Here is a 144,179-nt window from a genome sequence, read left to right as displayed (position 1 = left end):
TAGAGATGCGGAGATGTGATAAAGAGATGCAGAGCTGTGATAAAGAGATGCAGGGCTGTGATAAAGAAAGAGATGCATAGCTGTGATAAAAAGAGATGCAGAGCTGTGAAATAGATTTGCAGAATTCTGATAAATAAAGAGATACAGAGCTGTGATAAAGATATGTAGGGCAGTGATAGAGATGCAGAACTGTGATAAAGTGATGCAGAACTGTAATAAATAAAGAGATGCATAGCTCTGATAAAAAGAGATGCAGAGCTGTGATAAAGAGATGTAGGGCAGTGATAGATTTGTGGAGCTGTGATAAAGAGATGCAGAATTGTGATAAATAGATGCAGATTAGTGATAAAGATATGCAGGGCAGTGATAGAGATGCAGAGCTGTGATTAAGAGATGCAGAGCTGTGATACATAAAGCGATGCATAGCTGTGATAATGAGATGCAGAGCTGAGATAAAGAGATGCAGGCAGTGATAAATAAAGATGCAGAGCTGTGATAAAGATGTGGAGCTGTGACAAAGAGATAGAGAGCTGTGATAAATAGATACAGAGCTGTAATAAACAAACAGATGCATAGCTGTGATAAAGAGATGCAGAGCTGTGATAAAGAGATGCAGAGCTCTGAAATAGATTTGCAGAATTCTGATAAATAAAGAGATACAGAGCTGTGATAAAGATATGTAGGCAGTGATAGAGATGCAGAGCTGTGATAAAGTGATGCAGAACTGTAGTAAATAAAGAGATGCATTGCTGTGATAAAGAGATACAGAACTGTGATAAAGAGATGCAGAGCAGTGATAAAGATATGTAGGGCAGTGATAGAGATGCACAGCTGTGATAATGAGATGCAGAGCTGTGATAAAGAGATGCAGAGCTGTGAAATAGATATGTAGAATTCTGATAAATAAAGATGCAGAGTTATGCTATAGAGATGCAGAGCACTGATAAAGATATGTAGGGCAGTGACAAAGATGCGGAGCTGTTATAAAGAGATGCAGAGCTATTATAAATAAAGAGATACAGAGCTGTGATGAAGAGATGCAGAGCAATGATATAGATGTGTAGGGCAGTGATAGAGATGCAGAGCTGTGATAAAGAGATGCAGAGTTGTGATAAAGATATACAGAGCTGTAATAAATAAAGAGATGCATAGCTGTGATAAAGATATACAGAGCTAGGATAAAGATATGTAGGGCAGTGATAGAGATGCAGAGCTGTAATAAAGATATACAGAGCTGTAATAAATAAAGAGATGCATAGCTGTAATAATATGCAGAGCTGTGATAAAGAGATGCAGAGCAGTGAAAAATAAAGATGCAGAACTGTGATAAAGAGATGCAGAGCAGTGATAAAGATATGCAGGGCAGTGATAGAGATGCAGAGCTGTGATAATGAGATGCAGAGCAGTGATAAAGAGATGCAGAACTGTGATAAAGAGATATAGGGCAGTGATAGAGATGCAGAGCTGTGATAAAGAGATGCAGAGCTGTGATAAAGAGATGCAGGGCTGTGATAAAGAAAGAGATGCATAGCTGTGATAAAAAGAGATGCAGAGCTGTGATAATGAGATGCAAAGCTGTGAAATAGCTTTGCAGAATTCTGAAAATAAAAAGATAAAGAGCTGTGAAATAGATATGTAGGGCAGTGATAGATGTGAAGAGCTGTGATAAAGTGATGCAGAACTGTAATAAATAAAGAGATGCATTGCTGTGATAAAGAGATGCAGAACTTTGATAAAGAGATGCAGAGTAGTGATAAAGATATGTAGGGCAGTGATAGAGATGCAGAGCTGTGATAATGAGATGCAGAGCTGTGATAAAGAGATGCAGAGCTGTGAAACAGATATGTAGAATTCTGATAAATAAAGATGCAGAGTTATGCTATAAAGATGCAGAGCACTGATAAAGAAATGTAGGGCAGTGACAAAGATGCGGAGCTGTTATAAAGAGATGCAGAGCTGTTATAAATAAAGAGATGCAGAGCTGTGATGAAGAGATGCAGAGCAATGATATAGATGTGTAGGGCAGTGATAGAGATGCGGAGCTGTGATAAAGAAATGCAGAGTTGTGATAAAGATATACAGAGCTGTAATAAATAAAGAGATGCATAGCTGTGATAATAAGATGCATAGCTGTGATAAATATATACAGAGCTAGGATAAAGATATGTAGGGCAGTGATAGAGATGCAGAGCTGTAATAAAGATATACAGAGCTGTAATAAATAAAGAGATGTATAGCTGTGATAAATAAATAGATACAAAGCTGTAATAAATAAAGAGATACAGAGCTGTGATAAAGATATGTAGGGCAGTGATAGAGATGCGGAGCTGTGATAAAGATATACAGAGCTGTAATAAATAAAGAGATGCATAGCTGTAATAATATGCAGAGCTGTGATAAAGAGATGCAGAGCAGTGAAAAATAAAGATGCAGAACTGTGATAAAGAGATGCAGAGCAGTGATAAAGATATGCAGGGCAGTGATAGAGATGCAGAGCTGTGATAATGAGATGCAGAGCAGTGATAAAGAGATGTAGGGCAGTGATAGAGATTCAGAGCTGTGATAAAGAAAGAGATGCGTAGCTGTGAAATAGATTTGCAGAATTCTGATAAATAAAGAGATACAGAGCTGAGATAAAGATATGTAGGGCAGTGATAGAGATGCAGAACTGTGATAAAGTGATGCAGAACTGTAATAAATAAAGAGATGCATAGCTCTGATAAAAAGAGATGCAGAGCTGTGATAATGAGATGTAGGGCAGTGATAGATTTGTGGAGCTGTGATAAATAGATGCAGAGTAGTGATAAAGATATGCAGAGCAGTGATAGAGATGCGGAGCTGTGATTAAGAGATGCAGAGCTGAGATAAAGAGATGCAGGCAGTGATAAATAAAGATGCAGAGCTGTGATAAAGATGTGGAGCTGTGACAAAGAGATAGAGAGCTGTGATAAATAGATACAGAGCTGTAATAAACAAAGAGATGCATAGCTGTGATAAAGAGATGCAGAGCTGTGATAAAGAGATGCAGAGCTCTGAAATAGATTTGCAGAATTCTGATAAATAAAGAGATACAGAGCTGTGATAAAGATATGTAGGGCAGTGATAGAGATGCAGAGCTGTGATAAAGTGATGCAGAACTGTAATAAATAAAGAGATGCATTGCTGTGATAAAGTGATGCAGAACTGTGATAAAGAGATGCAGAGCAGTGATAAAGATATGTAGGGCAGTGATAGAGATGCAGAGCTGTGATAATGAGATGCAGAGCTGTGAAATAGATATGTAGAATTCTGATAAATAAACATGCAGAGTTATGCTATAGAGATTGAGAGCACTGATAAAGATATGTAGGGCAGTGACAAAGATGCGGAGCTGTTATAAAGAGATGCAGAGCTGTTATAAATAAAGAGATGCAGAGCTGTGATGAAGAGATGCAGAGCAATGATAAAGATGTGTAGGGCAGTGATAGAGATGCGGAGATGTGATAAAGAGATGCAGAGCTGTGATAAAGATATACAGAGCTGTAATAAATAAAGAGATGTATAGCTGTGATAAATAAATAGATACAAAGCTGTAATAAATAAAGAGATACAGAGCTGTGATAAAGATATGTAGGGCAGTGATAGAGATGCGGAGCTGTGATAAAGATATACAGAGATGTAATAAATAAAGAGATGCATAGCTGTAATAATATGCAGAGCTGTGATAAAGAGATGCAGAGCAGTGAAAAATAAAGATGCAGAACTGTGATAAAGAGATGCAGAGCAGTGATAAAGATATGCAGGGCAGTGATAGAGATGCAGAGCTGTGATAATGAGATGCAGAGCAGAGATAAAGAGATGTAGGGCAGTGATAGAGATTCAGAGCTGTGATAAAGAAAGAGATGCATAGCTGTGAAATAGATTTGCAGAATTCTGATAAATAAAGAGATACAGAGCTGAGATAAAGATATGTAGGGCAGTGATAGAGATGCAGAACTGTGATAAAGTGATGCAGAACTGTAATAAATAAAGAGATGCATAGCTCTGATAAAAAGAGATGCAGAGCTGTGATAATGAGATGTAGGGCAGTGATAGATTTGTGGAGCTGTGATAAATAGATGCAGAGTAGTGATAAAGATATGCAGAGCAGTGATAGAGATGCGGAGCTGTGATTAAGAGATGCAGAGCTGTGATACATAAAGCGATGCATAGCTGTGATTATGAGATGCAGAGCTGAGATAAAGAGATGCAGGCAGTGATAAATAAAGATGCAGAGCTGTGATAAAGATGTGGAGCTGTGACAAAGAGATAGAGAGCTGTGATAAATAGATACAGAGCTGTAATAAACAAAGAGATGCATAGCTGTGATAAAGAGATGCAGAGCTGTGATAAAGAGATGCAGAGCTCTGAAATAGATTTGCAGAATTCTGATAAATAAAGAGATACAGAGCTGTGATAAAGATATGTAGGGCAGTGATAGAGATGCAGAGCTGTGATAAAGTGATGCAGAACTGTAATAAATAAAGAGATGCATTGCTGTGATAAAGAGATGCAGAACTGTGATAAAGAGATGCAGAGCAGTGATAAAGATATGTAGGGCAGTGATAGAGATGCAGAGCTGTGATAATGAGATGCAGAGCTATAATAAAGAGATGCAGAGCTGTGAAATAGATATGTAGAATTCTGATAAATAAAGATGCAGAGTTATGCTATATAGATTGAGAGCACTGATAAAGATATGTAGGGCAGTGACAAAGATGCGGAGCTGTTATAAAGAGATGCAGAGCTGTTATAAATAAAGAGATGCAGAGCTGTGATGAAGAGATGCAGAGCAATGATAAAGATGTGTAGGGCAGTGATAGAGATGCGGAGATGTGATAAAGAGATGCAGAGCTGTGATAAAGAGATGCAGGGCTGTGATAAAGAAAGAGATGCATAGCTGTGATAAAAAGAGATGCAGAGCTGTGAAATAGATTTGCAGAATTCTGATAAATAAAGAGATACAGAGCTGTGATAAAGATATGTAGGGCAGTGATAGAGATGCAGAACTGTGATAAAGTGATGCAGAACTGTAATAAATAAAGAGATGCATTGCTCTGATAAAAAGAGATGCAGAGCTGTGATAAAGAGATGTAGGGCAGTGATAGATTTGTGGAGCTGTGATAAAGAGATGCAGAATTGTGATAAATAGATGCAGATTAGTGATAAAGATATGCAGGGCAGTGATAGAGATGCAGAGCTGTGATTAAGAGATGCAGAGCTGTGATACATAAAGCGATGCATAGCTGTGATAATGAGATGCAGAGCTGAGATAAAGAGATGCAGGCAGTGATAAATAAAGATGCAGAGCTGTGATAAAGATGTGGAGCTGTGACAAAGAGATAGAGAGCTGTGATAAATAGATACAGAGCTGTAATAAACAAACAGATGCATAGCTGTGATAAAGAGATGCAGAGCTGTGATAAAGAGATGCAGAGCTCTGAAATAGATTTGCAGAATTCTGATAAATAAAGAGATAAAGAGCTGTGATAAAGATATGTAGGCAGTGAAAGAGATGCAGAGCTGTGATAAAGTGATGCAGAACTGTAGTAAATAAAGAGATGCATTGCTGTGATAAAGAGATACAGAACTGTGATAAAGAGATGCAGAGCAGTGATAAAGATATGTAGGGCAGTGATAGAGATGCAAAGCTGTGATAATGAGATGCAAGGCTGTGATAAAGAGATGCAGAGCTGTGAAATAGATATGTAGAATTCTAATAAATAAAGATACAGAGTTATGCTATAGAGATGCAGAGCACTGATAAAGATATGTAGGGCAGTGACAAAGATGATGAGCTGTTATAAAGAGATGCAGAGCTGTTATAAATAAAGAGATGCAGAGCAGTGATGAAGAGATGCAGAGCAATGATAAAGATATGTAAGGCAGTGATAGAGATGCAGAGCTGTGATAAAGTGATGCAGAACTGTAATAAATAAAGAGATGCATAGCTGTGATAAAGAGATGCAGAACTGTGATAAAGAGATGCAGAGCAGTGATAAAGATATTTAGGGCAGTGATAGAGATGCAGAGCTGTGATAATGAGATGCAGAGCAGTGATAAAGAGATGCAGAACTGTGATAAAGAGATATAGGGCAGTGATAGAGATGCAGAGCTGTGATAAAGAGATGCAGAGCTGTGATAAAGAGATGCAGAGCTGTAATAAATAAAGAGATGCATAGCTATGATAATAAGATGCATAGCTGTGATAAAGATATACAGAGCTAGGATAAAGATATGTAGGGCAGTGATAGAGATGCAGAGCTGTAATAAAGATATACAGAGATGTAATAAATAAAGAGATGTATAACTGTGATAAATAAATAGATACAAAGCTGTAATAAATAAAGAGATACAGAGCTGTGATAAAGATATACAGAGATGTAATAAATAAAGAGATGTATAACTGTGATAAATAAATAGATACAAAGCTGTAATAAATAAAGAGATACAGAGCTGTGATAAAGATATGTAGGGCAGTAATAGAGATGCGGAGCTGTGATAAAGATATACAGAGCTGTAATAAATAAAGAGATGCATAGCTGTAATAACATGCAGAGCTGTGATAAAGAGATGCAGAGCAGTGAAAAATAAAGATGCAGAACTGTGATAAAAAGATGCAGAGCAGTGATAAAGATATGCAGGGCAGTGATAGAGATGCAGAGCTGTGATAATGAGATGCAGAGCAGTGATAAAGAGATGCAGAACTGTGATAAAGAGATATAGGGCAGTGATAGAGATGCAGAGCTGTGATAAAGAGATGCAGAGCTGTGATAAAGTAATGCAGGGCTGTGATAAAGAAAGAGATGCATAGCTGTGATAAAAAGAGATGCAGATCTGTGATAATGAGATGCAAAGCTGTGAAATAGCTTTGCAGAATTCTGATAAATAAAAAGATACAGAGCTGTGATAAAGATATGTAGGGCAGTGATAGAGATGCAGAGCTGTGATCAATAAAGATGCAGAGCTGTGATAAAGATATGTAGGGCAGTGATAGAGATGTGGAGCTGTGTTAAAGAGATGCAGAGCTGTGACACTTAAAACGATGCACAGCTGTGAAAATGAGATGCAGAGCTGAGATAAAGAGATGCAGAGCTGTGATAAATAAAGATGCAGAGCTGTGATAAAGATATGTAGGGCAGTGATAAAGATGTGGAGCTGTGACAAAGAGATAGAGAGCTGTGATAAAGAGATACAGAGCTGTAATAAACAAAGAGATGCAGAGCAGTAATAAATAAAGATGCAGAGCTCTGAAAGAAGATTTGCAGAATTCTGATAAATAAAGAGATACAGAGCTGTGATAAAGATATGTAAGGCAGTGATAGAGATGCAGAGCTGTGATAAAGTGATGCAGAACTGTAATAAATAAAGAGATGCATAGCTGTGATAAAGAGATGCAGAACTGTGATAAAGAGATGCAGAGCAGTGATAAAGATATTTAGGACAGTGATAGAGATGCAGAGCTGTGATAATGAGATGCAGAACTGTGATAAAGAGATGCAGAACTGTGATAAAGAGATATAGGGCAGTGATAGAGATGCAGAGCTGTGATAAAGAGATGCAGAGTTGTGATAAAGAGATGCAGGGCTGTGATAAAGAAAGAGATGCAGAGCTGTGATTAAGAGATGCAGAGCTGTGAAATAGATATGCAGAATTCTGATAAATAAAGATGCAGAGTTATGCTATGGAGATGCAGAGCACTGATAAAGATATGTAGGGCAGTGACAAAGATGTGGAGCTGTTATAAAGAGATGCAGAGCTGTAATAAATAAAGAGATGCATAGCTGTGATGAAGAGATGAAGAGCAGTGATAAAGATATGTAGGGCATTGATAGAGTTGCGTAGCTGTGATAAAGAGATGCAGAGTTGTGATGAAGAGATGCAGAACTGTGATAAAGCTATTCAGATTAGTGATAAATAAAGATGCAGAGCAGTGATAAAGATATGTAGGGCAGTGATAGAGATGCGGAGCTGTGATAAAGAGATGCAAGGCTGTGATAAAGAGAAGCAGAGCTGTGATAAAGATATATAGGGCAGTGATAGCGATGTGGAGCTGTGACAAAGAGATACAGAGCTGTAATAAATAAAGAGATGCGGAGCAGTGACAAAGAGATACAGAGCTGTAATAAATAAAGAGATGCAGAGCTGTGACAAAGAGATACAGAGCTGTAATAAATAAAGAGATGCAGAGCAGTGATAAAGAGATGCAGGGCTGTGATAAAGAGAAAAAGACCTCTGATAAGTTATGCAGGGCAGTGATAGCGATGCTGAGCTGTGATAAAGAGATATAGAGAGCTGCAATAAATAAAGAGAAGCATAGTTGTGATAATGAGATGCAGAGCTGAGATAAAAAGATGCAGAGCTGTGATAAAGAGATGCAGAGCAGTGATAAAGATATGTAGGGCAATGATAAAGATGTAGAGCTGTGATAATGACATACAGATCTGTGATAAAGAGATGCAGAGCTGTGATAAAGATATGTAGGGAGTGATAGAGATGTGGAGCTGTGATAAAGAGATGCAGAGCTGTAATAAATAAAGAGATGCATAGCTGTGATAATGAGATGCAGAGCTGAGTTAAAGAGATACAGACTTGTGATAAAGAGATGCAGAGCAGTGATAAATAAAGATGCAGAGCAGTGATAAAGATATGCATGGGGATGGAGTCAGGAACCAACGGTCTAAATACCAACAGTCATCTTCCCAACTGTCAAATTCCGGCAAGGTACTAATGACAGGCATTGAAATCCTGACGCCTGTCATTAGACCTATGCCTGGCACGGGCAGCTGTGAGTGGGGAGGCTTAGGTTTTAGGGCTCCTAGTATGATTTAGGAGTAGGCACACCCCCCCGGGACGGTTACGTTAAGGCTAGGCAAAGGGAGGGTTAGGCACCCCCGGGGGGAGGGTTAGGGTTAGGCTGTGGAAAAGGGGGGGTTAGGTTTAGGCACTTAGAGGGGGTTTACTGTTAGACACTTCGGGGGAGGTTAGGGTTAGGCAACCCTAAGGGTCGGTTAGGGTTAGGGGGGAAAATAGGGTTAGTTATACTTACCTAATTAGTGATTGGGATCTTCACCACTGCCAGGCTTCCTCTGTTGGGATTTGAACCGACAGCCAAGCACCTGGCGGTAATACTTACTACACCCATGCAGGGCAGTGATAGAGATGCAGAGCTGTGATAATGAGACGCAGAGCTGTAATAAAGAGAAGCAGAACTGTGATAAACAGATGCAGAGCAGTGGTACATAAGATGGAGAGCTGTGATAAAGAGATGCAGAGCTGTGATAAAGATATGTAGGGCAGTAATAGAGATGCGGAGCTGTGATAAACAGATACAGAGCTGTAATAAACAAAGAAACGCAGAATTGTGATAAAGAGGTGCAGAGCTGTGATAAAGAGATACAGAGCTGTAATAATTAAAGAGATGCAGAGCTGTGATAAAGATATGTAATGCAGTGATAGAGACGTGGAGCTAAGATGCAGAGCAGTAAAAAATAAAGAGATGCATACCTGTGATAATGAGATGCAGAGCTGAGATAAAGAGACACAGAACTGTGATAAAGAGATGTAGGGCAGTGATAGAGATGCGTAGCTGTGATAAAGAGATGCAGAGCTGTACTAAATAAAGAGATGCAGAGCTGTGATGAGATGCAGAGATGTACTAAATAAAGAGATGCAGAGCTGTGATGAGATGCAGAGATGTTATAAAGAGATGCAGAGAGAGCTGTGAAATAGAGATGCAGAACAGTGATAGAGATGCAGAGATACAGAGCTGTAATAAATAGATACATAATTGTGATAAAGAGATGCAGAGCTGTGATAAAGAGATACAGAGCTGTAATAAATAAAGAGATGCATAGCTGTGATAATGAGATGCAGAGCTGATAAAGAGATACAGAGCTGTGATAAAGACATGCAGAGCTGTCATAAAGAGATGCAGAGCAGTGATAAAGATATGTAGGGCAGTGATAGAGATGCGGAGCTGTGATTACGAGATGCAGAACGGTGATAAAGAGATGCAGAGCAGTGATAAATAAAGATTCAGAGCTGTGATAGACTTGTAGGGAAATGATAGAGATGTGGAGCTGTGATAAAGAGATACCTAGCTGTAATAAATAAAGAGATGCAGAGCTGTGATAAAGATATGCAGGGCAGTGACAGAGATGCGGAGCTGTGACGAAGAAATACAGAGCAGTAATAAATAAAGAGATGCATAGCTGTGATAAGGAGATGCAGAGCTGAGATAAAAGGAGACAGAGCTGTGATAAAGAGATGGAGAGCAGTGATAAATAAAAATGCAGAGCTGTGATAACGAGATGCAGAGCAGTGATAAAGATATGTAGGGCAGTGATAGAGATGCAGAGCAGTGATAAAGAGATGCAGAGCTTTAATAAATAAAGAGATACATAGCTGTGATAAAGAGTTGCAGAGCTGTGATAAGATATGTAAGGCAGTGATAGGGTTGCAGAACTGTGATTTTAGTTTTGGATCTGGATCCCCTCTGGTTTTGGATCTGGATTGGTTTTACCAAAACCTCACCTCCGTGTTTTGTTTTTCGGTTTTGGATCTGAATTTTTTCTTCAAATATCATAAAAACATCTAAAATCACATAAAATGGGCCTGTTTTTGTTCCTACAGTATTATTAACCTCAATAACATTTATTTCCAGTCATTTCCAATCAATTTTGACCACCTTACCATAATATTTTTTTATCTAGTTAAAGCCAAAAGGTTGCATACAGCTAGCTGGCTGACTAAGCTAAGCAACACAGTGGGCGGCACTAACATGTGGCAGTTCAGCTTCCAAGTTCCAACATGGATAAAGTGTGCTATACAGTGTGGGTTGGATACACCAATAGTGCACTTACTGTGACAGCAGTGTCCGCAGTGTGGGGAGCTTGCGGTGTCCTCAATGCGAGAGTGCCATTGGTGTCCTCAATGCAGAAGTGCCGTCAGTGTTGGCAGAGTGGGGGCCCTGGCAGTGTCCTGAGTGCATAGTACCGGCAGTGTCGGCAGAGCGGGGGTGCCAGCTGTATCCTCAGTGCAGGATGCTGACAGTGTCGGCTGTGCAGGGTTGCCCTCTGTGTGGGAGTAGCGACAGTGCGGGGTGGCTGAAGGAATCCTCAATACGTGGGGCAGTAGTGCAGGGGTGCATGTATAAAGGCTAGTATAAAGCCTGTATACACATATCAATCAATTTAGGGAGGCTAAAGCTGTATTTACCCCTCCGTGGTTACTGGGAAGCAGGGACGGAGACTGTTCCCGAGAGCATGACTGAGCATGCGCAGGGAACAAACAGAAGGGATTGTTTTCAGAATCCCAAAAACAATCCCTTCTGTAGCATCGCAGGGACAGCGTGTTACCACAACCGCTGTCCCTGCTAAAAATAATGCTGAATAGCTTACATATTTTATCATAATTTATAAAATATTGTGACGATGTTGCCCGATAATATTCTGGGCAACATCGTCACTGTTGCTGAATAGACCTCAAACAGATGCTGAGCAGTGATAAATTAAGATACAGAGCTGTGATGAGATGCAGAGCAGTGATAAAGATGTGGAGCTGTGATAATGAGATGCAGAGCTGTGATAAAGAGATGCAGAACTGATAAAGATATGTAGGGCAGTGATAAAGATATGTAGGGCAGTGATAAAGATGTGGAGCTGTGATAAAGACATGCAGAGCTGTGATAAAGATACGTAGGGCAGTGATAGAGATGCGGAGCTGTGATAAAGAGATACAGAGCTGTAATAAATAAAGAGATGCATAGCTATGATAATGAATGCAGAGCTGAGATAAGGAGATGCAGAGCTGTGATAATGAGATGCAGAGCAGAGATAAAGAGATGCAGAGCTGTGATAAAGAGATGCAGAGCAGTGATAAATAAAGATGCAGAGCTGTGATAAAGATATGTAGGGCAGTGATAAAGATGTGGAGCTGTGATAAAGAGATACAGAGCTGTGATAAAGAGATGCAGAGCTGTGATAAAGAGATGCAGAGCTGTGATAAAGATATGTAGGGCAGTGATAGAGATGCAGAGCTGTGATAATGAGATGCAGTGCAGAGATAAAAAGATGCAGAGCTGTGATAAAGAGATGCAGAGCAGTGATAAAGATATGTAGGGCGCTGATAAGAGTTGTGGAGCTGTGATAAAGAGATGCAGAGTAGTGATAAATAGATGCAGAGCAGTTATAAAGATATGAAGGACAGTGATAAAGATTAGGAGTTGTGATAAAGAGATGCAGAGCTGTAATAAATAAAGAGATGCATAGCTGTGATAATGAAAAGAATTTGTGGGGACCTTTTTCTTGCAGCGCAACAAATGGAGAGCTGCTCTTTCTAAGATTTTTGTCTACCTGGGACTTTGAAACAATGAGATAAAGAAAAATAAATCTAACAAGAGCGCTACCTTTAAGGAAAAAAGAGTGTCCAACTTATAGATTGTTATACAATGAATGAAAGTAGAAGTGTGATATGGTCTATGTTATTGTGTCTGGTATTGAGCATAACTCTATATAGTTTAGGTAAACATTATTTAATTGACACATAACATATAGACAAGAATTCATAAGACATATATACTACACATAACACATAAGAAACTTCATAAAAATCCAGCTCGGTGACTAAAATGTCAGGTGGCTGTTTTACCAGAGGGCTGAAAATATGGGCAAAGATGTCAAAACTGCAGAGAGGTATTCCGGATTCCTCAAATCTGTGAGTCCATTCCTATCAGCAAACTGGTTCCACAGCTGTATTCACTCTCCTATCAACGCGTTTCGGAACCCTGTGTTCCTTTATCAAGGCATGGAGATGTGTGTGATTCAGGCTTCCTTAAATACCCTTATAGATGGTCACTTCAATAAACTTTTCCTAAATGATCTGAATAAGGAACAGATGGAACGTAACCTGATGAATGGCAGAAGTTCCTTGGCTTGGTAGGCGCAATACACAGGAGCTCACAGGAACACAAGTCCCTAAACATAGCAGATACAGAGGTGTGATAAAGACATGCAGAGCTGTGATATAGCAAAGAGAAGCAGAGCTGTCATAAATGAGTGAGACTTATAAAAAAAACCCTATGAGGAGAGTCAGAGGGCCTGATTCAGAAGTGGATGCAAATACAGATGCGCTTTACATAACGTGGGAACCCTTTGTGACTCGGTAGCACCGAGTATCTTTTCGTGCAACTTTTTACCTTCAAATGCGTCTTATTCGCACAACAATGTTAATATTTAGCACAAGCAGCTTCTGCTGATTATAATGATATACAGCATGCCTATGTTCTGTGTGTGACTGCGGGAGTATCCGCATATGAAACGCTACGTTCCAGTGTTACAGCCGCTGATACTGTAACGTAGCGTTTTGCATGCAGATACACTCGCAGTCGCTCACAGAATATAAGTTTGCTGCATATCATTTTATTTATTCGCATCGCTGTGCGAATATGATGCATTTGAAAGTAAAAAGTCCTCTAGCTTTGTACTGAGACACTCACTGACTACTTCTCAAGTCTGTCGACTGTTTATGGGGATGTACCTGTGGATGCACAACGTTGGATAATTGATGATCTGAGCAACCCTATGGTCGCGCAGAATGCCATGGGAGCTGAGATGTCCGAAGCTGTTTTTACTGCATACAGAATCGCAGTGGCAAGCTTAGAAACTCCCCTGGAATGGTTGCAACATGCCTGCGTTTGGGCTGCCACTCCTCCATTACCTCCCACAAACACTCAGGGGTATATTTACTAAAGTGCAGGTTTTGAAAGTGGAGATTTTGCCCATAGCAACCAATCTGATTCTAATTAACATTTAACTAGCACCTTCTAGAAAATAATAGCTACAATCTGATTGGTTGCTATGGGCAATATCTGCACTTTAGTAAATTTACCCCTCAGTGTCAATTACACTGCATCCAAATTCAAAGTTTATGCATGCACAGTGCGACTCATATGCAAGCGCAGATCAATGATAATCTTTAAACTGCTAAAACATCAACATTGCACCTACCTCTGAATCAGGCCCGGAGTGAGAAACAGCTCCAAATTACACTTGTGGAGTGTAGTAACTGTATATGAGCTGAGTGTATTACTAGTGACATTGGGGGAGATGTATTAAGCCTTGGGGACATATTTATCATAATTCGGGAAATCAAAGAGATTTCCATGGGATAAATTTGCTATAGATCGCATTACTATTTACTTACTTATTGATGTATTGTGTCAGTCAAGAGGTGCCGACACAGTTCTTGTGAAAAAAAAGCTGTCCTGCTGAATAAATACCTGTGCGGAACAGATCCCCATTTTCGTCCACAGTAGGAGGCCAACTAGGGCCGTTTTTTTAAACCCAGGATTCGGAATTGAAAAAAACAAAATCCTGTGATTCCCGCGATTGACCTCATTCTAAAAAAATTGCCCCCGCCCAGCCTCCACAGTTACTTAAAGGGCGGCAGAGATTTTGTGTGGCGTGCAGGGCTCCCGGCTTTCAAAAATACCATCCAAAACGGGGGTAGTGGGTGGGACCCTCCAACCGAAGCTGCTCAGCGTGACCTCTGCCCTCACATCACGCTGCGCAGTGCAACCTGGGGGAAGGGGGATCCAGCAGCGTCTGAGCACTCTGCTGGAGGTGCTCAGCGCTGTCCAGCATGTAAAAATATACCTTTATGGCCATTTTTAGGCCAAAATCCCAGGATCTCGCCGATCCCATTCCCGGGATTGGCCACCCTATTCCACATATGTCTTCAGACCCTTGCACTGTAACTGTACATGTGCCAAAAGATGAACATTGGGCATTCACAGTAGTAGGATCATATAGATGCAGGAGGGAGCTGAGCTGACCATCAGTAATGATCGTTCCTGTGCAGTACAACCCCCGAATGTCAGCTGTGTGGGGCTGTGCAAGGATCCGTCTCATCAGTCTCCTTTCCCAGCACAGCAGGAGAAGGGGGGTGGGAGGTGCAAGGATCCCTCTCCTCTGTCTCCCTGCCGGGCACAGTAGGAGAGGGATCTGCAAAGATCTTTCTCCACAGCCACCCTTTTGGGCGGTATGCGTTCGGCATCCTGGATGCCGACACTCCTATTACCAGCACCAAAATCCTGACGCTGATCAGAAGCCCGACACCATCATCCCGACCGCCAGGAGGTTAGGTTTAGGGTGCTGGGTTAGGGTTATACACCAGGGGGAGGGTTAGGATTAGGCACCGGGGAGGGGGAAGTTAGGTTCAGGCACTAGGGAGAAAGGTTAAGGTTAGGCATCAAAGAGGGAGGTTTAGGGTAGGGAGAGGAGAAAGGTTAGCATACCGACCAACAAGTGTCGGAAAGGGATTCAAATCCCGACAGTGAATGCCCGATGGATGAAGATCCCGACTGGGGCAGGTAAGTACCCTAACCCTCCCCTGTCCCCCCCTAACCCTTCCTTAGTGGTGCCTAACCATAACCTCCCCTCTAGTACCTAACCTTAACCTTCCCTCCTAGGGGTGCCTAGGCCTAATCTCCCCCCCGCAAACCTAACCCTAACCCCTTTAGACTTCCTAATCCTAACCCTCCCCCTACCATGACTAACGCTAAGGGTGCCCAGGACTTACCTTCGTTCAGCCTGGCGTCCTCTGCGTTGCGGCGTCGGGATTAACATAGGTTAGGGATGTGCGCCGGACCACTTTGCCATATTTGGATTTGGTTCTAATTCGTCGTCCGGCTTTGGATTTGCCAAACTGCGGTGACTGGCTTTGGATTTGAATTGGGATTTTTTTACAAAAATTGACAAAAAAAGCTAAAATCACATAAATTGGTCTTTTTTTTCCTAGAGTATTATTAACCTCAATAACATTAATTTCCAGTCAATTTAGAACACCTCACAGCTTATAATATTGTTTTCAACATTATTGGCCAAAGGTTGCAGTGAGCTGACGGGTTACTAAGCGACAAAGCAACGTCACAGACACCACAGTATAAAGCACATCTATGACACATTGCCACACAGCAGTGGCAGAAATGAAAAGTAGTGCAATCTTATTCACATTACACCGTACATAGGGCCTGATTCAGAGCCGCTCGTAAGCGGACGCTCATTCGCTCCGAGCGATGTTCGCACATCTGCGCATGCGTATGGGTTTTAGTACGCATGCGCGAACCAGTCAGTGCGGCCAAAAATCGTGTGCTCGCAAAATAGCGAATGCCTGCTAATTTGAGTGACAGGATGAGGCGTTTGTGGGTGGTAACAGGGGAAGGTGCTTGAAAACGGCGAATGGAGATCCGAACGCAGGCGTGCCAAAATGGGCGATTTAAGGGTGTGCATAATTAACAAAGCAGCGTCATCGACCACGTCACTTGGTTGTTTCTTAGCCTGAACTGTTCGCATGATTGCGGTAGGAAAATCCAACCACAAGCACTGCGAGCAGTTCAGACGCCTTTTGATGTACTCGATTAATCAAATAAATAGCGGAGATGACGTAGGATGCGAGCGGCCAGGGGGCGGTTTTTACAAAAAAAGTCTGCATGTTTTGTTCGCTCGTTCACACATAGAGGCGTCAACAGACCGCAAAGAGCGAACGGTCAATTTAAATAGTCAGCCCCTTTTTCTGGACGAGCGAGCGCAAATAGCGTCCGGCTCTGAATCAGGCCCATAGTTCCCCTAATTCACATTACACCATAAAGTAGTGTCTCTTATTTATGTTACGACACACAGTATTGCCCCTTTTACGAAATGCCCACAGTAGTGACCCTTATACACAAAGCCCACAGTAGTAATGCCCCTTATACAATGCCCACAGTAGTGCCACTTAAACAATACCCACAGCAATAGTGTCCCTTACACAATGCCCCCAGCAGTGGTGTCCCTTACAGAATGCCCCCAGTAGTGGTGCCCCCTATGCAGTCACTTTAGTAGTAGTATGCCCCCCAGTAGTATGCCCCCCCCAGTAGTATGCCCAACATTAGCAGGCCCCCCCTGTAGTATGCCCCCATTAGCAGGCCCCCAGTAGTATGCCCCCCCCAGTAGTATGACCCCCATTAGCAGACCCCAGTAGTATGACCCCCAGTAATATGCCCCCATAAGCAGGCCCCCAGTAGTATGCCCCCCCAGTAGTATGCCCCCCATTAGCAGGCTCCCCCAGTAGTATGCCCCCCATAAGCAGGCCCCCAGTAGTATGTCCCCCCAGTAGTATGCCCCCCATAAGCAGGCCCCCAGTAGTATTCCCCCATTAGCAGGCCCCCAGTAGTATGCCCCATTAGCAGGCCCCCAACAGTAGGCCCCCCCAGTAGTAGGCCCCCCCATTAGCAGGCCCCCATACACACATAAAAAACAAAAATTACCTGTATCCCCGCTCCAGCCGCCGTCCGCTCTGCTGCCACGCGACGAGGAGGGAGCAGGAAGACGGAGCACCTGAGTGACTCTCATTGGCTGCTGTAACAAACACACAGCTTCAGCTGGTGGCTGTGTGTTTGTTCTGTGTAGGGCAGACCGCTATCACAGCAGTCTGCCCTACACTCGAGGAGCCCTGAGAATCCGACATCAGACGGCCACCTTTCGGCCCCGAATGGGGATCCGAGTCAGGCGGGGAACACCCGAACAGGGATCGGGTGGACTCGGATCCCCTATGTTCGGAGCGGTTCGGATTCCACAGAATCCGAACCGCTCATCTCTAACATAGGTGTCGGTATTTCGATGCCTATGTTAAATCCCTTGCCGGAATTTCGCCACGACACAGACACCACAGTATAAAGCACATCTATGACACATTGCCACACAGCAGTGGCAGAAATGAAAAGTAGTGCACCCACCCAGTGGGGTACGGCCAGAAGAATCACAGTACTTGTTTACAAAGTGGGCTACGGCCCAAGGATTCACAGTGTACAATCTTATTCACATTACACTGTACATAGTGCCCCTAATTCACATTACACCATAAAGTAGTGTCTCTTATTTATGTTACGACATACAGTAGTGCCCCTTTTACACAATGCCCACAGTAGTGACCCTTTTACACAATGCCCACAGTAGTGATCCTTATACACAAAGCCCACAGTAGTAATGCCCCTTATACAATGCCCACAGTAGTGCCACTTATACAATACCCACAGCAATAGTGTCCCTTACACAATGCCCCCAGCAGTAGTGTCCCTTACACAATGCCCCCAGTAGTGGTGCCCCCTATGCAGTCCCCTTAGTAGTAGGGCCCCCTATGCAGTGCCCCCAGTAGTAGTATGCCCCCCAGTAGTATGCCCCCCATTAGCAGGCCCCCCCAGTAGTATGCCCCCCAGTAGTATGCCCCCCCAGTAGTATGACCCCCATTAGCAGACCCCAGTAGTATGCCCTCCCAGTAGTATGCCCCCATAAGCAGGCCCCCAGTAGTATGCCCCCCATTAGCAGGCTCCCCCAGTAGTATGCCCCCCATAAGCAGGCCCCCAGTAGTATGCCCCCCCAGTAGTATGCCCCCCATAAGCAGGCCCCCAGTAGTATGCCCCCCCAGTAGTATGCCCCCATTAGCAGGCCCCCTAGTAGTATGCGCCCCCAGTAGTATGCCCCAGTAGTATGCCCCCATTAGCAGGCCCCCAACAGTAGGCCCCCCCAGTAGCAGGCCCCCATACACACATAAAAAAAATTACCTGTATCCCCGCTCCAGCTGCCGTCCGCTCTGCTGCCACGCGACCAGGAGGGAGCAGGAAGACGGAGCTCCTGAGTGAGCTCCAGCCGGCTTCCTCCGTGCAGCAGCCAATGAGAGTCTATGTGACTCTCATTGGCTGCTGTAACAAACACACAGCTGCCGCTGGTGGCTGTGTGTTTGTTCTGTGTAGGGCAGACCGCTATCACAGCGGTCTGCCCTACACTCGAGGAGCCCTGAGAATCCGACATCAGGCGCCCACAGTAGTAATGCCCCTTATACAATGCCCACAGTAGTGTCACTTATACAATACCCACAGCAATAGTGTCCCTTACACAATGCCCCCAGCAGTAGTGTCCCTTACACAATGTCCCCAGTAGTGGTGCCCCCTATGCAGTCCTCTTAGTAGTAGGGCCCCCTATGCAGTGCCCCCCAGTAGTATGCCCCCCAGTAGTATGCCCCCCATTAGCAGGCCCCCCCAGTAGTATGCCCCCAAATTAGCAGGCCCCCAGTTGTCTCCCCCCCCCAGTAGTATGACCCCCATTAGTAGACCCCAGTAGTATGCCCCCATAAGCAGGCCCCCAGTAGTATGCCCCCCCAGTAGTATGCCCCCCATTAGCAGGCTCCCCCAGTAGTATGCCCCCCATAAGCAGGCCCCCAGTAGTATGCCCCCCCAGTAGTATACCCCCCATAAGCAGGCCCCCAGTAGTATGCCCCCCCAGTAGTATGCCCCCATTAGCAGGCCCCCAGTAGTATGCCCCCCCAGTAGTATGCCCCCCATTAGCAGGCCCCCAGTAGTATGCCCCATTAGCAGGCCCCCAACAGTAGGCCCCCCCAGTAGTAGGCCCCCCATTAGCAGGCCCCTCCATTAGCAGGCCCCCATACACACATAAAAAAAAAATTACCTGTATCCCCGCTCCAGCCGCCGTCCGCTCTGCTGCCACGCGACGAGGAGGGAGCAGGAAGACGGAGCTCCTGAGTGAGCTCCAGCCGGCTTCCTCCGTGCAGCAGCCAATGAGAGTCTATGTGACTCTCATTGGCTGCTGTAACAAACACACAGCTGCCGCTGGTGGCTGTGTGTTTGTTCTGTGTAGGGCAGACCGCTATCACAGCGGTCAGCCCTACACTCGAGGAACCCTGAAAATCCGACATCAGGCGGCCGCCGTTCAGCCCCGAACGGGGATCCGAGTCAGGCGGTGAACACCCGAACAGGGTTCGGGTGGACTCGGATCCCCTATGTTCGGAGCGGTTCGGATTACACAGAATCCGAACCGCTCATCTCTAACATAGGTGTCGGTATTTTGATGCCTATGTTAAATCCCTTGCCGGAATTTCGCTGTCGGGATTGAGACCAGTGGCCAGGCGGCCGCTTGTCTCATAACTACATTCCCAAGTGTTGGTATGTTAACCCTTTTGAGATGCCAGCGTTGGGATTCTAACAGCCGGCATCTCATACTGATTCCCTTTTGGGCATAACACAGTAGAAAAACAGGGGAGGGATCTGCAAAGATTCCTATTCTCAGCCTCCCTGCCTGGCACAACCGAATAACGGTGGTTGGATCCCTCTTTTCAGTCTCCCTGCCAATCACAAATCAGGAATGGTAAAGAAGCTGTCATTTAAAAGGAAAAATCAACCTGGTTTTGCATTTTATGATTATTACTACTTTAAAACATTGGGCAGTCTCGCAGAAGACTCACCGATGCCTGGAGTCCCCAGGCTTTTACATTTACCCCTGTCTTTATTGTTTTGCAACCAAGTAATGAGCTGGAGGAGTCCAGTAATAAAGAGAACATAATGTGCAATAGTGATGATCTGAGTGTGACACCCTGCTTATTGTACAGTAACTATTATATAATGTACTGTAAGTATGCGAGCAGAGCCCCCTTACTAGTATATAATGTACTGTAAGTATGCGAGCAGGGCCCTTACTATTATATAATGTACTGTAAGTATGCGAGCAGGGCTCCCTTACTATTATATAATGTACTGTAAGTATGCGAGCAGAACCCCCTTACTATTATATAATGTACTGTAAGTATGCGAGCAGAGCCCCCTTACTATTATATAATGTACTGTAAGTATGCGAGCAGGGCCCCCTTACTAATATATAATGTACTGTAAGTATGCGAGCAGGGCCCTTACTATTATATAATGTACTGTAAGTATGCGAGCAGGGCTCCCTTACTATTATATAATGTACTGTAAGTATGCGAGCAGAACCCCCTTACTATTATATAATGTACTGTAAGTATGCGAGCAGAGCCCCCTTACTATTATATAATGTACTGTAAGTATGCGAGCAGGGCCCCCTTACTAATATATAATGTACTGTAAGTATGCGAGCAGGGCCCCCTTACTATTATATAATGTACTGTAAGTATGCGAGCAGGGCCCCCTTACTATTATATAATGTACTGTAAGTATGCGAGCAGGGCCCCCTTACTATTATATAATGTACTGTAAGTATGCGAGCAGGGCCCCCTTACTATTATATAATGTACTGCAAGTATGCGAGCAGGGCCCCCTTACTATTATATAATGTACTGTAAGTATGCGAGCAGGGACCCTTACTATTATATAATGTACTGTAAGTATGCGAGCAGGGCCCCCTTACTATTATATAATGTACTGTAAGTATGCGAGCAGGACCCCCTTACAATTATATAATGTACTGTAAGTATGCGAGCAGGGCCCCCTTACTATTATATAATGTACTGTAAGTATGCGAGCAGGACCCCCTTACTAATATATAATGTACTGTAAGTATGCGAGCAGGACCCCCTTACTAATATATAATGTACTGTAAGTATGCGAGCAGGGCCCCCTTACAATTATATAATGTACTGTAAGTATGCGAGCAGGGCCCCCTTACTATTATATAATGTACTGTAAGTATGCGAGCAGGGCCCCCTTACTATTATATAATGTACTGTAAGTATGCGAGCAGGGCTCCCTTACTATTATATAATGTACTGTAAGTATGCGAGCAGGGCCCCCTTACTATTATATAATGTACTGTAAGTATGCGAGCAGAACCCCCTTACTATTATATAATGTACTGTAAGTATGCGAGCAGGGCCCCCTTACTATTATATAATGTACTGTAAGTATGCGAGCAGAGCCCCCTTACTATTATATAATGTACTGTAAGTATGCGAGCAGGGCCCCCTTACTATTATATAATGTACTGTAAGTATGCGAGCAGAGCCCCCTTACTATTATATAATGTACTGTAAGTATGCAAGCAGGGCCCCCTTACTATTATATAATGTACTGTAAGTATGCGAGCAGAGCCCCCTTACAATTATATAATGTACTGTAAGTATGCGAGCAGGACCCCCTTACTATTTTATAATGTACTGTAAGTATGCGAGCAGGGCCCCCTTACTATTATATAATGTACTGTAAGTATGCGAGCAGGGCCCCCTTACTATTATATAATGTACTGTAAGTATGCGAGCAGGGCCCCCTTACTCCTCTGTCTGCTATTACCCAGTCTTGTCTGTCTTGTTCCCCTTTCTAAAGGCCAATGGAATATGCTGAGACTATTGGGGAGATGTATCGAACCTTCCAGAGAGAGAAAGTGAAGTTGCCCATAGCATCCAATCAACTTCTGTCATTTTGTAGACTGTGCTAGATAATCAGTAGCTAGAAAATGATTGGTTGCTATGGGTAACGTCTCTACTTTATTTCTCTATACATACATCTCCCTTTATACTGTATGAGTAATAATAACTAAATAAAAGATACTATTGTGCGAAGGTGACACTATTTAGAAATCGACCAAGAAGACAGAAATCACTTATCTACCGGTCATTCATACCGATCCCATCTATACTTCTGCAGCTAGATTAGCGTTTTTAAAGCATGTTTCTAAAACAATCATATCACTGTATATGCATGACCCGTATTATACTATTATTATTATCCCTTGTAAATGTCCAGGTACAGATACTTATATCCTAGCACTGCAGGACTCGGCATACTAGGTTTCCCCTGTATGTATCCTATGACACTGAGCAGCAGAGATCCGTCTGAGCTTCTGTTGGTCACACACGTCCGTCCTGCCAGGACACAGCTACTGCAATGAATGAAATCAGCGTGTACTCTACAAGCTGTAGTTATTAGACAATTCCCCGCCCTACGGGGGTGTCTGGGCAATGTAACCCCGCCTGGGTATCACCACCCGGACCTTCCCCTTTCTCCTCCTACCATCTCTCCTTGTTGCTCCATCCCGGGATTCCTCCAGCTGAGCTGACATTCAGCGTCTGACCCAGGCAGGAGGCGCACTCACCGGGCACTGCCAGGACTGGCACTGTTGTGACTCCGGCTGCTGCCACCAACTAGAGGTCACTGTGTTGCCACCTGCAGGATCGGGCACAGAGGGGTTCTCACCTCCCCTGCAGGTCCAGAGCTGACAGAGGGGGCGACCATCATACCCAGCTGTCTGGCAGCTTCATCCCTCTGGACATTAGGCTGGAGACAGAGTTACCACCAAGTACCTCTCCCCCAGCCCCTATCTGCTCCTTACTCTCTTCTCTCTGGATACATACAGCAAGCAGCAGGAGGAGAGCAGGGGCCATACTGGACAGATCAGTGCCACTGCTGACACAATGTTCCCGGGACACACTCTGCTCTAGCGCAGGACAATCAGGCAGAAGAGTGAGGACCTACAGCAACCTGTTACTCTATATTTGTCATTTCTTCCCAGTATTTGGGGGATCCCGCAGCTCACCAGGATGACCCCTGAGTACTTTTTGAGGTCCCTATTGATGATGATTTTAGCTGTGTTTTCTGCAAATGCTAGCAACTGGCTGTAAGTTTTATTTTCATTCTTTTATCTATTCATTTATCTGAGCTTTAAACCATTGTTATGGTTTATCCTTTTGTTGTCCCAGGAAATATTATGGTCGCTGAAAAAAAAAAAGACCATGATTTTAATTGCAGAAACACTCGAGTTAAATGAAGTAAATTAATTAAGTGAACATAATAATAATAATAATAATAATAATAATAATAATAATAATAATAATAATAATGTGACCGTAACAGGTCAGGGCAACTTTTTTAATTAGCAGGTGTCATGTCCCCAATTCGTGTCTTCCAAAACAAAAAAAACTTCCGCGGACTTGGTAGACAGCTAAGCTAGCAATCCAATTACTCCTGATCAGTTCATGGAATTGCAATTGACAGAGATGTGCAGGAGTTGAAGTGTAGTAGGTCTTTTAGTTCCATAGATGTCAGCAGGTCCCTTGCGAGAATTGCAGATCAGGGACAACCTGCTCCTACTGTACAACTAGCTGCCTCTCTGCAATGCCAGGCATGAGCTCTCCGGAGCACTTAGGAAGCTGGAAGCGTGCTAAGATTATTTTTGTTGCAGTGTGGTAAACTGAATCCGGCAGCCCTGAAAGTGATCCACTGAGGACAGCGTGCGGCTCTGTTTACCATTAATCCCAATATCCTATACATATAATGCTGAAGTTACATTTGCTGCCTCACATGCAGGTTTTACACCAGCAACGTAACAGGTGTTTTATTACAAATCAGTCCTGATATTATTTCTATTTACATATCTCACTTCTATCTGTTCCCCAAATGTAAATCCATGGCAGGAAAGAGGATGCCTGAGAAAATACTGTGCATGGAACATTTTATTATAAGTGAATTATTCTGCTGCAGAATTTTAGTCGTGCACTTTAAAGAATAGATCGTTGGCTTTATTATAACTCATTGATTCCTGTGGAACAGATCTGCTGCACCAGTGATTGATTGTTTTTTTGTGCAATGGTCTTCAATCTCCCAATGCTACAATTTAATGAACTCTCATGAATTTCAAGCAGTTCATCTCCTAAATTCATTTTAATAAGATGAGTTATTGATCTATCAAGATTTTAAGCAACTCAACTGAAATACAGAAAACAGGATGTTCACTGGATTATTTCCATTAAATATGGGTAAAGTAGTATTGTATTGATAAATGATTTATTCCATGATATATATTGGCACAGACTTAAAATCACCCTCTTTTAGGAGAAGTCTATTATACTTGTATAAGATATAGGTAGTTAATCAGATTAGCAATGTACTTACAATGCTATGTTATAATAAAGTTAGTGGTAGAGTTGGGAAGAAAGGATGAAGGTGAAGGGAAAATGAAAAGGGTTAAACTAATATTGCAACTGTTAAGGAGACTACAACGCTTATATACAGTATATACACAGTAGATTTCCCTTAGTGATTGTATAAATTGTATAAATATTAGTCTTTTACATTACTAATTGCAGCATAGAAAAATGTATTTACATTTTTGTTCCTTGTTTTGTGACCGTTAGGCACAGTACAGTTGTATGTCTCTCCTGGATACAGTTGCACACTGTAATATCATTCATAACAGGTCTGCTTGCAAAGTAAATTACTAGTAATGACTGAGAGACACATTATCAGGTTAATCCAGATGGGAAAATAGTTAAATCTTTGGTTATTAAGTTGAATACGAGGAGTGACATGTAGCGACCTGCTGTCATCGTTGGTGGGGAAACAGTGTGGGATCATTGTATGGATAACTTCAACTAAAAGTTTTTGTTAGTTCAAGAAATGTAATTCAAGGTAGGGCTTTCAAATATTCTACCAAAAAGGTATAGTAACTGACCCCTAGTGGTGACAAAGAAATAACTTTTATTTAATAATTTTTTTCTACTAACAAAATATTATTTTATTTCTATTAAGAAGCTTCATACACAAAACTTTAAAGAATGGCAGAACTTAGAATAGATTTACCATTATTTCCTAGTAAAATTAGTAATTTTTCCTTTAAAACCAGGCTTAGGCAATGTGCGGCTCTCCAGCTGTTGTGAAACTACAAAACCCAGCATGCCCTGCCAGCCAGGGGCAGGCAGGGAATATTGGGATTGAAAGTTCCACAACAGCTGAAAGCATAAGTTTCCTTTTTGTGACAGACTATTAAAACTAGTATATATTTAAGTTAAAAATACAATTGAAGAAACGTGCAAAAATGTGCATAAAATTTGCAGATCTGCTGTATAAAATCTGCTGCATAAAATGTAATATAAAACAACTGATATCAGAGATATTCTTAACTTTGCTTTTGTACTGTAGGTCACTCGTCTATCCTCAGGGAGATTTGCTTAACTGCAAGTGAAGCCTGTCAGTTATGTATTGCTGATAGAGTAATCTGATCTGTAATATACATTTCATGGAGCTAAAATTGAGATTCACCCATAGTACTGGGTCACTGAAAATATTACTGGTAGAGTCTACATTTAGAATTGTTTACAAATTCATTATGACCCAAGAGGTTAGCAATAGCCACCAATGCAATATTTCAGCTCTTGTCCCAAAGCAGAACATCAAATATGTTGCACTATATGGTTCTAAATTGCCTTTGTTTAAAGTACAGTTTAAATTATAAATTGTCCAATTTAGTATAATATATTATCAAATTATTAGGATATATGACTAGTTTGCAAATCCTTATTTCTCAAATGTTTGTAGAATTATATATTTGATTTTGTTGAGATATAAATTAAATGGCAATATTTCCTCATTTTCAATGACATTTTGCTAAATTACATTTCAACTTAGCATTATCATTATATTAATACAATGCTGGATGTGTGTGCTTTTGTATTAGTTATTATGTTTTAAATTTGCCTTTTACAGACTAAGAAGGCATCTTTTTAAACTTTTTAGCATTAAAAAGTATATATTTTTTTAAAGGAAAATCTGAGCAGCATTGAATATGATTAACTAATTGCAACCAGTTATTCTTGAAGTTTGGCCTCATTAGTGATCCAGTGGTGGTCCTGTAAATATAAACGTCCCTTGCAATCATGTTTAATTAGTGTTTTTTGGATGAAAGTTTAGACTATTTTGTTCAGTTTAGCAAGATCTTATTTTTTTGATGTAAGTACAAAGAATCTGGACTACAAATTGTAGTGTCAGCTAAACAGATGCTTATTAAATCACAGTAAAAACATTTAAAATCTCTATTATTATAAACAGTGTGATTGCTGCAATATCAATGAAGCAAATCGCTTTGGATTAACGCAGTCAAAACTGGCAAGGATTTTTATGTTACACAGCAAAGGTCAATGCTCAGCTGTACATTTTCGTTTTTGTATAATATCTATATATACAACAAAGAGACACATGATAAGATAATTGGGGCCCATTATTGTACAAAGCCATAATCCCCTGGGTGAAAATAGTTGACAAAACACAGCACATAAAAAGATAAAGTATTGTTGACATTTATTATGTATATCTTTCAATACTAATAGAATTTTCCCCATATGATTTTAATGGAGAGTGCATAATAGACTATTAGCAAGGATACAGCACTCTATCTGTCTTGTTATAGCTCATTTTACATATTACTAATACCCTCTTAGTTTACTATTTCTTTCCATTCATCGGCCCTCCCCCTCTTCTCTTCTGGTTCCCTTTTGTTAAAATGTAACTAAGTATTTTTGAAAAAGAAAATCATACTTTCTGTATAGGACTGCATTGTGCAGTTGGATTAGTACATTTTGCAATAGTCTTTTATTTAATAACAGTGCCTGAAACATAAATGCTGTGCTGTTTATAGCGTTATTATGTCTGTTGGTTACATTGCATTGCATAAAAACATTATTGGCCTGTGAGTAGCATTCACTGTTGTATATTGGCCTTATGTTATTTCGTATAGTTGTAGAAACTCATTGTACAGATTACTGATTTATTAAATAAAATAATTACTCTGTTTTTTTTGCACATTTGCCAAAAAGTTTAATTGAAATATGTGCTAGTTTATACTTTTCCTATATAAAATGCCAAATATAAGAATATGATGACATGTGAAGCTATTTATTGATAAAGGGCAACCAATCACACATTAGCTTTTATAAATGGTCTTGTAGTATATTGTTCAAATCTAATTTCTGATTGGTCTCTACACTTTATTGCATATCTGTACTTTGCACAGGGAAATCCTGTCTTTGATATGTTGATATAAGATAGCCTTTGTTTATGAATTTCTTAGGATAGGAGAAAAGTTTTAGTGTTATATTTAGATAAGCAGAGTATAGTAATAATTGCAGTTTCTGTGGAGTAATGGTTACTGCGTCCCAGTCACTCTACCTGGCATTGGACTGTAGCTTAGATGTCTGTAAGACTGATGGGAAGTGGAACATAGAGTATGACAGCCGGCTGCTTCATCATATATGTCTTGAAAGATGCTGTCGTCACAATCCCAACAGGACAGAGGTGGTTACCATTAGTTGAGCCCTTTGTAATCTCTGCAGTATAGCTCTCACCGATCTCTCTCATTTACTATATAATGTGCCCAGCTTTTTCATATATATATATATATGTGTATATATATATATATATATATATCTTCTTATAAGTATGGTCTAGTTTACTTTATTATTCTAGCAATGCAGAGTAAAACATAAAACCACTAATTATTTTGCATAGAGAACTACTTTATACCCGTATATTGGTGACTGTGTTGTTTGCTTGGGCAAGCACATACTCCATGTAAACAATAGAACAGTGCCACTCAGTGGCTGTTATGAGACATTATCGCTTACTTGCTTTGTTATTAAAGGGATTTTTTCATTTCAGATTATTTAATTTATTGGTTTGTTCATTCACTCCTGCAACTTTGACTAAATCCATTGTGTTATTTGTTTTCCAGTTTGTCTTAGGCTTAGTGATCTATTTATTATAACTGCGTGGTAGATTACATTCTGTATCACTGCTTACCAAAACTACTGTATATGGAATGCTCTAACCATACTTGCCAAACCCCTGCCTGATTGTCAAGGAGCCTCTCTAACATAGCAGCAATCCTCCTGACTCCCTGAAGAGTCTAACAATCTCCCTGATTGCACCATATCCCCATTATGAAGCTGTTATATAAAAATAACATATATGTATACATTCCAATGGGATCAATAGTATAATTTCCTTCCATTGGTTATGACACAATGGGGGCGATGCAATTGTTAGCCCCTGCGGCTGCATGTGCCGGGCGCCCGACGGAGCAATTCAGTTGATACTCTGTACGGGAGCGTACAGCTGCGGGAGCATACATTTCAGCTGCGAGCTGAAATGTGCGATAAGTCGGCATAAACGGGGTTTGGGCGCCCAAAGAAGGACTTTAGAGGGGTTTAGCCGCTTTACACGGCTAAACCCTGTCTGTTTGGGCACGACATGCGCGATATGCATGGCCGCCCAAACACAATTGAATATCGCACCCTGATCTCCCGTCACTTTAAACGGGAGATAGGGGTAGCGATAAAACAATTGAATTGCCCCCAATGATCCCTATGGCTACATGCATATTCGGAAATGTATCAGTGTATTTTCATCAACGAGTAGATCTTACTAACTGCTTTTGGGTTCGTTTATATTTGGATGTAAGTCAGTTATATGACACGCCTCTCAGATGTAGCAGTACACGCCCACTTTACCGCCGCACTCATAGGTGCTACTTTCACAATCTCCCTGAAATGCCTTTTCAAAAGTAGGCAAGTATGGCTCTTACACTGATATTTATCATGCAGGGGCTGCTCTGGGAGCCCTGGTGAAAACTTCCCCGCATTTTGGTGAGATTTTCCTATTCCCCAGTAGCCTAACGTTGCAGGCAAGTTGTTACCAGTGAAATGTGCAGAAGTCAGTTATTCAGGGCTCTATTTATTAACATTATTTTTACTAAAATAAAGTGAAAAAGGGTGTTTTCACACCCTTTTCACATTATTTTAGTTTCACCTACAGTTATTACAGGGCAATTGGAGTAGAATTCGTAAAATTCTACTCCACCCCCTAAGTATCACTTAGTTTTAGTAAGCAGATCGCATTTCCCATAATTGTAATGGGAAATGTGATCCGACCAAAGTTACTAAAAATAAATTGTAAAAAAATATCGGGGAAAGCCCTGTGATAATAATGCCACCTGGAGGTGGTGTTATCCAGGGTCTCCCCTGGTTACCGGGCTCCTACTCTGCTCTAAAAGGCAGAGCAGAGCCGGGAGCCGGCCCCAGTGATCAGCTGTGTGGTCTAAACAGCTGATACACTGCAAAAAAAAAAAATAGTAAAAAAAAGAAATTCACTTACCTGACTCCATGGACCGGTGGTCGGGGCTCCGGTGATGACTCCCTTACGGTCAGCTGGTCTCCCATGCTGCACTGTGGCCTGGTCATCAACTGACCAGGTCATGGTGCAGGATGGGAGTTCAGCTGACCGGAGGACATGGAAGACATCACCGAAGCCCGGATCATGCTGGTAAGTGTAATTAAGGGAGAGGAGGGTCACGGAGGAGGAGGGGGAGGGCGCAGGGGGTCCGCGATCGTGGGAGGCGGGGCTTAACGATGGGGGCGGAGCTTAGCGCTGAGGGGTTAGCAGCAGTGGTCGGTCGACGCATGCGTGGGGCACTTAATATCGTGACTAGTGTGCGGAGGGGATTCGCAGGGACAGAGCTTTCTCACAAGCTCTGTCCCTGCAAGGTATTTGTAGCAAATCCCTGTGATATTGCCTGAATTCGCATTGGTAATATCACACTACAATCTGCATTACTAATGCGGATTGCAGTAAATAGAGCCCTTAATCCTGTGGGGATCCAGTGAAGCCTTTCTGCTTCACTCTGCCATGTTGATGGGAATATCTAATGCCTTCCTGAGATTTTTTTGTAGCCATGGGATTTATTCAAAAGGTGTTTGGTGTTATTTGGATACAATTATATCTGGTGAAGGCAAGACAGATGACCAGTGTTGTATCTCAGGTTAAAGGCAATTAGCTCTACCTGATGGTATAAATACATGGAAATGAAGCATAAGCAGTAGGTAGAAGAAGAAACCACTGCATTTAGTAAAAGCAGCAGGAGGGTAGGCATGGGCCAATCATTTAACATCATCTAAATGTGTAAATCTAACAAAGAAAACTTTGAGTTCAATGACTTTAAATGTTGCCTGAGATTAAAGCTGGGTACACACTGACAGATATATTGGTCGATCAATTGATTGGCTAATATATCTGGTGCCCATCGACCAGTGTCTACCAGCGATATGTCTATGAATGACGTCATTCACAGACAATACACGTAGGCTGGGCTGCACAGCCTATGGCAGATATATCTGTCCATCGGGCAGTGTGTACGGATGGTCTGCTGACCGCCCGTACACATGCAGCAGAGGCCGCAGGGAGGAGGGCGGGACATGCCCCCCAGCCAGCGGGACCCGCGGCCAGATCATTCAGTGTGTATGAACGACCGTCATCTGCAGATATATCTGTGCAGTGTGTACCCACCTTAACTCACTGGTGAATGGTGCATATCTGCACTAAAACCATAGCAAACAATCATCACATAACCCTGATGTGCAAATTATACACAACTATGAACAAGAAAAGTACAGACCAGGGACAACTAAGCACATCATCCAATGTGCTCCCATGCATCTATACACACATATGTCAGTATGGGACTCATTTGTCAAAATCGCATTTGCAATGAGATGTGGACGTGTTACTATCGCCCATGATCACATTGCAGAATGCAATCTTGGCGCCAGCATATAGCCCCCGCAGGGCCAGGGGCTCCGAAAGCAGCCTGTCCCTGTGAAGTGCTCAGAGTGAAGAGACCATCTCTTCACTTCTGTGCTGGGCTCCTGTGCATGCGTGATCTACCGACCATGTGCACAGCCATTGCCATGGTGGGTTCCTCCGGGACCCTCTTACGGTTACTTTTGTGATGTGTGGCCCGTAGGCTACAGCAGCACAACGCCATCTTTAGATGAGGTTACCTGCGGGGGCTAAGCCCCGGAATGCTTGGCAAATTTGACAGCAGTGTATCCCACATGGTTCATTTTAATTTCCCTCTGCAGCCGCCGGGTGGGGGTTACTTCCGGGCTGCCCGATCACCAGTGTTCGGCACCATGGCAGACACTGCAGGAGAGCACAGGGATGCAGAGGGGCCAGGAGACGGCTGCTGGAAGATTATTTTCTGACAACTGCTGAGTGGGCATTTTTGACTGGTCACATTGTTTGCAACCATATCCGGTAACACACAGTCTGGCGTGGTCACAAGCGATGCCACCACGCCAGGCAAGTAGTTCATGAATGACTGATGAGGACTAATAAAATATGTGGCTTGAGTTCTGACTCATGGGGAGATCAAGAGGAGGAGAGAGGTACATGGTCTGAAGGCATGCAAAGGGAGAATTCTGCTACCCGTAGTTGGTGGAGACACAGAGTGAGGAGTAACAGAAGGAGGTGATTACAGCCAAGTTTGATTTAGCCTGATTCTTAAAAACTTCAATTTTGAATCACAAGGTTGCGCTGTGAAAACAAAACGGCTGCCTACCAATAGCCAAAGGAATTTTACCACTTCCTTAGAAGATACAGTACGTAACAAAAAAAGTCTGGCTAGGATATGGCGCTATTCGTATTTTACAATTTATCACACAATAGAAGAGAAAAATTCTAGAGTCTTATTCTATATTCAAAGTCACACATAATCATTTTGCAAATCCTTCCAGGAGCACAAAGACATTTTTCCCCTTTTCTTTATTTCTGATATCAAATCCACATAAGGAATATACGATGCGGTGTATTCATTCACTCCATAGGTTCCTTGTTAACTTGATCTCAAAGAAAAAAGGAGGATCATAATGTAACACCGTTTGATAAACGTATAACAAATGTATTCACACATTGCACTCACATTTCATAAAATGTAAATCAGCTTATAAAACCACATGTGGTGATGTCCCCGTGTCATACAGCCTGCCCAGACAGTTCACCACTCCTACCCATCCAGACGGCAAATGGCTCAGGATTCTCACAGTTCCCGTGAAAATACACAAATCCTAGGGCGCAGGTGGTAACATATGTCCGACAGCAAGTCCAGATGAATGTCAGGGGTCTCTCATCACCAGTTTGACATTTTTTGGACTCACGGGTCCTTCATCAGAAGCTTAGCCTGATACTTACTGTATTAGGGTCCAAAAAGTTACATTGCTGATCCTTGGAGCAGGTGAAGATCTACAATAGACTAAAGGGATTAAATAAGCATCTGAGATAGCACATAAGAGATCACTTCAAGCAAGTACAGTAGTTTGGGACTGTGAGTGAAGGTTTGCTGTTGTCAGTGAAACCCCATTGACCTTGACCACATTGGTTTAACCAATATTCCCCCTATGTATATGGACAACATGAGATAAGTTACTTAAATAACTATTTCTAAAAAGGAGATTATCTCCCTACTGCTTTTAGAGTTTTGTGCCAACAGCATCTAAAAAAGGGGTATATTTACCATTTCCCTATGAGGGCTGCTTTTGCAATTGAAAATGTAGGAACTGCAGCATATATATTAAATACTGAGTATATTTAGATTTTTCCCACAAAATCCCCTTGGTAAATATTCCCCATAGCAATATAACTGGCAGCTACTGGCCGCAAGTTTAAAGACAGTTACTTACTACTGTATGCCACACTTATTTCACCTATGTATATTACAATCAGCAGAGAGTGAAGGCACCATCCAACTATGAATTATAAAATAGTTTCCTTTTCTCCCATCATAAATCTTTACAAAATATTAATTGACTTGTTCATTAAAGGCTTGCAAGTTGAAATGAGTTTCACAACACTATCTATAATGTATGTAGACTTGTGAACATCAGGAAAACAATAGATCAACAGAGCAGCAACCATACCCCACATACCTTACATCAAGTAGTTAATTTATTGCTAGGTAATCACCAATGTATAGGATAACCAAGCTTCACTAATTTGTGTGCCAATGTTATTGCCAGCTGAACTTAAACTATATAATAAAATCGACTGCTGATAAAAAATATCATCATGTCGGAATGTAATGACAGTTGGTATGAACTCTGACCCCTCCCACCAGTTTCAGAGATGTAGATGTGAAAGTAAGGGGGCGGCCATTTTCAGTAGACACGGGGGGAGAGAAAATGGAGAGGTGAGGGGGAATGTATTGGGTTGGCAGCATAGAATTTGAGAGAGAGATTGGGAGAAAGTGTCAGGAGAGCAATGGAGGGATGAGGAAGAATGAGATAAAGAGATGGAGAGAAAGAGTGGGGTCAGGAGGAGTGGAGACAGACAGGAAAAAATAAAACTCAGGATTAATAGATATGTAAGAGTAACAAAAGTATTCTGTTATATCAGGCTGATTAGCTATAACTTTTGCATTAATCAGAGAAAACATTTACAATTATAGAATACACTGGAGAGGAAAAGTGAAAGTTTATTTTGATGATATTGTTGTTACAGAAGCCAAATTAGAATGTATTATAAATATTAAAGTGGAGTGTGACCCTTAATGTCAAGTTTGAATATTCATTACCTTTTACAATTAAATAATAAATTGTAAATTTATATAAGAAAGTTTGTGTTTTCATGTTATAAAAAGTACATATTTTTAAATCACTTGGCTTTAGGTAATTCTTTAGAAATTGTTCTCTTGGTCATTTTCAAATTATATTCAACCAAGAAAATTCAGGTAGCAGATGGAGGCACTTTTTACAGAAAGAATTTTGACCACATCAGAACTTATTAGTAAACCGGAGGTGGTCAGAAAGGGTTATATATATGAGAGAGAGGGACAGAAAGCGCATAGTATGGAGGGTGGGCAACTCATTTTTATTGAAGGGAGCAACTAAGGTGTCTTGTATTGTGCAATCCAATAGAAGAAATAGATTTTCAAGCTGTTGGTTAACAGCAGGCAGACCGGGGTAGAGCAGGGCCCTGAGTAGCAGGGGTGTAAATACATAAGACAATGGAAGGTAGTCACCTCTGGGTGCCAGCCCTGAAGGGGGCACACTGACCTCCTCCATTATTCCATGTTCTGCTTTCTGCACCCTAGAGCAGGAATAAGCAGGGAGCACAGGGGGCATGCACGGTCCTCTCCCACGGCCCCCACCCTGAAGTCGTGTCTCTAGGGATGGATGTCCAGCAAGGAAATTGCACCTGTACCAGTGACGTCCCTCCCCACTGTGACATCCAGTGCTGGGAGGGATGCCATGCGCGCGGCGCAGCCGTGCACCGCCGAAAAGGGTGTGTGGCCTCATGGGGGGGTGTGACTTTGCTAACAGGGGGTGTGGCCCCGCTGCCCAAACCCCGGCCCATGCCGTGATTATCATCACTGGGGTGGTGGGGGGTGCCGGAGGTGTGGAGTGCCGGCTCCCTCACTGTAACAGGAGCCGAGTGCTGCACTTAATGCTACAATGCAGCACCCAGCTCCTGTCACTGAGGGGGAGCCTGCACCTTGGTGTCACCCCACGGCGGGTGACACCTGGGTGCGGCCCGCACCCCCCCTGGTTACGCCACTGACCTGTACATAAAAGAATCAGGGCAGTGGCTGGAGTGCATGACATGGACCTCCCTCCTTTGTTGCTTTTCCCTCTTGCACATGTTGGACCTGCTTCCTCTGCTGTTACTGTGGGAGCAGCAAATATTAAGAATGGAAGTTACTGATCAGCAACAGGTAGTATTTTTGTGCTGGGGTGTTGGTAGTTAATTGAGGGGGGAGTGTAAGGGTGCTGCTGGGGTGTTGTCAGTGAATGCAGGCAGGGAGAGTGTGTGTCTGGGTGCTGCTGGGTTTTCGGCAGTGAAAAGGTCGGGATAGTGTATTGCACTTATGCTGCTGGGGTTTTGGCAATGAATACAGGGAGGGAGAGTAGGTGGCAGTGTGTGCTGCTAGGGTATTAATAGTGAATGTAGGGAATGGTGTGTGTCTGGATGCTGCTGGGGTGTTGGCAGTGAATGCAGGGGGAGGAGAATGTGTCTGGGTGCTGCTGGGTTGTTTGAAGTGAATGTGGAAGGGATGAGAGTGTGTGTCTAGGTGCTGCTAGGGTGTTGTTAGTGAAAGCAGGAGAGAGTATGTGTCTGGGTGCTGCTGAGGTGTTGGCAGTGAAAGCAGGGGATAGTGTGTGTGTCTTGTGCTGCTGGGGGTTGGAAGTGAATGCAAGGGGGAAGGTGTGTTTCTAGGTGCTGCTGGGGTGTTGGCAGTGAATGCATGGGAGAGTGTGTGACTGGGTGCTGCTGGGGTGTTGGAACTGAATGCAGTGGGAAGAGAGTGTGTTAATGGGTATTAGTGAATGTGGTTTACATCAACAACTCTCTCCTGGTATGAACTATGAACTTATGCCCCTGCAAAGTAGCACAGGTTACAGTTACACAGGCATCTTATGGGCCCCACAGGGCCCCCTCAGTACCTCAGTAATCAAGACCAGTGATGGCTCCTACTTTTTTATGTGAGGGGGGCTGCCCATGTGCTGCAGTCCAAGCAGCAGTCCGGCCCCTGTAATCTTCAACACCTGCCTGGTGTATTGCGCATGCGCAGTGCATCTGGTGGGGTCCATGACCGATGCATTAGCACAAATGTGGGCTTCTAGGGACTGCTTTGGCTGCAGCCCCTGGAAGCTGGATAGGACTCACAGAAAGGCAGAGGAGTGGCTTCACTTTGAAAGCGCTCTCTCTGCAAATCGTGGTCTGGACTGGCAGTCCCAGGGGAAGAGAGCACCTCCCCCTGAGACTGCCTGTCTGGCTGAGATTAGCAGATAGTGCTTCTAATAGGAAGCATCTGCCAGAGGACTCTCTTTCTCACTGGGAGTGGCGGATTTTGCTGGGGGGAATCCTGCCCCTAGGTAAATCCACCACTGGTCAATACCCGTAGCAGTCTGCTATCCTTGTTACGCAACTGTGTAATCTGTTATAGGATGTATTGCTACAAACAGTACAGTCTATTTACATGCTAAATATTGGTATAGTCGTTTTGCACATTCAGTATGTACACTTCAATTTATATACTGTATTTGGAAACAGTCATTCATAATATTATGTGTGTGTGGGGATGAGGGATTAGCACATAATCCTCTTCACCACTACCGTAAGTGACATGGTAAGGGATCTCCAATGCCTACATTAATCAACCCTTGACTAAGTTTAAACCTATTGTAATTCCCACATCACCTCTTCTTACAGAAGATTGCTTATTTTACTGAAATACTATTACAACATGGAATAGGATCTTTAAATTACAGTGTGCCGTTTTCCTCTTCTTTTATGGCCTTTTTGACTATAATAATCACTTAACCTTTGCTCTTGTGGTTTATACGTCCATAAAGCCACTCAGCTACAGAATGAGTGCATATTTGGGGACGCTGTATCATTTATATGTAAACCATTGTGGTTTACAAGGCCGTTATATGACGTTAGTATACATGTTGGAGTTACAATTGCTTAAATAAACATTAAGTGCAGATGTCAGATTTATGGACAACCGAGCTTAATTTACTCCATGTACTGAAAAGACTATACATATCTACTAACCGTGTTTGGTTATAATATGTAAACAGCCATAATATCAGATAATGGTCCGGATTCAATTAGCAGCTAAAAGCCGTGGTTTGGGGGAAAGTTTTTGCACGTGACAACTTTTCGCACAAAAATGCATATTGTGCAATCCTATTGTCGAAGTTTTCGCACAAGTGAATTTTCCATAGACAAGAACCGGCAAACTGTTTTCACCATCTTAGAGCTGGTGATAAGTTGTGCAAAATCCCTATTTTTGGCTAAAAATGTGGGAACTTGGTTCAGAACCCTTTGGACACCCCCCTAATGACAAATTAGGCAAAAAAAAGTAGCTTCCTTGCTGAGGTTCTTTAGTTTCCACTGCCGTTGTCAGCAATATATGAAGATATTCCAGCTTTCACCACTATGACAATACAGATGATGTACCATTGCACAATGTGCTATAAGTAGCTAGTGTCTGTCACCTGTATATTAGCACTCACTTGTTTAAATACTATGGATGTTATGACATTGGTGTACTAGTCTTCCTTTATTTGTACAAAGATTATACTGTACCGTCCAGCATATGGTAAAACATCACAGAGGGACCACAACAGATATCTCTGATAACTGCATCTTACATTTTACAGAAACCCAGGATATTCACTTTACTAATTTACTAGCCATTTAACATGGTCCTTTTCCAGTGTGAAATGTGCCGTTCCTGTTAGAAGTGATACATATACCATTAACAGCACTGTTTTATAGTATACTGTACTTGTACTGTTTTATACTGATGTATGATGGTTCAGCTGCTGTGTTTTATTAGCTGAAGGTGGCACTGCCTTGCATTTACTGTATTTTATATTATTTACCTCTCCTGGAATTCCCTAATTGGTTGATAGAGATACTTGGCTTGTATTCAGCACATAAGTGGAATTTCCTCTTTAATACATTTTTGCTTTATTAATATAGATAAATGTTGATTGAAATATATGATCATCAGAGATTTTCATAGCCTGACTTTGTTAGTTGTAACAAGTGGTCATTTCATTGCTTATTTAAAAAGCAGTAATCCTCTTTTTAAATGTTATCCTTGGTAAATAGAGCATGACATGGAACTCACCCTGTCCTGCAGATGGAATGTAAAGTTACATTAGGAAGAAATATGTTTGCTTTATTGCATCAACTGTTAACACACATGTCACTTATGTTAATGTGATGATTGTAAGAATATTACGAAAACCCAGTTGTTATCTACAACTAATGAAAGACAGCAGTGTGGAGACGTTGCTATAGGATTTTTATAATTTTAGTGAGAATAAAATTTATACTGTTAGAATAAAGAATCTACAGGTTGAGTCTCGCATATCCAAAATGCTTGGGACCAGAGATATCTTGGACATCAGAATATTTCGTATTTACCATAATTAAATATCTTGGGAATGGGACCCAAATCTAAACACAGAATGCATTTATGTTTTCTATACACCTTATACACTTCGGGGCCTATTCATCATCACTTAATTTCTACAAAAACAGGTGAAAATTAAAATTTTCACCTGCAATTGTAGAAATTAAGGCCCTCATTCAGAGCCGTACGCTCTGAGCAGAGCGCACGCTCTGAATGAGGGCCGCCCTCCATAATTCTGGAGCGTCCTCCTGGACGCTCGTATAGCTGTGGGTCACCACCCACAGCCTATACGAGCATGCAGTTTGATGGCCGCGATGGTCGTGACCATCGCGACCATCGAAACTGCGAGCCAGAGCCTGCGGTTGAGGTTTCCAACCGCAAGGCCCGGAGTGATTTTGGCTCTATCAGAGCCAAAATCACTCCCACTGACATCACTAGTGATGTCAGTGGGCCGGCTTCTGACGGTAGGCGTTCCCTTGGGAACGCCCCCGTCAGGGAGGCACGCCCCCGGCACGCCCACCAAAGGGGGCGTGCTGTCAATCAACATCGACAGCACGCCCCCTTTGATCAGACACAACGAGCGAAGGACTTTCCTTCGCTCGTCGCGTCTGGCGCATGCGCACGACGGAGCTCCCGCCTTCGTGCGCATGCGCAGTGCACAACATCGACCCACTTGCGAGCGGACAGCCGCTTGCGAGTGGCTCTGAATTCTGCCCTAAGTTATTGGGCAAATCATCAATAAGATAAAACAGGAGATGTCACAGATATTTCCTACTTACCTTCCACTTGCGGAATGACCCGCTGTCCCCATACACTAGTATGGGGACAGAATTTATGAAGCTATGGGAAGGAGGTCCGGGTTTGCGAAGAAGGATCCTTTCGGATCCCTCCGCCCCTGTCCGGCTCCTTCTGCCGGACGTCGGGGCTCTTGTGCGCATGCGTGACTTGTAGCACTTGTTTCACTACTCTGAAAGGTAGCAACTGATTTTCGGATCAGCTGCCTCCATACTGGAGCAATGATGAGATGAACAGGACCCAGGTCACCTCAATCCCGGTTACCTTTTCACACTGCACAGCAACCCGGGTTGCTATGTGTTCATGTGCAATAACCCGGGTTACTTGATGGCAGTGCATTCCATATATAACTGTAACTGTTTCATTCTTTTCCTTTAATTTGTAAATGTGGTTGTGTCAATGATGCTGGACTGACATAGTTTCCATATATAGGTATCGAAATATTTTACAGTAACGACGAAAAAGAATTATAGACATGTCTGGCAGTGAACAAATCATTTCACTTGATGAGTGTAGTGATGGATTAATAAGTTATGTTTGCATGCTATATTGTGCTCCAATACTTTAGGTGCCTTATTGTACTTTTCAGAAAATAGGCTCTGATGTGAGACTGCTGATTGTGTACGAAGATAGTGCTTAGACATACCTTAGAAAAGTCCAGATTTAGGTGGGGGAATCCCAATTTGAGGGCACTATCTGGCGTAAATGAACCTTGTCCTGATTTGGGCACAAATGGGAGATATCTCACACTAAGTTGTTCCCCTTCAATGCCATGCAGTTGCTCACTTCATTGAAGGGTTGTTTTTAGGGGAGGGTAATGGGGCTGAAAGTGGGCCAGCACTACTGAAACTAAGAGATATGCTATGACTTTACTTCTTACTGATCTTCAGGATGGGCTCTTATTGGAGCCCGTGTCCCCGTGATTTAACGATGGTAAATGCGCACAAAAAATATATATGGCAATAAGAGATGTAATTATTTTTTTAATAAATAGGCCCCTAAACCCCTTTACTGTGGAGGGCCAGCTCCACTCATCTCTGCAGTGAGGGGCAATAAAAAATAAAACTAACTTACTCACCTGTTCCCCACCAGTACTAATGACAGCTAGGGACTTCCTGCAGCTGCCAGGCTTGATGGGGAAGTGACATTGGCGCATGCTGACGTCACTTTTGAAAACAAAAATTATGAAACAGGTGGGGGAGGGACTTTACGTCCCTCTAAATCCCCAACCCCACCACCTAGAAAGATAAGCATAGCCTTGTGAAAGAGGGGTGTCCCCTCTCTCAAATACTGTGCACACATAAATGCTAATGGGTGAGATGTAGCAATGTGAGAAATGCAGTCAAACATCCGAAAATGCGGTTTGCAATGCATTCCGGGGCTTGCATGCAGTGGGTAACGCTATCTTCAGCTGGCGTTACCCTATGGAAGTCTATGAGCTTTTATTCGGAGAGTGATGTGAGAGGGATCCCTCCCATCACCCCCGTGGCCAGCGCGTGCAATGTGTCATGCATCCCACCCAATGTCTGTTGATCAGACTGGTCACCAGACATTAACCCCCTGCACTACAGACATTAACCCCCTTCACTACAGAAAAACAAAAATGTAGTCCAGGTATGGCGGTAGATCTCCTCCAACCTGGCTACAAATAAATAATGGTCACTCATTTCAGAAAGAGGGGGTTCCCTCTTTCAAATGTTGGGGCCCCTTAGTACTTATTGCCTGGCTATGTTTACCCAACGCTATGGAAAACATACGTTTACCATATATGCCCTATCACTACACATATTGACGATGTACCAGGTGAAATGCAGACTTGATGTAATCAAACCATATAACCTGGGTAATTAATGGGTTGGGTACAGGATGCCAGCACTCGAGATCCTGGTGGTCAGAATCCTGACGCCGGCATCCCAACAGGGTGAGGATATCGACAGAGGTCGGACAGTATCCTAACCCTCCCTAAGCGCCGGCATCCTGGCGGTCGGTATTTTGACCGGATCACTACCTGATATGTGCCCCTGATTAAAGGCATATTACAGCAATCCTAATCACCAGGCCCCTAACCAAGTAATCAGGGACTGCCCCTTTAAATTAACTTTCCTTTCCATTCTCTTAAAAGATCACTAATTGTTGCAGTTTTTTAATTGGTCCTTATTAATTCATTGTTTCATAAGGACATTAGCACAAATGTTTAACTGCTTCTTTTTCCCTCTGAGAAAGTAACGTTTTATTTATGTATTATTTGTACAACTCCATCCTTTACTTGTAATACTTTCCAGGGCACCAGGTGTAACAGGTGTGTGAGCTTAAATGCAAAATTTCTTGAAAGTATCAATTTAAAGACCAGTAAACAATCCCTTAAGCTGCATACACGCACAACGATTTTGTTACCAACAATTTAATGAACGATTTTATGAACGATTTTCTGTCAGATTATCTGTTAGATTTTTTAAAGTGTAATGAACGATTTTTTTGAACTACAAACGATTTTTGCATATTCCCTTAATGAAAATCGTTCAGTTGACAAGTCTGACTGAACTACAAACTACAAATGTGAACGCGCATAAACGATTATCGTTCATCGATTGACTCAGAAAGTGAACGATTATTCCAAACGATTATCGTTCAAAAAATCGTTGTGTGTGTATGCAGCTTTACTCATTCTTTTCCCACTCAACCTGTTAATCTATGCACCAAACCCAGGGGGGTAACTATAATGGGTGGAGGGAGTGCGGTGCACACGGGCCCCTAAGCCCAGGGGGGAGTCCACACCGCACACCCTGCACCCATTTATTCAATACTTACCTCTCAGCAGTCCCGCGCCTGCTGTAGCTGTAAAGGCGCAGTAAGGTCATCGCCGGGGAATATGGCTTCCGCGCCATTTCTCCGGTGACCTGCACATGCGCAGTAGACTCTGGCACAGACTAATGCCCAGAGTCTACTGCTGCGCTCGGTGCGCTGCCGTCTGCCGGGTAGAGAGGAGGGGGCCCCGGACAGAGACTGCACACGGGCCCCCTCCTCTCTTAATATGCCCCTGCACCCACCCCTTCGCCATGTTAGGGTAACACCACTACCCCATAGCAACATAGGGACAAATTATCACCATTGATGGAACTTCCATCCTATACATCAAGGGGTCATAGCTGGCGATAGAGGTTTCATTGTGTTTCGACAGTGATTACAATGCTTAGTAAAGCATATTTAACACTTTCACATACTATTAGCATGTTAATGGCATTGAAGCATAAAAAAATAAGCTCAGAATAAACCAGCACTCATAATAAAAAATTGCTCTCTTATCGAGTTCTTCTGATTCTTTTTACCTTATTCAAATTTGTGAAATTAATAATATTTGAGCGTTACAGTGCTGCAATGTGGCGTCCTTGGATTTGTGCTGAATTTAGTAACTGGTAACTTTATCAATAATCTTGTTTTAGCTGGCACAGAATCTCCTGAGCCAGGGCTGCGTTTTCAGAGGTCGTAACATGATCAATAATATAAAGTGGTTGGAGCATCCATATCTGGGTGTCTCCAGCAGATGGTAAACCCATCATCTGGTGTCAGTGGCAGAAAACAGGTTGAGCCGAAGTGTTAGAGCAGGGGAATCTCAAGGATATACAGAAGATAAATATGATTTCTGGATAGCTGTGGAAAGGAAGTTTAAAATATTTGAGGCCTTTAAATCTTTCCTGGGCATGACTGAAATGTAGACGCTATCCATGACTCTGACATGAGGAAAGTCTAATATGCATGGTGTTGTAAACTGTAGTCTGTGAGTTCTGAAATTTGCTGGAGGTTTGTCTATAAGTCAAGAAAAGGAATTTCAGCAGCTTAGCACATAATTTATAGCTCAGCCTCCACAGCACAAAAATGAATTATGGAACTGTATAGTACCTCACATTCACACTGCAGGCCGAGGAGCTGTAGGCACTGCTTGTATTTCAATCTTGAGGCTGTCAAACATCGAGATATTGCAGGTTGCTTTGTACATCTTACTTGCTTATTAAACTGACATTGTATTTCAGAACATGCTGTCATATTGAAACAAATGGGAGTCATGCTGAGTTGGATGCATTTTACATAAAAAAATGATGGTATAAAATACATCTGAAAAAATTAAGCAATTATGTGTGTAGCTAAGATGCAAGTGTGCTGAAAAACTGTATGTTCATCTAAGCGTAATGTGACGTTCTGGGGTATTTTGTTCAGTAGAGTAGTCAGTGGTGCAGTATTTGGGTGCATAAATAAGGGTCACCATATAGTGGTCCGGATTAAAACAAACAAAATGATGTTTTAATATCATCAGCATACAGCAACCGATAATAACTAACAATCTAAGCCCCATTCAGGGCACAACCTCACTTCTTCAGACCTAACTATCAAGGACAGCTAGCCTGCGTACAACTTCACACCAACATACAGAGTCCTGCCTGCTTCTTGCAGGTTTAGCCACAGGTCTGGCTTGGCTGCTTCAGCCTCACCTGGGATATATCGTCTAAGCAGCAGATATGTGTGGTCATATCATACTTGCTTACTCCCCCGGAAGTTGCGGGAGGCTCCCGATTGTTCGGGTAGGCCCCCTCACCCCCGGAAGAGTAGGTAGATCTCCCGCATCCTGCTCACTTTTCAGTGACGTGGGCAGGATGGGGAGATTTACGGGGAATTTGCAAGTCTAAAGGGAGGGGGCGGGGCTAAAATGCCACAAATCGTGTCATTTAGCCCCACCCCCTCATTGCGGACCCACGAACCGCAGGCTTTTTCCATGAAGGGGCGGGGTCAAAATACATCTACAGTCTGCCGCCGACGCTTCAACAGCATCTCCTCTCCGAGCTGCTCCCAGAGCGGAGATTGGTAATGTCAGTAAGTATGGGTCACACCCCTTTTTAAACTTGTGATGGAGGATCCCACCATCACAGTACAGATTTAGTGGCTCGCAATCGCCACCTAGCTTCATTCTACTACAAAAATAATAATAGTAATGTTATATAAAATAGTGATGGACATTAGAGGCCTATCATCGAAACTTTCACTGGGGGAGGGATCAGGGGCAGAAACGGCTGGCCGGGGATGGCACTGGGGGGCAAGGCCTGGAGAGGTTCCTGTGTACCTGCAGCTCCAGATTTCCAGTTCTGCCTCACAATCAGTTCCAGGGTGTCTCCATTCAGGCATGGCTGCCACCCACATGTTGTACTCAGACTCCTGCAGCAAGGTAATTCCTGGCACTGCCCCCTAAGAAAAAGCTCCTATTGGGAAACATCATCAAATCTTTACCTTTACCATTCGATGGCAGCAAGTATCGAAAGGTTACCATCATCTAGAAAACATTGATGGTTTGAAACCATCGCAATTTGATGTCCATCCCTAATTTAAATAGCACTTTTCTTGAAATGGACTCAAGACATTTTTTCATGAACTTAATATAGAGGATTAGAGTTACAGGAAATACAGACAACAATAAACATAAAACAGGGTTGAAGCAGCCATTTTGGGTCATAAATCTCAAAGGCTATTCGTCCCACCCACAAAATTACCAGACGAGGCAGCCATTTTGGGTGCACTGCATAGGTCACACTGGATGTAATAGGCAAAGCCTGGATGAATGACACAGAATACTAAAGTGAGATACACGGTCATTACAAAAACATCAGATCCATGCATTGCTCACCCTACTCATGAGAGTACAAGGTGAGACAGCCATATTGGATGCACTATATAGGCAACAACGTGCGAGATAAGCAATACATGGAAATAAGACATATAGGCCGGGAGGTACTAAAGGAAAAATACCCTGCCCTATTATCGGTGCAGAGGGTAATGCCAGAAAAATCTGGCGTTACCCTATAGAAGCTTATGGACTTCTTACCGCATCCCGCACCTGACGCTCCGCCACTGGCCCGCAGTCGCCCAGCACTGGTCCCCAATCACCTTAGTCTTCTGGTCGCCGGCCCTTGCTCCTCTTGTGTCCTCCGCCTCCTTCTCCTCCTAATCTTCTTCTGGGTGCAGAAGGAGGAGCCCAGGACTTCTTGCACAGGTCACCAGCAGGAAGTTCCCAAGGCTCGGTGGGGGCGGAGTACCACGTAGACCCCCTTACCCGGCGTCGGCTGCTTCGCAAAGGGCAGCTCTTAACGCAAGAGCTGTCCTTTGCGATACTAATCGCATATGTTAGTACATATGTGATTAGTAAGGTTGCGGTGACTGGCGGGATGTACATGGCAAGGTTAGTACATCCCGACCATAAGGGCAAAATTAAAAATTACTAACAAGATACCCACTAAATAAATTGTTCCATGTGTTGTTCACTGGCCGAAAGTACAACGCGAGGCATACTATGTTCAATATATTTTCTGCATGAAGATACGTTTAAAGTGTATCATGATGCGGTAGATCATCCCTCCACTTCATGTCCCCGGGCCCAGGCTTGCTGCCCCTACCTCTTACCTCACAGCAGCCCAGCACACGCTGCTGTGTGCTGGGCTGCAGTGGGATACTGCTCGCGGCTACTGAGCAGTAAACGCAGCAGTCTCTTATGCCTGTGGGGGGGAGCGATCACACTGATTGCACCCCCTCTCCCTTTGTGTCTGGCTGAGGGGCTTACGACGCCCCCCATCCCAGCAAAAAAATATGATTTATATTATTTTTAACCCAAAGAGGGCATGGCCACACCTCCCGCGATTAGGCCACTCCCCTGGGCCTGTTACGGCTCTCAGTGCCCCTGTAAATGCCCATATAGTGCACATAATAAGGGGTATATTTGCTAAAGTGCTGGTTTAAAGAAGTGGAGGTGTTGCCCATAGCAACCTATCAGATTCTATCTATTATCTTCTAGAAGGTGCTGGATAAATGATAAGTAGAATCTTACTGGTTGGTATGGCAACACCTTCACTTCTATAAACCCATACTTTAGTAAATATACTCCTAAGTACCCAAGCCATTGTACTAGGGGGAGGGTTAGGGTTAGGCACTAAGGGCTCTATTTGCCAAACAGTGAAAATTGTGGAGAGAAGTTGCCCATAGCAACCAATCAGCTTTCAAGTAGCATTTATCAAGTACATTCTATAAAATAATAGGTAGGAGCTGATTGGTTGCTATGGGTAACTTCTCCACTGGTTCACTTATCCACACTTTTCACTGCTTGATAAATAGACCCCTAAGGGGGGGAGTGTTAGATTTAGTGTGCGGGGAGGGGGAGATTAGGTTTGGGCACTAGGGGGGGAGGTTAGGTTTAGGTACCGGGGAGGGAGGGTTAGGGGTAAGGGTTAGCGTTAGGGTACTCTAAGTGAACAAGACGAAAATATATATATTTTTTTGTAAATGCCAATATTTTGCATTGGAGCTATTATCAGCAGTCTGTGCATGCTGCTGCATATGGGATACAGCTGCGATGGCAATTACAAATCTGAATTAGGCCAAAAGAAACATTGTATTTGTGTAAAACTAGTGTTCAATGCAGTGTAATATGACTTTTAAAATACACTGTATTTGCATAAATGAGTATGTTTTAGTAGCTTTCGTCTAATCAGATGCAGCCCTGTATCCATCATCATCATCATCAATTTACAACTTGCACTAGGTTTTCAGTACCCACAAGTCAGTCGAACCAAGCAGACACGATCACGTCTTTTCAGTGCCCTCACTATGCCCACATTAGACAGTGGGACCCAATCTGTGGGCTTCCTTTTACAGTGTAACCAGCCAAGTCTGTCATAGACTGGTGCTGGTTGCATCTTTTGCTGGGTAATACCACATTGTTTATCTCCCGCAATTGCTATGCTTGGATCTCTGTAGGGTATCATATCGGCTTTAAATGTTATTGTGGTTTTTACATTTACTTATTTATTTATTTATTTTTACACACTGCAAAATGTTAGCGGTCTGTCCATTATCTACTAGAGAGCCTATCTCCAGTGAAAATGGCAGTTAACTTTTATTGATGAATTGAATTGAAAAATATTTGTATTTTCAGGCAACATTGGCTAACAGGCCCCTTAGACCAGGGACGTGCAGTCAGGGTAGGCAGAGCCTCCCCTATCATACTCCCTCCCCTATCATACTCCCTGTCATGTTCCAGAGTTTTGATATAAAAACTGTGTTTTTATACATGTGTGCCTCCCCAGCCATTCACCTCACCGCATGTCACTGCCTTAGACTGATGATCATTACCATGGGTTTTGTGCCAAGCAAGGATAATTATCCAGGAATAGACTTGTCTGGGGGCCTGAGCCATCAAATGAGGTGGGAAAATGCTCCTCCTTCCTTAGCACGCATAGCCTATCTTCTCAGGGAATGATTTTCTGAGTAGGCTCAGCTATGCCACCTCTCAAGATGTCTCATCGACCCTGGAACCAAGATTCAAGTATCAAGTAGATCTCCGGACATGCATATCTTCCCCTGCATTCCCCTCTGAATCTGTTGCAGTTAAGTGACCACTACCAACTGTACTTGCCCCACAGTTGCCTATGTTGCTTCTATGAGTATGTAGAGTTGTAAGTCTAAGAACCAGTCAAGACTGCATATGGACCCCAGCATTTTTTGTGCTTATACATTATTAGGAACTATTGGCCTATACATTTCACAGCATAAGACTTAAATAATGTTTCTGTCATGAAGCTAGCTAGCCAAAAACTTCTTCTTCATTCTAGGCAATCAACTGAAATTTAACTGCTTGTGACATCTTGTATGTTTAATGTGTGTGATTTATGTCTGCTTAGTGTTTTATGTGTGTCTCGGGTGCTTTTGGGGCCTAGTACATCTAGATACATATAACGTTTCTATCTAGTTTTGTTCCACTCTCTAACCCAGTCCTGTAGCTCATTATGTTCATGCATATACTCAAATCTGGGCCCAAAGCCGTATTTGCCTATTCTCACAGAATATCCAAGAGACTCCTGCATCTTGAGAAGTCCTCTTATAAGAAAGATTTCTGGACTGCACACCCTGAATATATATATAATGGGAGGTGCTACCTAATGAGACTAATTGCAGGCACAAAAACAGACAAATCTCAGGTGCACAACTCCAAATTATTAATAATATATAAATGCAATAAAATTTTGCAATCAATAGAGGTTTTTAGCATAATCTTGGCCAAGGTTATGGGCCTACCCACCATATCCAGGTAACCTCTGTAGGGTAGGTCCCTAACATACTACGATTCAAATCCAGAACGCAGGACATCCCCAAACTAGCCCAGCTAAGCTGCCCCAGGGCACCGCCATAGTAAGAAAAGTGCAGTGTGAAAGAAATAGGAGCAGCTACTGCTCATTATAAAGAATGAAAATAAAAAGTGAGGTACATATATAATAAACAAACAGTGAAGGGTTAAAATGTGTTATTAAAGAAAAATGTGTTATATTGCGGTGCCCTGAAACAGATCAACAAAGGCAATCCAGGGGGACCCACGCCCCCAAAATGAACCAAAGTTGCACTACAGTATATAAAACTTGTAGGACTTACCTAGAATTGTGCCTAATACAGTGTGCATATACATTACCATACTCCATGCTTTTAAACCAATAAGGTAGGGGTGCTAATCCAGACTGAGGGCGTCTCCTTTCCCTCAGGTGTGCAATAAAGCACATTAAATGGAGTATATAGGAAAGATTTCTGGACTGCACACCCTGAATATATATATAATGGGAGGTGCTACCTGATGAGACTAATTGCAGGCACAAAAACAGACAAATCTCATGTGCACAACTCCAAATTATTAATAATATATAAATGCAATAAAATTTTGCAATCAATAGAGGTTTTTAGCATAATCTTGGCCAAGGTTATGGGCCTACCCACCATATCCAGGTAACCTCTGTAGGGTAGGTCCCTAACATACTACGATTCAAATCCAGAACGCAGGACATCCCCAAACTAGCCCAGCTAAGCTGCCCCAGGGCACCGCCATAGTAAGAAAAGTGCAGTGTGAAAGAAATAGTTAGGAGCAGCTACTGCTGCATATAAAGAATGAAAATAAAAAGTGAGGTACATATATAATAAACAAACAGTGAAGGGTTAAAATGTGTTATAAAAGAAAAATGTGCTATATTGCGGTGCCCTGAAACAGATCAACAAAGGCAATCCAGGGGGACCCACGCCCCAAAAATGAACCAAAGTAGTATGTTAGGGACCTACCCTACAGAGGTTACCTGGATATGGTGGGTAGGCCCATAACCTTGGCCAAGATTATGCTAAAAACCTCTATTGATTGCAAAATTTTATTGCATTTATATATTATTAATAATTTGGAGTTGTGCACCTGAGATTTGTCTGTTTAAGTCCTCTTATAACCCAAGACACTGTTCCATCCTCCCCAATACCATTTTTCTTTCTCGTTAAATGGGTGAGGCCGTGATTCACGTCCTCGGGCTAACTCGACAATCCACCCTGCCCCACAAGCTCGCTGCCTAGGTGTCATCCTTTACTCTGAACTGTCCTTTGTTCCCCACATTCAATCTGTCTCAAAATTATGTTACATACATCTAAAAAACATATCCAAAATTCGACCATATCTCACACAAGACACTGCAAAAACTCTAATCCATGCACTCATTATTTCCCGCATTGACTATTGCAATAGTCTCCTTAATGCTCTTCCCAAAAACAGGTTTTCGCCATTACAATCCATTATGAATGCAGCTGCGAGGCTGATCTTCCTCGCCAAATCATTCATCGTCTGCTGCCCCGCTCTGTCAGTCTCTCCATTGGCTGCTGGTTTTCTACCGCATTCAATACAAAATACTTTTACTTACACTTAAGGCTATAAACCAAACCACACCAAAATACATCTCTTCACTCATCTCAAAATATCTCCCAACCCGACCTCTCCGCTCAGCACAAGATCTGCGTCTCTCATCCCCACGCATTACTTGCTCACATTCACGGTTGCAGGACTTTTTTCGGCTGCATCCACTCTATGGAATGCCTTACCATGCACAATAAGACTTTCCTCTAGTCTCCAATCCTTCAAGCTTTCCCTGAAAACTTACCTCTTCGGGCAAGCTTATCAGATTCCAGTACCGCCCACATACCCTTCATAGCTTCCATATCTAATTACATCCCCTTTCACAGTCCACTCATAACCTCACACACTGTATTTCTTTCACATCCTCCTGACAATTGGCTGACATTCTTGTGTGACCAGATCATTCAGCCCACCAAGAAATTCTGCATTCTGGCTAGACCAAAATGCAATATATAGCACCTATCCTTGTGTATCAATTCCTGTTTCCCTAAAGATTGTAAGCTTGGCCTTCCTACCTATATATCTGTCTGTTATTACCCAGTTTTTTTCTATTAATGTTTCCAATTGTAAAGCGCAACGGAATATGCTGCGCTATATAAGAAACTGTTAATACATATTAAATACCTTCGCTGCACTAGATTATGATTCCCCCATGCTTGCCCAATGGCCCTCCACCCTGGGTCCAGATCCAAGTATGTCCAGGGATCTGTAGCTAGGCAGATCTATGTTGTACGGGTTTTCTGCTAAGTTCGGTAACATCAAATCTGTCCATGCTCATTTTTGACAACATAAGGCCTTATATGTCTTCGCAGCTATATAACAATGTTATATCATACAGATATGTCCTTTCTCATCTATGCTCCCTGCATTACAGCGCGGTGAGTCTAGTCAGGTTCCTGTGTGACTTGACAGTACGTCTTTTTTGCAGCAAATGCATTTTATTTGCAATGCGATTCAGTTAAAACGCATAAAAAGAGTTTGCGAATTAAAGTGATATGCACTATGTGTATGTTCTCTGTGCGACTGAGTCTGTAAAATCACAATGGAACATGGTGTGGAAAACAGCCTCTGTCACTGCATTGCGAATAAGATGCACGAAAAGATGCATGGCATGAGTAAACTCACACGGGACTAGGCGCGACTAGAAGGGCTGTGTAACGCGACTGCAGCAATAAGAGGAGGAAACGTCCGTATGTACAGTCAGGTGCATAAATATTGGGACATTGACAGAATTCTCATATTTTGGCCTCTATTCACCACCACAATGGCTTTGAAATGAAACAAACAAGATATGCTTTAACTGCAGACTTTCAGATTTAATTTGAGGGTAATTATATCCAAATCAGGTGAACGGTGTAGGAATTAGAACGGTTTCTATATGTGCCTCCCACTTTTTAAGGGGCCAAAAGTAATGTAATCCTACCGTCTGCGGCCGGCAGTGGGAATGCTTTCCGCTTTGTGAGAGCTGAAAGCACTCTTGGGCTTGCGGCGACGAGATCCTTGTGGTAGGGTCTCGTCGCAAGCCTGATGGTCGCGATGGTCTTGACCATCGCGACCATCTTCCTGGCCACTCGCTATAGCTGTGGGTGGTCACCCACAGCTATGCGAGCGGCCAGGAGGCTGCTCTAAAAAAACAGAAGGCCGGCCCTGATTCAGAACTAGCGCTCTGTCAGAGCGTCCGGCTCTGAATCAGGCCCTAAGCCCCGGCCGCCCTATTTTTGGTCCAGAGGCTTACGCCAGAAAAACCTAGCATTACCCTATAGAAGCCTATGGGCTTCTTATCGCATCATGCTCCCAACGCTTCGCCGCTGCCTCGCTGCCCCGCAGTCGCCCAGCACTGGTCCCCATTCACCTCAGTCTCGTGGTCGCCGGCCAGTGCTCCTCCTTGGTCCTCCGCCTCCTTCTCCTCCTAATCTTCTTCATGGAGGGTGCGGAGACCCACAGAGACCCCCTCACCCGGCGTCAGCTACTTCGCAAAGGGCAGATCTTATCGCAAGAGCTGTCCTTTGCGATACTAATCACATATGTTAGTACATTAGAATGTAAGCTCTCACGAGCAGGGACCTCTTCCCTCATGTGCTTCTCTTTACATTTTCTTCGACTCTTTACCACCCATAAGGGCACCTAACACGTGACTGCCAACTCCCTGCTGCTTATTGTGAGTGTTTAATCGCTACTGCAGCAATGTATATAAATCGTGTCCTTGTCCTGCACTGTAATGTACTGTAAGTTACTTGTTTCTTGTTCACTTATTAGATCTATGTAAGGTGCTGCGGAACACTTGTGGTGCCATATAATAAAGGATAATAATAATAATAATAATAATAATAACATATGCGATTAGTCATTTTGTACACCCCGCCCATAGTGTCAATGTACTGCGGATTGTGTAGTCACTGTAGGGTGTTGTGTAATCACTGTAGTGTGTACACGGACATGATATATCTCGAAATGGGCCATCCCTAAATCATTGCATCTTTCAAGTGAGTGCCCAGCTTTAAAAGCATGGTTTTCCTGCGTCTCCAGTCCACACCCTTACCTTACTGAACTTACTGGTGAACATCGCTAACTACTAAATTGTTTAATATAAACCCTGAAACACAAGGACATCTCCCTCACTGCAATGTGGACTGCACTGGGGGTTGATGATGCAATTCCCCCCACTGTATGAAACTGCAAATAGTGGAATTGAACATGAAGGAACTTGACATGAACTCACAGGCAACACCCACCTCTCACTTTCCAGGCCTCCCCAGAGGGTTCCTCTTAAAAATAGATAAGTACATACTTGCCAACTCTCCCTCATTGTCAGGGAGACTCCCTGAAATAGTAGCAATCTCCCTGTCTCCCTGAAGAATCTAGCAACTCCCTGATTGCACCCATTATGAAGTTGTTATATTAAAAAAACAAAAACTGAGATATATACATTCAAATGGAATGATTGGTATACTTTCCTTGCATTGGTTATAATGGTGCGTAAACACGGGACGATCGACAACGATAACTATATCGTTGCATGATCTCCCAGGTGTACTGGATGATCGATCATCCAGCACACCATGAACCCACCAATGATGGCCAATGACCCGCGAACAACGATCGCAGGTCCCTATAGTAACCTGGTCGATATCGACCAGGTTAGCCTGCATGCACGGGTGATGGACGATATTGCTATCGTTCATACGTGCCTGCGCATCGCAGGTCGTTGGTCACCGAAAAATGCACGATGATAACGATATGATTGAAATCATTATCGTTCATGTCGTCCATTTTAATCGTACCGTGTGTACGCATCTTAAGGCACAATGATCCCTATGGCTGCATGCATTTTCTAAATAGGATCAGTGTGTTTTCATCAACAAATAGATCTTACTAACTGCTTTGGGGCTCATTTACAGTTGGATGTATATCAGTATTATAACACACCTCTCAGGTATAGCAGTACACGCCCACTTTACCGCCGTACTCATAGGTGTTGCTTTCACAATCTCCCTGAAATGCTTTTCCAAAAGTAGGCAAGTATGGATAAGTATGACTTGGGGTGATGTGCTTGCATTTCATTGGAGAAGTGGGCGGCGTGCAATAAGCTGATCCACTCTCCCGGAGTGCGAGGAAAATACCCCAAATTTGTGAGTCTCCTGGTTATTTCGGGATAGTAGGTCAGTATGCCAAGCTTAAAATATTGCTTGTAATTATCTGAGGTCCTAGTTCTCTTAGTGCCATAGTCCCGGGCTATCATCCTAAACCCCTTTATAACAATATGTCACTGCATGACTTAGTAAGTTGCATGTGCAGACCATCCTGCTGTGTAATAGAGCTACAGGTTGGAAATGAGGATTGCAGAAGGTATGCTTTTTAAAAAGATGTTTGTAAGTGATTACAAATCAGCAGAAGCCGAGAGGATGGTATGGCAGCTGTGAGCTGGCACACACAACTATTTACTGCTTATTTTGGCTGACTCCAGAGACCTCTGGCTTTTCCGAGTAGTACTTGGATACAGCAGTAATCAGGATTTCTGACAAGATAGATCCAGAACAAGGAATGCACATCTCTACAGTATCAGCGAGGCACAGGACAAAGCATGAGGGCGGATCACTGGCCAAACTTCCTGCGAGATATGTCAGTATGAAGACGATTGATCACAGAGCGTGAGACAGATGGGTTGTCAGACAGCCAACACTACATTCACAAGAGGAGAAAGAGTTTCCAACACAGAAGAAAATTTGGATTGTAAGCTCTAGAGGCCAAGTGCCTGCAGATTCATTCCCATTAAATTACATTCACTTTTATTTCTCACACTTTGCACATTGTTCACTCTCTGTAATGAAACAAGCACATAGTTGTGTTTAATCAGCTAGAATAAATAATTGTAAATAATTTTCTCATGTATCGCCAAAACATCCTGCAAATCTACTAGAGAAAAGAGAACACACCGAAACAGTCTGTCATCACCACTCTATATAGCATGGCTGCAAGTTCACTGCACATCTTGTATCCCACAGGCTGTTATCAGAGAATAAAAACATCCATTGTGGTTTAATCAACATTCGCTTCTGCACTGTATTGCAAATCTTTTTATTATTGCTGGATCATTGATAAACAAGTAGTCGTCATTAGTCATTTCACAAATTGCAATTATATTTTGTTGATACACAGAATTCACAAGGAAGTTTAGGAACTAGTGAAATCTCTAAGGCATGAGATAAAAAGTACCAGTTTACCCATCATTGGTGTTGAAAGATCCCATACCTCCCAACTATCCCAATTTTGGCTGAACGCTCCTATCTGACTGCATAGAAGAGCAGTGGTGAGCAGGTGTCGGGCACACAGCCACTGTGGTGTCTAGCAGTAAATTTGTGATTGGAGGCGAGCAGTGGGGTAAAGAGAAGCCTAGCCTCTAGTGCATGGCCATGTCAACACAGTGATGCAGGCACGCCCCCATTGAGAAACGGCCTAGTCATCTGTTCCAATTCACTGAGACAAATATTTTGTGGTATGAGGAGCTCATTCAGACCCTCTCACTAGACGCGTATGCTCACTCGATGCGTATGCAAATCCAGCGCACGCCCAGCAGGGCAGACAATCGCACGGCAAGGCATTTAGCACACCCACTATGTCTTGGCGTGCGATCACTTTGTGTATGTAGATGCACACCAGCCATTCATAAGGTGCCTACTTGCGCACGTCATCTCCTGGAAGTGCTTGAAACCATTGGTACATCGAGCACCATCGGAAGCAATCGCAGCGCTTAAGGTTGACCATACCCCGCCGCAAGCACTGCGATCACTTCAGTGTGTATTTCAACCAGGTGACGTGTACAATGATGCTGCCTGTTAATTATGCACGCCCCTGTAACATTGTTGAAACACTCAGGCACGTTTGCTTTCGCACCTCTACTCCACCGGTTCCAGTGGCCTGCCCCTGTTACCACCCACAAACAGCCTCTTCTGTCACTCATTCAGCTGGGCTGTCTATGCTGGGCGAGCGTACTCTTCCTGATCTCTCGCAGTGGTTTCCGCACGCGCATTGCAATGCGTATGCATGTACAGAAAGCAAATATCGGCCAGCTACCAGTGATCGCATCCTAGCGAGAGGGTCTGAATGAGCTCCTGAGATCCTAGTACATTCACTGTGTTCATTCTTATTAAATCAACATAAAAATGTACTACTTCCACCTATGGTAGGGAACACGTACACACAAATACTGCAATACTGTATATTATATTTGGTTCAGGGTTTGCCATCTCATGGTGGATGATTCATGCCTGAATTTAAAATAGGAGGAAGTGTGATTGGGGATCACTGTTGCTACTAGGTAGTGGAGTATGGACAGAATTGGTTTATCACTGCTGATTGGACAGCATAGGTGCAGGCCTCATTAAAATAAGTGACAAAGGGATTTTATTAGATCAACAGGTTCTATAAATTCTAGGTGACAGTAGGGTGGTTCCCACAGATGATTTTAGCAATCATAGAGAAAATACATCCATTTGCCAATGGCAGTACCAAGTTTGACACATGTTGCATTTAAACATCATTTCTTAGTTATATCATGGACTCAAATAGAAGTAGGCCACCCTCCCGCACCCTGCTCCCAGCCCCAACCTCCACTGTGATCATCTGCATCTCCCCTCCCTGTATAACAGTCTGTAAAACATGTCTTTGTTACTTTGACCTCGCTAGTCATCAAAGATTACAAAATGTTTTACTATGGTTTCTGTTTTAAAACACACAAAGAGCCATTGAAACATCAAACGCAAATGGTACTGGCAGGGCATGGCCGCTGGAGGGAACATGGCTACACATTGTGTGTACCATGGAGAAGTGGTAGTGGCATTGTGGGGGGCAGGGTTATGCCTACCCTACACTCCCAAGCCCCTACATAGGACCAGGTGTTGGTACTTTGTGCCTGCTGTCCCCCTTCTCTGGGCCCCTGCACATACCTCACCATACCTTCCAACGTTTAGATTTGTGAAACTGAGACAAAATAAGCTCCGCCCGATCCTCTCAAAAGTACTCTGACCCTCCATACTTGCCCTCAGCCACCCAAACCCCACTTATAGCCCAAAACCGTACCCTTTTGCATGGCAAACTCCAGTCTTTTCGAAATCCATGATTCGGAATTGTCCTGCCAATATTAAGACATTTGAGAAGTTTGTCTCATCCATAGCAGGAAGTGACAAACATAACATCATATTTCACACTTATTTATTCACTGCATTGGATCAAACAATAACTTGAGTTTCTATCTAAATCCATTTTAGTTACTTCAGACAGAGGACCTGATTCAGACCCGCTCACTAGATTCGGCCATTCGCTCCCAGCGTATGTAAATTTTGCAAAGTGACGTCAAGGCAGCCACTCGCTTGGCAAGGCATAAGCACGCCCACTATATCTTGGCGAGCGATCACTTTGTGTTTATAGATACCCACCAGCCTGTCTTTAGCCGCCCACTAGCGTACGTCATCTCCAGGAAGTATATACAACCATCGGTACATCGGTGTCAATCGGATCTGACCGCAGCGCTTGCGGTTGACTGTAACCCTACCGCGAACACTTCAGTGTATTATTCAACCAGGTGACGTGTACTATGATGCTGCCTTTTAATTATGCACGCCCCAGAAACGGCGTGAAAACCTTCTGGCACGCCTGCGTCCGCAACTCCACTCCCCCGTTACTACTGCCCTGCCCCTGTTACCACCCACAAACGGCCTCTCCTGTCACTCATTCCACTGGGCTGTCTTTGCAGGGCGAGCAAGCAAAATCCGATCGCTCGTACTAGTTTGCAAACGCGCACTGCGAACTACACGCATGCGCACATTAGCGAACATCATCTGCAACGAGCGGTCGCTTGCTAGCGAGCGGGTACGAATCAGGTCCAGAGCTTACACTTCACTCAGTGCACTCTGGAGTGGCTCTAACACATCATTGTGCTTTTCTGTGTATTGCAGAATTCAGGCAACATCACGGGGATTTACTACAAATCCCTTGCAGGAACAGAGCTTGCGAGAAAGCTCTGTCCCTGCGAATCCCCTCCGCACTCTAGGGCTCTATTTATTAACATTATTTTGACTAAAATAAAGTGAAAAGGGGTGTTTTCACACCCTTTTCACATTATTTTAGTATCACCTATAGTTATTATAGGGCAATTGGAGTAGAATTCGTAAAATTCTACTCCAACCCCTAAGTATCACTTATTTTTACTAAGCAGATCGCATTTCCCACAATTTAATGGGAAAAGTGATCCAACCAAAGTTACTAAAAATAAATTGTAAAAAAATACCGGGGAAAGCCCTGTGATAATAACGCCACCTGGAGGTGGCGTTATCCAGGGTCTCCCCCAGTTACCGGACTCCTGTTCTGCTCTATAAGGCAGAGCAGAGCCCAGAGCCGGTCCCAGTGACAGGCAGCACTTACAGGCAGCACTTACCTGACTCCAGGGACCGGTGGTCGGGGCTCCGGTAATGACTCCCCTCTGGTTAACTGGTCTCCCATGCTGCACTGCGGCCTGGTCATCAGGTGATCAGGTCCCAGTGCAGTATGGGATATCAGCTGACCGGAGGCATGGAAGACATCACCGGAGCACCGATGACTGCAGGTAAGTGCTATTAAGGGAGGGGGGCTCGCAAGAGGGTCCGCGCTCGCGGGAGGCGTGACTTAGTGTCGGGGGCGGGGCTTATTGTCGTGGGGGGGTAGCATCGACGATTGGTCGACGCATGAGCGGGGCACTAGTCACGGTATTTTGTTGCGGTATTTTGTTTAGAAAATATCGTGACTAGAGTGCGGAGGGGATTCGCAGGGACAAAGCTTTCTCACAAGCTCTGTCCCTGCAAGGGATTTGTAGTAAATCCCTGTGATATTGCCTTAATTCGCAATGCGGATTCAGTTGATAATATCACACTACAGTCTACATTACTAATGCGGATTGTAGTAAATATAGCCCTAGTCATGATATTTTCGCAAAAAAATACCGTGGCTAGTGCCCTGCGCATGCGCCGACCGACCACCGCTGCTACCCCTCCCAGCGCTAAGCCACGCCCCCGACAATAAGCCACGCACCCCGCAATCGCGGACCCTCCTCCCTTAATAGCACATACCTGCAGTCATTGATGCTCCGGCGATGTCTTCAATGCCTCCGGTCAGCTGATATCCCATACTGCACTGGGACCCGATCACCTGATGACCGTGCCACAGTGCAGTGGAGTCAGGTAAGTGAATTTTTTTTTGGACTATTTTATTTTGCATTGTATCAGCTTGCAGTCTGTTTAGACCACACAGCTGATCACTGGGACCGGCTCCGGGCTCTGCTCTGCCTTTTAGAGCAGAGTAGGAGCCCGGTAACTGGGGGAGACCCTGGATAACGCCACCTCCAGGTGGCGTTATTATCACAGGGCTTTCCCCGGCATTTTTATACAATTTATTTTTAGTAACTTTGGTAGGATCACATTTCCCATTACAATTATGGGAAATGTGATCTGATTACTAAAAATAAGTGATACTTAGGGGTTGGAGTAGAATTTTACGAATTCTACTCCAATTTCCCTATAGTAACTGTAGGTGAAACTAAAATAATGTGAAAAGGGTGTGAAAACACCCTTTTTCACTTTATTTTACTAAAAATTATGTTAATAAATAGAGCCCAAAGGGCTCTATTTACTACAATCCGCATATTGAATGCAGATTGTAGTGTGTTATTAATGACTGAATTTGCATTGCGAATTCAGGTAATATCACAGGGATTTACTACAAATCCCTTGCAGGGACAGAGCTTGCGATAAAGCTCTGTCCCTGCGAATCTCCTTCGGAGCCTTATCACGGTATTTTTGCTAAATATTCCGTGACAAAGTGCTCGCGCATGCGCCGACCGGCCACCGCTGCTACCCCCCGGCACTAAGCCCCGCCCCCCGGCACTAATCCCTGCCCCCCCCCGCGATCGCGGACCCCCGCGACCCCATCCTCCCTTAATTACACTTACCTGCATGATCCGGGCCTCCGGTCAGGTGATCTCCTATACTGCACTGGGACCCGATCACCTGATTACCGGGCAGCAGTGCACTATGGGAGACCAGCTGACCAGAGGGGAGTCATCACCGGAGGCACGATCACCGGTCCCTGGAGTCAGGTAAGTAAATTTTTTTTTTTACCAATTTTTTTTTCTTTTTTTTACAGTAATCAGCTTGCGGTCTGTTTAGACCACACAGCTGATTACTGGGACCGACCCGGGCTCTGCTCTCCTTGTTAGAGCAGGGCAGGAGTCTGGCAACCGGGGGAGACCCTAGATAACGCCACCTCCAGGTGGCGTTATCATCACAGGGCTTTCCCCAATATTTTTTTCACATTTATTTTTAGTAACCTTGGTCGGATCACATTTCCCATTACAACTATGGGAAATGCGACCTGATTACTAAAAATAAGTGATACTTAGGGGTTGGTGTAGAATTTTACGAATTCTACTCCTGTAATAACTATAGGTGATACTAAAATAATGTGAAAAGGGTGTGAAAACACCCTTTTTCACTTTATTTTACTCAAAATAATGTTAATAAATAGAGCCCAAAGTGCTTGACCTCCTCTATAGGTTCCAATATTCTTATATCTTAGTACATAATATTGGTAATAGATTTTACAACATTGAAACCACATTGGTGTCTTAAAAAGTGTGTCTATTGTTCTGCAAACAGTACATTTATGTTATGTTTTGTTGTAGGTACCTTGCAAAACTGTCCTCGGTAGGAAGTATTTCAGAGGAAGAAACTTGTGAGAAGCTAAAGGGATTAATCCAACGCCAGGTGCAAATGTGCAAGAGGAATCTGGAAGTCATGGATTCTGTAAGACGAGGGGCACAGTTGGCTATTGAAGAATGCCAGTATCAGTTTAGGAATCGACGGTGGAACTGCTCAACACTCGATACATTGCCTGTCTTTGGCAAGGTGGTGACGCAAGGTGAAGTGTTTAAATTTAACTAAATATGTTGATTATGCTCTATTTCACCCTTTTACCATAGGTTGCAATCTAAGAGGGAGGTACCTCTGTATTCTACATCGTTCTCAGCCAGCAGTGTACTGTATGTCTTGCAGTAGATATATAATCTGTGTATTTATGAATGCTTACAGTGTGGCAGGGCAACAGTAGCTTGAGTGACTGGAATTTTAGTCTGGTCACTGTCATAAAGATGTGCAATGTGGTTTAGGCTATCTATAATTTAATGTGGAAGTAATTATCTATTTTATTTTTAAAAGCTGCTATGTAATATCAAGGTAACACTGAACAATGTACTGTAAACTTTCCAGCTTTATACATAATCATCAAATTTGGCATTTAAATGATAGTGAGATATGTATTAAACCTTCCAAAGAGTTAACAAGTGGACGTCTCATTGCCCATAGCAACCAATCAGCTCCTAGCTAGCATTTATCAAGTACATTCTATAAAATGGTAGGTATACGGTGATTGGTTGGCATGGGCACTCTTTAGGAGAATTGATACATTTTCCTCACAGTATTAAAATAATGTGTATATAACTTAAAGAATGATTTCATGTAAATATGAGCCAAATAAGCCACTAGTAAATGGCAGGACGAGATACAATATAACTAATATATGTTTTGTGACTTCATGCATCTATTTATGTGCATATGTGCTTGTTTTTGTTGGTAACTGCATATATTTGCAGACTATGCAGTGATATCTGTGGGGTGCCAATGTTTTCCCATGAGCTGGAGAGTTGGTTGCATGGGGGTAATCCTTAGACAGGTGTATATTTATGATACAGGGTTATTTAAGTTTCTGGGCTCTATTTACTACAATCCGCATTTGTAATGCAGATTGTAGTGTGATATTACCAACTGAATTCGCATTGCAAATATAGGCAATATCACAGGGATTTACTGCAAATCCCTTGCAGGGACAGAGCTTGCGATAAAGCTCTGTCCCTGCGATTCCCCTCCGCACACTTATCACGGTGTTTTTGCAAAAAATACTATGACAAGTGCCGTCGCATGCGTCGACCGACCTTCGTTAAGCCCCGCCCTCCGCGATCGCGGACCACCCGTGACCCCCCCTCCCTTAATTACACTTACCTGCAGTCATCGGTGCTCCGGTGATGTCCTCCGTGGCTCTAGTCAGCTGACATCCCATACTGCACTGGGACTTAGTCAGGTGACGACCGGGCCCCAGTGCAGGCTGGGAGACCAGCTAACCGGAGGGAGGACATCACCCGGAGCCCCAATCAACGGTCCCTGGACTCAGGTAAGTTTTTTTTTTTAGCAGAGATCAGTGTGTGGTCTGTTTAGACCACACAGCTGATCACTGGGGCCGGCTCCGGGCTCTGCTCTGCCCGTTAGAGCGTAGGAGGAGTCCGGTAACCGGGGGAGACCCTGGATAACGCCACCTCCAGGGGGCGTTATAATCACAGAGCTTTCCCCAGTGTTTTTTCACATTTTATTTAGTAACTTTGACCAGATCACATATCCCATTACAATTATGGGAAATGCGATCTGCTTACTAAAAATAAGTGATAATTAGGGCTTGGAGTACAATTTCATGAATTCTACTCCAATTGCTCTGCAGTAACTTTAGGTGATACTAAAATAATGTGAAAAGGGTGTGAAAACACCCTTTTACACTTTATTTTAGTAAAAATAATGTTAATAAATAGAGCCCTATATGTGAGCTAGTATGGGTGGGGAAGGTACATTTATGTCAAAATACCCTGTTTTGTAGGTGGGTGGACTGTGGACAGCTTTTAATTGCCCATAAAAGATGTTTAATATTCCATGTGTCAGAAGAGCTCAACCCCATCTTTTTCATTTTAATAATTGCAATTGCATTTTTGTGGGAAATTTTTAGGTGCACTGTAATTAGGATAATATAAACCTTTAAAAAATCCAAACGTGACACATGTAACAAAGATAGGCTTGCTGTTTCCTAATTTTTATGACTCATTTAACATTTATATATTGATCCTACCAAGTTGGAAATTAATGAAAGGGCTTGTCCTAAAATGTAAGTAGGTTGGATTTTATAGTGACGTGTTTATAATACCTAAATAGGCACATTCTCCTTTTTGGGAGTGTTTCCTAAAAACAGGAAGTGAGCTTGTACCTAGAAATGCCATTGCCAGACCATAAGTTGCACTTGCATAAATAAAAAAGTGGTGCAAAGTTTTGCAGTTTGTATAATGAGTGACTTGTTTTGATTGGTCAATGTTTGCTTCAAAATGTAAAGCTTTATTTCTATGTAGATATTTTAATTTGCTGCTCAAATTTCACATTAGTAGTCTAGTATTTAAAACTATGGGATAAATTTACTAAGAATCGTCGAGTCTGGCCGAGATTGCATTCCTTTCCCCTGATTTTCAAACACAGAGATTTACTAAAGGCAAACATGAGTGTAAAATCATGATTCTCTATGCAAAAAAACACAAATAGAAACAAATGCACCATTGGCCAAACTTGCAAGTACTTTTCATAGACAAGAATACAACAAGGGCATTTACCAAGTATTGTGATTGCAAACACGGGTGTAAAGCATGTACAGATCAGTGTGATCCGTGCATGCTTCGCAATGTAAATCAGGCTTTAAAGTGTTCAATTTTTTTAAATGACTTGGGGTCCCACACTTAAAAAGCATAATCAGCACCAGTCTCTGTAAGCCGGCCCTGATTCTAAAAATACTGGGAAAATATTATGTAGGGGTCCCCCTATTTTAAGAATCAGCACCGGGCTCTGAGCCGGTTCTGGTTCAGTAAATAGGGGGAAAAAGTAGGGGTCCCCCATATTTACATGAACCAACACCAGGCTCAACTAGCGGGGGAGGGGGAGGGGTAATACCACAGCCATGGGACACTCTTGACAAGGTGCTTTCCCAAAGCCTTAACTAGCCCCCAACTAGTCAGCCCAGATTGGTGATTCCTCAGGAAGTGGGGACCACCCAATAAAGGGGCTGAAGTCAGGGCTATGCGCTGCAACCCAGGGCTGATGTGTATAAAAATTAGATTGAAACTAATATTGTCCTTTACAGTAGAACTACTGGTTCCAGCAAGCCTGCCCCGCTTGCTGGAATTGAAGAACCACAAGTGCTAGCAAGCCTGGGCATTAGGGGCCCTCTGGTACCTATAGCCCCCCTGCAAAGGAATTATTAAAATAATGACAGTACACACACACAATGTTTTATTATTTTATTACACTTTCACTTACCCACACTTACACGCGACCCCACTCACACTACATATTTATTATTATTATTATTATTATTATTATACTTTATTTATATGGCGCCACAAGTGTTCCGCAGCGCCTTACATAGTACATAGAACTAATAGGTGAACAAGAAACAAGTAACTTACAGTACATTACAGTGCAGGACAAGGACACAACTTATATACATTGCTGAAATAGTGATTAAAGCACTCACAATAAACTGCCGGGAGTTGGCAGTCCCATGTTAGGTGCCCTAATGGGGAGTAGAGAGTAGAAGAAGATGTAAAGAGAAGCACATGAGGGAGAAGGTCCCTGCTCGTGAGAGCTTACATTCTAAGGAGAGGGGCAGACAGACAGGCGTGACACAGAAGTGGAAGATAGGAAGGAAAGAGCAGAGGTGGGTTAGGATGAGTGCTGAAAGGCCTTGATGAAGTAGTGGGTCTTGAGAGCCCGTTTGAAGATTTGTAGAGAGGTGGAGAGTCTGATAGGGAGAGGGAGAGCATTCACAAGGTAGGGAGCAGCACGGGCAAAATCTCGGATGCGGGAGTGGGAGGAAGTAATCAGTTGGCAAGAGAGGCAGCATGCATTAGTTGAGTAAAGTGGACGGGCGGGAGTGTGAAGGGAGAGAAGGTCAGAAATGTATGCGGGAGAGGATTTGGTGAGGGCTTTGTAGGTGAATGTAAGAACCTTGAATTGGCATCTGAAGGGGAAGGGGAGCCAGTGTAGGGCTTGAAGGAGATGGGAAGCAGATGTAGAACATCTGGAGAGGAAGATGAGCCAAGCAGCAGCATTGAGAACCGATTGTACTGGAGAGAGGTGAGAGACTGGGAGGCCAGCTAGGAGAAGGTTACAGTAGTCCAATCTGGATATGACCAGTGAGTGGATGAGGGTTTTAGTGGCATCCTGGGTGAGGAAGGGTCTAATCCTGGAGATATTTTTTAGGTGAAAATGGCAGGACTGCGAGAGGTGCTGAATGTGCGGTTTAAAGGAGAGGGAGGAGTCTAGGATAACTCCAAGACAGCGCACTTTGGGGCTAGAGGAGATAGTTGTGCCATCAATAGATAATGAAATTGTGGGAAGTGATGTAGTGGAAGAGGATGGGAAGATGATCAGCTCAGTCTTAGACATGTTAAGTCTAAGAAAGCGCTGGGACATCCACGAAGAGACAGCAGAGAGACAATTGGCGATACGGGTAAGGAGCGAGGGGAAGAGCTCAGGGGTGGAAAGGTAAATTTGAGTATCATCAGCATAGAGATGACATTGGAGGTCAAAGGAGTTAATGAGTTCACCTAAAGAGGATGTATATAGGGAGAAAAGGAGAGGTCCAAGAACAGAACCTTGAGGAACTCCTACTGTTAGTGGAAGTGGGGGGAAAGAGGAGTCATGAGAGGACACAGCGAATGAACGATCAGAGAGGTAGGAGGAAAGCTAGGAGAAGGCAGTGCCACGTAAACCGAGAGAATAAAGGATTTGCAGGAGGAGAGAGTGGTCTACAGTGTCAAATGCAGCAGAGAGGTCAAGGAGAATGAGCAGAGAGTAGTGGCCCTTGGATTTGGCAGCAAGGAGGTCGTTGCTGACTTTCGTGAGGGCAGTTTCAGTGGAGTGGAGAGATCGGAAGCCAGATTGAAATGAGTCAAGGAGGGAGTGGGAGGAAAGAAAGGTGGTAAGGCGGTTGTAGACAATACGCTCAAGGAGTTTGGAAGCAATAGGGAGAAGAGAGATGGGTGGATAGTTGGAAAGTATGTTAGGATCAAGGGTAGATTTTTTAAGAATGGGGGAGACAAGAGCATGAGGCAGGGGAGAAGGATGTCAGAGTTGGTGAGACAGAAGGGGAGGGGTGGTAAGGGCAAGGAGGGGGAGGAGTGCTGAGGGTCTGATGGGATATGATGTCCTCATGTATGTAGTCAATTTTAGATGTAAAGTAGGTGGCAAAGTCGAGGGCAGAGAGCGAGGAGGGAAGGCGAGGAGGGGAAGGGCAGAGGAGGGAGTTGAAAGTGGCAAAGAGACGCCGGGCATTTGAGGACTGGGAGGAGATGAGGTTCTTGAAATATGTTTGTTTGGAGAGAGACAGGGCAGCACTGTAGGAAGAGAGAATAAATTTGAAATGGAGGAAGTCAGCATTAGAGCGTGACTTTCTACACTGACGCTCTGCAATTCTTGAACACTTTTGTAGGTATCTGGTGCATTTGCATACTGTACTTACCTGGCGCCGGTTGGTCCCCTTGTCCAATAGACAACCCAGGCAGAGATTTGTCCTCTTCTCCAGTAGGTATCAATGGGTAAGAAAATATAAAAACGCAACCCATACCAGCCGGACATAGCTGTGATATATGTACATACTGCACTGTACTGCTCCCGAATGTAACAGGACCCAAATGTGTTCCTGCACTTGTAGCCACACCAGCCAATAAGCAGCCATTATCATGGCAACAGGCCACTGATTGGATGTGAGTGCTCTAAATCTTAGTCTGGTTACACACTAAATGATGTGTACCCAGCACGATCTCGCTAACGATGGTGACAGAGCGACAGTATCACCTGTCAAACATGCATGCGGGAGTGCGCATTGTCAATGACATAGCCGGTACACACTGGCCGATGTGGACGATATGTCAGATTCTAGTTAACACCTTCTAGAAGATAATAGCTAGAATGTAATTGGGCAGCATTTCCACTTCTAAAAACCCGCACTTTAGTAAATATACCCCACTGTGTCCATGAGCTTCAATGAAGGATGAGGAGAATACAAATGAAAAATGTAACTTCATGTTTATGAGAACAACTGTGATGGCCACAATCATTGACCAAACTTTTTGATAGAGCCTCATGCAATTGGTTAGTGTGCACTAAAGGGCATATTTATGAAAGCAATTCTGTGGGAAATCCTCCAAAAACAGACATTTTAGGTGAACACCAGTAAAATGTAAGCATGGGGTCTGCTAAACTGTTAAATGCACCAAGCTCAGGAATGCAAGGTATACGGCCATTACTAGAGAGGAAAGGCTACTATGGCTTACACCATGAAAAGACAGAGCTACTGTAGCTATCGGGAGATCTATTCAGAGCTCAATGTATTCTGCAGTATTCCAGTCCCCATAGACTTCAATAAGAACTTCTGATGGGCATACATAAAAATTGCGGAAGTCCTAGGAGAACAGCAGTTTTTGGTGTATTTTCGCAAAATTGCTATACTACACAGTGACAATAATTTTAAACACTAAACCAAGCTGGTTTAGCCTTTAAAATGATTGTCACTTTAAAAATACGAGGGGGGCTCGCATAAATCCCTGCAGCCAGGGCCGGATCGAGGAGGACCCTGTGCAGACAGGGACTCTGACGCCCCATACCCTGCGTGCGGCTTTGAAAAAGGGGGCGTGGTCTAATTACCGTAGGTCACGCCCATAAATGACGGTATTTGGGGGTGGATTCGTATGGCACGCCTCCCATTTAACGTCAGGCTGGGGGCGAGCTCAGCACTCCTTCAGTAGGTGGACTACCCCCAGCCCTCTACCTGCACTGAATGGATGCCGTGCTCATGCGTGTGGCATCCATTCCTCTTCTCAGGGGCTGGCACCGCCGCACAGCTCTGGCGGTGGGGGTACTCAACCACCGGCGGGACACTTCGGCCCGCGGGTGGAACAGTGGGGCAGTGCCCGAAAAACAAGACTGTCCCTCTGAAATCGGGATGGTTGGGAGGGGTGCGCCCTCCATGTGATGGTGTCCCTGTACTACTGCACTTGTTGAACGTGCCTCGAATCGGCCCTACCTGCAGCATCAGAAGATCGCAGCCTTTTACATTTAGCCCATAGTGTGTATTTTTGTTTATTTGCTTTTTATGTTGCTAATTAGCATTTTCTATTGATTTTGCAATCTATCTTGCTATTTAGAAACCTCTATAGGGATTTCACACTTCATGCTATTAAAGGTGTTCAGCAGTACTCTGTATTTGGTCTGTTAGTATCTGAAAGTGGTTTTATCACACAATACCTTACCAAGCATTAAGAGGCCTATTTATTAACAAAATTTTTACTAAAATGGGAGTTTTCAGAACCTTTTCACATTATTTTAGTATCACATAAATTTATTAAAGGGCAATTGGGGTAGTTTTCGTGAAAAAATACCCCAATCCCTTAAATTCACATATTTTTAGTAAACAGATCGCATTTCCCATACTTGTATTGGGAAATGCGATCTGTCTGGTAGTTACTAAAAATAAATTGTAAAAGAATAGGTGGGAGAGCCCTGTGATAATAACGCTACCGAGATGGCGTTAACACAGCTTTCCCCCCCGGTCCCCCGACTCCTGCTCCACTCTCACAGGCAGAGCAGAGCTGGGAGCCGGCTACAGTGATCAGCTAAGTGGTCTAAATGGACCACAAGCTGATCAATATAAAAAATAATCAAACACAAAAAAATCCATAGTTTACAAAACCCCCGCTGCCCTCCTCTGCCCTGGCTGCTAAATATTTACACAACCCCCAACCATCCACCACTGCTGCCCAAGTGTGCTACACAACCTCCAACCCCCCGCTGCTGCTGCCGCCGTTGAACGTTGAACCCCCGCTGCTGAAACCTCAGTGGCTGGGACCGGCGATCCGTGATGTGTCGGCCGGCACTTTCCTGCACCTCAGCTGACTACAGCATCAGATAGTATAAACATTTTAAAAAATTGGAAAAAAATAAAATAACTTACCTGAGTCCAGAGACCGTAGATCAGGGATCCAGTGATGTCCTCCCTCAGGTCAGCTTATCTCCCATCCTGCACTGGGACACGGTCATCAGCTAACCGGGTCCCAGTGCAGGATGGTAGACCAGCTGACCGGAGCCATGGAGGACATCACCAGAGCCCGATCACCGGAGGTAAGTGCAATTAAGGGGAGGGGGTTGCAGGAGGGTGAGGTGGGGTCACAATCGTGGGTGCTGTGATTGTGGGGGGCGGGGCTTAGCGGTGGCCAGTTGGCGCATGCGCGGGCATTTGTCAGGGTATTTTTTGCAAAATATACGTGATGAGTGTGCGGAGGGGATTCGCTGGGACAGATCTTTATCGCAAGCTCTGTCCCCGCAGGAGATTTTTGATAAATCCTTGTGATATTGCCTGAATTCGCAATGCGAATTTAGGCGAAACTATCACACTACAATCTGCTTATCAAATGCGGATTGTAGTAAATAGAGCCCAAAGTGCTAGATGCAATCTCGTACTTATTTGCAGGTAAAGGAACTTATGGTAGAACATATTGGGGCCTATTTATCAAACAATAAAAGGCCCGGTAACCATGCGGAAACGCTAGTATATAGGTTACCGGGTCATTAATCATTAGGGGTCCGATAGGGCCCCCTGATATTCAGAAAACTTTCAGTTTTCAGAGTTTGCTTCTGAGAGCAAGTGCCATATTCAGATGGCGATTGCTCTCGTAGCCCCGCTTCTTCCTATGGGAATGCGTTCCGGGCATGCAAAGAGAGATCCCTCCGCTGCCTCCTCACTACCTCCCCAGCGGCTGCGGTACTAGACGAAGGGACAGCTGCTTTTCGGAGCAGCTGTCCCGACACTGTACTTAAGTATCCCTCGCAGCGAGTTCAATACTTAATCATCGGGGGCCATACGGCCTCCGATGATGCATAGGTCCCATTATCCTTTACTTATATTGTGTACTGTAGCAGCTAGCTATTTATTTGTCAGTTACGTATTTCAGGGTACACAATGGGCACAGCTTTGCACAGTGATATTCTATAAAGCAAATTTAGAGCTTTTTCACACAAATGTCCAACCTGTGCTGCTCCTTTGGTTTGGTCCTAGCTACAGTACATTCAGATCAGATAGCATTAAGCGGAGCAGAAACCAGCTCTGAAAAATGGTTTGGTTAGGGCCGTGCACATGAATCAACACAGGGAAGGACACATGATAGAGCATATGTACAGAGAAATATAGTACAAGGTCCTTCTTACTCTCCCTTCTCTTTCTCAGAACGTCAAGGTGCATGACTCGTGTGCTCCTCATAATAATAATAATTCTTATTTTGAAGCCCTGTTTAAGGGCATTAGATGAATGGAACACAGAGGAGGTAGTGGCATAATGTGAGGCCATTGTCTGTGAGAATGAGCAATGTCATTGGCTGTAGTGTTAGTTTGGCTAAATTAAATTATCCAGATAATAATAGTTTGCTATCTTTACAGTTTGGCACATTCAAAAAACTAATTGCATCTAATTATTCAATTAGACAGATCCAGTGGTTGGAAGTATAATTGCCCACAAGGAGGAGTGTTGCTGTAGATTAATTTCCCTGCTATGTAGTATTGGCAGAAAGCTGACAATGTTGTTTTAAATTCTAAAATAAAAATTAAAGGAAAAATAAACATATGCTCCATCTCAGCACAACGTGCACTCTCACATCAGCACTCTGTGGTGACATGTATGTTTCCCTTTAAACGTGGCAACATTCCCAGTAATATAAGATTTAAACTAATGTAGAATAACTCAGAGTAAAGCAAATACTCACATACTGCAAAACACAGTTGAATATCCAATATAATTGTTGCAACCTGCCACCTGTAGACACAGTGGAGGCAGCTATTTTGTGGTAGATCACTAGGACCTGGTGACATCACTGAGGCATGAGGCATTTTAAAGGTCATTCAGATGCTGCAAATTTTGCAGTCACACAGAGGACTTAGCTTTGACCGCCTTGTGCATATATAATTGCTCTCCCAGGGGCCATTCATCATCACTTAAATGGCTCGTTACACATGCGGAAATGCATATTTTATATAACAGGCCATTCATTTTTAGGGGATCCAATAGGGCCGCCTAATATTCAGCAAACTCTGAAAACTGAAAATGCTTGCCAGAACAAACGCCATCTTCAGATGACGCTGGTTCTCGGAGCCCAGCTCCTTGCTATGGGAAGGAGGTCCAGGGGTGCAAAGAGAGAACAGAGCAGATCCCTTCCTCGCCTCCTCACTGCCTCCACAGCGGCTTGGCGCATGACGATCTCCTCTCACATATGTGCAGAAGCCAGCAAGGGGGGCTGAAGCAGCAGTGTTACTAATCGCATGGACAGGAGCTTTTTCGGAACAGCTTGCACCGGAGCCATGCTGAATGGCTCAATGGTATCCCCTGCAGCCCCCAATGATGAATAGGCCACCCAGTCATTGTTTTTGGAAGGTGTCTTGTCTCGCATTAGGACCACTCTCAATTAATTTCAACTACATTTTCCGCTAAATTACTGCATGTTGATGCATAATTTATGCGTTTATTAAAGCCACATACAGAGATTTTGCAGCTTCTTATTTTTCTGAGGACGCTCGTGCCCATCCGATCAGCCATTTTATACTTAGCAATTACTCCCATTGCTAAGTGTGCAGCTTTAAAGTAATCATGAGAGTAAGGAAATAACAGTAGTGACCCAAGATGCCTCATTTAAAGTATAGTGTGATGCATCATTACCAGCAATTCACGATTACTATTACCACCACCCTAAACTGATTTAAATATTTGTCCTGGTTTTCTCAGGACTATCTTCTATTATCCACTGAAAATCATCAATGCACAATACTTATTTTACCATTATTTACACCCCCGATGAACACAAATTATACTAATATCTGATAATAGGTTCTTATAACTGTATTTGGCACTCTGCGCTGTATTTCCAGTATCATTTGTAGTTCAGTGTCTTCATTCTGTATCGCTGCATATCTCAGCAATACAGAACACAATTTGTCTACCATGTATCAATCTGAGGCTCTAGCCAAAACCCTGCACCTACACAATGATTTTAGAGCCGGCCCCAAACAATTTTTTTGCCCTAGGCAAGATTTTGCCTGGTGCCCCCTAGCAGATAATCCCACCACACTACACTCTGCAGACACTCTCCCCCACCTCTTCATACATGATACTCAGTTTTCACTTCTTAGGGCTTCCCCCCCCCACACACTTTTTCGCCTTTTCTTTCTTCCCCTTCTTCCTTCCTTTAGGAGTCTGGCAGAGAACATAAAATTGTGATTAATTTGCCCTCATTTTAACGTATCTATTATCTCTCTCTATATATATATATATATAGATAGATACATATATAGCTAAATGTACACATATACAGCACACACACTGATCCAGTTGCTGCTTATCTCACAGCATCCCTCTCAGCACAGCACCCCTGGCCTCATCTAGTACCACTTTCCCAGCACAGCACCCCTGGCCTCATCCAGCACCCCACATACAGAATAGCTCCCCTGGCCTCATTATGCACCCCTTTCCCAGCACAGTACACCTCATCCATGTGATGCAGAGTGTGTAGCAGTGAGGGCCATATAATGCAGAGTGCATCACATTGAGGACCATATAATGCAGAGTGAGTCACAGTGAGGGCCATATGATGCAGAGTGAGTCACAGTGAGGGCCATATAATGCAGAGTGCATCACAGTGAGAGCCATATAATGCAGAGTGCATCACAGTGAGGGCCATATAATACAGAGTGAGTCACAGTGAGGGCCATATGATGCAGAGTGAGTCACAGTGAGGGCCATATAATGCAGAGTGAGTCACAGTGAGGGCCATATAAGGCAGAGTACGTAGCAGTGAGGGCCATATAATGCAGAGTGCATCACAGTGAGGGCAATGTGATGCAGAGTGCGTAGCAGTGGGGACATATAATGCAGAGTGAGTCACAGTGAGGGCCATATGATGCAGAGTGAGTCACAATGAGGGCCACATAATGCAGAGTGCATCACAGTGAGGGCCATATAATGCAGAGTGAGTCACAATGAAGGCCATATAATGCAGAGTACGTAGCAGTGAGGGCCATATAATGCAGAGTGCGTCACAGTGAGGGACATATAATGCAGAGTATGTAACAGTGAGGGACATATAATGCAGAGTGCGTCACAGTGAGGGACATATAATGCAGAGTACGTAGCAGTGAGGGCCATATAATGCAGAGTACATAGCAGTGAGGGACATATAATGCAGAGTGCGTCACAGTGAGGGCCATATAATGCAGAGTGCGTAGCAGTTACGGCCATATAATGCAGAGTACATAGCAGTGAGGGACATATGATGCAGAGAATGTCACAGTGAGGGCCATATAATGCAGAGTACGTAGCAGTGAGGGCCATATAATGCAGAGAGTGTCACAGTGAGGGCCATATAATGCTGAGTACGTAGCAGTGAGGGCCATATAATGCAGAGTGTCACAGTGAGGGACATATAATGCAGAGTGTGTCACAGTGAGGAACATATTATGCAGAGTGTGTCACAGTGAGGCATATAATGCAGAGTGCGTAGCAGTGAGGGACATATAATGCAGAGTGAGTCACAGTGAGGGACATATAATGAAGAGTGCGTCACAGTGAGGCATATAATGCAGAGTGAGTCACTGTGAGGGCCATATAATGCAGAGAGTGTCACAGTGAGGCATATAATGCAGAGTGAGTCACAGTGAGGGCCATATGATGCAGAGTGAGTCACAGTGAGGGCCATATAATGCAGAGTGCATCACAGTGAGGGCCATATAATGCAGAGTGAGTCACAGTGAGGGCCATATAATGCAGAGTACGTAGCAGTGAGGGCCATATAATGCAGAGTGCATCACAGTGAGGGCCATAAACTGCAGAGTGCATCACAGCGAGGGCTATTTATTGCAGAGTACATAGCTGTGAGGGCCATATAATGCAGAGTGCATCACAGTGATGGCCATATAATGCAGAGTACGTAGCAGTGAGGGCCATATAATGTAGAGTGCATCACAGCGAGGGCCATATAATGCAGAGTACGTAGCAGTGAGGGCCATATAATGCAGAGTGCATCACAGTGAGGGCCATATAATGCAGAGAGTGTCACAGTGAGGGCCATATAATGCAGAGTGCGTAGCAGTGAGGGCCATATAATGCAGAGTGCATCACAGCGAGGGCCATATAATGCAGAGAGTGTCACAGTGAGGGCCATATAATGCAGAGTGCGTAGCAGTGAGGGCCATATAATGCAGAGTGCATCACAGCGAGGGCCATATAATGCAGAGTACGTAACAGTGAGGGACATATAATGCAGAGAGCGTCACAGTGAGGGCCATATAATGCACAGTACATAGCAGTGAGGGACATATAATGCAGAGAGTGTCACAGTGAGGGACATATAATGCAGAGTGTGTCACAGTGAGGAACATATTATGCAGAGTGTGTCACAGTGAGGCATGTAATGCAGAGTGCATAGCAGTGAGGGACATATAATGCAGAGTGAGTCACAGTGAGGGACATATAATGCAGAGTGAGTCACAATGAGGGCCATATAATGCAGAGAGTGTCACAGAGAGGGCCATATAATGCAGAGTGAGTCACAGTGAGGGCCATATAATGCAGAGTACGTAACAGTGAGGGCCATATAATGCAGAGAGTGTCACAGATAGGGCCATATAATGCAGAGTGAGTCACAGTGAGGGCCATATAAAGCAGAGTACGTAACAGTGAGGGCCATATAATGCAGAGTGCATCACAGTGAGGGCCATAAAATGCAGAGTGCATCACAGCGAGGGCTATATATTGCAGAGTACATAGCAGTGAGGGCCATATAATGCAGAGTACGTAGCAGTGAGGGCCATATAATGTAGAGTGCATCACAGCGAGGGCCATATAATGCAGAGTACGTAGCAGTGAGGGCCATATAATGCAGAGTGTATCACAGTGAGGGCCATATAATGCAGAGAGTGTCACAGTGAGGGCCATATAATGCAGAGTGCGTAGCAGTGAGGGCCATATAATGCAGAGTGCATCACAGTGAGGGCCATATAATGCAGAGAGTGTCACAGTGAGGGCCATATAATGCAGAGTACGTAGCAGTGAGGGACATATAATGCAGAGTGAGTCACAGTGAGGGACATATAATGAAGAGTGCATCACAGTGAGGCATATAATGCAGAGTGTGTAGCAGTGAGGGACATATAATGCAGAGTGAGTCACAGTGAGGGACATATAATGCAGAGAGTGTCACAGTGCGGCATATAATGCAGAGTGCGTCACAGTGAGGGACATATAATGCAGAGTGCGTTCCAGTGATGGCCATATAATGCAGAGTGCATAGCAGTGAGGGATGTATAGAGCAGAGTGCGTCACAGTGAGGGCCGTATAATGCAGAGTGCGTAGCAGTGAGGGCCGTACAATGCAGAGTGCATAGCAGCAAGGGCCGTATAATGCAGAGTGAGTCACAGTGAGGGACATATAATGCAGAGTGTGTCACAGTGAGAGCCATATAATGCAGAGTGCGTAGCAGTGAGGGCCATATAATGCAGAGAGCGTCGCAGTGAGGGCCATATAATGCAGAGTGCGTAGCAGTAAGGGCCATATAATGCAGAGTGCATTGCAGTGAGGGCCATATAATGCAGAGTGCGTAGCAGTGAGGGCCATATAATGCAGAGTGCGTAGCAGTGAGGGCCATATAATGCAGACTGCGTCGCACTGATGGCCATATAATGCAGAGTGCATCACAGTGAGGGCCATATAATGCAGAGTACGTAGCAGTGAGGGACATATAATGCAGAGTACGTAGCAGTGAGGGCCATATAATGCAGAGTGCATCACAGTGAGGGCCATAAAATGCAGAGTGCATCACACCAAGGGCTATATATTGCTGAGTACGTAGCAGTGAGGACATATAATGCAGAGCACGTAGCAGAGAGGGACATATAATGCAGAGTGCATCACAGTGAGGGCCATATAATGCAGAGTGCGTAGCAGTGAGGGCCATATAATGCAGAGTACGTAGGAGTGAGGGACATATAATGCAGAGAGTGTCACAGTGAGGGCCATATAATGCAGAGTACGTAGCAGTGAGGGACATATAATGCAGAGTACGTAGCAGTGAGGGCCATATAATGCAGAGTGCATCACAGTGAGGGCCATAAAATGCAGAGTGCATCACACCAAGGGCTATATATTGCAGAGTACGTAGCAGTGAGGACATATAATGCAGAGCACATAGCAGAGAGGGACATATAATGCAGAGTGCATCACAGTGAGGGCCATATAATGCAGAGTGCGTAGCAGTGAGGGCCATATAATGCAGAGTACGTAGGAGTGAGGGACATATAATGCAGAGAGTGTCACAGTGAGTGCCATATAATGCAGAGTACATAGCAGTGAGGGCCATATAATGCAGAGAGTGTCACAGTGAGGTACATATAATGCAGAGTATGTCACAGTGAGGAACATATAATGCAGAGTGTGTCACAGTGAGGCATATAATGTAGAGTGCATCACAGTGAGGAACATATAATGCAGAGTGCGTAGCAGTGAGGAACATATAATGAAGAGTGTGTCACAGTGAGGCATATAATGCAGAGTGCGTAGCAGTGAGGGACATATAATGCAGAGTGAGTCACAGTGAGGGACATATAATGAAGAGTGCATCACAGTGAGGCATATAATGCAGAGTGTGTAGCAGTGAGGGACATATACTGCAGAGTGAGTCACAGTGAGGGACATATAATGCAGAGAGTGTCACAGTGAGGCATATAATGCAGAGTGCGTCACAGTGAGGGACATATAATGCAGAGTGCGTTCCAGTGATGGCCATATAATGCAGAGTGCATAGCAGTGAGGGATGTACAGAGCAGAGTGCGTCACAGTGAGGGCCGTATAATGCAGAGTGCGTAGCAGTGAGGGCCGTACAATGCAGAGTGCATAGCAGTGAGGGCCATATAATGCAGAGTGCGTATCAGCAAGGGCCGTATAATGCAGAGTGAGGCACAGTGAGGGACATATAATGCAGAGTGTGTCACAGTGAGAGCCATATAATGCAGAGTGCGTAGCAGTGAGGGCCATATAATGCAGAGAGCGTCGCAGTGAGGGCCATATAATGCAGAGTGTGTAGCAGTAAGGGCCATATAATGCAGAGTACATTGCAGTGAGGGCCATATAATGCAGAGTGCGTAGCAGTGAGGGCCATATAATGCAGAGTGCGTAGCAGTGAGGGCCATATAATGCAGACTGCGTCGCACTGATGGCCATATAATGCAGAGTGCTTCACAGTGAGGGACGTATACAGCAGAGTGCGTCACAGTGAGGGCCCTATAATGCAGAGTGCGTAGCAGTGAGGGCCGTACAATGCAGAGTGCATAGCAGTGAGGGCCGTATAATGCAGAGTGCGTATCAGCGAGGGCCGTATAATGCAGAGTGCATAGCAGTGAGGGACATATAATGCAGAGTGTGTCACAGTGAGAGCCGTATAATGCAGAGTGCATAGCAGTGAGGGCCCTATAATGCAGAGAGCGTCGCAGTGAGGGCCATATAATGCAGAATGCGTAGCAGTGAGGGCCATATAATGCAGAGTGCTTAGCAGTGAGGGCCATATAATGCAGAGTGCGTAGCAGTGAGGGCCATATAATGCAGAGTGCGTAGCAGTGACGGCCATATAATGCAGAGTGTCACAGTGAGGACCATATAGTGCAGAGAACAGTGATCAGTGACCCACATATAACTTATAACACATATAATATAAACACACCCCTTACACACATACACATAAAATTAATACACCCAACCCACACATACACTACATTAATACACCATGACCACCCCACCACAGACAGTAAAACACACTCCGACTCCCCCCTTCCCAGAAAAAAAAAACAAATACACCCCTCGCCATTGCATACAGATATTAGCACTTACCTGTCCTGGAAGAGGATGTGTGTGGTCCCTGCTGGGGCTGGGCTCCATGGCACAGGAAAGGATAGGAAATAGAAGAGCCTGTGAGATGATGACAGTGGATAGACTGGAGAGGAAGGGGCGGGCACCCGGGGTTAGGGAGCGTGGTCTCAGGCAGGGAAAGCAGTGTGCATGTAGAATAGAAAGGGGGCAGAGACCCGAGGTTAGCGGGGCGTGGTCTCAGGCAGTAATACGAGTGTTTATGTAGTATAGACAGTGCGGAGGCGACGGGGACTCGGGGAAGGTTCTGGGTGTGAGGCTGTATAGTGATAGCCTGGTCAGAGCGAGGATAAGAAGGGGAAGCCCCCCCCCCCTTCTCCGGCCACAGTCAGACTGCCCGCGGCCAGCAGCAGCGCAGAGTACTACTGTAATAATGAGTCAGTCTTTGTCGCGGGACTCGCTGCATTGCACCTGCTGCACCGCTAATAGTTCTGAGCTGCTGGATGCCCCTTAGGCATTCCAAATGCCCTAGACATTTGCCTAGATTCCTATGCCTAGGGCCGGCTCTGACCTCATTTCTAGCTTCATGGTTGCGGTGAAGGATTTCAGTAATATGTGCACGTGCAGCGCCTTTGACCTGTAAGCAATCCAGCTAAACCTCTCTGGTTTTGCTGATCATCCATTCCTGGGTATAATGCCATTTAAAGATTACCTAATGAGGAATAGCTAGGCTTCTCAATAATTGATAAATTCACTATACTGTAATCGCCGGCTCCAGAACGAGCTATGGGGGCGGCGGTAAAGTGCAAAAGAAAGGTATCACTGGAGAAATTAGTGATTTCTACATGATATGCCTCCTCTGGAGACCATTTTTCTAAAAATGCTGGAGAATGGAGCTATCACTGCTTGATAAATAGACCACACTAAAGGGAGTATGGGTTGGATTTATTGCACAAACGTCAAGTCACATTAGCCCTAAAATGTGTGAAAATTATCGCAAGTCATTAAATATCATCCATTTGTCATGTGTGTGTGCAGCACATTTAGGGGTCTATTCCATTAGGTGCAAGTTGGGTCCTATGAACTGTTCTCACGGCGAACTCGCAATGCGAATTCCACTTGCAATTCAATTCCAATTCAAGTTTGCTACTTATCCGTGCTGTTTGGAGGGGCCCAGCTGGGGCCCGGGACAGCGATCGCCCCCACCTGAAAAATTCTCCTCTCTGCACACTACCACTGCGCCTGTATCTGTATAGCAGCGCATCCGCAGCAGCACTTTGGTCAGTGAGAGAGGAGCCGGGATGCGTTCGGCATCCCAGGGGTCGCTTACTTTACCGGTGCCGAAATCCCGATGCTGGTCAAAATCCCAGAACCGGCATCCCGACCGCCGCAATACCGAAGGTAAGTAGTGGGGAAAGGGGGAGGGTTAGGTGTTAGGGTTAGGCACAAGGGGGAGGGTTTGGGTTAGACACTAAGGGGGGAGGGTTAGGTTTAGAATGCGGGGGGGACACCAAAGAGGGAGGGTTAGGGTAGGAAGAGTTGGAGGGTTAGCATACCGACCAACAAGTGTCGGTATGTTGACCCTGTCAGGATCCAAGCGTCGGGATTCTGAGCGTTGGGCTCCCAACAGTCAACATTTCATACCCAACCCGAGGTGCCGTTGCCCAGAATATTATCGGGCAACATCGTCACGATTTTTCATCAATTATAAATATTTATGGCTGCTATTCAACAATATTTTATGCAGGGACAGAGATTGCGGTAACATTCTGTCCCTGCGATGTTACAGAAGGCATTGTTTACGGTTTCCGAAAACAATACCTTTTTTTGCTGCTACTGCGCATGCTCAGTCATGCGCCTCCAAACAGTTTCCGTCCCTGCTTTGAGATGACCGCAGAGGGTATCTCCAGCATGTCCAAAGTGACTGACGTGCATACAGGCTTTATATTAGCCTGTATACATGTATATTTATGTGCTTTTATATTTAACATTTACATATAAATGTATGCAGGCTAATATAAAGCCTGTATACACGTCAATCAATTATGGCAGGTTTAACAGGCCCTAGAGTGACTTACCTATCCGCGATCACCAGGAAGCAGGGACAGAGACTGGGCGGTGTTACAGGATGCTGCAATTTTATGGGAAATTTCTGACATGGCATTATATAAAGTAAGGATTATATAAAGTAAGGATTATATAAAGTAAGGATTTTTCGAGTAAATTAAAGCAGTAAAGCACTGTAGAGATCAATGGCTGATCCCTACAGTGCGGTACTCTGCGAGATGGGATAATTGCGTTATCTTCTCCATTATCCCATTGCTGAATAGGGGATTTACATAAAAAATTCAGAAATTATGATTTTCGCATTTTTTATGTAAAAAAAATCATTGGAATATAGACCCCAATGTCTGCCAGTTTCATGAACCAAACTTGCTCCTAAGTGAAGGGATGTTTTACAGGGATATTTACCATAAATGTTTTCTTTTAATGTTTGTGGGCTGAGAGCCTGATTCAGACCCGCTCGCGAGCGCTATGCGACGGTGGCCCAATGCGCATGCGCACGACGGAGCCGGCTCCGTCGTGCGCATGCGTGAGACCCGGATAGCGACGGGCAATCCGTCGCTCCGGGTCTCGTACCAAAGGGGACGTGCTGTCGATGTTGAGTGACAGCACGCCCCCTTTGGTGGGCGGGCCGGGGGAGTGGCTGCCCAAACGGAGGCGTTCCCATGTGAACGCCTCCATTTGGGGGCGGCCCTGTGAGAGCCGAAATCTCTCTGGGGCTTGCGGCAACGAGACCCTACCACAAGGGTCTCGTCGCAAGCCCATCTTCCGGGAGGCCGCTCTAAAAAACAAGAAGGCCGGCCCTGATTCAGAGCGAGCGCTCTGTCAGAGCGTCCGGCTCTGAATCAGGGCCTGAGTTCCTCTACACAGGAGTGCAGGAGGGACTGAGAGCTGGAAATAGGATGCAGAGGAAAGGAAAGGTTATCAGCAAAGGGATTAAGGGATCTGTCTTTATTACCAGTGTAACAAATGGTCTGAAAGTCAACCCTGTGGGCCTGATTCAGCAAGGATCGCTGATGCGTTTGCAGTTCAGCTGCGAGAGTATGCTAATAATTGCAATCGCAAAGCACTCTCACGGACAACATGCAGATGCCCACTTCCTCTCTCGCACATCCGTAATACCGTGCAATCCATCCAAAACATCGGTAACATCGAAGTACATCGGAGCCTCTCGCACAATTTCGGCAGGTCAGACCTCACTTCTAAATTGCTAACTGTCCTGTACGCAGTGAGCAGGGGCTAATTTATGCACGCCCCTGTAATGGCGTTCAATTGCACTGGGCACTGGCACACCTGCGGTTCACCGACCCCTCCCAAATCACTCTGCGATTGCTCTGCGTGATCTCCATGCGATGCATACGCATGCGCAGTAGGCAATAATTCTCCATCTGCATAAGCGATTGCAATAGCGATCCTTGCTGAATCAGGCCTTATGAATGGATCTTACAATATTTTGTAATGTGCATGTTTTGTAGCCAAGTGTATACTTCATACCCATCTTAGTTGTATCTCCACTTGCAGCTGAATGGGCATTACTGGGTAGTAACGGAGCCTTTGCCTGTAGGCAAAGTTGGGCGAGGGCATGGCGCGTGTATGTTGGCAAATTGTGGTCTATGCAGAGTTTTGCATACGTAGAGATCTCTTGCACCAGGTTTAGCACTATTGCATATGTGCCCTAATAGTGATGAGGATGAGGCGGTGCGGCTGCACAGACACGTGCACCCAGGAATAGGAATACCACCAAATATTTGCATTTAGATTTGTGCTGGCAGTGCGAGTGTGTCATGGCTGTGTCACTGACAGCGGCTGTATGCACAGCTGCTCATACAGGAGGCCATGTTCATATAGATAAACACCTACCATAGGGCTGGTGCAAGTTTTGATGGTGAGTTCGATGCTGCACTGATAATGCGTCTAAAGACGCACGGAGACAGATTTGCACCCCCGCAAGACGCTACAAGTGAATGTGCCAGTATTCACAAAGTCAACTGAGGCATTAGCATAAGGCTCAGCTTCGTGTGACTCAGAATCAGGCCTCGGAGTATATTTACTACTGCAGGTTTTTAGAAGTGGAGTTGTTGCCCTTAGCAACCAATCATTTATTTAGCACCTTCACCTTCTAGAAGATAATAGCTATAATCTGATGGTTTGCTATGGGCAACAACGCCACTTCTAAAAGCCTGCACTTTAGTAAATATACCCCCTAGTATGTATCAGATTCATTCTCTACTAGTAGAAGAACAGAAGGCAGAGAATGCCTGGCGTGGGTTAAACCACGAGGCTATGGGCTGGATTGTGTGAGGTCACATGGACTAATGTTAGCCAGTTAGGATGTATAGGGGTGGGGTTATAGTATAGGTATTCTAGGTTTAGGTCACATGGTATTAACATGTTTTGTGAAGAATTTGCCCTTCTCCCACCCTTTAGTTCTGATTGGTTGCTGACTATTTACTGATCACGGGAAAGATCGGCAGGTCATTCGGCAGTTGATTTGTTTTGGGCGCACTCAACTTGACTGAAGTCTGAACCACCCCACCTTTCCAGGTGATTTTTTTTGGTTGTATGTTAATTTCTTATGTTGCAAGGTTGAGTTAGATGCCCGTTCGTTTTTGTGTTGCTAGCACCCAAAGGGCAGATTCCACCCGCAATCTACGATAGTTTTTTTGTGTTGTTGCATTGTGTTGTGTTGAGGTTAAGGCTCTATTTATTAACATTATTTTTACTAAAATAAAGTGAAAAGGGGTGTTTTCACACCCTTTTCACATTATTTTAGTATCACCTACAGTTACTATAGGGCAATTGGAGTAGAATTCGTAAAATTCTACTCCAACCCCTAAGTATCACTTATATTTAGTAATCAGATCGCATTTCCCATAATTGTAATGGGAAATGTGGTCCGACCAAAGTTACTAAAAATAAATTGTGAAAAAAATACCTAGGGAGGCCCTGTGAAAATAACGCCACCTATTGGTGGCGTTATCCAGGGTCTCCCCGGTTACCGGACTCCTACTCTAACAGGGAGAGCAGAGCCGGGAGTCGGTTCCAGTAATCAGCTGTGTGGTCTAAACAGACCGCAAGCTGATTACTGTAAAAAAAAGAAAAAAAAATTGTCAAAATTTTTTTTTACTTACCTGACTCCAGGGATATCACCTGACCGGACGCATGGAGGACATCACCGGAGGCCCGGATCATGCAGGTAAGTGCTATTAAGGGAGGGGTGCCGGGTCGCAGGGGCGGGGCTTAGCGCAGGGGGCGGGGCTTAGCGCAGGGGGGTAGCAGCGGCAGCCAGTCGGCGCATGCGCGGGCACTTTGTCACAGTATTTTTTGTGAAAATACCGTGACTAGTGTGTGGAGGGGATTCGCAGGGACAGAGCTTTCTCGCAAGCTCTGTCCCTGCAAGGGATTTGTAGTAAATCCATGTGATATTGCCTGAATTCGCAATGCAAATTCAGTCAATAATATCACACTACAATCTGCATTCAATATGCGGATTGTAGTAAATAGAGCCCATAGAAACACAGGAGTTCTTACTGCGTCCACTGTGTGTTCAATGCAACAGGGCCGAATCGAGGGACATTTGACCAGTGTGGTCGAACAGGTGAGGGCGCACCCCTCTCAACCATTCCTGATTTCAGCAGGACAGTCCTGTTTTTAGGGCACTGCCCCGCTGATCCACCCGCGGGGTGAAGTGTCCCACGGGCGGTCGGGAGGTTGGGCACCCGCACACGGCATCCATACAGTGCAGGAAGAGGGCTGGGGGATCGCCCCCAGTCTGACATTAATGGGAGGCGTGCCATACGAGCACGTCCCCAAATAACGCCATTTAGGGGCGTGGCCTATAGTAATTAGGCCACATCCCCATTTTTGGTCCCGCAATGCAGCCTGCTGGATTGTAGGTAAAATGTTATTGTATTGCTTACAATAACATTTAGGTGCCATTTTCACAGAACTGCGATTTCAGCGAGATTGCCGCTAAATTTAAAGTGGCAATCAGTTATAAGGTTGGTCCAGACTATGTGCTGATCTTTGTGCTGACCTGGCTGCTCCCTCCCAGAGGAGGAGGCCGCAAAGTCAGCAAGTACGTGCTGTGGAGGTGAGTAATGCTGAATACCAGTGGCATAATTGTTAGTATTACTGTGATACTAAACAAAATATGCTGCTGGTTATAACTTACGTTCATAAATGGGGCACATAGTACTGCAAACAAACTGACAGACAGAATTGGGGGCGGTATGTACTAAAGTGAAATATGCGGTAAAACCCCCCCCAAAATGCAGTTTGCAGGGGTTTTGCCGCATTTCCCAAAATGTACTAATGCATCACATTCCGGTGCTTCGTCACAGAACAAGCTCACCGATAATTGATCCTAGGGTGCAGGTAAGTTTTATTTTATTTATTTTTATAATAACTATTCATTTTCTCTGTGATCAGCCTGTGATCTATAGACAGACAGACAGATTGCAGAAGCCGGCTCCGGGCTGTGCTCTGCCTGTCAGAATGCAGAAAGGGCAGAGCAGGAGTGGAAGTTGGCGTCATTTTCACAAGGCTTCCCTGATATTATTTTACAGTTTGCGTTTAACAAATCTAAAACAGATCACATTTTCCATTACAGATATGGGAAATGAGATCTGCATACTAAAAATATGCCAATTTGATGGCACGGAGGAAAATTTAGCAAATTCTCCTCCAAAAGCCCTTTTGAAACATTTAAGTAAATGTAAAATAATGTGAAAAGGTTGTGAAAACACTTGTTTTTACTTTATTTTAGTAAAAAAAAATTATAAATATTCCTGTATATGTGAAATTATCTGTATAGTGCCCTAAATATGTATGTACTTTCTATAAATTCTATATAAAGGAATAATAATAATATGATGACTATCGTGTGTACTAAATAAAATGGGTACTCATCTTCTAAACTCAGTGGAAACAGCTAATCTGCATACTGAAATAACATCCATGAGAATACATCCCATTAATTTCCTATGAACTACAGTACTACTATCAATTATTGACATAACTGAGGCATGAGACAGTAAATGCCTCATGCCTCAGTGATGCCATTGTTTCCCAGTGATTTTTTATGCTGCACTGTCATTTCAACCAACAATATGGCTGCCGGTTCTCTGTGTAGGAACACTGTAAAGTAAAGCCACTATCATATGTACATTTAACCAGATGGAAAAAAAACATGCAAAATATCTATTTTCATTATAAGTGATAGTTCCCTCTACAGGGACACAATTATCATCCCACTCTGATTTTAAATACTCTCAAAGAGCCACGTATTTCATTTAATTTGTTACAGCTGAACTAACAGAAGATTCATATTTACTTAAGTATATAGGTTTCACATTTTTTCATTATAACACCAAATACGTAATATAAATGTATAAAAACTTTTTTAATAACAATAAAATACCAATTTATTTTGCACAGCATAATATGTATAATTATTATTTTTATTATTATTATTATTATTATTACTACTATTATTATTATTTTATTTTTATACTAAATTATTTCTTTTTGCAGAAGGTCAAATTTTAAGACAAGAAAACAGACATTTGTCTTTGGTTATAAAATTGTATGTTTTGGTATTATTACTACAAATTGAAAAAAAATGCTATTTCTGTAACAAATAGGATTTTAAGTAAAAAATCTTTTTCCAATTTATCAAACACATCCTTAGAATTCTGAGAAGTAAAGCGGGCGCCAGACTCAATAAGAAAAGGTAAAAATGTCAGCTATTTACAAGTTCTAAGTGTATTGGCCAGGGGTCAGTAATGTAAATATTCTTTTTTTTTTTTTTTGTGATACGCAGACCCCAGAGAATCCAGGCAGAATACCAATTTTTTTTCCTGTCCACATTGAAATGATCAAATATTTTATTTGTAGACACGCAAAGCTGCTTTGTGTTAAACCACTGATAAATGTAGCTTCATCAAGATCATAGTCGTGACTAAAATGCATTGGTTACAAAATAGAATTCACTAGGGAACTTAGGCCCTGATTCAAACCCACTCGCAAGTGGGCGTACGCATGTTCGGCGTACGTTAAAAAATATTTAAATTCAAGCACTCGCTCGTATTTTCGTACGCAGCAAAAAATCCGCCCCAAACTCAGGCGACCCCTCCTCTAACTAACGAGCGTGCCAAATAGCGAGCGTACATCCCCGAAATGGCTTGAAGGGAACGCACGCACAAGTACAAACCGGAAGTGGGACTGTCAGATTCCGATTACCTGCTCGTTTTTTCTGCCTACCTCCCTCAATCGTATCATGGCAATCAATGTATCAATTAGCTTAATTGTTTTTTTTTTTCAACACAATGCAATAAACTTTAATCTTGTCCGTGTTTGTATTTGCTCGCAGAATACGTACGGCTGAAACCTTCGCTTTTATTCTTCAAAAGACATGTTAGCCCCAATTAAACAATTGTTCTATTTGTTTGCCTCCCCACAATTTTTCTGTGGTTCATTTCTTTATTTAAATTTGCTTACGCATGTGACTGCATCAAGCCTATCATAACTCTCAAGAGATTTGTGGCCCTGTCGAACACATGACTCATACACTAACCAATAGAATTTGTCCTGTTAATTTCCCAAATACATTAGCCAATCAAATTTTTTTGGGGTGCTTTATTAAAATTATTTTGCCAAAAAAACACCATTGCCATCATGAGATCCGACGCATTCACCAGGCGCGAACTGCTGGTGCTGACGGAGGTGATGGACAGGCGGATCACCAGTCAGCCTCCACCCATCTCCAGTAGGCGCAAGCGTTCCGCATATGCGGAGGTACGTCGACGCCTGCGCTCCTTCGGCTCACGCCGACATATTGGCCAGCTGGAGCGCAGGTGGTCGGACCTGCACCGGCGGACGCCCCGCTTGCTGGCATGCTTTCGCATGCAGATTGCGGAAAGTAAGTGTTCTGGACTGTGGTTTTCAAGTTTATCTTGTGGGCCCTAACTGCGTGTGCATGTTTTCATGTCTGTCCTATTGAGTCATTGTAGTCATATCTGCATGTGCATGTTTTCATGTCTATCCTATTGAGTCATTGTAGTCATATCTGCATGTGCATGTTTTCATGTCTGTCCTATTGAGTCATTGTAGTCATATCCGCATGTGCATGTTTTCATGTCTGTCCTATTGAGTCATTGTAGTCATATCTGCATGTGCATGTTTTCATGTCTGTCCTATTGAGTCATTTTTTAAAAAAAAAAATATATATATATTTTTTGGATTCCTGTTGAAACTAACCACAATATTTTTTAAATTTTTTAGGGGCACAGCAAACACTACGGCGGCATCGCGAGACAAGACGCCGGTCCCAGCCCCTCTCTCCAACCCCCAATTCGTCTATTACCCCCTCCTCCCCAGACCCTGTGGCCGAAATTTCAGGCCTACTTCCCCTCCAGCCCAATTCCCCCTCTCCTCCATCCGTCCCTCCTCCAAATACCCCCTCCCAGGATTCCTCAAACACCTTGCCCCTCGGTTTGGGGAATGTAGCCACCTCCGAGGTGGTCCAGGTAGTGGCTTCTGGCTCTGTCGTTTTTGAGAACGGTATGTTTTTAAATTTTATTTTGGACACCACAAACTGTTTGTATGTAATCATTTTTTTTGCCTTTCTGTCGCCTTAGGGTATTTTTGGGGGTTGTCTTTACCTGTTCCTGCTGATGTCACCATACACATATCACACCTGTGTGCCTTTTTTTACGGGCCCTTGTATTTTTGCCCTACGACATTTTGGGGTGCTGGGTTTTATCCGTGTAATGTTTTTTTGGCCCACAAGCTTGTAAGTTTAGGTTTGCTTGTTTTGTGTTTTTTTAGAATGTTGCTTCATTATCGATTTATTATTCCCCAAACTTTTGTCACCCACAGAGGAACAGAGGCGTCGGGAAGAGATCTTGAATTGTGTGGGCCGTATGCGGGAGCAGGTCACCGGGCTTATGCAGGGCCTTGACCATCTGTTGGTCCTCCTTAGGAATTAGTTTTTTATTTTTTTTATTTTCGAATTGTTTCATAATAAATCAGTTTTAAATCAAGCTCTGACTCATGCGTTTGGAGTAAATCCAAGATTCTTTACACTGACATAAGTAGACTCTTCAAGCAAGGATTGCCACAGAATCTCACTACAGATTGTGTGTTGTATTTTGAATGCAAACAGGCACAAGAAACACCTCCCAGTACCAATGTCATTTTCCTTTTTTGTGGTGGTCAACATGATAGTTTACACCATTTTTCAGGTTCCTATTTGGTGGCCAACCTGCTTAGGACAATTTTACGAAGGCAACTGATTGTACAGGATTCCTTGTTGTGTTGGTTAGTATCCCAAAAACATATTACATTTTAGCTCCACTTGCTTCATTACTGGGTTACCCCTTAGGTAAAATTAACGTTTGGGAGTTTGTTTACACTTGCTTCTAACGTGCCCAAAAAGGAAACAAATTACACTCTCCAAATATTTATTCACAACAGAAATCAAAATACAAAGTGGTCACTCACAAACAAAACACACAGTGATAATCAGAAATACACCACATACCAAAAACAAGAAACAAACACACAACAAATCAAGAACTGGTTGACGAAGGTCCATGCCCACATGATTTCAAAAATATGGCGTTGCAATATTGGTGTCAGAATATATTCCCGAAGTTTCCACATAAAGGTTTTTGAAGGGTAGCAGGAAGTAGTCATCGTGGGAGTGCCAAAGATTATGCAAACAAACAGAAGATGGTGCAAGAATTAATATAAAAAAAGATGAACGCTAAAAAACCATAAAACATTGGGTATACACACTGTTGTTTGGTCAATAATTACCTAAAATATCTGGCCACCACATCATCGCGTATGGCCCCCCCACATACTGACCTCCGACCAACCTCGGGGGAGCCATCCTCAGGTAAGGCATCCTCGGGCTGCATTGGAACACCACTCCTTATGGCGATGTTGTGAAAGATCCCACACAGGACCACAATTTTCGAAACCATATCCGGCAAATACATGAGCTCGCCACCAGAGCGGTGGAGGCATCTGAATCGGCCTTTTAAAAGGCCGATACAGCGCTCCACCACTTGCCTGGTGGCTGTAAGTGCGGTATTAAACTCACTTTGTGGACCTGGTGTGGGAGCCAAATAAGGAGTGAGCAGCCAGGGCATGCAAGGGTATCCACTGTCTCCTGTGAAAAAGAATAGACAACATCAGGATCACTGTGTATCAAGCTTAACATTGTTATGTACTAAAGGTCTCCACTTACCCAGAAGCCACGCATCACCAGCTTGTAGGTTGGTTAATTTTTGCCATATCCCTGATTGCCGGATGACGAAGGAGTCATGTGCACTTCCTGGTAATTTAGCATTCAGGGACAGGATCTGGAGGGAGGCATCACATACCACCATTACATTCAGGGAGTGATAGTGTTTCCTGTTTCGAAATATGGCCTCCAGCCATGCTGGAGGCTGAAGTGGTATGTGAGTACCATCCACAACCCCTATGATGTGTGGGAAGCCAGCTATTTGGTAAAAATTGGCCTTGGCCACACTAAGGGCACCCATATCCAAAGGCATTTGAATAAAATGATGGAGGTGCTTGAAAAGTGCCTCCATCACTGCCCTCAGGATCCGGGAAAAGGAGGATTGGGAGATGCCCGCCACTATTCCCACCGTTGTTTGAAACAATCCTGAGGCACAGAAATGTAACACCGCCATAATTTGCGTAAGTGGTGGTATTGCTGTTGGACTGTCAATTTGCCGCTCAAGATCACTCTCTATTAATGAGAGTGTCTATGATGATTTTGGGAGGAAGACGGTAGCGTCTTAAAACCTCATCATCGGGCATTCCAAAAAGGGTGACACGTGTTCGAAATATCTGGGGCCTTGCACGCCTACGATGCCTACGCCTGGGACGAGATTGAGGTTGGTCGGCTTCCGGGAGCATGGCCAGAACAATCCGCCCAAGATCAACCTGAAATGGCAAGATTGGAATGTAAGGCTTTGGACCCACCCCAAAAGAAAATTAAGAACAACTTAGCTTGATGATACCATCCATTGCTGCTTACATGCCGGGGTATTGTCATGATACGTCCAAACTGAAATTAATCACAAAAATAATTTTACAAATTTTACTCTATGCATTTATGTTTCTAAATTTTGTGCTAGACAAAACTTAAAATATGCGAAACACACATTTGGCCAAAGAGCAAAAAGACATTGCACACAGTACATCAAAATGGGTTGAAATGTAAGCAAAAAAAACGAAACGGCAACCACAAAAAAAATTTACAGGATTAATAAGCATTTAAAAATGCGCTAATTAGTTCGCAAATACAAGTTAATAAACAAACTGAGAAAAATGCGCTAATTAGGTCGCAAATACAAGTCACAATAGTAAGTAGTAAAAATGCGCTAATTAGTTCGCAAATACAAGTCACTATACAAACAGAGAAAAATGCGCTAATTAGTTCACAAATACAAGATAAAAAATGGACTTACCAAGAGCAAATATATAAGATTCCAAATCAAAAGGTCTTTGGGTCCGAAATTAATAAAAAGCTAAAAGATATGAAATTAGGGTTCCAAAAATTAAAAACAAGAAGAAACACAATGAGACACCAATTGAACCAAAGTTAGACTTCACAAAACTTACCAAATCAAGAAACGAGGACAAAAAAAATATACCAAAAAAGCGAACGGAAAATAAAAACGCAAATCTACCAAACAAAATAAACTCCAAACGCCAACTCCTTTATCCGCAAACAAGAAACTCCAACCAAGGTAACCTCCAACAATCCAAAAACGCCACCTCGACTCGAGACACACCAAGCCATAAATAGTGTTTTGTTTCCCGCACAAATTAAGGAGGGATCATAGGAACGCACAATCAATGATGCGGCCGCAAAATAAGGACGCATGTATAAATACGTCACGAAAACACATTTAAATTCTGGTGTATTTCTTGTTTGGACCTCAGACATGGCGACAGACCAGGGAAACAATGCCCAAGAGTCAGGCGGTAAGTCTTTCATGCATTTTGTATCAATGATTAATTTGAAACATAAGATTGGGCAAGTTGTGAATTAGAGAAATCTGAATATTTACACAAATAGGTGAGGAGGATGACATGGAAGAGGCTGCTGGGCCCAGTATTCCGGCCAAAGCTGCAAAAAAAAAAAGGCAGCCACATTTCACAAGAAAGGAGATGGAGGTTTTGATTCAGAAGTGTGTGGACATCCTGCCACAGGCAGACAGGAATATGAGTCTAAGCCAGAAGTGGAGAATGTGGGAAGAGGTAGCCGTTGCTGTCAATAGGGTGGGTGATTATGTCCGTCTAGCCCGGGATGTCAAACGGCGGTAAGTAAACACTTGCCCCCCAAAAAAACAAACACCATTTTAAACAAAAGGATAATGGCTTCCATTTTTTCCCACAGATGGGCCGACTTCAAATATCGCCTAAAGCAAAAACTCGCGGACAGGGCTAGGCATGCAAGGGGGACAGGTGGGGGTCCCACCCCTGTGTCATTGGAGTTGACGGATTTAGAAGAGCTGGCACAGGGGTGTGTGCAGCCTGTGGAGGTGTTTGGCGTGTCCAACATGGATACGGACATGCCAGACTTTGCGGCTCCTCATGTTGTCCCAGGTAAATCTTTTGATGTCACCAACTCTGAAATGTTAGTGGGCCAATATGTAGATTCTAATGTGAGTCTTTTCTCATTTTTCCTAACAGAGACACAGGCGGATGAGTCTGCTCCAGAGGGGAGCCTTGGCCGCCGAATTTCTGCTGGCTCTGCAGGGGAGGAACCAGTACATCCGGCTGAGGACCCTGCAGAAGCCAGTCCAGGGCAATCCCCCTCGCAGGCAGTGGCCCTCCTCACAGAACTCAATTTCAAATCGGATTCCCATACGGAGATTCTGCAGAGGATGGACGCCAGTCTGCTACGGGTGGCTGAGGCCCTGGAGCAAAATGCTGCGGCCAACGTGACCATTGGTCAGGCCCTGGCGGAAAATACCAGGGCCAACATCCGCATCGCCAATGCCCTGGAGCAGCTCGTTCGCCAGCACATGGTGGAGCCGACCTCCCTTCCTGCCGGAACATCAGGATCCTCCACCTCTGGCACAACATCAGCCAATCCTCCAAATGTGCCTAGCCCTGTGCCTAGTCCAGAGGCCACAACATCTGCCTCTGGACAGACCAGCCCGATGACATCCCGGACCCGGTCTGGCGCCCTCCCTCCCCCATCCAAACGGGTGAAAAAACGGTGACAGCAATGGCGACTTTTCCCACACTCCTTCTGTGCTTGGCTCATATTCCTTTCTGGTCAAAACTTCCCTCTCCTTTCTTGTGAAATGTTTTTAATTTTTTGTTGTACGTTTATGTCTACAGTTATGTTGGGCCAATTTGTTTGATTTTGGAAATGATCTTTGCCAAAAAAAGATGTCCCCAAATTTTTTATTATTTTAGTTTTGGTTTGACCAATAAATTTACGCTAAAAATCTGACATTGTATTGTGACATTATTGTACAAATGGGTTACATTTAATCCTGGCCCAAAAGGCAAAAACTTGAAAAAAACAAAAAAACAACTTTTTTAAAAAAAGGGCTCTTTAAGGAAGGTTTAAAAAATCACATAACGATGCAAATTCAACAGGCAAAAATAAAAAGGTGAGAAAATTAAAACATGATGACATTATTGTTACAATAGGCCCTAACCACCAAATTGAGGACAAAATAAACCCCCACAAATGTACGCAAATTGATTGTGTCATCCTGACATTAGCAGCTATGATTTCCACCTGCGTATGCTTTTGTGCTATCCCAAAAACTGATTTCAAAACACATACCAAGCCGGTTTTCAATCCAACACTAATTGCTTTTCTGACCACCCGTGATTAATCGCAACAACATCGTGGAGTCCCGGGACGGAGGAGAAGGCCATCGCCAATGTGGTCGAGTAATCCTGACCCTAAGCTGTGCGAGCATTTTGAAGGGAAAGAGGATCATCCAGTGACGTATGAGTCGGTCCGAACACATTTTACGCTCGCATCTGCTAATGTATGTACGCCCCAAAAACGCCTCGCCACGCCTGCGTTTTTCCATCTCCACCCCTGTCAACACCCAAAAACGCCCTGTTCTGTCAATCACATTTGACATGTCACTTCCTGTACGCTATTTGACGAACGAGACCCAAAAAACTTGCAATCTGCCGTACGCACATGCGCAGTGTTACACCGACGCATGCGCGGTGTCAACATCGGAACGCAACGAGCGTACTGCTGTTTGCGAGTGGCTCTGAATGAGGGCCTTAAAGCGATTGCAGTGGGTTATATGAACTTTTCTATACATGAGTGCAATAACTGTTTAAGTTGAACAACTCATATTCAAATAGTATAATTAGATGTCCACACATAGCGCCTGATTCAGATCCGCACACATTGCCAATATTTACGCAGTTTAAGTGAATTGTTAGCTATTGTTAATGCGTGAAAGCTGCTCACGTTCAGCGATTGTATCGCAATGACGCACACACAGAGGAGTCACTTGCAAAGTGAGTGACAGGTAGTCAGCGTTTAGGAGAGTTAATGGGGGGTGGTTAGAAAAACGCTGGCGTGACTGACCATCTTACCACTGTTTTCAGGGAGTGCATAAGTTAGCGACTGCATCCTTGCTCACAACAGAGCCCTCTTTCCGAAAAATAGAGGGATAAGGCCGCCGAGGGGATTCGCAGGGACAGAGCTTTATCGCAAGCTCTGTCCCTGCAAGGGATTTTTAATAAATCCCTGTGATATTGCCTGTGGTAATATCACACTACAATCTGCATTTTAATGCGGATTGTAGTAAATAGAGCCCTATATGTCTTATCAACACAAATGACACAATATGCTTGAGCATATGAGCATTTTTTTCTGTATACAGCCCTTTTTTAAATGTCAAATTTTAAAAAGATGCCTCGGCCACGCTGGTATAGCAGTGCAGCCGCAGCCGCACATTGGACAGTGAGAGGAGACTGTTGCAGCAGCAGTCTCTGCTCTCTAGTTGCCCGATGTGCTGCGCTGCTATACTATCCAGTAGTAGTGGGCAGAGCAATGGAGGCAGCCACTGACCTGACCTGTCAGGGGCCGATGTGTTTATCTTTTACAATTGTACCAATGTTTTTGTTTATTTTTCCTGTGGGGGCCAATATGTTTAATTTTATTCTTGTGGCGGCTAATGTACTTTATTATTTTTCCTGTAGGGGTCAGTGTGTTTGTTTTTTTTCTGTGGGGGCCATCGGTAGTTAACCATCGATGATGGTTATCTATAGAGCACTGAACATCCCCACTTCTTTCAAATTCTGTTCAAAGTAGTGTGTATTTGATAGAAGGCCAGCAATACACCTTTATAACTAACATCAGCCCTAAAATGTCATAACAAAATTTACTAGCAAAAATATTATTTGTAAATTTGCTGCTTGAATTTTTTTATTTATTTTATTAATTCGCTCTTTTTTCTCTCTCTCTCTCTTTTATGATGTTACAGTTGATATATTTTGTGAAGAATAAAACATTGAAAGGCTAGATTTGTTACAATATCTATATAAAAAAGAAATGCTTAGGGATTGTGTCCTATAATCCAAATAGTGCACTTCCATAGCAGCCAGTGAAAGCTGCGCATAGTAGTCACAGCAGAGTAGCACAACAGATGTACCACTTTAATAACACTGCTATTTTGCAGATGAGACCTGAAACCTCAGGCCAGCATACTTGTAGGACATTAAATATCCTCTGGTAAGAGAGTCCTGGTCTCTGTTTCCGTTAGGTTTTGCTGACTCACCGTACTCCACTGTTGACTGTTTTTTCAGTGGTTGTGTGAAGGATCCAGTGGGATAAAAGAGCAATTTATGGTGAAATGGTTATTTCCTCTTGGTCTCAGAACTGTACGTCATTGTTTGACACATTTCAGAGGGCAAAACATAAGATGAATAAAAAAAACTTAAGTTCTCTAGAAAGACTAAACCACATTTGTGTTGTACTAACAATTTGCAATGTGTGTAATTTATGGTGCTCAGTCAAGAAGTAAACATATTTTTCTTTCAATGTTGAGAGCAGTGTCCACAGCTATGTGAATACCAGCCTTCATGTTTCCATTATACAGTGATGTTGTTTTAAAAAACGCAGTTCTCCGGATCTTGTTTTATCTTCTAAGTCAGTGCTGTTTTTATTTTTCCTTTAGACATCAATATCCTTGGTCTCTATCTGAGGTGTCCCATAATACAGGGGGTTGTACGCACTTTCCTTATTACAGTTGGCTACACAACAGCCATTTGCATAACAGAAGTGAGGCATCCTGCTTATAACAGCTGCACTGAGGTTACACAAGTGAAAGTGCCCTATGCATGCCGTTCTGTGGCATCATGCGCTTTTCTTTTGTGCATTTGCACACGACTCTATACGGGTAAAAGCCTGGGCCACTTATTCATGTTTAACCCTAGGTCAAAAATTGCTAGCTCTTCCAATGTTGAGAGAATGGCGGTCACTTTAACCCCTGCTTATCCTTGTAAAAAAAAAACGAGTTTTGAGTTTTATCCTGGAATTTGAATGGGACACATTTTACACTACGTCAGCCACACTTTTGCAGACAATCATATTTTAAGGCACACTGGGCTCTATTTACTACATTCCGCATTTTGAATGCATATTGTAGTGTGATATTACCGACTGAATTCGCATTGCGAATTCTGGCAATATCACAGGGATTTACTAAAAATCCCTTGCAGGGACAGAGCTTGCGATAAAGCTCTGTTCCTGTGAATCCCCTCCGCACACTTATAACGGTATTTTCGCAAAAACTACCGTGACAAGTGCCGACGCATGCGCCGACTGACCGTCGCTAAGCCCCGCCCCTGCCGCCAAGCCCCAACACCCGCGATCACGGCCCCCCCCCCGCTACCCCCCTTCCCTTAATTACACTTACGTGCAGTGATCGTTGCTCCAGTGATGTCCTCCGTGGCTCCGGTCAGCTGACATCCCATCCTGCACTGGGACAAAGTCAGGTGACGACCGGGCCCCAGTACAGGCTGGGAGACCAGCTGACCAGAGGGAGACATCACCGGAGACCCGATCACCGGTCCCTGGACTCAGGTAAGTTTTTTTTTTTACTAATTATTATTATTATTTTATTTTTTTGCAGTGTATCAGCGTGTAATCTGTTTAGACCACACAGCTGATCACTGGGGCCGGCTCCGGGCTCTGCTCTCCCCGTCAGAGCGTTATTATCACAGGGCTTTCCCTGGTATTTTTTCCCTATTTATTTTTAGCAACTTTGGCCATATCACATTTCCCATTACAATTATGGGAAATGTGATCTGCTTACTAAAAATAAGTGATAATTAATGTTTGGAGTAGAATTTTACGAATTCTACTCCAATTGCCCTTTAGTAACTTTAGATGATACTCCCCTTTTCACTTTATTTTAGTAAATATAATGATAATAAATAGAGCCCACTAAGAGAAAAAATGAAGCACACAAAAATCTTTCATGTAATAAAGGCAGTGCTGATGTACCCACACCTTCACAATTAACTTAAGACATACATGATTCTAAACTAAATCAAATAGTATTAAAGCTTACTGGTAGAATTTTGGGCCACCACTTTGAGAGGTTTCAGAGAGGAAGTCCCAGTAGCAATTGCAGGGACGTGGTAAAGGGATGCAGATCATTGTGGCCCTGACCTCTTCAGAGTTTTGCTGTGAAATATGGCACTACGCCACAATGACGTACAGTGAATTACCCCAACAAGCCCCTGTCCTACTCACGTCACTGAGGACATGAACTGGATCTGTGAGGGTTCCCTGCTCTTCTGTGAATCAGGAAGTTCCCACCAAAATGTTCACAAATATTGTACACCTTATTGTCCACCTACCGCAACAACAAACGCTCACAGCACACACTCTTTCTATAAGTTAGACAGAATATTGTAGACAAAGAATAAAAATCATAGGCAGTAGACAATTATGCCACATCCTCAGTAGGTGGTGGGCTGCCCCAAACCCCCTCCAATGCACATAAAATATTCTTGAATTTCTGCACACTTATCCCTGAGGCTTATCCCTTCGCTGCATGTGGTACCTGCCCACTACAGACGAACCTTCCAACGTCTTGTGAAGCAGGACAAACATGCTGACAGAGGGACCGGCCCCTCAAATTGGGACTGACTCGCTAAAAGAGAAACTTGGGAGGAATGTTTTTAAACAGAGATAAACTTTTTAAAGTGTTCAGGGGTATAGTCACCTCAGTCGGCATTGCAGAAGTTTCCATGTTTCCCTACGGAAGTGTTCCAGGCGCATTCCCCTGAAGACACATCATAGAGTAGAATCGATTAACTCTGTCATCCCAGCAACTAAATGCCCTATCGTTTGATATGTGACTGCCCCCTACCAGTGCCAGGTAAACAACTTAACCGTGACCAATAGGTAAATAATGACACAGAGGCATATATAAGGGGAAAAGAAAGATCAGCTTTACTTTAAAATTAAATAATTAACTAATTAAATGTTTGGGCAAGAGAGATGAAAGGACAGCTAAAGTATGGTGGTGAAGAAAGAACGGCCCCAATTCCACATCCATCTAGATGGAAGGCCAGCTACCAACCCATCGCCACCACTCAGGGTATACACCTCCCACCCTAATGACACAAGAAAAGGCCCACCTGGACCAGTGGTGCCGCTGACCCCAGTAGGGTAGAAGCAGCCTAACCCGTGTATTGGCGGGGACAGCAACTCTAAGGGGCCTATTCATCATTACTAAAAATTCAACGGAGGTAATTAGGTTTAGAACTCGCATGGAGTTCTACCTAATTACCGGAGGAATTCATCATTCCTCCTCTCCATAAGTATCTATTCCGAAAAGCTGTAATTTCTGCTATGACAGCTTTTTGGGAAATAGATACTTTTCCCTCTCTACTATAACTTACCGCAGCTGGAATCAGTGCTGCGCATGCACCGTTACATTCACAAAAGCAGCGCATGCGCAGCACTGCCTACAGCTGCAGTCATTCTGTTCCTGCCAACACCCCCCCTCCACCCTCCCCCCTCCGCTCACCTCCCTGTCCCCCACCTACCTGGCCGCTGAAGCTGCCTCCAACTGTCTAGGTGGGGCAGTCCCGATGTTAGGGAACACTGGTCGCACATTGAACATCTGAGCAACTCTATGCTGCCTCAGAATGTTTGTCTCACCTAAGCTGCCGGGACCTCTGCAATTGCGAGTTCAAGGACACTCACTAGGGCACGCCAAGAAAACGGTGCCGACATGCTATAGTTTTTGTACTCACTCTCCATTACCGCCCCCAAACGCTGACTACCTGTCACTCACTTTGCAAAAAAATTCTCATGCATCCCTTGTATTAAACCCATTGTCAAGCATGTGCAGTTTGTCTTTGGCACATGCACAGTAGCTAAAAATCGCTCCAATGTACTGCCTTCACCTCTGAATCATGCCCTTAGTCCCAATTTGAGGACAGCTGGAAGGTAAATAAATGTCCCGCTTATCAAAGTGAAATTGCAGTGGTACTTTTGGGAAAGGAAAGTTTCTGACTACCACTTAATGCTAGGAATTCCCCAAGGTTATGGCCTCACCCACTGTGACATGGGTGTCACCCAGTAGGACGTGGCCGCATCCCCTTTAGGCTGTGTCCCACTTTTATATTTTCAGGTATCCGGATGTAAACTTTGAAACCTAGAATTTGATGGCAGTAGAAAACCTACAGCTCCATCTTTGTGTGTTTGCTATTTTGTTTCATTTAGATTTTTTTGTGGGGTGGGTTTTTATTTTATTCATAATGTTAATTAATATAATAATAAAATAAATTTGCTGTATGAATACCCACCACAACGTATGGGAGACTAACGGGTCTATTCATTATATTAATCCCGATAATTAACATTCCAACTCGCCGCGAGAACCAGAGCAATTCATCATTGCTCCGGTGCAGAGACAGCTGATCCAAAAATTACGCAGGTGCACAAAAGGCCTGGCGTCCGGCGGAAGGAGCTGGACGGGGGTGGAGGCATCCAAAAGGATCCCTTTTCGCAACCCAGGACTCCTTCCCATAGGGAAAGAGCGGGGTGAGTGCAGAGTACGGGAGCAAATGCCATCTGAAGATGATGAATGCTCACGCAGTCAAGCTCCGAAAAAACTGAATTTTCGGAGCTTGATGAATTTCTGTCCCCATACCTGTAATATCTCCTGCTTTACCTTTTTGATGAATGGTCCGGAAACTTAATTTCTACAAAAGCAGATGAAAATCTGGCCCCCGATGATGAGTAGACCCCTCAGTCGTATTGAATCGATATTCTGTATTCGCATAACTATTAACTCATTGCAGAAATGTCTGCCACCACTCTGTATGTGTATGTGAAAGATAGATGTCATCATTTACATATTATGAACTTTTGCAACCATACTAATCAGTTGGTTACTTATATGTACATGTGCACAAATTATCTGATGGTAAAAGTATCACTAATTTTTACCATAGTTACAGCAGATGTGTTTTTATAAATAGAGCGAATGAACAGTGCTCGTCATTGTGCGCCCAAGCTAGCACAGTTCTACTTTCCAAGCTGGCATAACATAAGTACTGTAACTTTGCGGTACGAAGTACAGGGCAAATCTGCAAACCTCTACTATAAGGCTTTGCCTGGCCTCATTGTTTGACACTGGTTGTATTTTGGGGTTGTGCGAAAAAAAAAAAGGGGAAAGACTTGTGGTAGCTGAGATTCCTGACTGGAAATACCAGCAATACTCAAACATATAAGTCTTCTCTTTTGAGGCAACCACAGTGCAAGATGACCCACACGAGCTTGCTCTTAACCTCAACTGACTTGGAAGGCAGACAGTCCCACAATAGCTCAGTCTTGGACTTCTCCTGGGCAGACATTTCCTACTATGCCATATTATTTGCAGTATGGACTAGCCACCAGTCAGCTACTACGACCACCAAAGTAGTCCCACTTATGTTGACAAGCTGTACTCAAAGGAGGAACTGAGAGGTGAGAGACAGTTCTAAATTCAGAGTTACCACTAAGTTGATAAAACATTCCGTCTTCCCAAGTAAACGAAGGCAGGATGCACAGAATATTTGCTGATGTGGTTAATTAATGCATGGACCCTGGATAAGAGTGAATATTGTATTTATCTCACTTCTGCTCTTGAAAATGTAATGTGTTTTTAGTATTTTCTGTACTGTTTCTGTAATTACGTAAAGGTATTCAAGACACTTAGAGAAAATGCAGATTGTACATCTTGGGGAAAATTAAATCTTAGGAATACTAAAATGTACTCATCTTTTAAATGATATCACCACTTTAAAAGTGAATATCCATGTGTTTTCTATGTGTTGCAGGTTTTTAAATGATTTACAACAATGTAATCCAATGTAATTAAAATAATAATACTATTATAAATGATAATAATAATAATAATAATAATAATAAGTGAAATAAGTGCATCAGCAGTGTCCTTCATTAGGGTCAAACATGAAGTATAATACCCATTTATTATATTATATAATGAAGTGGTTCCCAAATGTTTTAGAATTACGGCGCTCCAGAGTATCAGAATTTTTCCACGGCATCCATGGGCCAAAAGTTTCTTATTGAGAAATTCAGCAAAAATTAAATGAAGTAAATTGTTTGGTGGTTGACAGGGCTGCGCTTCTTTTTGTCCACATATTTTTTGATTGGCAGCCATTAGCACTGGTTTTGCCTATCACACTGACAAAATATAATTTTATTTGGTACTGGACCACCAACCTGAGGTGCCCCTGCTAGTGTCCTTAGGCACCCCAGGGTGCCACAGCTTCCAGTTTGGGAACTACTGATATAATGTACGTATTAGGGATGAGCGGGTTCGGATTTCTGAAATACGAACCCCCCCAGAAGCCCCCCTGATCCGAGCCGGATCCGAGTCAGGTTCGAGTTTTCCTGCCTGACTCGGATCTGAAATCGAGGCAAAACGTCATCATCCCGCTGTCGGATTTTTGCGGGTTTTAGATTCAATAAAAGGTCCCCGCGTCGGCGCCATTTTTCACTCTGGCTGTGGGCAGTGAAACAGGAGGGTGGGAGTTGTGCTGCTGTTGTCGTCCATAGGGGCTGTGTCCACTCCAAAGTCCATAGGGGCTGGCTGGGCTGTGTTGTGCAGTGCCCCATAAAGGCTGTAGTCCTAAAGGGGTGCTGTAGTGTTGCCCAGGGGGTGCTCTGTCCATCAGGGGTGCTCCCCCCAAGTGCAAAAAATATATATTTTTCTGTTTGTGTGTGCTGTAGCCACACGTGCATCAACAAAATAGTGCCAAGCGTGCACTTGTGTCATAAGTCAAGGGCCGGCTGGCTCATCTGTTGAAGGGTGGTGTAACCCCCAAAGTGCCTGAAGAAAATATTTTTTTGTGTTTGTGACTTGTGTGCGCTGTAGCCGCACATGCATCAACAAAGTAGCGCCAAGCGTGCACCTGTGTCATAAGCAAAGGGCCGGCTGGCTCGTCTGTTGAAGGTGGTGTAACCCTAAAGTACCTGAAAGAAAAAGAAAAAAAATGTTTCTATGTTTGTGACTTGTGTGCGCTGTAGCCGCACGTGCATCAACAAAGCAACAAAGTAGCGCCAAGCGTGCGCCTGTGTCATAAGTAAAGGGCTGGCTGGCTCATCTGTTGAAGGGTGGTATAACCCCCAAAGTGCCTGAAAAAAAAATATTTTTTTTTCTTTGTTTGTGTGCGCCTTAGCCGCATGTGCAATATCACATAAATGGAGGACAAAAATTTGTCCGATAAAAATAAAATAGGGAAAGATCAAGAACCACTTCCTCCAAGTGCTGAAGCTGCTGCCACTAGTCATGACATAGACAATGAAATGCCATCAACGTTGTCTGACAAGGCCGATGCCCAATGTCATAGTAGAGGGCGTATAAAATCCAAAATGGCAAAATTCAGGAAAATTACCTTAAAAATAAATTCAAGAAGAAACATAAACTTGTCAATATGCAATTTACGTCACGGAGTGGCAAGAAACGGCTAAGGTCCTTCCCTATGATCATGACTAGTGGTTCAGCTTCACATGACGATGGAAGCCCTCCTCCCACTACAAAAATCAAACGAGTTAATCTGGCAAAAGCACAGCAAAGAACTGTGCGTTTTTAATTCTAAGAAGATATCACAAATCCCCATGGAGAGTCCAAGTGTGGCGACGGTTGCGATGCCTGACCTTCCCAACACTGGATGGGAAGAGGTGGCTCCTTCCACCATTTGCACGCCCTCTGCAAGTGCTGGAAGGAGCACCCACAGTTCACTTGCTGATATTCAAATTGAAGATGTCACTGTTGAAGTACAACAGGATGAGGATATTGGTGTAACTGGCGCTGAGGAGGAAGTTGACGAGGAGGATTCTGATGGTGAGGTGGTTTGTTTAAATCAGGCACCGGGGGAGACAGTTGTTGTCCGTGGGATGAAACAGCCCATCACAGTCATGCCTGGGCAGAAGACCAAACATTCCACCTCTTTGGTCTGGCAATATTTCTATCCAAATCCGGACAACAACTGTCTTGCCATATGTACCATATGTAAGGGTGGAATAAGTAGGGGTAGGGGCATTAACCAGCTAGGAACATCCTCCCTTATATGTCACCTGCAGCGCGTTCATAAAAAGTTACTGTCAAGTTCAGAAACTGTGGCTAAGACCGTAAGCAGACACCTAAATCCATTTTTCCTGTTGTATCCAAGCGCCTGCAATCCACACTGTCAACTCCCTCCTCGTCAATTTCCTCCTCAGTCAGTAGTCCTGCAGGCCATGTCACTGGCATGACTGACTCTCCTATCCGGGATTCCTTGGGAGGATCCTGCATTGCTACTCCAACTACTGCCGCTGCTGCTGTTGCTGCTGGGAATCATTCATCATCCCAGAGAGGAAGTTGGAACACCACTACTTCTTTTACTAAGCAATTGACCGTCCAACAGTCCTTAGCGAGGAGGATGAAGTACGACTGCAGTCATCCAGAAGCAAAGCGGATAACTGAGGCCTTGACAGCTATCTTAGCGTCAGACGTGCGTCCGGTATTCGCCATTAGTGCAGTGGGATTTAGAAAATTGATGGAGGTAGTGTGTCCCCGGTACCAAATTCCATCTAGATTTCACTTCACTAGGCAGGAAATACCAAGAATGTACAGAGACGTCAGAAAAAGTGTCCTCAGTGTCCTAAAAAATGCGGTTGTACCCAATGTCTACTTAACCACAGACATGTGGACAAGTAGAACAGGGCAGAGTTAGGACTATATGACTGTGACAGCCCACTGGGTAGATGTATCACCTTATGCAGCAACAACAGCAGTGTCACCAGTAGCAGCATCTCAGAAACGCCAGCTCGTTCCAAGGCAGACTACGCTGTGTATCACCGGTTTCAGTAAGAGGCACACTGCCGATAACCTCTTAGATAATCTGAGGGAAATCATCACCCAATGGCAAACCCCACTTAGACTCTCCTGGGGATTTGTGATATCTGACAACGCCACCAAAATTGTGCAAGCATTATATCTGGGCAAATTCCAGCACGTCCCTTGTTTTGCTCACACAATAAATATGGTGGTGCAGAATTTTCGGAAAAATGACATGGGCGTGCAGGAGATGATTTGGGTGGCCCGAAAAATTTCTGCCCACTTTCGCTATTCAGCGACTGCGTGCCGAAGACTGGAGCACCAGCAAACACTCTTGAACCTGCACTGCCATCACCTGAAGCAAGAGGTTGTGACGCGGTGGAACTCAACCCTCTATATGCTTCAGGGGATGGAGGAGCAGCAAAAGGCCATTCAAGCCTATACATCCACCTATGACATACTGTAGGCAAAGGAGTGGGTACACACCTGACTCAAGTGCAATGGAGAATGATTTCCGTGTTGTGCAAGCTTCTCCAGCCCTTCGAACTTGCCACACATGAAGTCAGTTCAGACACTGCCAGCTTGAGTCAGGTCATTCCCCTTATCAGGCTTTTGCAGAAGCAGCTGGAGAAAGTGAAAGAGGAGCTAAGACGGAGCGATTTCATTCGGTATGTGGGACTTGTGGATGAAGCCCTTCATTTGCTTTGCCAGGATTCAAGGGTGGTCAATCTGTTGAAATCAGACCACTACATTTTGACCACCGTGCTCGATCCTAGGTTTAAAGCCTACGTGGTGTCTCTCTTTCCGGCCGACACAAGCCTGCAGAGGTGCAAAGACCTGCTGGTGAAAACACTGTCAGCTGAAGCGGAACGTGATACGTCAACAGCTCCTTCATCATTTTCTCCCTCAACTGGGGCTGCCAGGAAACAACTTAGGTATCCTAAGCAACCCGCTGGCGGTGATGCAGAGCAGACAGGACCAAGTTTGGACATCTGGTCCGGACTGAAGGACCTGGCAACAATTTCTGACATGTCTACTGTCACTACATATGATACTGTCACCATTGACAGAATGGTGGAGGATTACATCGGTGACAGCATCCAAGTAGGCATGTCAGATAGTCCGTACCAGTACTGGCAGGAAAAAGAGGCAATTTGGAGGCCCCTGTACAAACTGGCTCTATTTTACCTAAGTTGCCCCCCCTCCATTATGTACCCCGAAAGAGTGTTTAGTGCAGCTGGGAACCTTGGCAGCAAAAGGTGTAGGAGGTTGCTTCCACAAAATGTGGAGAAGATGATGTTCATCAAAATGAATTATCAATTCTTCCAAGGAGACCAGCCTCCAGAAAGTACAGAGGGACCTGTGGTGGTGGATTCCAACGGGGACGAATTAATACTCTGATGTACACAACACTGAAGAGGGTGAGGAATCGGTGGATGAGGAGGATGAGGACGACATCATGTAGAGCCAGTTTGTGCAGGGACAGATTAATTGCCAGCTTGTTTTGTGGGGGCCCAAACAAACCAATCATTTCAGCCACAGTCGTGCGGCAGACCCTGGCGCTGAAATATTTGGTTTGTTAAAGTGTGCATGTCCTGTTTATACAACATAAGGGTGGGTGGGAGGGCCCAAGGACAAGTCCATCTTGCACCTCTTTTATTCTTTGCATTATGTACTGTTTGGGGCGTAGTTTTTCAAATTACCATCCTGTCTGCCACTGCAGTGTCACTCCTAGATGGGCCATGTGTTTGTGCCGCCCACTTATGTCGCTTAGCATAGTCATCCAGCTACGTCGGTGCAACCTTTTGGCCTAAAAACAATATTGTGAGGTGTTCAGAATAGACTGGAAATGAGTGGAAATTAATGTTATTGAGGTTAATAATAGCATAGGAACAGAAAAACCCACACATTCTGTGATTTTAGCTGTTTTTATGATGTTTTCCAAAAAAATACAGATCCAAAATACAAAACCCAGAACCCAAAACACGGAAGGGTGGTTTTTCAAAACCAATCCAGATCCAAAACACGAAGAAAGATCCAGATCCAAAACGGAGTGGACGCAGCAGCCAATGAGAGTCTGTCTGACTCCCATTGGCTGCTATAACAAACACACAGCCGCTGATGGCGGCTGTGTGTTTGTAAACTGTGTAATGTAGACTGCGCTCGCGGTCTGCACTACACTAGTGGCAGGAGCAGAGGCGGCTGGGGGTTGCTACAAATCTGTTCGCCAGGTAGCCAAATCTGGTCGCCATGGCGACCTGGCCCCTGGGTTTTGTCGAGCCCTGCCCTAACCCCAGTACTTACCTTCGGGATTCCGGCAGTCTGGATGCCAGTGCCGGTAACCCCAGTACTCACCTTCGGTATTTCAGTGGTCGGGATGCCGGCGCTGGTATTCTGACAAGTGTCGGTTTTCCTGCGTCAGTATTTTGACTGCCGAAATCCCAGTGGTTGGCATTCTGACCGCATGCCATCTCATCTGCTCGTTTGATAAATTGATTTTTTTTATTGTGGCAATATACAAGTGAATTGTACAACTATGGCTCAGGATGCATATGCAATTGCAGGACACAATGATAGATTAAACAGCAAGAATCCTGAGTTATAGTGAAAGCTTTTCTCTGAACTAGCTATAATAAATATTTGGAGAAGAATGCTACAAGGGTAAACTGGGACAGCTGCTAAGATGTTCTGTGGCACAGGACGCTGTACTGTGACTATTAGACATTTGAACATTTTTAGCAACTTCTATCTAGCTTTTTTTTACTTTTTTATGCTGTTCATAAAATTTCTGATGTTTAACTGAGCTTACAGATGTGTGCTCATACACCTAGTATTTTTGCGTTATATGGCGCGAGGCGCTTGACGCAATTTAGCTAGGTTAGTTCTTTCGCTTTTTAGCGTCTTTTTGCACTGGAGATTTCTCGCAATGGTGGCAGTGTAATTTTGCATGATGCTGTATGCGGGATTCATGGTGCGACTCGTCATGTCGGTCTCTAGTTCTTCAGATTAACGTATTTTTTGCACAGTTCTAGCATGCAAATACTCCGGCAGTGTATAGGGTATGCATGCCATGTGCTTTTGTTGCATTAGCAGTGCAAAAAGACACAAATTTATTGAGAAAAAAAGACGCATGGTGCAGCTTAGTCGGATTTGCTAGGGTGCACCAAATGGGAGTATTTGACGCGATTTGAGAATAGGTGTATGTGGACACATCTGTATGCCCATTTGCTTAGTATTAAGGATGCAAGTTTTTACCATGCCTGCCTACAGAAAAAAAGGCATCCATATGCACATATGAAACTTAGGCGTACAGGGTCGGGAAGGGGCAGTCTACGCAGGCCGATACAGTGAAGGTGTGTGTGTAATTGAGAACCGTGGACGACCCACACCGAGTCACACATATGAGTGTCAGTAGCCATGTCAATTGTGGATGCCGTTCTGCTGGTGAAAATTAAATACATACACGCCAATGATGACATTGATAGTCACCAGCGCTATCTAGCTGCTTCTGATTGGCTGATTGCAAGTTCTCCTCTTTCGCTGATGCTTTCTTCATTGATCATTCCTATATTATATGATTTTGTGCAATATTTTTCTTCGCTTTCAGTAGTAGACGATTAGAAGTACGGCTGTATTATAGAAGGATTTTTATTCAAATTAAACCTATGCATTAAATAAACTTTTCTTATGCATATGGTCTGGTTGGGTGTACGTGTATCTGGTTCTATGAATGCAGGGTGTAAACCTGCCGCATATGCTACTGGTAGAGAGCTCGATGCATTTTGAGATGCCTTCAACAATATAGGCGCAACTACACTATTTACATTTGCATCTTTTTAGAGGTTATTTTTGAGCGCATATGTGTCCAGCTTCAGCTTCTAAGAGATTGGACAACCGTAACACCATGGCTGCTGCTGAGGTTAGATTTACTACTTGCCGTCAGTGAGATTGGTGTGGATAAAAGTTCAGCTGGAAGATGTGTGGCACTCATCGTGGCCTTGCCTCCCTCTACTCAATGTCGTGATTGTAACATTGAGCAGCAGCGGGAGTGTCCACAATGACTTGATTCACCTCAAATCGTGTCATCAAGCTGCTGATCTGCCCACCTAACTCAGGAAGTGGGCAGGATCTGGGAGCCTGGTCTACTGTCCTGGGAAAAATGTGTGAGTCTCACCCGATATTTCAGGAGAGCATACAAGTATGGGTTTGCGCCCAGCACTCGGAATCCTCTGTGACTCTTCTACATAAACTCAGGTGTCCTTTGTAAACCATCTCTAGGCAACCGTTGTCACCCTGTGTCACCTGTATTTGTGGAAAGTCAACATAAGCATAGGTCTAGGGTAGCAGAATTGCAGGGGAGCAAGGCTGCACCTTGTGTTATCATTTAAGCATATTTTTGTATAATATTTTTAAAATAAGTTCCAGTAAATTGTAATTATGTGTACCTACTCTTCCTGCCTTGCTTCTTCAAGATCTAAAGGTTAAGTAGAAAAGAGGAGGTGAGTGGTTTTAACTGTGGGGTTTGCAGCAACGGTGTGTGGGTCACTCGCGTTATCAAGCCCTGACCAGCATAGTACACCTGGCAAGACATTATGATACCATCATATCATCACGCTCCTGACACAAAATGTTTACTGGGTCTGGCTTGACAATGCGGTTTACTCATAGCACCACCTATCTTGCAGAAGGTAGTCACTCCCTGGCAGTGGTGTAAATTCATTCCAGATGCCTGGAGGCAAGTTATAATTTGGTGCCCCGTCCCCCCTCTTCCCCCCCCCACTGTAATCTGGCAATTCACATGCAGACAGGCTATTGATAGACAAAGAAAGCAGCTGATGGTCTGCCATGGAGCTCACCACTAGTGTATGGTGACTTCTCATGTTCCGGGATGAGGTGCCATGTATTGGAGGGCAATGATGGTGCACTCCGGGTACATAGTTACAGCCCTAAGTGGGATGAATATGTTGTGGACAATGGAGGAGGTGCCCCTTCAGAGCTGGAGCCCGGCGGCAGATGCCTCCATTGTCTCCCATAGTTCTGCCCCAGCTCCCTGGATAATTGGCTGCTCCCTTGAGAGTCCAAGAGGTCTCCCTGTAAATTGTGAGTCTCCAGGGTTTTCTGCTAGAGCAGTCACTATGTTTCATATACTGCAATGTACATTAGTGTGTTCATTTTTTTTCCTTCAGCAGTGGCACAGTAATTGCTTATTTCGATACTCTGTCCATTTATGGCATTATTTCATTGCAGTATATGGATGATATTTAAAGAGATTTACCACCTTTAGATGCCCTTGATATAGTAGCTTACACAAGTCCTAATGCAATTTTCTATACCTTGTTTTTCCTTTGCTTTTCACAGAAATAAATATATAGACAGTGCAGAGGTGTTTAATTAAGTTGCCCTTGGACATGATGACATAAATACTCTCCAAGTACAGTTGGACCAGTACAAAGTACAAAGCAGAACTTTGTCTCATCACAGGGCAGCATCAAAATCAGTTGTTCTGATTCTATAAACACAAAGCTGAATAACAGATAAAGGTGCCAGAAAGTATTAATCTTGTCTGAGGGTGAACAAAGACCTTTAAGTTACTCATAGATGGACAGATCCAGTGATTGACAAATCTGGATGGTCAGCACTTAGGCAATCAGTTCATATGAGCCCAGATAGTGCCAGTTAGGACAGCTATCATAATCCCAATCAGAATTGGATTTGGTGTTCTTAGAGTCAGACATGCAGTGCTTTTTTGTCCCATTATGTCTAAAATTACATTTACACAATGCTTACAAATACGGTTATCTTCAAACTCTGCTAAGTAGATAGTAATTAATAAAGAGCTAGTGAGTTTCCTAACCTATCATTTTTCTGTTCCAGGCACCAGAGAGGCAGCTTTTGTGTATGCAATATCTTCAGCAGGAGTAGCCTTTGCAGTGACCCGGGCATGTAGTAGCGGAGACCTAGAAAAATGTGGCTGTGATAGGACCGTGCACGGGGTCAGCCCCCAAGGTAAAAGCAAATAATTACAGTATGTAATCACATAGGTGTACATTTTCCTGTCTGTACCATACTTGCCTACTCTCTCCCGTAACATCTGGGACACTCACATATTTTGGGGAATCCTCCCGGACTCCTGGAAGAGCAAGGCACCTTCCAGCTTCTTGCCCACTTCCATAGTGAAATGTGTGGGGTGTAGTGACTAGTGACACGATTCTCAGCTTATCATGGCCCGCGAAATGTTCACACATACCCTTGCACTTGACCTGCTGGGGAGAGATAAAAAATGTAGGCAAGTATGGTTTAACCATTTACCTGGCGCGTTTGCTGCATTATCTGCTGAACCACCCTCCACTGAGCTCTGCAGGATAGTATGAGGAATGGGGGGGTGGGGGTAACTCAATTGGGGGGATAGTATTGCTCCATACAAAAATTATTAATGGGGGGGTGACTAACTGGGTGGGTAGTGGTGGGGGGTTGTTTCAGCCAGAATACATACGAATTACCGCCGGACTTCAAATCCCGACAGCGGCAGGCCGACATGGCTGAGAATCCTGATCGTCCCCAGGTAAGTATGAACTAACCTAACCCCCCTAACCCTAACCCTCCTTAGGGGTGCCTAACCCTAACCTTCCCCCCCAGTGCCTAACCCTAATCCCCCCTCTAAGTGCCAAAACCTAACCCCCCTTCCCCGCCGCCTAAACCTAAGTCCCCCGGGGGGGTGCCTAACCCTAAGTCCCCCCAGGAGTGCCTAACCTTAACCTTCCCTCCCCCTAGCCTAACCCTAACCTCCCGGGGGGATGCCTAACCCTAAGCCCCCCCCTGGGAGCCCTAAACCTAACCCTCCCCCCCACGCAGCTGTCCGCAGCGGCGCCCGGCATCACTTTGATCGGGATGCTGGGCGCGGGTCTCCTGGCGTCGGTAAAATGACAGGCGTCTAGAATTAGACGCCTGTCATTTAACCCTCGCCGGGATAAAGCAGTCAGGAATCCAGCTGTCGGGCTTACGTCCGCCGGCTTCCCGATTGCATACCGGTTCTGCCACTGGGGATCTATTACCATTAGGGTGTGGAAAAATGCCCCATTGAGGATCTATATGTAACACTCAGGCTTGGGAGGTACTATTACAATGGGGGCCTATGGAGACGGGGTGTGCAAGACACCCCCCAAGAATATTTTTAAATACATTTTTAAATATACATTTGAAATTTGAATAGATTTTAAAAAAAAATAAATGTTCGCGCAGTTTTGGGATAAAAAAATTAGCCATTGAAGTGGTTCAGCCAAGGAAAATTATTTTACCATAAAAGTAAAGGAGAAACCAAACCCATCATTAGTGATTGAATATGTCTGATATTTTTATGTTAATGTTTAAAAAATTTGTCCCAGCATGCTAGAGTATCTATCCCCTATGTTTGATCTGAACTGGTATAATTGAATATCTGTGTAATTGGTATACAGTCCTCCAGCTACAATGCAATATTTATAGTGATTGGCTGGGGACCCCTGGTTGAAGAGGCTATCACCAGGTAAGATGTAAGCACATAATAAACATTACTATGATGCCTTCATGGCCAGGTATTCCCCACAAATTCCCCATCAATCTCTATAAATATTGAAATGGTCCTGAGGGTTACATTCCCCTCAGATAGGAAACGTCCACTTTAAAAAGTGTTTTGACCATCATTCCACATCTGCCTAATTAGCAGTGTGAGGGGGGTTCTCCTTTTGGAATTTTGCCTTTAGCAGGATCCAATACAGTTCCCGGGGAGCATGTTCTACCAACCATTCTGGGCGAGAGGCTGGTCCTGATAAAATGACCACAGTGATCCATACTCAGGGGAAGGATGGTAATAGAACTTCTGAACGTGGACATTCCTAATTTAATTCTTTAAATTGCATTATACTGGAATATAGAAGAAACATTTAGGGCATTTCACATTTTAGAATACTATATAAATATAAAGTATTGACTTGCCTCATGGGTAATTGAAATACTTTGCATGGGTTGGAGGATTGTCAGTGCAAACAATTAGTTAATTTATATTGTATTTAAATTTTTTTATATTGGAGCATAGAAAATGTATAAAGGAAGTTATGGCAGCAATGGGGACAACAGAAGAATTGAACCATATTGTAGCAAATAAAAATTTAAAATTCATGCTCTAGTATAGTGGGATTAGCGATAGGCACGAGTATTGAAGCAATGGCGCAGTAAAAGATGCGGTGTATAACATATCAATTATAACCATAGCCTTTGAATATAAAATGATTTGCAACAGGGATAAGCGGTAGGCACAAGTATTAAAACAATGGTATAGAAGAAGATATGATGTATAATGTATTTCAAATAGAACCGTAACATTCAAACAGAAAATGTACTGAATTCCGACCAACTAAATGCTCCTGCTCAGACTTGGTAGACAACTTAAGGCCGTATTCAATTGCCGGCAAAAAGTTTTCACCGTCATCGCTTGTTTTGCCTCCGGAAAAGCTTTGCGGTCGTCACCACGATTCGCCCTATTCAATTCCAAAGGACGCAAAAAAGCAGAACTCAAATCGGCGAAAAGTCCTGTCAGGTTTGGGAAAATCATATAGAAAATGGGGCCCTAGACCGCACACTCTGAATATGGATATAATGGGAGGTGCTACCTGTGGAGACTATTGTTGCAAACACAAGAAGAAAAAGTACCCAGGTAACCTCTGAGGGTAGATCCCTAATATACTGGGGTTGCAATCCAGATCACAGGATACCCCCAAACAGGCCCAGCTGAGCCACCCCAGGGCATCACCCTGATACCCCCCAAAAGATGCACGGACATGGGGAATCACTATGGATTCCCCCGAATAGCCCTGCTGAAGGTATTTAGGGTGCTTAAATGGTCTCAATTGGTGCTATTTTGCGTCTTTGCACAAGTGGTGAAGAATAGCATTTTGCTGGTTTTTTTTGGTAAATATAAGTAGTCCCAGCAAATTTGGGGTACATGAAAATGGGTGCAAGCATGGTTAATATTCGCTGAAGTGCGTTTTTAAAAAAACTTAAAAAACGCACTTTCAGCATGCACCTGCAATCTAAGAAAAACAAGGGCATACTTGGGGGACCCCTGGAGTTGATTTCGATAGTTTTTAATCTTGTCCCCCAACTTTGTTTTTTTTCGCCCCCAAAATTAAATTACTTTTTTGGGGTGTTGTAAAGTATTTTTTTTTACTTTTTTTGACGCAGTTTACCTTAGGGGGACTGTTCCAAGGCTGCATGTGTGTTCCCGCAACTTTGCACCCCAAACCCCCAATTCTGCACTTTTTTCCGCCTCCATTCACAGGCAGATCTTTTCTTTTCGCTGGTTACAAGGCGCAGACTTTTTGCATCGCCGAAAAGTCTTTGCAATTGAATACGACGGAAAGATTCCGACAGGCGAAATGACGTCATCTGCGAAAACTTTTCGCCGAGAACGGCTTTTCGCCAGCAATTGAATACGACCCTTAGCATGCAAATAGGAGACAAATGTCATTATTAAAAACATCAAAATGTAAAGGGACTAAAAAAGTCCTATATAGTAACCAGGATCGGTGGGTGATCAACTCTTATATATTTTAAATCTTCTCTTTGCATTACAGATTAAACCATTATAACTTGATAATCGTTGTTCTTTAAAAGAATCTGTCAAATGGAATTTTGTAGGACACTCGCTTGCCCCAGTCTGACACTAGTTACCAATACCTGTGTCTTTAATTTCACACCTAGCTGCTCATTTGATTGTTATTATACAGCTTCCTGACCATAACAACCTAGGGGTAATTTGGTTAATAAATTGTAGAAAAATAAATGACTCAGATAATTATTGTTGTTTTAAAGTAAGAGGAAATTTATTATCAAAACCTTTATAATGCAGGGATTGCAAGAACCAGCAATAACATACGATCTTTGTAAAATACAATTTAAAGAGATATGTAACACTGAGGGAAAGTAGTATTTGTTCTACAAAGGATAAACTATTCTTTCCATCACCCTAGGGTTCCAGTGGTCTGGCTGTTCGGATAATATTGCATACGGCGTAGCCTTCTCGCAGTCATTTGTAGATGTAAGAGAAAGAAGCAAAGGGGCATCGTCTAGTCGTGCTCTCATGAATCTCCACAATAATGAGGCAGGACGCAAGGTAAAGGGCTATCTTGTTATTAACTACATAAGTTTTCTTTTCTGATTACTTTAAGTTTTAGGACATATAAAGTATTGCTCTATGGATCTGTATCAAAACTGACTGGTATCCCTATCCTCAATTTGTGTAAGAGCCTGCAATGTATGTAATGCATGGCTGCAGATATATCCTTACACATCTTTGCTGCAGTTGCGCAAAAAATTCCCTCCCCAGCGCGCCTGGTTCCGTGAGCCTCTGCTAGTGCCAGGCATCTAGGATTCTCATTTACAAAAGAACTAAAGCTGTGTACACATTAGATGATGTGTACCCAGCGTGACATTTCAGACTTCGGGACCAGGCATGTGGCATGTGCATACACTCTTGCCGATGCTGGGTCCAATGGGGGGACGTTAGAGGCGTCCCCTATTGGACCTGCAGTAGGGCCGACGGGCGATGTTGCTAACGATCCGCAAGAGCACACTAGACAATTTGCACAATATGACGCTCCGACCCGTGGGATCGGAAGACATACTGTCTAGTGTGTACCCAGCATTACATATATAACATATTTAGTCAAAGGGCGGGATGCATCAAGCATCACATGTTGAATGGGATACACTGCATGCATAGCAGCATTTACTAATGCCGTATTCATGTACAATTGTGATTAAAATCGCAAAGGACAGCTCTTCCGATAAGAGCTGTCTTTTGTGGTGTGAGGACTTCCGGGAGTCCTTCTGCGTATGAGCAACTGTTGGCCAGTGTATGCGCAAGCCGTGGGGGACACTGTGTGGGATCCCAGTGTCCCCCACAGCTTGCGCATGTGCTGGCTGACGGAATGCAGCATAGAGAAGCCCATAGGATTCTATTAGGCATGTTGCTTATGGGGTACAAGTTCCAGAAAGTTTCGCTGTCTGGAGCTTGATGCATATGGAGATTGTGGTCAAACCTCCGAAAACATTTTTGACCGCATTTTGGGCTTGATGCATCTCACCCAAAGTGAGAATTGCAGGTGGTAAGGTGGCGCAATTTAGCACGGCTCCCGAATGCACAGGTGCACAATTTATTCCATTGTGTAGCGGGGAGTGGGGCGATTCAGTAGTCTCATGATCATTACAGGAGGGCAGACAAGTATGATATATCTATTAAATAATCTCAGTCTGGGTCTAGAGGCATGGAGGCCTCCCCCCACCCAGGGTCAGACTGACCCACAGGGGTACAGGTGAAATCCCCAAGGGTCCCACTACCTAAGGACCCCACCTCCTTTTTTAATGTCAGCTTTCAGACAATGCACTCAAATTATTTATTGTTACTCTATTACAAGGTCAGTTACCTGGTAGAGCAGGAACATGGATGAACAGACCATGCACTGTAGTATCAATGTTGTCTGCAGGTTATGTCCTCTATAATGGTTAGCCAAGCTTCTGTGGTGGCTGACCACAACCTTTAAACATGGGGCCCTACAACTGCCTTCCCCTGGTGTGCCCTTCATGCCCCAGTCCGACACCAGCCTCCACTAACCTCACTCCACTGACAGCTCTCACTGGCTGGCAGACTTCCAGCCACAGTCTCACTTATAGAGATGGCCATAAAAGTGGTCACCATCGATGGCATGAAGCCACCGTCACGAACCTATAGATGGGCAATCCTACTGTGAGAACTGGCCCAATCAGGGTAGGTGGTGGAACTGAATGGGGTGGGGATAACTGGAAGGGCAATCATAGAAGGGGGCAGAACTGAATGAGCACCGGGTTGGAGCTATATTTTCATGCTCCTGCATCAGAGTGAAAAAAATTGCAGCTTTTTTTGTCATTGATGGTAGAGAATCATTAGATCTCTGCCATCGAAGGCAAAACCATCAACCATTGGTGGCAAACCATCGATAGTTGTTAACCATGGATGGTTTATGGATACTCTCTTTTGTCTTCTTCCCCCAGTGCTGTTCCTATAGGAATGTTTCCTCCAGTAGCACCTGCAGCCAGCAATGGGGGATTCGGCTGCAGGCACAGACAGGAGGGGCCAGTGCTGCCTTAACAAAGGCCCCTCTGTGCCAGCTGTCGCCCTTCTCCATGCCCCTAGGGTAATTGAGGACAAAGATGAAAGAGAGACGGCCATATAAGGGACTGAGATAAGAAAGAGAAAGATGGGTGAGGGATTGACGGGGACAAAGATAAGAGAGAGAGACAGAGGGTAAGAGGGACAGTGATGAGAAAGAGAGACAAGGGGTGAGCAGGATAGAGATGAGAGATGAAACAATAGGGGTGAGAGGGGGACAGACATGAGAGACAGAGAGGGAATTGAGAGGGACATAGATGAGAGACAGGAGGGTGAAGGAGACAAATGAGAGATAGGGAGACGGGGGAAGGGAGAGTGATGGGAGGCAGTGATAAGGAATGGGGAGAATGGAAGGTAGGGGCATAGGGATGAGATACAGATAGGGGAAGTAAGGGGAGCAGCAATGAGATATAGGGAAATGGGAGGGGTAAGGAGGACAGAAACTAGAGACAGGAAGAAGGGGAGTGTGGAGGACAGAAATAAGAGAGGGAGACGGTGGGGGGCTTGAGAGATGGGGGAAAAAACTTCCAACTCAGGTCAGATAACTAGCGACCAAAAGTGTGACGGGTCCAAAATACTAGTCATAATATATAAATAGCCATTACAAATTCTAAAACATTCATTAATTCCTTAGTTGGGATGTATTTAAATGACATAACAGGGAATAGATGGTTTGAGCTAAAATTAAATATGCAAGTAATAGAATGTTTTTATTTTTTTGCTAAATATATTTACATTAGTCTAAGTTTTTGCAGCTTTTCCATGACCACTTCCAGTTTCCATACATAGAGACCAATCAGATAGTTTCTTTCATTTCGTAACTATACTCAAAAAACAACATAATCTGATGTCAAGGGTTACAATACCTTGTTTGCTGGTACCTGCACACCATTTTCTATGGTTGTGAACTGCACTCTTGGGAGGGATATAACATAGCGTAAGTCTCTGGACACTCTTCCTGCACACATATTTCCTGTTCTGTCTGCAAAATTAATAAGATGAACTGGTCAATGAATATTCTCCCTTTTGTTGTCAGGCCATCCTCAACAACATGCGAGTGGAATGTAAGTGCCACGGTGTCTCTGGCTCCTGTGAGGTGAGGACTTGCTGGAAGGCCATGCCTCCATTTCGAAAAGTTGGAAACGTTTTGAAGGAAAAGTTTGATGGAGCTACCGAAGTAGAGCAGAAAAAGATTGGTACAACCAAAGTTTTGGTTCCTAAAAACTCTCAATTCAAGCCACACACAGATGAAGACCTAGTATATCTTGACTCCAGTCCGGATTTTTGTGACCATGACTTAAAGAATGGAGTTTTAGGAACTACTGGCCGACAGTGTAACAAGACTTCCAAGGCTATCGATGGATGTGAGTTAATGTGCTGTGGCCGAGGGTTTCACACGGAAGAAGTTGAAATAATAGAAAGGTGCAGTTGTAAATTCCACTGGTGCTGCTTTGTCAAATGTAAACAGTGCCACAAAGTGGTAGAAATGCACACATGTCGGTGATCTAAACCTATTTAAACAGAATGGACAATTTGGATCTCTCCACACCACCAATGTCATTCCTTCCACCACGACAAGTGTAGCTCTAGAAACTGCAAAAAAAGATAAGGGACAATAGATTTTTTTTAAAAGAATATTTAAAGTCCCAAATTATCATTGATGTATATTTGTATTCTTTTTATATTTATTTCTGACAAACAACGAGGTTGTGAGTCCGTGCTACCCATCTACAGGTGGTGGAAATTAATTTTTGTTGCTGCTTCTACAAGGCTGGAGGACAAGACATGACCCACAAAAACTGCTGAAGGAACGTTAACTACAACAATCTGCAAAATGAAAAAAAGATAAAGATATAGAGAATACGAGAAACTTATATAGGATGACCACTATCCACCTTGTTATTCCAGTGACATTTAACTAACTTCCACCAAATGACCAAAATAACTAATGAACCTTCATTATATTTTTAAATGGAAACAAAAATGTTAGCATAGGTATTTTATATCTATATCAATGTATATAAATATATATTCATGTTTTGTATTACAAATATTTCTGTACAAGAAAGATTATTAAGCAAACTATGAGATCAATACAAAGATTTTAGTATATTTTCTCATTCCTTGGGGACAGATGATGGACAGACATGTATGCTGGTCCTTGCATAGAATTGTTATTTTTCCTTTTCAGTGTGTTTCCTGCTGAATTATGTTGGGTTATATAGTACAAGAATGAATGAATGAATGAATGAAGCATAACTACTGCCTTGGCATTTATGTTAAAATGCTGGAACAAGTAGAATATGCTTTATAGTTTTATGGGGGGGGGGGGTTGTATTTTGTTTATACTTTTCTACTTTTTTACAGTAACTCCCTGGGTCCAAAATAAGGAAAAATACTTAAACAATTTTCTGTTAATTGGGCAGTATTGGTATCTCATTAAACACATATCAATGAAAAATATACCAAAGCAAACAACTATGTTTTGAAGAATCACTTAATAAAACACACTTATTGCAAACAAGCAACAAAGAACTGCATTCCTATAAAATAGTTGCCACTGCCTCGATTCCCCAACGTCTAGTGTATTATAAAATATTAAATACATATATCAAAATAATGGGGAATGAAGGAGAAAATAAATAATATATTTTGCATGCATATTTTTATAATCTATTTAATAATTTTACATATGAAAATGCATCTGGCAGGCAGACCTGCAGATGGATCAGAGTGGTCTGAACACTTACCTAATAGACGTAGCACAATCCACCAAAAAAGCAAAAAGGGGAGTTGAATGGGCAGATTAGAGACTTTTCCTTTATGAATGGCCCCAGAACACAAACAGGCAGAGTTTATATCCTTGTTGGATGAGGTGTCAGTGCAGATTTTCAGTAGAGAGTAGGATCTACACATGCCAAGCCCTCTGCATACAGATGTGTACACATGATTCATGTGTTATAGGGCTCTATTTACTACATGCATTGGTAATGCAGATTGTAGTGTGATATTACTGAGTGAATTCGCATTGCGAATTCAGGCAATATCACAGGGATTTACTACAAATCCCTTGCAGGGACAGACCTTGCGATAAAGCTTTGTCCCTGCTAATCCCCTTCGGAGCCTTATCACGGTATTTTCGCAAAAAAGTACCGTGATTAACTGCCCGCGCATGCGCCGACCGGTCGCCGCTGCTACCCCCCTCCGGCGCTAAGCCCCGCCCCCACGATCGTGGAGCCCCCCCTCCCCGCGACCCCCCCTCCCCTCCCCGCAACCCCCCTCTCCCTTACTTACACTTACCTGCATTCTGCAGGCCTCCGGTGATATTCTCCATTACTCCGGTCAGGTGATCTCCCATACTGCACTGCTGCCCGATCACCTGATGACCGGGCAGCAGTGCACTGTGGGAGACCAGCTGACCGGAGGGGAGTCATCACCGTAGGCCCAATCACCGGTCCCTGGAGTCAGGTAAGTAAAAAAAATTGTTACTATTTTTTTTTTCTTTTTTTTTTTACAGTAATCAGCTTGCGGTCTGTTTAGACCACACAGCTGATTACAGGGACCGACTCCCAGCTCTGCTCTCCCCATTAGAGCAGGGCAGGAGTCCGGTAACCGGGGGAGACCCTGGATAACGCCACCTCCAGGTGGCGTTATTATCACAGGGCTTTCCCCGGTATTTTTTCACATTTTATTTTTAGTAACTCTGATCGGATCACATTTCCCATTACAGTTATGGGAAATGCGATCTGCTTTACTAAAAATAAGTGATACTTAGGGGTTGGAGTAGAATTTTACGAATTCTACTCCAATTGCCCTGTAATAACTATAGGTGATACTAAAATAATGTGAAACGAGTGTGAAAACACCCTTTTTCACATTATTTTAGTAAAAATAATGTTGATAAATAGAGCCCATATGGTCTTAAATTAATAGACTATGCACTTCGTCACAATACCCCCTCACTCCTATGCGTGTGCCACTCTATCATAACTGCCCGGTGTGAAAGGCATCACTGGGTGACACCTGGTGCGTACTCTGGATACCCCCCGCGTGCCTGGCCAAAAAAGTTTGCGTGCCCTAAATAAAGAGGGCTTGGCCTCACGGGGATCCCAATAACATCACTCCGGGGGCAACCCGGCATCACCGGAGATGCTGGACTGCCCCCAGAGACTGGGCTGTCAGCATAGTCAGCTCCCCTTCTATGACAGGAGGCGGGTGCTGCAGGAGAATGTCACACTGCAGCACCCGGCTCCTGTCACTGCAGACGAGCCGGCATGTTGGTGTCACCACCTCCAAGGGTGACACCCGGGTGCAGCCCGCACCCCCCTCATGACACCACTGTGTGAAAGTGAGTAATGTGTTGACCCTATATAATTGAAGTGTAATAATAACAACAACAAAATAAATGACCATCATAAAGAAAACTCATAAGGAGACAATGTACACATAAATGTAGTAAAACATTTACTTGGAGCAAAAGAAAGTTATTGTAATTTTAAATGTACATGTTTATGAAATAACTACTGTAATATAATATTTTAAATTTGCCAGGAGAGGTACTTACTGAACATGTGCTAATTATACAACTTTGTAAAGCTCTCCTGTTACACAAAAGACTGGAAAGAGATAGATGATGCTTCACTGGTGTCACTGAGGAACCGTACATATTTGATAATAATTTTCAGTGCAAATTATTTGTCATCAGTGAGTGCAAAATATCTTTTGTATCAACCTTGACTTGATATCACAGTAAAAACTAAACCCATGACAAAAGCACTGCACAACTACACATCACAGATAGTATAGTAAAAATAAACAACACATTTTTGGATAGAATTGGGTTGTAAAAAAATATTACTGAGATTAAACCACCCATTCCCTCCCTTGCTTAATCGTTCCTCCCAACATGATTTAGGCAGGTCTGTGTGGATTTTAGGGGACTGTTTTTGGGCAGCCTAGCTCCATAATTCTTAAAAATTGGAATGTTTGGAGGTATGGCTTAATTTCAATGAATTACTTATATCTGCAGAAGACTTCTCCTTTTAGATGGGAACAAGTATAACAGCTTTCCTACAAGAGACTGAAGAAGCTGCTAAAATGGAATCTCAGTGGGCAATATTCCACAGGTTAATACTAATATATATTTGTCTTGTTGGAAAGGTTTATTTCTGCTGTAATAATAAGAATTACAGTTACTGTAATGGTTTTCAGCCTCCCTAATATATTTATGATTCAGGCATTATTTTTTTTTACTTTTACATCCGGATAAGCAGTCAGACATGATAGACTTTGGACTGTTTAATAACATACACGACTCTCCAATATAAGGATTAAGTAAGCTTTGCTTCTGCAGCACAAGAAACACGATACTCTAGTATCACAAGCATGTTTAAGGAATCACTGGGTTATATTTGATTTATGTTTAACAATTTGTTCTGGTTTCATCCTGTCTGCATACAACATACAACATTTATACACTCATCTTATTATAAAGGTCCCATTTGCCCATTAACAGAAAATAGTTTATTTCTTCTGCAGTGCATATTTGGGTTAGTAATACTGATTTATATGACCACAGAGACTACAAATTCTGTTGAATGCTCAAATGCATAAATTGTAAGCTTAAAAATGATTAGAGAGGTGAGTTGAATGTTCCTGATAGCTGTGTGTATAGGTTAGTGGGAAAATGGTTTTAAAATAAAATATTGACCAATTGCCAGTGTTCCGTGTTGTCAAATACTTTGCCTGCAAAATTTGTTGACTGTTAAAATTTCTGCAGTGAAGCAATGAAGTGTTGGAAGGCTGCAGAGACAGATGGAACACTGGAAATTTGGAAAACATGGCTTAGGTTTCTTTACGAGTTCATGTTTCTTTTTGAAGGTATGTAGTACTGGACACGCCCATCAGGTGCAAAGTTTTTGTTGGGCGTGTCCCACAAACTACCGGGTGACATACTGAAAACAGATCATCATTGGTTCTAAAGATGTTTATGTCATGAATGCTTGATTGCATATTTAAACCCATTTTTTCCTTTTTTATGCATATACTGTACCAGGAAATTAGATAAAATAATGAGATTTTTGAGTATTGTCATAATGTGACAATTATATTGCCCCCCTTTTAAGTCTTTTTTTTTCAAGATTAATGTTTTTTAGCATCTCGTAAAATGTAAAATAAAAGATAACTGTTTTTATAGAATTTTATTAGATTTAGCTGATTTCTTAAAGAACAACTAAAACCTAAAATACAAGTTGGTTAATATGGGATTACTAACAGCAATCAGAAATATATATTCATACATTTCAGGAGTTTATTGAAACTGAATAAATTTTAAGTAAAGCTGTGATCACAAGTGGAGATGTTTTTACCTAGGCATGTCGGACTTCCTGTCTGTAACCTTATTAAAGGGCACCTCAGCCTGTTACTTAGTGTGACATGTTTGTAACCAGAATACAACAACTTGTACAAAGCTGCAGAATGAATGTACATACAAGGCCATGTTTTGAATTAGGAATAAATGCAATTTTAGCATTGGCAAAACAATCCTATGGAGGTGTAGGGGGGGGGGGATTTAAAATGTGCCAAAGATTCAAATATGGGACAGGAAAGTGTCCTAGCTCAATTCAAAATTGCAGTTTAAAAATAAAGCTTTGTGGTATTTGTGTGCTACTTGCAGTACAGTATATTCACTGCTTGCAATTTATAAAAATGGATTTCCAGGTGCAATTTGCATCCGTAAGCAATATTTTTTCCTAATGCTTAAAGAGGCCCCACAATGACAAATATAATTTGTTCTGAAAAAGTACAGTATGGGGACATAGGGGCATATTTACCACAATCTGCATTTAAAATACGGTTGTGGTCTTATATTTTTGCTAAATTCGCATTGCTAATTTAGGAAATATCACTTGGATGTACTAAAATTTGCAGCTTGTGAGAAAGCTCTGTCCCTGCGAATCCTCTCTGTACAGCTCTCGGTATTTTTTGCAAAAAAATACAGGGAGAATGTGAATGCACATGCACAGGGATTTAGTGAGGGTGGTTCCGGTGGAGCATGAGCTCTGGGCGCCAAAATGGACAGAGGGCGCCATCCAGGGTTCCGGAATTCATGGGGCGCTGCACAGTATGTTGGCTGCCTGTTAGTTTTATCTCGGTTTGTTTGCTCTATATTCAAAATAAATTATGGATCTGAGATCTATTTTTACATTTCATGCTCCCTCAAGCTGCCCAGATTGCCTCCCCTCCTGCCCTCCCTCCTCTGTGATCATCTTCTGTCACCTCCACTTTCCTGTCAGATTACATTCACTTCTCACCTCTTTAATTCCCTCCCCTTTCTACCCTGTGATTGGCTCATTGCCCCTGTCCACTCCTTTCTTATTGGCTTCTGTCACCACCCCTCTCTGATCGACTCTTTGCCCCTCCCCTCTCCTTTCTTATTGGCTTCTGTCACTACCTCTCTCCTCTCCTTTTCTTATTGGCTTCTGTCACCACCCCTTTATGATCTGCTCTTTGCCCCTCCCCTTTCCTTTCTTATTGGCTTCTGTCACTGCCCCTCTCTGATTGGCATTGCCCCTCCCCACTCCTTTCTTATTGGCTTCTGTCATTACCCATCTCCTTTTCTTTATGCTTCTGTCACTGCCCCACTCTGATTGGCATTGCACTTCCCCTCCCCTTTCTTATTGGCTTCTGTCACCTTTCCTCTCTAATCGGCACTTTCCTCTCCCTTTGCCCTCTATGATCCCCTCCCTCCTTCTCTCCTCATTCATTCATTGTGCTTCAATGGACTTAATAGTGACACATCTGAGGTAATGTCCTAAACTTCATTTGTAAGGTATGAGATTAAAAAAAGTAACTGCTTTGCTTTGATGTGTTCCCAGGCATGACCACAAAGTGTTATTTGAAAGGGCTATTAATAAATATTAGGAGACCTGAAATAATAATGGTGGTAGATAGAACATGACATGGTTAGTAGTACTCACATTAATATACTGTAGGTGCAATGCATATTTGCTAAGTAGGAGCATAGTTGAGAAGGAAGCTTCCCATAGGTGTTTCCACTCCAGTGAAAGTTGCTCGGGGCAGTAACTGCAGTAATAAGCTGTGCACCATGAGCAATATCACTTTTGCTCATGTATTCTGTCAATTTAAGTTAAATGATCAGAATATATAATACAATCTCCTCTATTGACTAATAACAATGATACAAAGGAGATAAATGTCAGATCCTAGGTGCTATACATAAATAAAGCGGTGCCAAAGCAGCTACCCCTTAATGTCAGATAGTGCATCGCTGAAGCATTTCGTACCCCCAATAGTATCTCCATGCCCCAGCGTGATACCGCCACTGTTTTCTGTTTCTCTCTTTGCTTGAGTATTCACCCGCAGGCTGGCCAGAGCCCACTGGCACAGATCAGCACAGGGGGGGGGCTATAACATGCACTTTCTCCGGGCGCCATGGTTCCATGCTACTCCTCTGCACTTGCGCCGATGCTGGCTACCACTATACCTCCCCTGCCGTCCTGTTTTCACTTACCTCGATGATCAGTGATCCGGTGAGCTCCTTTGTGACTCTAATCGTGACATCTAGTTGCCGGGCTCCTGCTCTCTGACCATGGTCATCTGATGTGTGCTGTGGACTGAGATGCCAGTTTACAGCACACATCAGATGACCGGAGTCACAGAGGAGCTGACTGGATCACCGATCACCGGTCCCTGGGTGTAGGTAAGTGGCTTTTTTTTAACTATTTTTATTTTTTACTGTGTTCAGCCTGTTATCTATCTAGGCGCCGGCTCCGCTCTGCCTGTCAGAGCAGAGCTGGAGTAGGTGAAATTGGGGAAAGCCCTAATAATGCCATCTCCAGGTGGCGTTATTATTGCAAGGCTTCCCCCATTATTTTTTCACAGTTTGATTTTATTACATTTGAGCACATCACATTTTCCATTAGAAGTATGGGAAATGCGATCTGCTTACTAAAATAAAATGTGCTTGGAGGAGAAACTCGCGATTTCACCTCCAATTGCCCATTGACACATTTAGGTGATGCTAAAATTATGTGATAAAGGTGTGAAAACATTAGTTTTCTAATTTTTTTTAGTAGAAAAAATGTTGAGAAATATGGGGGTCATTCAGACCCGCTCGCGAGCAAATTTCACTCGCTAGCGGGTTGATATTGTGATACTGTGCATGCGCACGACGGAGGGAGCTCCGTCGTGCACATGCGCGAGACCCGGCGAGCGACAAGAAAATCGCTCGGGGTCTTGCACCAAAGGGGGCGTGCTGTCGATGGTGACTGACAGCACGCCCCCTTTGGTTGGCATGCCGGGGGCATGGCGGCCAGACGGAGGCGTTCCCATGGGAACGCCTACCGTCTGCTTCGGCCCCACTGACATCAGTAATAATGTCAGTGGGAGTGACTTTGGCTCTGATAGAGCCAAAATCACTCCTGGGCTTGCGGCAGCGAGACCCTACCGCAGGGTCTCGCCGCAAGCCCGATGGTCGCGATGGTCTTTGACCATTGCGACCATCATTATGGACGCTCGCTATAGCTGTGGGTGGTCACCAACAGCTATACGAGCGTCCAGGAGGACGCTCCATTTTCATGGAGGAGGGCACTGATTCAGAGCGAGCGCTCTGGTCAGAGCGTCCGGCTCTGAATCAGGCCCTATGTCCCATACAGCTGTGAATTTCCCTTTAGGCACATACCTAGTGCGCCATTTATTAGGGGGTGGCACTTGCTAGTTTTATTACTGTTAGTCCGAACTTTACCAGTAACTACAAAATATTTCCACTGTACTGTACCATATCCCATCTTTAGTGGAGTGTAAACAGTTAGGACATGCATAGACTGCCTCTGTAAGGTGTCCTTAGTATATATGTATACATAATTAAAAATAAACCAAATGTCATACTTTATGGCTTTATTAGTATTATAATAAATTGCCAATCACTAAACAATGAAAATAATAAAATTGCATAGAGGGGGGCGGTCATTACTGTTGTGCCTAGGGGCGCCCTAACCCCTAAATGTGCCCCTGGGATTTGTGGATGTTGTTAGCGGATTTTTCATATTGTGTTGTAGGCTTAGTGGCCATTTGAGAGCAGGCTAGTGGAGCTGTGTCATTGATTTAATTAACTTCACATAAAGAATTATTTAAATGAGTGCGTACCTGCTGACATATTAAGCAGGGTCATGTGAATGTTATTCGCATAATTAAGTCCCACCTCCCACTGTGTGCAAGGAATTATGGCATCTACAAACGGGGACATGTTGTAATAAAGTGATTCACTGCATAGTGGGCAGGATCTGGAACAGTGGCTACTCCCCACGGATGTTCGGGACAACTCAGTGAAGATTGTAGTTTACCATGTAGTTGTGGTAAACATCACTAGCCACTTGCATGTAAATAATTTTGAATTTTTTTTGGTTTATAATATCAAACAAACCCTGTGGCTAATTTAGTTGCCAAAAGGTGCAATAAATCCAGTAACATTTGCAAAACTCAGGGAGTGACCACTTGCACACCTCCGATATACTGTTCCCTGGAAAGTGAGCATTCTGAAAACTAGTGTTAAAACTCAATTATTGCGGGGATCCATTAGGACGGTCAACTCTACTGCTCATGCAATGAGCAGCAGATTCTCAACAAAGCCCTTTGGAGCATTGTTGGTTGTTAACTTAAGGTTTTAACTTTTTAATTACCAAATTGCTCAGCTTAGAGGGGTAATGACGCTGTCTCCCAATTCCAATTGTGTTTTTTAAGTCTCTGTAAAATTAAACATTAAATAAAAATTGATTAAATTACTGTCATGAACCCCATACTGACAGAGATCAAAAATTGGTCTTCTAGCAGTAGTTTGTAATGTTTAGAATAGTTTTATAGCAATGTAGTCATGTGATGTTATCCACTTAAGGATGTGAAATCCTAATTAGTAGCAAATTAATTTTCATATTAAGCAGTTTATCCTGCTTAATTCTTCTTAAAATAAATGTAGTATTAAGTATTTTTAGCAAATATAATTTCCTTAATTCAAATAATTGACAAATAAATGTATGTGTAATTATATTTTAGGGAAAAAAAATAACATGAAATCTATTTTGCCTCTTCTCCCAAATTATTTAATCATTTTGAAAAACTGAAAGAATATAAAATTAAAATGAACTTGAAAAACTTGAATTTCTTTTCAAATAAAGTTAGTCTTTTCTAGTTCCTAATATTTCATAATGCATTAGTAATCTAGTTTTCATTGAAGAAAGTAATCACACAATTGTGCCTCTTTTTAGAACTTGAACATAACGCATTTCACATTTTTTAACATCATCTACCCAACAAAGTAAAATTTAAAAAAAGAAAATTCTAACTTCTTTGACCACTTTATGTTTTGTGTCCTTCTTGAATTAAAATAAAATGCTAGTTTATTTTTAATACCTTACAACTTAGACTGTGTCGTGGCTTATTTTTTCAAAGAATAAAACAGTACATTTGTTCTCGATTAACACCTGGTTTTCAATGATAACAAGACATGGACATCTGTGAATCCATATCAAAAGAATCTAAGTTAATATAAGACACTGACAGTTCAGTAACTCCAGTTCAGTCTTACATGATAAATGACTTTTCTTGCCATTTATAGACAATTCGATGGGAAAACATTTTCATCTCTAGTAGAGATGTTCTAAAGGGTTTTGAATATTTTACAGCTTCCTTAACAAAATATGACCCTACTCCACTGTTCGTAACAAGGCTTTCCAAACACTGTCATCCTATGGAAAATCATTATTAAAGTTATTTTCAAGTGAATAAAATTATTGTGTAGACTATTGTTGACTACTACTGACAGTATCTGTACAAAGGACTCGAGCAAACGAGCAAAGTCAATGAGCAAAAGGGGGCGTGGCTTCATGCCCGCTAGGCCACACACCCTGGCATATGACATTTTGGGAGTGTGACTACGTGTCACCCCCGTTTTTCCTCACACTGGGGGTCCACCACCCCGACATCATCTCCCGCAACTAAATTAATACCATGCACATACCTCCTTTATCATATTATATGATCCTTTTCTCCCTTGAGAGAGATGTATCAAACCTACGAGACAGTTAAAGTGGAGTAGCTGGCCAGAGCAACCAATCAGCTTCTAGCTATCATTTTACAGACTTTGCTAGGTAAATGACAGTTACAGGCTGATTGGTTGCTTTGGGCAACTTCTGCACTTTATCTCTTTCCAAGGTTTCATACATCTTCCCTAATGAAGAGACCAGTTTTGAAATTTTGTTACATTTAAGTTAAAGTAAGAGTAAGAAGCTCATCATTATTTTATTGTATAATGTTTTTTTTCTTGCTAGACAATAAAACAATTTAGTATAAATAGTTTATAGGGGTGAGGGTGTAAGTTTGCTGGAGGGGATTAATGGGAGCTACTTGCCTCAGGACTGGTATTATGTGGAACCACCCCTGAAATTCAGACTATAATCTGACATTAGTTACATTCATATTACCAGCTATTCTGGGCTGTGGTACAGGGATTTGTAAGTAGGCTGATTCTGTTCACTAAAGTGCAAATACCAGGACCGTGATCTGTATCCGTCACCTTCTCCTGAGTGAGGCTAGCCAAGTTCCTGCATGAGCTTCTATTTCAGAGATCAGATAACTGTAATGATAAATAGTTCTCCTGATTCCTGTGTATAAAAGAAGTAGATGTCTATTTATATTGTAATAAAGCATTATTACTAGAGATGTCGCGCCCCCCATGTTATGGTTTTGGTTCTAATTCATTATCATGTTTTGCTTTTGGCAAAACCACCCTCAAGTGTTTTGGTTCGGATTTGGTTTTGGTTTGCTTTTGGATTCCTTAAAAATCAATAAATATTGATTAAAAAAATCATAAAAAACCTAAAATCCTGTATGAGGGCTGATTGAAAAGTAATGAGACTGATTTTTTTATTCAGAATCAGATGACTCCACAAGATCTGAAGTACTGTACTACTATCACTTACTATCACTACACTAACTACTGCTATCGTACTTTTGCAGCATTCACAATGGCGGCATTCTGCTAACTGTAACATGTCTGCTGTACAGGGTGCATTTTGAAGGGCATTATGCAGGGGCAAACGCAGGATTTTCATAGGGGGGTTATATATATATATATATATATATGCATGTGTGTATGTATACACATACACATACATATATACATACACAGGCATATAGACATACACACATCTACATACACATACCTTACATGCACAAACATATATACACACACCTATATCACATAAACAAACTTACCTTGCAGCAGATCTAACAGGACCTAGCAGGCTGGCAGCATGTTATTAAACCCCGCCCCCTCACGGCAAATTGCACTTCAGTCTGTCAGGGGGGGTTTCTGGGTACTCAGAAACCCCCCTGCATGCGCTACTGTTATCTGCTGTGTGGAGGGGTACACAGCCATTTCCACTCTGCAAAGAGACTCAGGACCTCATTCAGAGTCTCTTGCTAGGGCACGCTCGCTGGGAGCGATAATCGCACATCTGTGCATGCGTGCAATTCGCAGTGCATGTGCACAAGTCATTCGTTGCGATCTGATTTTGCTAGCTCGCAAGCCACTTTCAGGTCGCTGCTTTGAGTGACAGATAGTGCCGTTTGTGGGTGGTAGCAGGGGAAGGTGCTTGTGAACGGGGGTGTGGATGTGAGAACGCAGGGGTGTCTGACCGCCTGAACGGTGTTTAATGGGTGTGCATAATTAGCAAAGTAGCGTCATTGCACGCGTGACTTGGTTGTTTTTTACCCTGAACTGCTCGCAGTGCTTGGGGTAGGTTAGGTCAACCCCAAGCGCTGCAAGCAGCTCCGATGGCCCTCGATGTTAACGATTAATCAGACTCTTCCCGGAGATGACGTGTGCTGCGAGTGACAGGTGGGAGGTTTTATTATCCAGCGTACACTAATTGCCGTCGCTCACTAAGACACAGAGGGCGTCGTTACAGCGCAAAGCGCGATCGCTTGATTTGCATACCCGGCCCCATTTTGCAAGCGAGCGATCGCATCTTGTGAGAGACTCTGAATGAGGTCCTCAGACTTTTACCTTTTACCTCATGTTTTACCTTTACTGGAACCTGTTTTGTGACCCCATGTTGCACTTCTGCAGAGAAACACACTTTCTGGCGCACTTCTTGGTATGTGTATAAAGCTTCATACCCAAATGTGACACATGTAATAAAGACAAACTCCATACTTCTCACTCTCATGATCAGTTTAAGATGTATGCAAGGCTAACTTGCAGAACCAGGCAAGTAAATTCTAATACAAGTGGTAGCAGTACAGCTGTAGAAGTTGGACATTAATGTGACATTTGTCCATTTTGCACAGTGCTACTCTGATTATTTTTTTGTTCTTATCAACACCAAGATACTTCTAAATTCTAGTTTCTAGCTTGAAGAGTGAAAACCTCGATATGCGCTGGTCAGACCATCCAGTCGCAGCTATGCACATCAAGTGCCTTTTCCTAAATTGCCTCCTTTGTTTTGTAAATCTATGCTGCAGATTGTACAACCAATTACTATATTTATAGGCAAAAATAGCTATTCCTGTTTTGTGCAGTACATACAGTATTTGCACTGTAATAATTAGAGATGTGCAGTTCAGTTTTCCTGAAAAAGGAACACACCCAAACTTAGGGGTTCCGAGTCAAATTGAGTCCCAGTTAATAATCACTTTTGGGTTTCGGGTGGAACCGAGTCCCGGCTCTGGTCTGCTGCAAGTTCGGAACTCGGATTTAAAAACTGAACAGGGGTTTTGGATTGAATGTGAACAGGTCCAAATAAAAAATTAATGAGACTGATTTTTTTATTCAGAATTAGATGACTCCACAGGGTCTGAACATTTTTCTTTTTCAAAGTAGCGTATTTCACATTAAATAAATTTTTTGCAGCGTGTCAACGATTCAAAGCCGTGCAATAGACTGTTTTGTGACATCTCTGTTAGTGTTGCAGCTGTGGCATTTTGCACTTCATCATCTGAGAACTTCTTTCTGTGCAGTTGTTTTTTCAGGGCTGGGAATGCCCAGAAATCACAGGGCGCTAAGTCCGAGCTATATGTAGGGTGTTACAGTGCTGTCCCATTAATTTTAGTCTGTGCTGCCATTGCAACAGCAGCAACATGTGGTCGGGCATTGTCTTGGAGCAAAAACCACTGTTTCTTCAGCAAATGTGGTCTTTTCTTCCTCATTGCTCCATGCAAATGAGTTTTTTCAGGATGTTTGCACAGTAATCACCATTAATTGTCTGTCCACAGGGAACCCAGTGCTGTAGGATCATACCATGCGCATCAATGAACAGCAGAAGCATGACTTTACATACCGAAGGAATCATGCAGAAATTTTTGGGCGGAAGCGAATTTGCATGTTTCCATACACTGGACTGTTGTTTGGATTCCAGATCATAATGACAAATCCACTGTTGGTCACACATCATAATCGATATCAGGAAATTGGGTATCCTCTCCGGCATTTGAACAGAGGGCCTGATTCAGAGATGGACGCTCTGAAAGAGCACTCGCTCTGAATCAGGGCATTTTTTTTTTTGGAGCGGCCTCCTGGCCGCTCGCATAGCTATAGCGAGCGGCCAGGTTGATGGTCGCGATGGTCAAGACTATCGCGACCATCGGGCTTGCGACAAGACCGTTGTGGTAGGGTCTCGTGGCCGCAATCCCCAGAGGGCTTCTGGCTCTAATAGAGCCAGAAGCTCTCCCACTGACATCACTGGTGATGTCAGTGGGGCCGCCCACAAACGGCAGGTGTTCGCTTGGGAACACCTGCGTTTGTGAAGCCACCCCCTGGCCACGCCTACCAAATGGGGTGAGCTGTCAATCACCATCGACAGCTCGCCCCCTTTGGTGCGAGACCCGGAGAGACGGAGCAACCGTCGCTAGCCGGGTCTCGCGCATACGCACGACGGAGCCGCCTCCGTCGTGCGCATGCCTAGTGGCCAAACATCGACCTAGTTGCGAGCGCTCAGTGCTTGCGACCGGGTCTGAATCAGGCCCAGTGTTCTTACACTTCATCGTCGCATCTGATCTTCTGTGAGATTTCTGGGTACCCACCTGGCACACACGCGATGCATTTTCAGTTCCTTTGTCACAATATGCTGAACCCATTCGAATGAGATGCCAAGTGAAGCCGAAAGATGCATAAAGTTAACCTTCTGTCACTTTGCAACATCTCAGCAGCTTTGGCAATGTTGACATCTGTAACCACGGTGGATGGTCTCCCAGAACGCGCTCCATCAGTCACTCGCATATTATCCTCATTGAAGTGCTTCAACCGTATGCTTGCCGTAACATTTCATGAGTTTCATTTTCTCTTTTTCCAAGTTTAACACAAAATTCAATCACACATCTCTGACGGAATCTCACAGACACGTCTTCCTCATCTGCCATGACAAAACGTAAGAAGGTTTTCCACTCGCTGTGATCAAAAAGATTATGGCAATCAAACCGCAGGTTCAGACACATCGATGTATGAGCTTCACAATAACCGGCACAGTGTTGCCATATCTACCTATTTTACTTTTCAATCAGCCATTGCATATATATATAAATATATATATATATATAAAATATATATATATATATATATATATATATATATTTATGGTATTGCTAGTCCCTGAGTGCCATTTCTTTTGGATCTGTGTATATATATATATATATATATATATATATATAAAGTGTAGTGAAGACTGGCACTCGTTGCTACTTTAAGATAATGCATACAATTATAACTAGGGTGCCTTCAGTGAAAAAAAAACTGATGCATGCATAAATAAACTGCGGCACTCCCAGTATTGATGCAAAAAGTTTTTGTTGTATTTGGCATCAAGCTGCCGACGTTTCAGAGCCAATGCTCTTTTTTCAAGGCAGCCAAATACATGAGTTACAATACTCAAAAAGAACATTAAACAGAACCAAACTCATTTCTTACCTTAAATAGTGAGGTAGGTGCATGTGTCTGTGGCAGACCGGGTGGCGCGCGTCCACGTCCACAGCGGAGTCCCGTCACAATGACGTCATCCCACCGCGACATGGTTGCCCGGCAACCGTAGGCGGGGCCAGGCGGCGTCTACCCGGTCTGCAAACAGACCGCAGCTTAAAGTGACATGATAGAATATCATGAGTAACCATTACACACCAGGCTGTTGTAGATAAATACAATACAATACTTATAGGCAATTCATAATGACAATGGGAAGTGTGTCCTGGAGACATATAATATAATAACATACCAAATCTGTTCACAAACAATAGAGTCCCTGGAAGTAGATAATAAGCCTGAAACTGTACATATATACTAACTTCATTATAGGTCACTAGAGTGTACTGAATAACCACCATAAGATGCTTTAAGGTGTCCTAAGACTCATAAATGATATGAATCATCCATCAACAGGACCCAGGTCAAGGGAATTTGCCAACATACCCTCATATGTACAAACTACTGAATAGAATTATGGACACATTTACCAGGGGCTAATGGTATATACCTCACAACCACATACTAGCATATATATATAGACAATTAGTAGTCATTAAATGGTGTTCCAATTGATTTTTTCATTAAGTCCCCGTGGTGCAATAGAGTCCAATTGATATATCCAGCGTGCTTCCAGCTGGATATATCCAGCATTAGACCGTATCATTGACAAATTCGTGATGCGTGGATATGATTTAAGATTGTTACAGCGTCAGAAAGCTGAGGTACTTAGTATTCCACGAGAAAAATTATTACATCCATCAAGTAAATTGCAAAAAGACATCATACCATGGAAACAACCCTTTCAATCCTCTAGCCCAGTGGTTCAAAGAGCCAGTAAAGCATTATGGCCTATTGTCGCGACGGACAAGGAGTTACCTAGTTTAAATAAAAAAAGACCTATGGCCTGCTTCACTAGGGGGCGCAATATCAGAGATGTAGTAGTCCTTACTGACATCAATGGATTTTCCAACACCTATAAACCAGGACCCACCTTTCTACATAGAGGACCGGGGTGTTACAAATGTTTACAGTGTACCACCTGTAAGCATATGATCGTTGGCAATACCATCAAGCATCCTCATAAGGACAAAGTCTATAATATCAGATTAATTTTGAATTGTCTGTCGACATTTGCTGTGTATGTAATTATTTGCCCATGTGGCCATTATTACGTTGGCAAAACCATACGTACTATTAGAGAACGAATGGCATTACACCGTTCAGCGATCAAATTAGCCTTAAGCCGCAGTATGTCTGAACAACCAGTTGCACGTCATTTTTTGGAAATAGGCCATCCGGTATCCTCTTTAAGACATATGGTAATTGATCATATTCCTCCATCCATTAGAGGTGGAGACCGTGAAAGTAGTCTCTTCCAAAAATCTATTGGAACACCATTTAATGACTACTAATTGTCTATATATATATGCTAGTATGTGGTTGTGAGGTATATACCATTAGCCCCTGGTAAATGTGTCCATAATTCTATTCAGTAGTTTGTACATATGAGGGTATGATGGCAAATTCCCTTGACCTGGGTCCTGTTGATGGATGATTCATATCATTTATGAGTCTTAGGACACCTTAAAGCACCTTATGGTGGTTATTCAGTACACTCTAGTGACCTATAATGAAGTTAGTATATATGTACAGTTTCAGGCTTATTATCTACTTCCAGGGACTCTATTGTTTGTGAACAGATTTGGTATGTTATTATATTATATGTCTCCAGGACACACTTGTGATTCCACACTTTTGATTCCTCCCATTGTCAGTATGAATTGCCTATAAGTATTGTATTGTATTTATCTACAACAGCCTGGTGTGTAATGGTTACTCATGGTATTCTATCATGTCACTTTAAGCTGCGGTCTGTTTGCAGACCGGGTAGACGCCGCCGTGCCCCGCCTAAGGTTGCCGGGGAACCATGTCGCGGTGGGGTGACGTCATTGTGACGGGACTCCGCTCCGGACGTGGACGCGCGCCACCCGGTCTGCCACAGACACATGCACCTACCTCACTATTTAAGGTAAGAAATGAGTTTGGTTCTGTTTAATGTTCTTTTTGAGTATTGTAACTAATGTATTTGGCTGCCTTGAAAAAAGAGCATTGGCTCTGAAACGTCGGCAGCTTGATACCAAATACAACAAAAACTTTTTTCATCACTACTGGGAGTGCCGCAGTTTATTTATGCATGTATATATATATATATATCAGTACAAATGTCCACACTCTGCGCAATGGTGTCCTGTAAAATCCAGACTTTTTATTTCTTTTCTCTTAAGATGTATTGCTGCTTAATCCCAGTCCTCCTTATGCTTGAGGAAGGTATACACAGACTAGAATGCAATCACAGAGGGAAAGCGCAAACGTGAGAATAGTAAAAAAAAAAGACAATATTTAATAAAATCTGCTCACATACATCAAAGTTAGAAGTTTCACGTGTGATCTGGTGGGTGTGTAAACTTAGCCGGACATCTTCTCTGTACTCAGCGACCAGCCGCACACCGCACTGCCTCTGGAAGTAGACAGATGACTGTTCCACAGTCTCACAGTTCCTGGCCACGCCCAACTAGTTTCGTCAGAGACTTCATCAAGGGGTGTGGTTTGCAACCTCTACCAGCACTTGTTTATGCTAGTCTTCTATTATACTTAATTAACCCTGCATTAATTGGCTCACATCTAATACACATATCTGGCTTACAATAAAAGCTTTCTATATCGATCCAGTTTAGTATAATGAGCTCTTATACAAATACATTACATATTTTAAAAAAAATTACATTACACAGAATATAAAAGAGGATAGCATTAAATACATCATTACAATCATATATCACATTCAGATGCCTTTCAATTAATCTATTAATCAATTAATTAGCACACTTCACAGACTATTACATAGCCAAACTTTATAAAATTTCAACCTAAATGGTCTATATCTTAATAAACAGTTTTATTCATTAACAGCCAGAACAGAGACTTTAGCAATAATCTTAATATATATTAAAATCCTAAACTAAAAAGAGAAAGAAGAAGAGATCAGAATGGATACTTTATACTAGACTGGATCGATATAGAAAGCTTTTATTGTAAGCCAGATATGTGTATTAGATGTGAGCCAAATAATGCAGGGTTAATTAAGTATAATAGAAGACAGGTATAAATAACTGCTGGTAGAGGTTGCAAACCACACCCCTTGATGAAGTCTCTGACGAAACTAGTTGGGCGTGGCCAGGAACTGTGAGACTGTGGAATACTCATCTGTCTACTTCCAGAGGCAGTGCGGTGTACGGCTGGTCACTGAGTACGGAAGATGTCCGGCTAAGTTTACAGACCCACCAGATCACACGTGAAACTTCTAACTCTGATGTATGTGAGCAGATTTTATAAAATATTGTTTTTTTTACTATTCTCACGTTTGCGCTTTCCCTCTGTGATTGCATATATATATATATATATATATATATATATATATACTAGGGGTGTGCACCGGACACTTTTCGTGTTTTGTGTTTTGGTTTTGGATCTGGATCTTTCTTCGTGTTTTGGATCTGGATTGGTTTTGCCAAAACCACCCTTCCGTGTTTTGGGTTCTGGGTTTTGTGTTTTGGATCTGGATTTTTTCTTAAAAAATAAAAAAAAAACGCTAAAATCACATAAATGGGCCTTTTTTTGTTCCTACGCTATTAATAACCCCAATAACATTAATTTCCACTCATTTCCACTCTATTCTGAACACCTCACACCTCACAATATTGTTTTTAGGCCAAAAGGTTGTACCGAGGAAGCTGGATGACTATGCTAAGCGACACAAGGGGGCGGCACAAACACGTGGCCCATCTAGGAGTGGCACTGCAGTGGCAGACAGGAAGCCAATCAGCGTTATGGTGCCCATTTGCATGTAGCACGAACCCGGGAGATCCGTGCTACATGCATCTGTGTGATTGGCACAGAGCAATGACAGGTCCGTGAGACCCGTCTGTGCTGCTGTGGTAAAAAAAAAAAAAAAAAACTGTGTAAAAAAAGAAAAAAATGGCGTGCACCCCCCCAAAAAAGAGCAACCAGCCCCGGGCATTAGTAACCCAGTGCTGGGTGTGCTTAAATACAGGGGACAAATGACGTAGGGGTCCCCTGTACTTAAGCACAACCAGCACCGGGCTAGTCAGAACCAGCGCTGGTTGCCAAAATACGGGGGACAAACGACGTAGGGGTCCCCTGTATTCTGCGCAACCAGCTCTGGGCTCTGATCCGGTCCTGGTTCTGGAAATATAGGGGACAAAAAATGAGTAGGGTTCCCCTGTATGTTCCAGAACCAGCACTGGACTTTTTCTAGCGGGGGGCTGATGCCACAGCCAGGGGAGCCCTTTCACCGGGCCCCCCAGCCGCAGCATCAACCCTGACCGCTAGTCAGCCCAGGCCGGGGATCCCTGGAGAGCTGGGGACCCCCCCAATAAAGGGGTCACCCTCTCCAGGGCACCCCAGGCCCAGGCTGAAAGCCCGGGGCTATCCCCGCCACCCCTGGTGGCGATGGGTGGCGGGTTGATTGTGTGGTGTGGTGTAAATAAAGAATATCAAACATTGTCTTTACAAGTAGAACTGCAAGTCCCAGCTAGCCTGCCCCGCATGCTGGTACTTGGAGAACCACAAGTACCAGCATGCAGGGCATTAAGGGCCCACTAGTACCTGTAGTTCACCTGTAAAAAAAATGTTTAAAAAAACACAGGACACACACACCGTGACAGTATAAGTTTATTAAACATACATACACACACACACATGTACACATACTCACCTATGTAACCTGTAGCATCGGTCCACTTGTCCGGTAAAGTATCCCTAGGGGACCTGTGAAAAAAAACATACTCACCATCTCCTATGCGAGGTTCTGTCCTCTTCGTTCCAAAGTAGGCATCCCCGGACTTGGCAAAAAAAAAAAACGAAAACGCGATCCACGAACTTAGTACCGTTCTATAGAACGGTACTTCCCGAATGAGAGCTTAGCGGCGGGGTATCACCATGGAAACCCCGCTGCTAAGCGTTCATTGGCTGAGAGAGGTCATCTCCCGTCTCTCAGCCAATGAACGGCTCCCTCCATTGTAGTCAATGGTGGGAACCGCAGGGTAAACTTTAATAACCTTGCGGCTCCCAGCATTGACTACAATGGAGGGAGCCGTTCATTGGCTGAGAGAGACGGGAGATGGCCTCTCTCAGCCAATGAACGCTTAGCAGCGGGGTTTCCATGGTGATACCCCGCCGCTAAGCTCTCATTCGGGAAGTACCGTTCTATAGAACGGTACTAAGTTCGTGGATCGCGTTTTCGTTTTTTTTTTTTGCCAAGTCCGGGGATGCCTACTTTGGAACGAAGAGGACAGAACCTCGCATAGGAGATGGTGAGTATGTTTTTTTTCACAGGTCCCCTATGGATACTTTACCGGACAAGTGGACCGATGCTACAGGGTTACATAGGTGAGTATGTGTACATGTGTGTGTGTGTGTGTGTGTGTGTGTATGTATGTTTAATAAACTTATACTGTCACGGTGTGTGTGTCCTGTGTTTTTTTTAAACATTTTTTTACAGGTGAACTACAGGTACTAGTGGGCCCTTAATGCCCTGCATGCTGGTACTTGTGGTTCTCCAAGTACCAGCATGCGGGGCAGGCTTGCTGGGACTTGCAGTTCTACTTGTAAAGACAATGTTTGATATTCTTTATTTACACCACACCACACAATCAACCCGCCACCCACCGCCACCAGGGGTGGCGGGGATAGCCCCGGGCTATCAGCCTGGGCCTGGGGTGCCCTGGAGAGGGTGACCCCTTTATTGGGGGGGTCCCCAGCTCTCCAGGGATCCCCGGCCTGGGCTGACTAGCGGTCAGGGCTGATGCTGCGGCTGGGGGGCCCGGTGAAAGGGCTCCCCTGGCTGTGGCATCAGCCCCCCGCTAGAAAAAGTCCAGTGCTGGTTCTGGAACATACAGGGGAACCCTACTCATTTTTTTCCCCTGTATTTCCAGAACCAGGACCGGATCAGAGCCCAGAGCTGGTTGCGCAGAATACGGGGGACCCCTACGTCGTTTGTCCCCCGTATTTTGGCAACCAGCTCTGGTTCTGACTAGCCCGGTGCTGGTTGTGTTTAAGTACAGGGGACCCCTATGTCGTTTGTCCCCTGTATTTAAGCACACCCAGCACTGGGTCACTAATGCCCGGGGCTGGTTGCTCTTTTTTTTGGGGGGGGGCACGCCATTTTTTTCTCTTTTTACACAGGTTTTTTTTTTTTTTATTTACCACAGCAGCACAGACGGGTCTCACGGACCCGTTAGTGCTCTGTGTCAATGACACAGATGCAAGTAGCACGGATCTCCTGGTCCGTGCGTGCATCTGTGTCATTGAAATACACAGCAGCACAGACGGGTCTCACTGACCCATCTGTGCTCTGTGTCACTGTCAATCACACAGATGCATGTAGCACGGATCTCACGAGTCCGTGCTACATGCAAATGAGCACCATAATGCTGATTGGCTGAGAGCCGTGACAGACGGCTCTGTCAGCCAATCAGCACTTTGCCCATTAAAGGCAAAGGCATTTTTTTTTAAATGGCCGCTCGAGGCAAAACCTCGAGATCCGACAGCAGATCTCGAGGTTTTGCCTCGGGAGAGGGATCCGGGGCAGACAGGGAGATCCGAGCTTGGGCTCGGATCGCCCCGGATCCCCGAAGTTCGGGTGGGTTCGGTTCTCAGGGAACCGAACCCGCTCATCCCTAATATATACTAGCTGGGATACCCGGTGTTGCTTGGGTTAAACACTGGATCCTGAAGTACACCTGCAGCCTTTATTTGTTTACATTATCCTCACCTATAACCCCATTCCATTGATCCTGAAAATTACCCCACTGTTTGCTAGCATGCATGCAAACAGTGGCATAACTTCCGTGAGTTCAAGGGGTGCAGCTGCTATGGTGTCCGAGCTGCATCTGTGGCCTGCAGCTCCCACTCAACCCAGTCACGCACACAAGGTGGTCCGGTCCAGTCAGGGCCGCCGAGGGGGGCCCGGGTGCTGGTGGTGTTGATTGTAATCAAGCAGACATGGAAAGACAACGCCACTTGTCGCGAGGCAATCAGAGTTTGCGAACCAGCAGCCAATCAGCAGTGGCGACTCCTGATTGGCTGGTGGTCCGTTAGCTCCGATTGACTCGCAACCGGCACCAGATTCAAATTGCGCTGGAGCTGTCTGTTCATGTAATTTTATTAAAACATGTGTATTAGACTTACTGTATTCTCTTTGACAAATACACACATTTCACTGGAAATCTGCAAAGAAAATGAATTATACTGCATTTGTAGTAGCAGACAGTGATGAATAATGTATTTGGGTAAGTATAAGGGCACCATTAATATTATGACAATAATATTCTAACAAACTCTGATGATTGTGCAGGAGGAAAAACATTAATTTGAATATGAATTACACTTCAAGTGGTAACATACTGCAGCCAGGGTAAGCTATGGTGACATGAGGAATGCCATTCATTTGCATTATCCAAATAGCATACTGTTAAAGGTGACCAATAGTGAGCCATAGACCACATTGAAAACTTTTCCTGTAGGACGATGGTCATTAAGGCTTTTTGGAAAAAAATCCCCCTTTCACCTCAGGGACTAGATATCTTATTGTGTGTGGATCAGCCCTGATATAATGCCCCAGTCCCTTCCTTTCCTTTTCATGTGCTAGTAATTTGCAATCTTTTAATTGAAAGTAACATTGTTGGGGGGCTAATAGCCCCCCAACAATGCTACTTTAAATTAAAAGATTGCAAATTACTAGCAGGGCTACTTTCAATTCTCGCCCAACCCTGTTGATCACTGATCAACTGTAGTTGGTACGAAAAGTTTCCATATCTATCAACCTTAAATAAAATAACAATCCATAAAAGTGAGTTATTTTTTTATGTATATCACTACAAATTGAATAATGCAATAAGTTTAATGTACGAATATATATTTATATGTATATATATATGTATATATATATGTACATACATACATACAATACACCTAGAGGGCGCTATTACATCATACATATATTATTTGTATAAGAAGCAAAATATCCAATGGTAAAGTCCAAATTTTTATTGAAAGTTCATTTTTATCTTCATAGATCCACAAAGATATCTCATATTATGAGTGTCCAAACGTATCTCATAATATCTCATAATAGGAATATCTGGAAAAGACCCACTCACCAAAATCACCTGACACAAAGGCCCAAAGGCCACTTATTAGTTTTAATCAGAATATTTATTCTGGATAAAATGACAGACATAAAATTTTTACACAATTATAAATGTAGTTTCTTACATCATAAAAAAGGTGTCATGTTATTTTGGTAAGTGGGATATGAGATACGTTTGGACACTCTTTATTAGGAGATATCTTTGATCTTCTATAAAGATAAGAAGAACTCTATGAACTTTGAATAAAAATGTGGACTTTACCATTGGATATCTTGCTTCTTATATAAATAATATATGTATGATGCAATAGTGTATTGTATATATATAGAGAGAGAGAGACAGACAGACAGAGAGAAAGAGAGAGAGAGAGAGAGAGAGAGAGAGAGAGAGAGAGAGAGAGAGAACACTTCAGTCCTGTCTAGGACCAAAAAAAAGAGACCAGCACACCACCATCATTATATACACAAATGTGTAATAAAGCATGAAAAAAGTAGCCATGCTCAATATTCATAATCAGCAGCTATAGATCACATTACAGGAGCCAGTATCAGACAGAATACTTATCATATGCCTGGTGACCATTAGAATCAGCCCTGAGCCTTTGACCACACTAATCATGAGCACAAGGGAACTAGCAGAGTTGGATATTACGGTAAATAGAGGAAAATCAATACATACACAGAAAATGAGCCTCACCTGTCACAGAAATGAGCCTCACCTGTCAAGCAGTCAGTCCGTAGCTGCCGTGTCTGCCCGGCAATACCACAGTGCCGGTGGGTACCCGGCAAAACATGTGGCAACGCGTCACCCACGCATACTATGGAGACATCGGGTCACACTGGGTCCAGTGTCAACCACGGTCTCTCCAGCGGGGTATGATGCGTGGGAGCTATCCATTGACATGCTAGAGCTGTAAAAGCACGTGTAGCATGTAAACAAGTGACGTCACTAGATAATTAGGAAAGGCTTAGAGACTCATATCAACAACCCTATACAGCAAATAATAAGGTTAGTGAGCACACAGTAATCTGTCTGGCAGGCACCTGTATTCACAATGTTAACCCCTAAGAAACATAAGTATATGTTTAAGGTGGTCATACACCGAAACAGCCGTTGTGCCCAGGGCTGATTCTAATGGTCACCAGGCATAGAAGTATTCTGTCTGATACTGGCTCCTATTAAACAAAAGAGGCTAAGGGTTGTTAGAGATGGGCGCACATGCACAAAATCAATACATTAAAACTTGACCTTTAGTAGTTATTATACTAAAAATTCCATTCATTGGGAATGGTACAGTGAAAATTAGAGGTAAAAATTAATTTATTGAATTGATAAACATATATATAGATTAGTGTATAAAGATAGAAAAATGTGAACAAATAGTGTATAAAAAAGCAGGGTCAACCATTTCAATTGCCCAGTATTATGAAAGCATACCTCCCAACTGTCCCACATTTAGCGGGACAGTCTCGTTTTTCTGGGACTGTCCCGCTGTCCCGCCTGCGGGCCACATTGTCCCGCAGTGGGGGGGAAGTTGGGGGAAGCATACATGCTACTCTGCTATGCAGAGCAGCGTGTATGCATAGCTAGAATAGACGCTGTGCGCATGCGCACAGCATCTATTCAAAGTACGGGGGGAAGCCTGGGGCTGCCCAGCATCTCGGAGATGCTGGGCACGCCCCATTAGTGATGTAAACGGGGGCGTGTCATCAGACCACGCCCCTTTATGATTAGGTCACACCCCTTTTCGGGCCTTAGGTGCGAGCAGGTCCCGACTCCCTCCCATAGTAATTAGCAACCAATAATGTTCAATTTATGGGGGTGCAGCCCTATTCCAACCAAGTTAGACTATAGTAAACAAAAGAGGTTAAGGGTTGTTAGAGATGGGCGCACATGCACAAAATCAATACATTAAAACTTGACTTTTATTAGTTATTATTCTAAAACTTCCATTCACTGGGAATGGTACAGTAAAAATTAGAGGTAAAAAATTAATTTATTGAATTGATACACATACATATAGTTTAGTGTATAAAGATAGAAAAATGTGAACAAATAGTGTATAAAAAAGCAGGGTCCACCGTTTCAATTGCCCAGTATTATGAAAGCAATGTACTATGTTGAAGCGGAGCAAAATTATATGAAATATGCATATTCAATATATCTAATAACCTACATATAAATGCTCCTTGTTAGTCATAACGCTAAATTAATAAAGGAATTCACTAATATTGGTGGTAGTAATATCACATCTACTTGAGTGGCTTGTGAAAACTTCAGCAATAATGTCCTCCTTTAATATAAGGCATAACTTAAATCCTTTAAAGGTCAGACAATCACATCACAATACTTATTATCTTGGCAAATTATATATATATATATATGTATATATATTTGTAGATTTAATATAAATGGGGTTTTATTACCTCTTTTTACTTGTGAGATGGATTCTAAGGTCACTGAGTATATTACTATATATATTTTTACCTTTAGTATAGTTATATTATGTTATATTTATTATTATGCTCCAGTTTATCATTCTGACACTACTTATCTTGTTATAATAATATCTGTATGTTTGTCTCCTTTAGGAGGAGATGGGATCCGATCATGTGATCAGGAGTCTTCTTTACAAATGGCATGAATAAGCTACAGTATTAAGGGAGATCATATGATCTCTGACGCAGCTTATATTATATTATTATTATTATTTTTGATTTTATTTTTTATTTATTTATTTTAGGAGGCTTATTTATATTCAGTTTTGTTACACTTTTTCATCCTATGAAATGATCTTGTTCTTATATTGATATGCCACTCATCCACATGGACTTTTTGTTTCTAACTATTATATTATTGCATACAATATTTTGTTAGTCTATATATTATTTTTTGTTGTTGCCATTGGTTAATGGGTAGTGACTCTATATTAAATCAACATTTAGATTATTCACTTGGCAAATTGTTTATTTATACGTATATATATATATATATATATATATATACATATATATGTATGTGTATATAAATATATATATATATATATACACACACATATATATATACATATATATGTATATATGTTTAGATTTGATATAATTGGGGTTTTATTACCTCTTTTTATTTGTGAGATGGATTTTTTTCATATGGTTATTGAGTTTATTATTTTATAACTGTTTCCTTTAGTATTATTATATTATTTTATATTACATGTATTATTTTGCTCTAGTTTATCATTCTGACACTACTTATTTTGTTATAATAGTATTTGTATGTTCTTCTCCTTCTTTAGGAGATGACATCCGATCATGTGATCTGGAGTTTTGTTTACAAATGGCATGAATGAGCTGTAGTATTAAGGTAGATCATGTGATCTCTGATTCAGCTAGCTGGAATTATGGCTCTCAATGGCTGCCACATGCATGTGACCTGGAGAAGCATTTTGATTGGTTGCCTATATCTGTTAAATATGCACCTGAGGGGAACAATCTGGTTCAGCCTTGATAAAGCTGTTTACACAGTGAAACGTGCACGTTGGCGTTTCCAGTGGGTCTACCACATGGTCCCATGAAAATGTATATATCATGCATGTACTAGTTTAGAAGTGATAACACTATAAATATATGGGGCTCTACAATCATATTGAATGCGGATTGTAGTGTGATATTACCGAGTGAATTCGCATTGCGAATTCAGGCAATATCACAGGGATTTACTATAAATTCCTTGCAGGGACAGAGCTTGTGATAAAGCTCTATCCCTGCGGATCCCATCCGCACTCTAGTCGCGGTATTTTCGGAAAAAATACCGTGACTAAGAGCCTGCACATGCGCCGACCCACCGTCACTTCTACCCCCCACCGACGCTAAGCCCCGCCCCCCGTGATGGCTGACCCCTGAGACACCACCCCTCCCTTCATTACACTTACCTGCATCCTCCTGGCCTCCGGTGATCTTCTCCGGGCTTCCCGATCAGGTGATCTCCTATACTGCACTGGGACCCGATCACCTGATGACCGGGCCGCAGTGCACTATGGGAGACCAGCTGACCAGAGAGGAGCCATCACCGGAGGCCCGATC

At 43.3% G+C, this 144,179-nt stretch overlaps 1 protein-coding gene across 1 annotated transcript; it reads left to right on the top strand.

Annotated features, from left to right (window-relative positions):
• Positions 1 to 22,874: 22,874 nt before the first annotated feature.
• Positions 22,875 to 121,390, top strand: WNT4 (Wnt family member 4). The gene is made up of 5 exons (XM_088461242.1): positions 22,875 to 23,432; positions 60,089 to 60,324; positions 108,534 to 108,665; positions 112,664 to 112,806; positions 115,877 to 121,390. The coding sequence occupies exons 1-5, from the start codon at positions 23,356 to 23,358 to the stop codon at positions 116,342 to 116,344; spliced, it is 1,056 nt and encodes a 351-aa protein (XP_088317368.1). The 5' UTR covers positions 22,875 to 23,355; the 3' UTR covers positions 116,345 to 121,390.
• The last annotated feature ends 22,789 nt before the right edge of the window (positions 121,391 to 144,179 follow it).

The sequence above is a fragment of the Taudactylus pleione genome, unplaced genomic scaffold (genome assembly GCF_031769625.1).
Source record: "Taudactylus pleione unplaced genomic scaffold, aTauple2 ptg001031l, whole genome shotgun sequence".
Taxonomy (NCBI): Eukaryota; Metazoa; Chordata; class Amphibia; order Anura; family Myobatrachidae; genus Taudactylus; species Taudactylus pleione.
This window is presented reverse-complemented; position numbering and strand designations above follow the sequence as displayed.

Coding starts and splice junctions, on each gene's coding strand:
- WNT4 (XM_088461242.1), top strand. CDS start 23,356: ATGACCCCTGAGTACTTTTTGAGGTCCCTATTGATGATGATTTTAGCT. Junction 60,325..108,533: donor TGGCAAGGTGGTGACGCAAG/GTGAAGTGTTTA, acceptor TTTCTGTTCCAG/GCACCAGAGAGGCAGCTTTT. Junction 108,666..112,663: donor GCACGGGGTCAGCCCCCAAG/GTAAAAGCAAAT, acceptor CCATCACCCTAG/GGTTCCAGTGGTCTGGCTGT.